The sequence below is a fragment of the Stegodyphus dumicola genome, chromosome 6 (assembly GCF_044657685.1).
Source record: "Stegodyphus dumicola isolate Sdum_Otavi_A_Nest chromosome 6, ASM4465768v1".
Taxonomy (NCBI): Eukaryota; Metazoa; Arthropoda; class Arachnida; order Araneae; family Eresidae; genus Stegodyphus; species Stegodyphus dumicola.
This window is the reverse complement of record NC_140773.1, coordinates 90,526,487-90,670,665: the sequence shown is the minus strand read 5'-3', so window position 1 is coordinate 90,670,665 and position 144,179 is coordinate 90,526,487. Positions and strand designations below refer to the sequence as shown.

Genomic DNA, 144,179 nt, shown 5'->3' with positions numbered 1-144,179 from the left:
ATTCCTTGGCATATACTTTCAAGCCGGCAAGTTAGATCGGCGCCATCCAGGGAGGGTCGGACATGTTGGCGATCGCGCCGGCCAGAGAAGTGTTGGAGACGCACGAAAACAATAAGAAGAAAGGCATGCCGTGTGCGTCCGAGCATTACCCTGCTGAAATGTGAGCCCAGAGATCCGTTAAAGGAAAGGCTAAAATCTCATCGAAGTGCTGCCGTGCTATAAGGGTACCACACCAAACGAGGCCGGCTGTCAAATGACATGGCACCCCATACCATAGCTCCTGGTTGTTTCGTTGACTGTATCCCAGATTCTGTTCTGAACGTCTCCAGACATGTCTTCGCTAGTCGTCTGAACTCATTTCGAAGCAGGACTCATCGCTGAAAGCAATTTTATTCCAGTCTATTAGATCCCAGGTCGAATACCTCCGGCACCGCTGCAAACATTCTTAACGGTGTGCAATGACGATGGGTAGTCGGCGCAATGCGTTCTGTGACTTCAGCCCCCGTTCCCATTATCACTTGTCATTGTACTGATGTTCCGGCTACACGTCGGATTAAAGCATCAGAGGCTGAGATTGTGAGCGTGTTCGGACGATCACTTTGTCTTTGCGTTCTGCCGTCGCTTTTGCTCGACCGTTACATTCTTGACGCTCTCTACAACCATGGTTCACCCATTCCTGTCAACATCATAGAATGGTCGCATTGCTCGGATCTAAATATCTAGCTATCCTTCGGCCACCCTCATTCCTTTATTCTTAAATGGTGACATCTGCTCATACTTTTGACGAACCCATCTAAGAGACGTTGGTACAGTCCACCTAGGTCGACGGATCCATACTCACATGGAAGTTATGCATTATCAGTGGAATATCTTCCGTTTTATGTACCATCCGTCCATAGCTTAATTGGTAGAGCAGTGGAATGTAGAGGTGTTGACACAGCTATCCATTTCATCTGGATGCTCCGCTGGAGCTCCATAGCTTGTCAATCATTCAACTCTAAATGTTAATCATTTCCATATTCGTCCATACGCAATTTCTACCTTATTTGGATAACTTCTCAATGAGTCTATTTCTATGTTATAGGCTGTATGTATACCTGTATGTACGTACGATAGATTTCAATTTATTTGCAACAGTACTTATTTGTCAGCTGATAACATTACGCTACTGCCTATTAAAATTGCAACATCATGATGGCGACTTGCAAGTACGGCATCCTGGATATAAGAACAATTAGCATTCCAGCGCATGGGCGCAAAGCATATATGAGTAACACCATCTGCATTGCATATAAATGGGGAAAAAAATTGAACAACGGGTTTTTCATTCAGAAATCGTATTTAAGCGTTAGTTGCTCGGATTAAAATTATATTACGCCCCCTATAAAAAGAAGAAACTCTTACTAGTATGCGTTGGAATTCAGCCACAGCAAGATCGTGGACTCTTTGGACTACGATTCCTTCTTCCGCGACATTGCTGCCCGTGTTGGTCGGGATCCCATGACTGTAAGGCGAATATGAGATCAATGGGTCCATATTGAAAGCCGTGCAAAATCTCAGCGGCCTTGGGGCATTAAAACCCGAGAGAACGTTGCAAGCAGTGATATGACGTCTGCAGCACCATCGACAGTCAGCACGGTGACCACTGTTGCTGCTTCCCATGACGCTACAACAGAAACAGGTGCACCTACAGTGGATGTCATCGACGACACTGGGAACAGGAGTGCACCATGTCGTGATTCAGAAGAAACCCATTCTGCGTACAGCATGATACGAACGCATTCGTGTGCGGAGGCACAGAGGAGAATGATGTTGCCAACTTGCATTCGTGAAAATCACATTACCCCAGCACCTGTCGGGCTGGTATGAAGTGCCATTCCGCCTTCATCCTGGTTACGTCTTTACATTTGATGTGTTAATGCCCATGCCTGTGTCCTGTCTTCAAGGCCTGCGTGACGCCATCTTTCAACAAGATGATACATGACCTTATGTTGCCTGTGCTGTCCTGAAGTTCCTTGAAACAGAATGTGTTCGAGTGTTGTCCTGATCAGCATATTCTCTAGATCTCTCACTCATGTTATCATGGGTTGCCGGGAGATTGCCATGCCATCATTGGCCAGAAAATAGAATTGAAGCTGCATGGAATGAATTACCTGTGTTTGCCATTCGAGCTTAGTTCGTTTAGATGCTCAGCCGGATTACAAATGTTGCTGCTGCAGAGGTATTAGCTTTATGTACTGAATTGCGCATGTTATTAATCCCATACCACTTGTTAATTTAATCATATCTTCCTCTCATTACATTAATAAATACGACGTCTGCAGCGCCACGGACAGTGACCACTGTTGCTGCTTCCCATTACGCTACAACAGAGACAAGTGCACCTACAATGGACGTCATCGACGACACTGGGCACAGGAGTGCACCATATCGTGATTCAAACGAAACCTATTCTGCGTACAGCATGAGAACGAACGCATCCGTGTATGGAGAAGAATGAACGTTGCCAGCTTGCATTCGTGAAATTCACGCCAGGTGCTGAGCCACGAATTTTTTTCGTGGCTCAGCACCTGGCGTGATGGCATGAGGTGCCATTTCACTTTCATTCTGGCAACCTCTTGTTCCCATAACAGGTAATGTGGGCAAATGTCGTTACATTCGTGATGTCTTAATGCCCGTGCCGTCTTCAAGGCCTGCTGGACGCCATCTTTCAACAAAATGATGCACGAACTTATGCTGCTCTGTTTGAGACAGAATGTTTCCGAGTGTTGCCCTGATCAGCACATCCTCCAGGCCTCTCACTTATTGAGAACATCTTATCATGGGTTGCCGGGAGATTGCCATGCCATCAGTCGCCAGAAAATAGAACTAAAGCTGCATGAAATGAAGTACCTGTATCAGCTTAGTTCAATTAGATGTTCAACCGGATTACAGATGTTACTGGCTGCCAGATGTGTCAGCTTTGTGTACTGAATTAAGCATGTTATGAACACCAAACCACTTGTTAATTTAATCATATCTTCCTCTCATTATATTAATAAATACAATAAATACGATAAATATGATTCTGTTATTTGCTTTGCTTCCTGGTATAGAAATTTTAATGAACAGCACCGTATTTGTTATCTTCTTATGAATCTGTACTACAATCTAATTTTTTGAACAGTCGATATTTGCATCTTTATATCAGAATCTAACTCATATTCAGGTCCAGTTCTGTTAAGTGCGCAGTGCGTGCATGCAAAAAGGCCACCAGATCCCTAGTTCGACCTATAGTGTATTTTAAGGAATAAAATCCAAACACTTGGTTCTGTATGAATTTGGTGTTTCTATGCTGTTGGTATGTATAGGGCTGCCCAGGCGGTATAATGGTTAATGACGCTGAATGCCGTAGTGAAGGGTCAGGGTTCGAATCCCGAAGAAGGCGTAGCTATTGGTAAACTTATAATATCTTCACATTATAAGCCACCATGTGCATGGATGTTTGTCAGCTTATAATGTGAAGCTATTATAAATTTACAATCATCCATGCTTTCTTCATGTGTGAAGCAAGCGAGCACTCAAAATACAAGGCCAGCCGAAATTCTCTTGAGAAGCTGATAGTAGAGAAATAAAAGTTGGGAGACCCTCGGAACACCCGCAGGGTCATCTTCCATTAAAAACTGAGATGCAGCTTACTAGTTAACAAGACTCAGCAATACACAATGTACTTTCGGGAATGGACGGGTGCTTACCAATTAACTTAACCTACAACTGCCTTTTCCAGTTGGGATGTTATGAATGAAACTTCTATATGATAGAATATGTGAAAAGATTTATTTCCATAAAATTAAAGAGTGTTTTTAAACTTAATAGTCCTCAAATAATATTAAAAATGATTATTAACGGAAACCTAGTGAGATATGCCTAAATTTATTTACAACATCTCCTGTATTCCCGAAAATTCTTATAAATGCTGTTAGTACAGGAAGTTTTCAAAGCTAAAATTTAAGAGCAACTTAAATAAATGTAGAGTGTGTGTGTGGGGGGGGGGAGGAGAGAATCCAAAATGATTTATATAGTTTTTTGTGGTCAGTACAAAATCTTAATTCAGAGTGAATTCGTTTCGACGATATTTGACTGATTGATAAATAGCACTCTAAAATTATATTGGCTGATTAAGTCTCGGATTACAAAACATCACCAGCATTATGTACACAGACTAGACAGACATTACTAGAAATGTGTATGTAGGAAGTCACTTGACATGGATTAATAGAGGAATGACGCAGTCCAGAGAGGTTTACTATAAGCAGTTGCTATTTTTAGTACAGAAACTGAAAATACCTAAATTGAAATGATGAGTTAAGGGCAAAACAAATTTAAATTAGAATTTTGATTTACATATTTTTTATACATCAATATCTAGATATACGCTTAACAATATACAAGAAACATTAAAAAATTAATATTCTATTTTCTGAGGTATTTTTTAAATATATATGCGGAAAAAGACTTTACTATCTATAGTTCAGATTTCAGACACTAACTGTCTGCCTAAAGAGATTTGGATTTATTAAGTTATGGAAAAGTATGCTAGTGTTATATTCCTTGATGGAATAATGCTGTTAAGGAGGGCTTTCTGATGGAAACTGTCTTGTACTCATGTTATGGAAGGGAGAATCTATCAAAACATGCATGCAGCCAATCTGTTCCCTGAGAATTGAACTTGGACTGAGCTATCAGTGCTCAGCTGTCTTACCTGCTGGGCTGTGAAGGAAAAAAAAATGCCTTCATGGATAACTTTCTACGAACTGCCTCTGTTCATGTTATATATAGGGAAAACCACGGAAGCATCCACAGAGCGAATTTGTTCACCATAATTTGGAGTTTGTCAAACTATCAATGTCCAGCAGTCTTACCCACCAGATTCCATGGTAGGCTGTATATATTACAGATACAGTTGTTAATCACATTTATGGATTTTATGCCATCCCAGTGTGTTCCCTATGTTCCATTCCTTTCCAGTGTGTATGATTTCAAACATGAAAGCAAGATTTCAATATGCAAGCAATAAAAATTGTTTAATACATAGCACTAATGCTGTTATATGAGAAAATAAAGCAAAGATTATACAAAATTCCGAAAAAAAAATTCATATGGCAGTAAACTACGTAACACCACATTTCACAAGTGTCAATGTATTGTTTTCAGAGATTGTTTAAAGAATCTACCTGGTAATAACAAAAATTTTTCAATTTGTGTGAAAACTGTCACTAAGTTTAGTTTGATAATGAGAACTTTGTTGTTCTACATGTGATAGGATACAAAATCAAAATGTTCATGTTATGTCTGAAGGCATGACACACACACACACATACAGGCAATAGTTAAAAGAGGCAGAATAGTTTTAATATTAAAAAAAAAAAAAAAAGATAATTCCTTATTAATACCATAGACTTAAGCCACAGTTATATAGCAAAACTGTTCTTAATAGATATTTTTTTTACTAAATTAGGTTAGATTATTTATATTGCACAGCACATGAGGGTTATCTGCAGAAGGGAGGGTACTTTTGTGGAGAACTTTTTTAAGGTGAGCTGGCTTGTATTACGTTAAACATGTCCAAAATCACAAAAACTCTTATGCAGCCAGCCCATTTACAAGGATTTGAAGCATCCATATTTAGGGATTTCGCCACTGGTGGATGTTTGTTTATAGTATGGAAGACACAAACATCTAGAGAATTCAGGTATGCTTGAGATTTCAGTCTCTATAGGGGTATACTGATAATCAGGGTTAGGTCAGATTAATTTATTAAAGCAAAACACATGAGAATATCTGCTCAAGGAAACATATATCTTCGTGGAGGACTTTCTAGAGGAAATGGTTTCCATTTATGTTTCATATGGAAAGCCATCCAAACACTCATGCAGTCAGCCTGCTCATTGGGATTTGAACACGAGTCAAACTAACAATATTCAGCTTTCTTATTCACTTGGTCGCTGGTGGGCTACTTAGAAAAACTACAAGAAGTAGGTATGAAATGTCAAAATTTGTATTTCAGCTTTTTATCAGAATTTGTATTTTTATCTCGTACTCTTGCAGGGCAGTGATATTTTTTAATAAAGACTAATCAAAACTATATCAATGTCCCTTTTTCAACTGACCAATTTTATTAAAATATTCTACTTAAGCATTTTTTAAAATTTTAATTGATGACTATTTAATTATAGAGATATAAAATATAAAAAGAACTGGCATCTTATTCATTTAAACTTTTATATAATAAATTGTGAAAAGCAAAATAACATGATTTCTTAAACAATTCAAAATTAATTTTTAAGGTGGGTTTAATATATAAACACTAAAGGAAGATTCATTAGAAAAAATTATTTCTTTCACAGTTGGAAAAAAAAAAGTTTTTTAATTTTATATTTTATTCATAGACTTCATTGTTGAATTGATTAACAATTTAATTGCATTAAACTATCAGATATCTGTAACTTGATAAAGTTTAGCACAAATTTAGTATGTATTTTAAAGTACTTCACATTTTCTGTTTCTTTCAGATTTATTAAAAAAAAAAAAAAAAAAAAATTATAAAAAATAAAAAAAAATAAAAAATCTGAAATGTTTCAGATTTTAAATTACGTCCAAAGGGGCGTTTTTTTAACATTTTGTGTGTTACCTTTCTTTATTAAATATCATGTTCCTCGCACTTAAACCATAAGATCCAGTGCAACAGCAATATCGCAAAATAGTTTTAAAACGAGCATATCTTTAGAATTTCCGATACAGAGACTCACGCGCTGGAGATAAAAATGTTTTTTTCTGCACAACGTTGCCATTGCTCGCTTTGAAATCCTTGAGTTTGTTAATCAAAAATTCGTCAAAGTTTTAAAAAATAGGAAATCGATCATAAAACAAATTTCAAATTTCAAATTTGGTCTTCCACATGCTCATATTCGTTGGAGGATTACGTTATTCAAAATTCGATGACTCTATGTACCGTTGTTTTATCACAATACGAGAAATATATATACATTTATGCAGATTTTTCATTATTTAATTTCTTCAAATATAATGCAGGACTCTAACATTTTGTGGCAACAGTTTGAAAAGTGAACCGACATTTATGAGTCCGACGCAAAATGGCAAAACGAAACTAATAGTCCTTCGGGATTCAAATTCCTTTGGACTAAAAAAAAAAAAAAAAAAAAAAAAAAAAAAAAAAAACTGTGTTAAAAATGTGTACCGTAATTTCCGGAAGAAAGGCCGCATCAGCGTAAACGCTGCACTCGAGAAAAATGGCGGGGAAAAAATTAAAATTACACAGAAACGCCGCAATAGATTAAATTGCGCGTGACATCGTCGTGGGCCGTATAGATGCAAAAACTCAACCTAAGTCCTAATATATGACATACCATCTCCCTTCGGAATAGTCTTTCGTTTAAAAATGATCATCGGCTTTAGCTTGTCACCGTTTGCGGCACAAGCTAATACACATGTAAATGACGTTCTTTCATGCCCCGTCATAAACATAGATACAGTTTTTGCACTAGTTTCATCAACAGTTCTGTTTACAGGAGAGTCGAAAGCTAACGGAGTTTCATCCATATTTATTATCTGCGACCGAAGAAGGTTTTTTTTTTTTTTTTTTTTTTTTTTTTTTAATAATAGCTGTCACATATTTTAGAAAAGATGACTTTTTATCCTGCCAGTCCATTGGTAATTGTTGCCCGACTGTTGTTCTAGTACGCACAGAAATATTTTTTCTTTTCATAAATCTGCTACACCTCCTTTGAAATCATTTATGTTCATTCGTTTTGCTATAAATTTTGCTTGCAAGCGAATTTTTACAGTCGAAATTGACATTCCCTTTCTTCGTTGCTCCTTTATCCAGTTCGCAATGTCGTCCTCTAGATTTGGCCACCTTACAGTACCACTTCTTTTGGCTCGTTTCTGTTGTGGCATATTTTTAAGAAGTTCTTTTTCAGTTCTCCAACGTCGAATACATCTGTAGTCCACTTCAAACTCTCGAGCTGCTGCTCCATTTCTAATTTGTTCAGCACGTGAAATTACATTAAGCTTAAAACCAGCAGTATAGCTTCTGTGCCGTTTAGGGACATTTTCAAAAATTTTCCGCTCCCTTCTTTCTTAAAAACTATCCAACAAGTACTTGTACTCAAACTGATGGGATCTGTATCTGGCAGAATGCCAAGAAAAATCCATTCATGCTGAAAGGGGAAATACGTCAGAGTTCGTTATTGCGAGGCAGGGTGGAGTAGTGTCCGCTTTTGTTTTCAAATTTTTTTAAATTGCAGAAAAGGCTGGGGTGGGGAGAGGATGGGTCCTGGAAGATTCATTGAATGGCAGAGGAGAGAGACTATTCGAACTGATGAGAATGTTGATTTGAAAGGGGGAAGAATGTTATTGTTCTGAGATCTCGTTTAGGGTGAATAAGGCATGTAAGTCCGTTCAAGGGAAAGAATGTAAACAAAATAACGTTCGCAAAAAGCAACTGAGTGGTCTTTTGTGAGGGAACAGCACCAGTCTATGCACAATGACAAGGCCATCCAAACTATGTACAATGACCATCATAGGAAATATTTTATTTTTAGTGCACGTAAACGCCGCATGGGTAGAAACGCCACACCCGCTGAAAATTTAAGTTTTAAACATGTAAACGCCGCGGCGTTTCTTCAGGAAATTACGGTAAGTTTATATTTAATACAGTAGATAATAAACTGAAACCATAAAAACAAAACATTCAAAAAGGTGACATATTTTTTTTCTTTAAATAACAACAAATTAAAATTGTTAAATAATAAAAGGCTATTTCACAAAATACTTTACATGCGAATGTACTGTACATTATTTACATGAATAATATTATTAACATGCATTAGTGACATCTGCCACATTCAAAACATTAGATGGCCTCCAATATTTTAAATGGAGTCCTTTATAACGGTACCAACATCATTATACTTAGAAAATAGAGCTGGTTAATTTTAACACCATTAAATGCTACAATGTATTACATGTTACAAATATAGATCACTGATTTCAAGAGAAGTTAAAATTTACTGTATTACCATGATTGTTATTAGTGATACTTTGATACAGTATTTATGGTGTCCCATACACTGAATGTGTACTCATAATTAAACAAGTTAATAATCATTATTGAATATCCAGTAATATAATTTCATCACTGTGTGTAACAGGTAAAAACTGCTAATGCCTAATTGAAACTTTCTAAATATTTTATGAAATTGATCTCCATTAGCTAAAATATTTTTCAAAATATACTTCACTTTATAAAACATTCACTTCCCAGTGGCGAAAAAAATTAACATACATACATATTAATAATACTTAGAAAAAACCCTTTAGCCAGGTATATATTTCATAGCAGCCATCCCTTGAATGCTTTTGTGAGGTAAACATTCAACTTGATTTGAAAAATATGTTACTTTTTAAAAAAAATTCTTTCCTCTCCTATCTTGATATATATTCTACAACAGGGATTTTCAACCAAGGGGACTTCAGGAAAAAGAACATGGTCAGCCTTTTATTTATATGTTTAGTATTTAGTTTTAGTTCACGAATATCAAAATCTACTTTTGTTCAAGTTTTGACACTTATCAACATTTTCTACACTTTTGTTGTTTAATTTATGAAACAAGTTGAAACATAGTCTGAATCTAAATAAATGTATATGCATTTTTCAAGAGTTGGACAGGGGGGAAGGATTTTCTAGCAATGGGAAAAGAGATGCATGGGGCAGAATAGGTTGTTTTATTATTTTTAATACATCTACGTTATAGTACTTATTATAATTAAAGTCATGCCTTCCAGATACTTTTATAATTGATGAATCAAAGTAACATCCTTTTAATCTTCGTTCAAAAACACATTACCATAATAAATATTCATCTAAAATGTGTACGTAGGAAGTATTTTTGTGTTTTTTGTGAAAGAGAAGGCCATAAAGTACTGTACTTCCTTTGCATTCTCAGATTAGTCATGCTACTGTAACATTTATGTTCTCAGAACCTGTGCACTGTATTATCATTTTCCAGATTACAACTTTAGTTTGACTAAAAAGAAAAATAAATTCATAAATGTTTTATTGCACAGAACTTATAAGTTCACAAAATGTTGAGTAGATACTAAAAATTAAGAAAAGTTCAAAACAGTAAAAATCATACTATGCAACCAACTCCAGAAACCACCTGTTGGTGTTTAATGATCTTTTGCATATGTTGGTTCATAAAAACTGGACAAGTTTCACAAAGATTTAAGAATATTTGCATAGGCAGTTATATTCCTGTATTAGCTAATTCTGTTTCAAAGTCATCAGACATCATGTCAGTAAGAACTGCATGTTACAATTCTGAAATATTCAAGAAAAACAATTAGGTATTTATCATGTTTCAAAATTAGCAAAGCTTTTCAATAAAAAAGAAATATCTTCAGTAAATTGCCAAGGGTTTTTTATTTCAACAATAATGCTTACTTACACGAATAAAGAAATAGCGGTACTGTTCTGTTATCGGGATTGAGATCGGATATGTATGTATGCGTTGTTTATGTACGCATTTATGTGTTCATCGTATGCATAAGTACAAATATATGTGTGCATACAAATAAATGAGAAGAGAAATTGTAGTTAGCTAGCCAAAAAATTTGTGCATACAAATACACATATAAGCACATACATACCAACACACGTTCATACATTTCTGAATCCAGTCCCTTGATAATAGAACAGTACCAAAATATCTGTTACCGCTTTTGCTCAGTATCCGAGGAAGCATGTTCCTTGGATGTACGAATTGTAAACTTTTCTATATTTTACTTTTTATAGCTAATAAATAAAGCTTTTCCTTCAGATTTTCAATTTTTCTTTTTCGGTTATAATTAAAAACATATTTTAATAGCAGTAAATTGAAAATAAAAGAAGCGATGTACTGCTGTTTACAATAATGTAAAAATAAAGCAGTAATTTGAAAATACAGAACTATGAATTTTTACTTGACTCTTAATCTATACAATCTCCTCATGGTAATGGTAAAAAGCATGGAAAAAAAGGGGAGGGAGGAGAATGTAAGCTGTCAAACTATTGGGGTTATAGAAAAATACAGTTCGTTTTTTGCTATTACATGGGCCTTCAGCCCACTTCAGGATCAATATAGGGATCAAACCTCACGACTGCATCACATAACTAATTCGTTGGAAATTTGGATCATTAGATATGTTTTGTATTTCCTAATGCAAATGACAGTACAGATATTTATAGGGCATTCAGTACGATTTGAGGTACATTATGAATGAAGGTGCTACCAGGATAAAAAACATTTATCTTTTCTTCCATGCTGATGACCACTTCACATTTCAACAGTAATATCAACGTGGTCGTTACGGATATGGCACTGTTTGACTTTTGTTTTTACTTATCAAAGATTAGTAAATAAGGCATTGTTTGAAATTATTACAGTCAAAAGTCGTTAATTCGGACACCCATAATTCGGAATGATCTATAATCCGGACCTCAAAGCTAAAAACTTTCTGCGGATGCTCCGCGTTGACACATGCCCATAGGCGTTTACGCGTGCGCGTAAGACCCTTTACGACTGCGCATTTGCGTGTGCGCAAGCGCAGAATACGTTTTCACGTGTGCGTTTTATGTATAACGGACGGTGTAAGCTAAAATTATCTAATTATCTATTTCAGTTAATGTTGATGATTGCGTTGTTCCTTAATTTTCGAATTGGATCCGGCTTATTATTTTTTGCAGACTGTAAGAGCAATACTAAAAAAGTAAACTTGAACTTTCGATTATGTCAAATAGAATTTTTGATTCTGGAGCTCCCAAAGGATCGTACAAAACGAAAGTATGTTTCGATGTCCATCAAACAAAAAGTGGAATTGCTGCAAAAATGGATAAAGACATGAAGAATGTGACAGAGAGGTTAGTGAAAACGAAAAAATTTCGATTGACAAGTTAGTCGGTATTCTGGGCACATCAATTAACGGGACTTGAACAGCGGAACTTTGTAAGTGAACAAAAAATTATGTCTGTTTATAGAATTAAAGAGAAAGTATTATCACATAAAACGAAGCAACTTAAACAACTTACATTGAAAGAAATGTTTAATAAAGTAAACAAATAAATATTAAGTTTTTTTGTAAATTTTGATACCCTTTAGATCATAATTGTTCTTTATTTCATAAATTAAGGTTTCATATTTTTAATTTTAGAATTTCTGCATGCCATCTTACGCGATTTAAACTGATGATCTATAATCCGGAAAAATGGATAATCCGGAATCGCCGAAGTCCCGACGAGTCCGGATTAACGACTTTTGACTGTATATGCACAATGTGATTTCAAAAAATTAAATTAGTAATTATTAAAAAGACACAGAAATTCTGTTTCAAATGACAATTATGTTTCAAAAGCAAAACAATGCGAGTTGCTTATTACGTGAGTAAATTATGAATTCCGTGTCTCAGTTTGGCCATGCTTGATCTGTACATAAGGTATATGGCATATAATTATAAAAAATAACTTCTAAGAAATAGTATATTCTTAATTTGTTTTAAGAATATGTTCTGAAAATTATTCAGATTTTTGAAGTTTTCAAAAAAACAACACTTTTTTTTCACTTTCATACAATATATAAATTGCGATTTCAGTGTCGATGAAGTATCAGAATTTCAATACTCAGCTACATAAATTTCTATCCATAAAAATTATTTTCTTACTTTTTCATCAGCAACTAATAACAGATTTTATTTTAGATATAAAAAATGCACTCATATATATATATGTTCTGCTTTAACACTCAGAAATAATACTTAAGCAAATTTTGTGGCATGGGCTATACTTTCACATCATTTTGAGTTTATTAACTTTCTTTAGAATATGGTCACTTTTATCTGGTTGCATGTGTAATCTCCCTTTTATTTTTTGTTTATTATCTCTGTCTTTAAAATATATTGAACTCACATTCTCTAATTAAGACACATTCTCTACACTGATTATATATTCTTTATGAAAATGAATATTTAGACAAAATAATGCGTAAGACAATTAACATTATATAACATTACATACTAATTCTAGAATGGCTTCTATGAGGAAGGCTATGTACTGCATTTTTAAAGTAAATAATAGAAGCATATTTTTATCGTAGTTATATGAGAACTGAATAATCTGAGATTATAGTATAGTTAGTTATACGAGAATATCGGAAATAATATTTTCACAAGCATACACATACTATTTCAATACTTGGGTTTTCAAAGCAGAAAAAGTTATAAAATAATACACATCCAGAAATAAGTGTCAAAAGTAGCTAGTTATCTGATACATATGTAGATCATATGAGCAGGAATGTGATACATTAATACATATATAAAATCGGATCGAAAAATAATTGCCCTGCGTTTTCGCAATTTACGCACTTTACTCGACTTTTAATGCTAATTTAGTAACATAACAGAACCAAATTAGCAATCAGATACCAAACAAATATAAACACATCTTAATCCCGGTTTTCCCCATGTATTTTCCTTTTCTCCTTAGCACCTATTCCCCAAATGATATTTACTTCCGTCGGCATAATGAAATGCCGCCCATATCCTTAAAGGAGCCAAGTTGGCGCAACGAAGGCTGTTCTCCGAACCTTATCCCATCTTTCCTGTAAATTTTTTGGGATTTAGGAAACCATATTTAATAATGATTATATTTGGTTGAAAGTGAACAATAAAATAATAATAATTCTTTCTAATTTAATAATGACTATTCTGAGTTTAGCCCATATAGTCCAGTATTAATAACTCTAACTATAATATGTATTGTATATATTTACCTATTAAATAATTCTGTTAAGATATGTATTGTTTCTTATAAAATATAAAGTGCATGTATAAAAGTTAATAATTAATTCCTTTTAACAGTTTTTATTTAACTCATTTCATCTTCCTTTGCTTCCGTTATCTAGTTTGTAACATATACAAACTAATATATAAAAAGGTTAAAAAAATCTGAAAGGTTTCAGATTTTACTCTCAAAGGGGCGTTTTTTTAACATTTATTTAGTAAATATCACGTTTTTCTGACTTAAATCATAAAATATGTTTCAACAGCAATATCGCAAAATAGTTTTAAAATGAGCATATCCTTAGAATTTCTGATAGAGTCTCTCGCGCTGGAGATAAAAATGTTTTTTCTGTACAACGTTGCCATTGCTCGCTTTGAAATCATTGAGTTTGTCAATCAAAAATTTGTTAAAGTTTTACAAAATATGAAACTGATAATGAAACAAATTCCGAATTTCAAATTTTGGTTTCCAAATATCCGTATTCGTAGGAGGATTGCGTCATTCAAAATTCAATGGCTGTATGTACTGCTGTTTTATCACAATGCGAGAAGTATACATACATTTATGTAGATTTTTCATTATTTAATTTCTTCAAATATAATGCAGGACCTCTAACATTTGGTGGCAACAGTTTCAAAAGTGAAACGGACATTCGTAATGTCCCAACGCAAAATCGCAAAACGAAAACAATAGTCCTTCAGGGACAAGGTCCCTTTGGACTAAAAAAAGGTACAAAAAAAGTGGGGCCAAACATGAACTTATCAGAAAACGAAACCACGCACGTAAACAATGGCAGAGATTCAGATGCCCTGCAGATAAAACCATCGTGAATCCGACTAGACGCCAAGACTCTAATAAAAAAAACATGCACAACGTGATTGGGCCAGACACTTAGAATTGCTTTCAGTAGATGATAACTGTGTCTGGAATGCGGTCTCTGAATTTAAACGATGCTAATATTCCGCGCCTTAACGGCTCCAAAGGGATCTCTCCCGCTGATTTTGAGAAAACTGAGTCTCTTGCAGATAACTAGGCTTCTCAATTTCGCACTCACAACATTTCTTACTCCCAAACAGAACACCTAGTTTCTTCCCTCATTGCAAAATTCCAGTAAAGAACACACACTAACAACGTACACTTAATTATGCCATCAGAAGTTAGTAGTTATATTGATAAAAGGAAAAATTGCAAAAGCCTCGGATTGGAAAGAATCAGCAATAAAATGCTCAAGGAGATGGAACCTCAAATGCTTCGCAAATTTACGAATTTAATCAACCCCCATGATCAAACTACAGCGCTTTTCAACAAGCGATTATTTCACCCCTTTCTGAAGCCGGGTAAAGATCCGACCCTCACATCATCATACAGGCCGATAAGCTTCTTATCGACTCTAAGTAAAACCTCTGAAGCAGTCGTCCTGAAACGTATCCAGAATTTCATCGAAGAAAATAATATCCTAATTCCACAACAATATGGATTCAGAAGAAAAATTCTACAACGCATCAACTTTATCGGGTTACGGATCTTATTGCTGATCTATTAAAGCAAAAGCTCCTCACTAGCGCTCTCTTTCTCGATATTTCGAAAGCTTTTGACTGAGTATGGTTACAGGGTATCACATACAAATTAATCACTCTGAAACTCCCAAATTACATCATAAACCACATAAGTTCCTATCTATACGATAGAAACTTTGTCGTTCGTTATAACAATACTCACTCTACACGCAAAGTAACCCTTGCTGGGTTACGCAGTGGCTAATCGCACCGACGGTGCGAATAGCTAAGAGGCTATTCACACCACCTACGTTCGCGCCTGCTCACAAACAGCTCAGGTACCAGCATTTTATGCCAATTTCCGTAAGTCAGGCGGTAGCGAGAGCGAAAGATGTTAACCCTAACTCAGCAATAGAAAGGGTTGTTAATAGTTCACCAGCAAGAGAATAATTTGAAAGTAATAATTATCAGTTACAAAGACGAGGTCAATCTATATACATGATAATATTCAGGAAATGCTTAGATAAATTAGGGATTTAATGATGGGTCTAATTGCAAGCGAGGACGTGTAATTAGTTAAAAAATCTTTAATGTATTGACAAAAAGGCTACAGAAATTACTTAAATTCTTTCATTTAACTGAGGAATTTTCATGCAAACTTAGACCCTAGTCTTATAGGAATGTCAGAATTTATTATTAAATAATAAAACTTACTGAACATTATAATATTCTTATATATTCATCACATTTTCAGTATCCACACATATTTATAGGTTCAAATGCCATATTTCAAAATCAAAGTTATTTATGAAATAAAACCTTATAAAATCTGATAAATCATTTGTGTGTGCAAATTTTTAAATCTAAATCTCTTACATTAAATTAATTCTGTCTTTTAAATTACATCTCATTATTTATTTCAATTTAATTTATTAATGTGGTTTTACTAATATTTCAAACTTCTGTGGAAAATCCCCCTAAATGATTTATGTATCGCCGTTAGAGGGCGCTTCGCTTCTGAGAAAGAATGTTAGTTTTTCAGTTTGCAACGTAGTTAGTACTGAATCCTCGATGCAATCCAGGTTGCTTTGCAAATAAAATGATTATTTTTGTAGATTGTTGAAGTATTTAGCTTCATTAGAATTAGATCAACCTTTCGCAAAATGGTGCACAACGACCGGGAACCTTTGGCCAATTTAGAAGTTTGTGTTTTTTAATTTTTGATAGCATTTTATGCGAAGACAGCCAAGGTAAGCCTGTATTTTCTATTTTGATATAATATGGAAGATCTTATTGCTAAACTGAAATCGAAACGAAAGGTAATGAGGACCGCAGTGTCCAAGATATTAAAGAAAATTGAAACCAAACTGAGTAAAGATGATAGTAGTATAAATGTAAATGTATTAGAAGAAATTTTAGACCAGTTAAACAAAAAATCAAAATCCTTGAGCAATTTAGACGCTCAAATAGAACGAGAATTAAAAGTCGAAGCGGACTAATTTGAACTTGAAATCTCATTCGTTTTGGAATATGAAGAGAAAATTTAAGTGTCGCAGTTTAGAGAAAAGAAAATGTTGAAAGAATTGAATAAGTTAGAAAATTCGGACAATGCAAGTAGGGACATTTCTAATGAAACCGTTACAGAATCCCAAAACGAAAGTAACCAAATTCACTCGTCTTCCAAAATTATAAATTTTATGGTGATCCTTCGGATTGGTTAGAATTTATAGGTCAGTTCGAAAATGCGATTGATAAAAATCCGAATTTATCAAAAATAGAAAAATTAATTTACTTGAAAAGCTTTCTTGGTGGCTCACCCGCCAAAGCTATTTCTGGTTTCGCTCTCATCGAAAATAATTACGAAGCTGTTCTTGAACTGTTACGTTCCAGATTTGGTCAAACGAACATCTTAATTAATTCGCATTTAGGACAACTCTTAAGTACTTCACCTGTTAAAAATCCTAATGATATAAACGGATTAAGAAAACTTCTCGATCACGCCAAAGTACAGATAAGAAATCTTGAAGCATAAAAATAGACTCTGATACCTACGGAAATCTGTTAATGCCTTTAATTTTGAAATTACTTCCTAATGAATTCGCTCTTGATTATAGCCGAAAAATTAAAGACGAAAATTGGAATTTAAAAGGTATGTTAGCCTTTTTGAGGAACGAAGTATTCAGCAGAGAACGCGCAGCTTCTATTAATTATAACTCTAGCTAGAAATATTCGCGATCGGAAAAGCATCTGCCCTTCAAACCTAAACATTCTCCAGCCATAATAAGCAAGCCGTCTACACTTGAGTTATTAGCTTTGTACTGTTAAACAATATAATCTAATATGTACAAAGCTAACATAGCCGAATCGCAGTGTCTGTTCTGCGGGAACACAAATCATAAATCTGCGGATTGCGAAATTTTAAGTGTAGAAAAGAAAAAAGAGATTTTGAAACGGGAAGCGCGGTGTTTTCTTTGCCTGGGTCGATTTCTCCGGTTCCGAAAAATGTAAACAAAAAAGAAACTGTGTCTTCTGCTTTAATAAACACTCGAAATCCATTTGTTATTCATTTCATCAGAAAAAAGATAATGAAAAACCTGAAAAGGAAACGTCGGATTCGAGGGTTATTTCCACTCTTTCGTCATATAATTCTGATGAAAATAGATCTAATAAAATATTATTACAAAAGGCTTCTGCATTGATCGAAATAATGATAAATCTGAAAATGTCAAAATTCTTTTTGATAATGGCTCAATGAGATCTTTCATAACTAAAGATGTATCTAATAAAATGGAATTTCCGATTGTTAGAAAAGAATCACTTTCTGTTTATTCCTTTGGTAATAAAACTGCGTTAGAAAAAACCTTTAATATTGTTGAAGCAAAACTAGAAAATGTTAGCGATCTCAATCTTAATATATATATTGAGCTTCTTGAAACCGAAAATATATCCAATACTGTTATGTCTCCTCCAGATTTGAACTTTGCTAAGAAAAATAAAATTTTACAAAATTTACAATTAGCAGACTGTTGTAGAAAAAGTGACAAAATTTATATTCTCATAGGAGTAGATTTCTACTATTCTATAATTACTGGTAAAATTAAAAGAATTTCAAGAAATGTAATAGCCACCGAATCTTTATTTGGGTGGTGTTTGCAGGGTAAAGTAAATAATGATCATAGTGAATTATTAACTATGAAAATAATAGTAAATGGAAACTTGATATCATATCAGTGACAACAGTTTTGGAAGCTAGAAAACTTAGGTTTCGAAAGTGATACTCAAAACGACAAAACTGCTGATTTAGAAATTATGAAATCTTTCGAATCTGATATCAAGTATAAGAACGGCAGATACCAAGTAAAATTACCTTGGAAACTGAATTCAAAACATTTAATCGAAGATAATAGGGATATAACACTTGAAAGATTTAAGAAATTGAGTAACAAATTTAAAATTGATAACTCTTTGTTTGTTCAATACACAGAGGTTTTAAAGGATTACGAGTTAAAACATATTATTGACCCAGTTCAGGAAGACAATCAAAAGGATAAAACCCTATACCTCATAGAGCAGTCATCAGAAATGATAGAGCAACAAGCAAACTAAGAATAGTTTAGGATGCTTCAGCCCATAAACCGAAAACACTCTCTCTAAATGACTGTTTATATACTGGTCCGAACCTATATCCTGATATTTTTGATTTATTGATAAAATTTAAACAAAATTCGATAGCCTTTACAGCGGACATTACACAAGCATTCTTACAGATACAGTTAAATGAAGAAGACAGGGACGTTACACGATTCTTTTGGAAAGATGATCCTGATGATAACAATGAAAGTTTGAAAACCTTTAGATTTACAAGAGTTTTGTTTGGAGTAAAATCTAGTCCCTTTCTTCTAGCTGCTACTATTAAGCATCACCTTAAAAATATTCAGAAATATATCCTGAAACAGTAGAACTCTTAAACAACTGCCTGTATGTTGATGACATTATTGGTGGTCAACAAAATTTAGAACAAGCCCTGAAAACAACCTCAGAAATTGTGAACATTTTTAATGAAGCTAGCATATCACTACATAAGTGGCATACTAATTCTAAAGAACTCAAAGATATTTGACATCGCAAAGAATTTTCGATGCAAGAATCTCCTGAAGTTGTCCCAATCAAAGTGTTAGGAATTAACTAGGATACGAATAATGATAATTTTTATTTTGACACTCAGCACTTGACAAATTTCATTTCCTCGTCAATCAACTCAAAACGTGTTCTATTGCAAACCGCAGGCCGTATTTTTGATCCTGTTGGATTTTATGGCCCTTTCACTATAAGAATAAAGTGTCTGATTCAGGAAATCTGGTCTGCCAAAATTGATTGGGACGATGAACTGCTACCTGATCTTAGTTATAAATGGAAAGCCTGGTACGAAGAAATTGAACTAATAACCACCTCAGAATTCCCCGCTACTATTTAGAGGGAATATTAGATGCAGATGTGAAACAAATAGAACTACATAGCTTTTCTGATACTAGTTCGAAAGCTTATGGATGCGTGGTATATCTAAGAATAGTTTTGAATAATGGAACTTTTCAAACAGTTTTTGTTGCTTCCAAGAGTAGAGTTGCACCTCTGAAATCACTTACATTTCCTAGATTGGAGTTTTTGGGTGCGCTTTTATTCGCTAGATTGAGTGATAAAATACGAAGTAATCCCCTTCCATTGGACTGGTTCTCAAATAACGTATTTTTGGATTCATGGATCTCCCGAAAGATTTAAATCTTTCATCAAAAACACAGCTTATGAAATTCAGAAACTAACTGAAAGCAATAATTGGCATTATTGGCGTGAGAAAGATAACCCTTCCAACCTCATATCACGAGGAACTACTATTGCTAATTTAAGAAATTGTTCATTTTGGTGGTTTGGACCAGAATGGTTACAAAACAAACGTATAGACTGGCCAGTTCAACCGACGTTTGACGTAGGAAACGATAAGCAACTAGAACTCCGTAGTAAGATATCTGTTTATGACATTGTTGTGAAAAGAGATGATCAACTATTGGATGTGAAAAGAGATGATCAACTATTGGATATAACAAAATTCAGTAATGTGCTAAAATATCTCAGAATTATGGCATGGATTAGACGTTTCGTTGCTAAGGCAAGAAAACTGCCTGCTAATAGTGGAACATTAAGTGCTTCTGAAATTCAGGACACTGAAATATTTTGTGTTCGTAAAGCCCAGCTAGATTTCTTCACACCTGAAATAATTAAATTAAGGTTCTTCAATCTAACAAGTCAATTTCTCCAAGCTCTAATATATTCAGCTTGGCTCCGTTTCTTGATGAAAATAAAATTATTCGAATTAAGGGAAGATTAGAAGAAACCGAATATACAGTTGACGAGAAGCATCCAGTTCTTCCTAAAGATTCCAAATTTACTGAATTAATTGTAAAAGGGGAACATAATAACGTTCTGCATGCGGGAGTTGCAGCAACTTTAGCCAAACTACGACAGAAATCTTGGATTCCTAAAGGCCGTCAGTTGGTAAAGAAAGTCTTAGGGAACTGTTTAATTTGTCGGAAATACGCAGTAAAACCAGCGAAACAAATGACAGCTCAGTTACCTAAAGATCGAATTTTTGAAACTCCACCTTTCTATGTTACAGGCGTGGATTTCACAGGTCCAGTTTACATCAAGTCTGGACACGGCATTCAGAAATCATACATCGTATTGTTTACGTGCGCTGTTACACAAGCGTTACATCTAGAGCTCATTTCCAATATGTCTGCAAACAAATTCATTTTGGCTCTCAGACGTTTCATTTCGAAAAGAGGAAACTGTCGCACCTTTTATTCAGATAACGCGAAAACTTTCAAATATGCTGCCAAAGATTTACAGTATTTTTACCGCATAATTAAAGGTACAGACTTTCAAAATTTTCTAGCAAATGAAGGCTTGGCTTGGAAATTTATCGTCGAGCTTGCTCCATAGTGGGGAGCTTTTTATGAACGCCTCAAGAAAACCATAAAGGAACCGTTGAAAAAGATATTAGGCAGAGCTCAACTGAATTTTGAAGAATTTATGACTGTGTTGACAGAGATCGAAAATATTGTGAGTAGACGTCCTTTGAACTACGTTTACAACGATTTACATGAACCTGAACCGCTTGCGCCGGCTGATTTTCTATTTATCGGACATAAGGATGAATATCCATACAACTTTGCTGAGATCCTGAATAGATCTCCAAGAAAGAGTTTAATAAAACGAAAAGAATATCAGACAACACTTTAAAACAGTTCTGGAAGAAATGGAAAATTCAGTATCTTCTTGAGTTAAGAAATGCTCACTTCTTCGGTACACCAGAAGCCAAGAAAAATCTTAAAATTGGTGATATAGTTTTACTTGAAGGAACAACTAAATCTAAGTTCCTCTGGGATTTAGATCGAGTAATTCAAGTCTTTAAAGGACGTGATGGTCTTGTACGATCATGTGTGGTAAAAACTAAAAAAGGGGACTGTAAGAGACCTGTGCAATTGATATACCCCCTTGAACTATCAGACTGAAAATGAACTAATTTTGTAACCTTTTAATTTTATTTCTTATATTTCATGTTCACTAACATTAAATTTTAGATAATTAGTTTAGTTATTACTAATAATTTACTGTTTGTAATTCGAATTAATATTTACGTATCGAGTAACATTTGAATTGATGCAGTTAACTATATTTGTTTATTTTATAGAATTTCCTTTTGCAGTTTATATTTAATTCAGTTGAATGTACTTGATATATAAGTTGCTTTCTTACATTTTTATTATTTGTATGCTGAAATAGTGATAATTTTTGTAGAAATTATCAGGTGGGGAGTGTGGAAAATCCCCCCAAATGATTTATGTATCGCCGTTAGAGGGCGCTTCGCTTCTGAGAAAGAATGTTAGTTTTTCAGTTTGCGACGTAGTTAGTAATGAATCATCGATGCAATCCAGGTTGCTTTGTAAAGAAAATGATTATTTTTGTAGATTGTTGAAGTATTTAGCTTCATTAGAATTAGATCAACCTTTCGCAAAAACTTCTTTGAAATACTTTTTGTGTTCTAAAATGCGAAGTATTTCCATAAAAAATAAACAGGCATACAAAATTGATAATAACCAATATTATATAATTAATTATTTATTTAATAGTTGATTTAAATCCTCTGACTAATTTTTATTATCTTTTTTCAGACCATTTTCAGAGGATATGGGTTAAAGTCTTGCTTGTGCAAAACACATCTTTAAAGCTAAATGTATTCTAAGAAGTACAAAAAATGTAAACAAGATTTTGTCCCCCCCAAATCAGTCATTTAAACTATTCCAACCGTTCAGAAAAGCGATAAACATTGTGAACATAAAAATCTGCCTCTTTTTATATATACTTTAATAAAAGGAAATGTATTCCTTCTTTTAATATATAAAAGAAAAGGAACCCATTTTCCTTTCTAAGCTTTTTGAAAGTCGCCAACGCTTAAAAAATGATAAACTACGCCAAAGTAGTAACCCGCCTTTTAAAAAAAAGTTTCACTTCAACACTTAGGCAGTTCGCGTAAGTAGAATCCGTTCTTTTCGATTGGGTTCAAATGACGGATCCGACAACACAGTGCGCATGCGTGGTTAATGTTGGTGCGAATCAACGACTTCATATATCTCGTTGGTGCGAATAGCATCGTCCAGCTGGGTTACCACAAAGATCTTTACTTTCGGCTACCCTCTTTTCGCTTTTATAGGAACGGCATACCACACAACCCCCTCACTACACTAGCATTATTATATGCAGACGATACTGCGATCGTACGCCAAAACGCGTCTATCGCCGCAGTCGTACAAACATTACAATAACACATCCAAGCACGGTCAGCTCTAAATCCCCGAACGCGCAGGGAGGTCACGTGATCGTCACTTCATGCGTAACCAACGTCACATCGAAGCTCCGCCCAGCATCAACAACAACTTCGCTCTATGTAAACATGGTTCGCAACTTTGATTCGGAAATCTGTGAATTTGATTCGGAAGTCTTTGTGGATATCTGTGAATATGTATGTTTGAACGATTTCGAGCATTATACAACTGAATGGCTTGGTTATGTTTCTCCGTATAAGAAAGCGAAAGAATAAATAGTGATAATTTTTTAGATTGGTCTTATATAGAAAATGTAGTGCACGTAAAAAAATCTTCAGTAAAATATTCTAGTAGCAGATATTTTTACATGATACGATTGCTTTGTCAAGTTCACTGATTAAGCCAAATTTAGCAAAACTGGCCATATTTAGTCTATAAATTTCTCTTTCAAAGAATATTCAGAATAAAACTGGGATTATGGTAACCTCACAGTAAGATTAATAGTTTAATTCACAATGGAACTGTGTTTGAATAAAAAAATATAAATAAACAGTTATCTGTTATTTTGTAACCAGACCTTAAAAATAGATTCTAAGTTTTTGAAAATGCCAATCAACTGCATTTCCATATATTTGCTATTTTTTTCTCATGTCACATCATTCATCATCATGGGCAAACTTGTGAATAAAATTTATATAGTTGCTACTAAAACATCTGTGTGTTTCATTGTATTTATGATGCTTGCATAATAACAGATATTTGTCATGCCACCATTAATACTTGTGGATAAATATCTGACTCTCATATAACAGTTTATAATGATATCAACACAATTAGAAACTGAATTTCTTTGCTCCAGGCAAACTGGGATTTGTGTTTCTTCGCTTTCAAAATCAATTTAGTTTTATCCAAAATCCAGGCTGCTATTTTTTTTTTTTTACCTAATTTTAAATAGCTTTCTTGCCAATTCAATAAAGTTAAAAAAAAAAAAAAAAAAAAAAAAAAAAAAAAAAAAAAATAGACAGTTTCTATTCTCTGACTTCGCAAATCCAACAGATACACAAATCAGAAATTACAGAAAAAATGACAGTTTTTTATTGCAAGCTGAAATTAGGTGCATTTCAGTAAAACTTTTATATGATGCAATTAAAATATAAAATGAGCAAAATTTCAGGCACATATCTTGTAATACTATTTCCATCATTATCAAAATTTTCAAACAAGGAGCTCACATGTGTTAAAAAAAAATCCTGCACAATGTTCCTATTAAAATTTTTATGCTCATTTTTTCTCTAATAAGTATGTTTTTAAAATGTTTGTGTACTTTTATCATGCATCTTAATAATACAAGTGAAACTGAAAAAAATTAATATCAGATTTTATACGTGACACTCAACACACTTTTGTTCTGCAGTGTTGCCTCTGCTATAATTTTATGGAACAGTGCATGTCTGATTATTAAAAAAATGGATAGCAATTGTATAGGCTGCATCTTTACGAAAGACAAACTAAATGCAGATTCTGCCAAATTGGAAAATAATAGGTAGTTTTTTCTACATATGTCAACCATTCAACTTACTTTCTGTGTTTTCAGCATTCATCTTTACAGCCTATATTTCTGTCACTGAACTTGATTTAGTATTAAACTATTATTTTAATTCTCAGGTATGCATACATGGAATTAGTTTCATTAGTTAAAAAGATTATTAGTAAGTAAGATGCTTGCAATGATATATTGCTAAAGATATATAAGCATGCAGGAAAAGATTTGTTTTAAAGGACATAAATTATATCTTATATATCTTATAATCAACAAACCAATCAATAATTCAGAATTTGCTATTTCAGAATTTTCAGCAACAATACAATTTTTTTTCTTTCTTTTTAATTTTTCAAAGCTACAAAACAGAAAATAAATCCATGACTATTTCAAAATTTAAATACTCAATAAATAAAAGTGTGGAGAACAAAATATGATTTTAATAATGAATAATGTTTAACATTTATAAGAACTGTTCGAATAAACTATCACTAACAGTAACACATGCATCGTAACCACAATGAGGTAACTGGCATATACTTTGAAAGATGGCCGGCATGTACTTCTACAGCAATGATGCTAATTTGGTGCCAAGGTCGGACTAGGGTTTCAAAAATTTATGGTTAACTATCACAAATTCTGCAAAAATGTGCCTTGTGGTATATGAAAAATTTCTTCAAATTTTGTACATGCCAAACAGGTATTGTATCTCCTTTTGTGACCTAGTTTTCACTAGCCTATATCAAATAATATAACAAAACGGTTTGCATCATACAGGCAATTAGTCTCTTCAAAATTTGTTGCACTATACATGAACTATCTTCTCTGTAAATACTTCTGTTTGATAGTTCATAATGTAAACTTGGAAAGATTTGTTATGTACTGCTAAGCATTTGCTGTATTTAATATTACTACTATTACATTAGCGTTTATAGAGTATTAAACTCTGAAGGGAAATATGATACCTCGCGTTTTAAAGAAATTATTCTGTACTTTTCTATTAATGCAATTGGTACAGTCTATAAAAAGCTATTCTTTTTTCTAAAATTACAATTTTAAGTTTTTAAATTATTGAATATAGTTCTGTTTAGATCATAATTATACTTACAAATTAACACTGCATTATTTAGATTATAACAAAGGACCGAACAGCTATTTGCCTAAGAGGAAGAATGCCTTTGTGGAATACTTTTTATAAGAAAAGTTCCTCGCTTCCATGTTACACATAGAAAAAAAACACAAAATCTCTCATACAGTCAATCCATTTGCTGGGATTTGAAACTGGGTTGAACTAACAACACTCTTCAGTTTTACCAATCGCCTATTGTGAGCCATTTCAGTCGCAGGAAAAAATCAGAAAGAAGAAAGAGGCGCATGATGTCTTTAAAGCAAGCCACATTACAGTCTATTCATGCAGAAGGCTAAATATGAGATTTTGCCGAAACAATTAAATCTACACTATGCTGTCCACCACTAGGTTAAAACATTAAAATTCCCATTGGAGGGATCATAATCTGCAGTCATGCTACTGAAAAACCATCTGGGAGAATGCTATACATATGCCCGGGTTGAACAATAAATATTTTTTGGTGACATCATGGGTTCCCACGTAAATGGTCTTTGGCGACATGGTGCGTTGCTTCATCAATATATTCTCATTATTTATCGGTGGAGGTGTACCCCCCCAAAAAAAAATCAACTGGCAAAATATTAGGTACTGTTCTATTATCGGGATTGGACTAACAAATGTATGCATGCATACATATATGTGTATGTGTATACACATACATTCGTACTTAAGTATATGAGCACATACATACATATGCACATACATGCATAACATATCTACATTTCTGAATTAGGTCCTGATAAAAGAATAGTGCCAAATATTATACAGAAATAGATAAATTATGTGTTTAATAGACAATACAGTGGCTATTAAAATAACGCCCTCACCAACCAGTTAAAAATCCTTTATCTACTTAAACACAGCCTCTTTCTGCTCAGACATTTATAGATTTAAAAATTTCCTGTGAGGAGACATCAGTAAGTTTTCAAGTCTTTGCTACATAATGTTTATGACATTATGTAGCATAGAGTTTTATGACATTAACTAAAACATACGTAATACAGAGTAATGACACATTTCTATATTTTAAAAAGAAATTAAAAGACATTCATAATTGGAGGACATCAAAATGAAAACATACTGATATGGCAATGAAATGAACTGAATTATAAACAGAACCTTAGTTTTAAAAATGTTACAATACTTCTTTAGTATTGCAGCTTCCATTTTTTTTAAACATCAAGCTGGCATCAGAATTATTGCCAAGTTCATGTCCATGTAGACTTTGTTGCTGCCCTGCTTCCTCAATTGCTTTTAATATGACATAAGAAGCATTCCAAGGTCTCAAAGATTTTTGCTATATTAACTCTGCAAAGTAAGATTCATGATGAAACATGCCTCTTCGATTTTTATTCCACCACTTAGCGGAGCTCCATAGTCTTTCTATATTTTATATATGAGCAGCTGTTGTTAGATTAAGAAAATGAAATTTATTGTCCACAGAAAAATGTCTGTTAAGCTGGTATTTACCATTTCCTGTCTTTTATATTCTCACCAGAAGTTAGAATAAATGTCACTCCCTCTTGTAGACGGTCGACAAGTTTTGGCATGAATGTGGATGGCTCTCTATTTAGAAACTGAGCGAGAAAGAATTTTTCAGTTTTTTGGCATAACTTGTCATATATACAACATTGTGGAAGAATCGTGCCAGTTTTCGTTTTTTGCTGTACGAACTGATTTTCCGCTATGTTCAAAATTTTTTCAGGGCCACCTATTCACATATTTGGTTGGCGGATCCTATGCAGAGAATACATCTCTCTCATAAAAATGTTTCAGTGAATAGTCACATTTTTCTAGTGTTTCTTTCATTTTATGCTGTTACAAATAGTATTCTGAAACCACTAAACCAGCTGTTAAAACATATACTTTTCTTTCATTTGCAGATTTTCAAGCTGCACCTCTAAATGCTTTCACTGATGTCAAATTTTATTTAATGTCCATTTTTGCATATTCGAATGTGATGTAAAATATGTGCATTTCTTGAAAGAAACATATAGCAAACATCTTCCTTACTTCTCAGTAAATTAAGAATTTTAAGATTAAAATATAAATAAAATTCATTAACATGTAGAATACTGAGAACTCTTCCTGTGATGAGAGAATTCTGAGTGATTATGAATTATTAACATTTGCATGGTAAGAAATATGATCACATGATCTCCTCGAAGCTTTTCTCATTATAAGCAAACTGTAAATCATCATTGTTGGGGCTGCCAGATGTTTCAGAATAGTTTACATTGGTGATTTATCAAAAATCTTGACACCTTTAAAAAACAAGATCCATAATAATAAGGAAGAAACAATATCACATCCTTACCAAAGCTTGGTTTAATTTATTTGATTATAGTGCGTAAGGGCTATCAACCTAAAACGATGGATGTCTTTGTGAAGGACTTTCTGCGGGAAACTGGCTCGTATCTACACTAGAAAAGCCTGGAATCCATCTTTGAAGTCATTTTTAAGCCTTAAATTGATATTAGCTTTCTATGAAAATACCTTGGCAGCTTCACAAGGGCTCATTCATATTAAAATTTGAGTGCATTTCGCAGGGTAAAAATTTTTTATTTAAATTTAGTGTGTGTGCAATATATTTTCCAAAACTATTCAGAACAAAATTATATACACATTAAAAATTCTAAACATGCAAAAACTAAAAAAAAAAAAAAAAAAAAAAAAAAAAAAAAAAAAAAAAAAATCTTTCAGTAGATTTTTTGTTTAAATATATTACATGATAGTTTTTCCATCCAAAGATTGTGTAAATAATTTATATTTAAACCAGATTCCTTTCAGATATACAATAAAATAATACAAGTTGTCACATTTATTACAAAATTGACGAAATTAAATCACAAAACACTAATTATTACATGAAATGCACTGCAAATATTAAAAGAATTAATTTAATACTGAAATCTCATATATTTCGCAGTGATTTAAAATAAACACAAGAGTATATTGAAAAGCTATACGTGCTAAAATGTTAATATTTTGTATGTATTTAGTTAGCATCTGTAGTATTTTCAGAAAAATGTTCTCTACTGAAATTCATATTGCATAAGCATGTTTCAGTTTATGCGCAGAAATTTACTGAGCGTAAGGGGCGTATCTTTGACGTGACATCCTCTTTCACGTAGTTCGGATGTCACGTGACCTCCCTGCGCGTTTGGGGATTTAGCGCTGACCCCAAGCACTAGAGTCCTGGATGATCAAATGGAAGTTAAAGACTATTGTGGAAAAATCAGAAGCTATTTAATTCATCAACGAAAGAAATATTTATTTAAACATCACTCTTAAGATGTATGATACAAGGATCCCCTGGGCCAAGCAAGTTAAATACCTAGGTGTTATTTTGGACCAAAGACTCACATAGGCTCTACACGTTACATATATTTTAAACAAGTTTCGGGGTACTAAAGCGTTACTCAACCCCTTAATTTCCCAAAACTGCGTTATTTCTATTGAAAATAAAGTATTGGTGTATAAATCCTTGTTGCCATCCATCATAATTTATGCCTTTCCCGTCTGGGGTTTTGCAAATTATTCGAAAATGAAAAAGATTCAGTAAATTCAAAACGCAACTCTGAGACAACTGGCAAATTGCCAATGGTTCATAAGAAAGGAAATAATCCACAATGAACTGGACATTAATATGATTAGTAACTGTATTGCTAAAATTGCAAAAACATTTTTCGAAAATATTAGCAAAGTGAATAATAGCTCAATTCCACGTAGGAATTACAACTACCAAGATAGTATTAACAGAAAAAGACCGGGTGCGGTCTTATTGCATCTAAATGAACACGGCGAATTAACTTGATTTAATCTATATTCTAAAATTTTCAGTACAGTTTTATTTCAATAGTTTAGGCCACCCATTATTTTACTTCATCATCTTTTTACTTTCTGTAATTCCTACCTAAGTATTGTAACTTACTTTGAAATTAAATATTCTACCTAAGCCCCTCTCACCACTCATTGTCTGACTTGCTAGGGACTTGCATTGACACTTATTTTCCAGATTCATCATTGGTTACGCGAAGTTTAGATCAGTTAACTCCGCCTCTAGCAGTACGCACGCCATTCCATCTTACGCCTATAATTGCTGATACAGTACTTATTGCCATTACGCCACCGACATCTTAGCCCGGCGTAACACAAATACGAAGACTTAACCACGCATCACTAGAGAAATTTATTAACAATTACGAACTTTAAACATGTTACGCTAAGAAAACTTACTCGCTTGTGCTACCTATTACATTCAAGATGCGGCTTTTGCCCAGGAGCCTAATTCAAGTGACTTTTGCACTTAATCGGATATCCCAGAAAGGGATCGTTGTATATATCAAATGCTGTATATATCTAATTTAATTTATTTATGAATTTTATTGAATAATAATTAAAATATCCTAATTGCATGATTCTATTTTGGAGAGTAAATTTTTCATGGGGTAGAATAGCATTGATTGTTTTTTGCGTGATGTATGAACTTCCTTAAATGCCTCCTTAAATAAACTTCCTTAATTGGTTTAAACAATGCAATAAAAAGTATATTTTGTTTAAATATATGTAGGATTTACAGCATTACTAAATTAAATATCTCACTTAAAAAAAGCAGTTAACTTAATAAAAAATAGCAATTTTTTTCAAAAGATATTTTAGTTTCTGCTTTATGTACATATTTTTTTACCTTAAATGTAACAGTAATTAGTTCAATTAGTCATTCATATTAAGTTTATTTTATAAGGTCACTTTTATCAAAAACTCATTGAGGTAACTGCATTTTATAAATTACAGTAAAAAGTCGTTAATTCGGACACCCATAATCCGGAATGATCTATAATCCAGACATCAAAGCTAAAAACTTTCTGCGCATGCGCCGCGTTGACACATGCGCATAGGCGTTTAAGCGTGCGCGAAAGACCTTTTACGACTGCGCATGTGCGTGTGCGCAAGCGCAGAATACGTTCTCGCGTACGCGTTTTATGTATAACAGAATACGTTTTCGCGTACGCGTTTTATGTATAACGGTATAAGCTAAAATTATCTAATTATCTATTTCAGTTAATGTTGATGATTGCGTTCTATAAAAGTAAACTTGAACTTTCGATTATGTCAAATAGAATTTCCGATTCTGGAGCTCCCAAAGGATCGTACAAAACGAAAGTATGTTTCGATGTCCATGAAACAAAAAGTGGAATTGCTGCAAAAAATGAATAAAGACATGAAGAATGTGACAGAGAGGTTAGTGAAGACGAAAAAATTTCGATTGACAAGTTAGTCGGTATTCTCGGCACAGCAATTAACGGGACTTGAACAGCGGAACTTTGTAACTGAACAAGAAATTATGTCTGTTTATAGAATTAAAGAGAAAGTATCATCACACAAAACGAAGCAACTTAAACAACTTACATTGAAAGAAATGTTTAATAAAGTAAACAAAAATATTAAGCATTTTTTTTTTTTTTTTTAATTTTGATACCCTTTAGATCATAATTGTTCTTTATTTCAGAAATTATGGTTTCATATTTTTAATTTTAGAATTTCTGCATGCCATCTTACGAGATTTAAACTGATGATCTATAATCTAGAAAAATCGATAATCCGGAATCGCCGAAGTCCCGACGAGTCCAGATTAACGACTTTTGACTGTACTTCTTTTTCTGCGTTAAAAATTGAATTCCACAATTAGCAAATTTGCTAATGTTCATGCAAAAGTTCTTTAAATTTGAAAAAATTATCATCAAGATTAAACCTGTTGAAAGAAAAATGGTTATGTTATGCATGTTAATAAAAACAAACATGAAGATATTAAAATGCATAGAAGTATTCTATAAAATCAGCTACATACTAGCGAGCTTCTTTTCTGTATAAACAACAGTTTTCTTAATATTTCTAAACAAATGGTTTACTCGTCGCCACTCTCTTAAAATTCAGAACTCACTAAATTTTTTAATTAGATGGCAACTTAATACCAGTATCGCTTTTGATAGTCTCCTGTCAGCCCAAATAGAATCAGATCACAGTAGTCAGATCTTATGAATTATACCAAAGGCTCGTTGTCAAAAGGAGGAAAATGCACACAATGCCGAGCGAAAATTAGGTTTATATGAATGAAATGAAATGAAAAGTAAATGCAAGCTTCTCGTGTCCCCTCCAAAGTAAAATCGCGGTAGATTGAAAAAAAAAAAAAAAAAAAAAAAGGTGTATTCTTACTATCATCAAAGGTAGAAAAAGCAAGGCCCGAACTCGCAATACAAGTCCTTAGTAAAAAAAGCTTAATAACATTCTTAAGCGTGGTACATCCGCGCTAAGGTATCTCCTGGATAAGAGTGGTTTTCAGACTTCACCTCCAGGAAACTGAAGAAACATTTGGGTTAATTAATTAAATAAATTTAAGTTCAATTAAATAAATTTAATTAAATAATTTAAGTTCAATTAAATAAATTTAATTAATTAATTAAGCCGGAGACTGGCTCCGGCCCAGTTTAAGCTCTGGGTTTACCGAAATGACTGCAACAAAAATAGGTAAATTTATTATTGAAAAAGTAGAGAAAAAGTTGTACAAATATTGTTCCGATAATGCAAAGAAAGTTTCATTAAGGGGATTATGACTGTCGCAGGATTCTCTTACAATATGAAGTTAAAAATGAGAAGAGTGCAAAAAAATGTTAAAATCAGTTTTAAGTATTATCGAAAGAAAGGTTTACCTCAGTTATTTAAGAAAGAAATTCCATTTCTTTATCCCAACGACTTTTAAATAATGAAACTGTATCAAAGCAAAGAAATAAGTCCTATTTCGAAAATCGAAAATTACTACTGCATTCCTTGAAAAAATGAAGACTAATATAGACATTGCATATAAAAACTTTCAATATATTCCTGCGAAGCCGCCTGATGTTTCACCTATAGACTATTGTGCCTTTGGTCTTCTGAAAAGAGCTCTTTTAAAGCGCAACAACCACAAGTAATGGAATTTTGGAAAATAGTGGAATAGGAATGGACAACAAAAGCTCTGTAAACATTACAAAACGCCTTTCTGTCAAGGAAAAGACAATTCAGGCTTATAGTCCAGGAAGAAGGCTATCATTTCGAACATTAAAAAAAATACGCTTTAAACATTAATTAACAGCCCCCAAATCGTTCTAAAAGTATGGGAAAGTCTTCTGCAAGTAATGTTTGAGCCAAATATTTACCAAAACAATGCTTCTTATTCTTCTAGTAATTTATGTCAAAACACGCTAAAAATTGATAAAATAAAGAAGTGAGTCTATTGCAATACAAATAAATTAGTATAAAATGTTTCCTAAAGGTTTGTGTTAATATAAATCAGAGATAATAATAACTTATGGATTCAAAGTCCGTATGAAGTGTGTTAAACCTCCTTACTACTTGCGAATACTATATCAGTGTGAAAGACAATTAATCTATCACGATAGTATACTGAGGGTAATTCTATTCACTTTCAAACTTTCCCGTTTAAAGTAGTAGTAAAAGCTTAATTTTCCAAAGACTTAACAAATTCAAACCCATACAACTTTTGGTAAAATGTTCCCCGAGCTCTCAGGGGGCGTATAAAAAAAGGAGTCATTTCTTACAAACACGATGACCCTGAAACACGATGATATTACAATTATTTGCAAATAAATTTAGAGAAAACAGACTTTTTCCTATGATTTACGCCTGCAAATTTAGTTATGAAGCAAGGAACAAAAAATAAAGTATTAAATGCGAGTATTCACGTAAATATTTCAAAAATATCAGAATGACAGGAAACATATATATTTCCTATTTGAACGTAATCATTGTTAAGTTAGCGAACTTTTTTATAACGAGACAGAAGATATATTTTAGAAGCGGAAACAAAGATTTCAGTGTTTGAGCAAAAATCAAATTTCACTATAAAGCGAAATAATCTGAAAATGATCGAAAGTATAAAAATACCTATATTACATACTGTCTTGAAAGTAATGTTTGAATGTGTTCGTTTTGAAAAGAATACGGCTAGAAATTCCGAAATTAATAATCATTTTGGTAAAATTTATAGGAAATGTGATAAAAAGTTTTTTTTACTAGTAAATACTACTTAAGGGAGGAAATTAGCTGATAAAAAATTTGTATTATTAAGAAGAAGAAACTTTTGGTTCAAAAAGGTGATTTAGTAACTTTCCTGATTCCCTCAGTAGTGTTTTGATATCCGTCATTCCATAGAATCCAATAAAAAATTTGTTTTGATGTGTTTGGATCGTATGTAGTAATTTAAAAATGAGCATTTGTGTGATTTAGATACCTAAATTCAACTGACTTAAAAAAAGAAAATGAATGATGAAGGAAACTCTAAGCTGTATAGCCAGATTTTACAAAAATGTTCAACTTATACTAATTTTATGGATAAAAGTACTTAATGATAATTTGTGTTCCTTTTCCTTACTAAGCTAACACATAAACATTTTCTCCTCATTTCAATAAAATATAATATAACAACTAATTTCTATAAAACGTGAGAAAAAAGTATACCTCGCGAGAAAAACAATTCCTAGGAAAAAACATCCCTTTAATAAAACAAATATTTTTCATTATAACTGTAGAGAAATACACATTTCTCATTTTCCTGTATATGTGGAGACAAGCAGTCGTACTGTACTTCTCAATCTTTTTCTCTTGTAAAAATTCAGCCTCTCAAATGAGAAAAGTGTTTCATACTTTGAAAAAGGAAATTACTCTATGAATGCATCTTTTAAATGCATCTCTACATGCTTTACCGTAATTATCAATTAAGTTAATTGTCTATTTTTTCTGGCACTTGAGAAATATTCTTGTCCTATATCTGAATTCATTTAGTTAACTTTAAAGTATATATATAGATATATATAATTATTAAAGAGCAATAGTCTTAATAGTCTATCTTTACATTTAATTATTTGTTAATATTTATACATGTATATGAGCTGTTTGTTATTATACATAAATAATTAACAAAAGTTGAGAAATTTCTCGCAATATGCCACAAAATGAATGAAATAGTTAAAAGAAGGTTATTAGATCAAAATTAGATTGTGAAAAAGAGCAACTCTTCAATAGGAAATACACATATCAGTGCATCAGGGCAAGTTTTCAATAGGAAATACACATATCAGTGTATTAGGGCAACTTTCCAACAGGAAATACACTGATACGTGCATTTCTACCCTCTTTCATAATCTAATTTTGAATTAATTATTTTCTCTTAGTTATATGTGTACTATATACATTCATTAGAGTATATTACACGTGTATTTTGATCAGCGTGGAAAATGATGCATACAGACACCAAAGAGGTTCTAAGCAGTCATTCTATACCTGTTCGTTATCCTATCTTTTTTTTAAGAAGTAAGAATAGTGAAAGAGAAAATTTGTTTCATACTTTGTGAAAAGAATCTGATTTATTTATCACGTATGGTTTTCAGGATAAATTAAATACCATACATGTTCGAATAATTGTATGGCTCTAGTATTAAATTAAAATAATGCAAATTTGAAAGTCTGATGTTTAGGTTAAGTTGTACTAAAAGCTTTAAAATTTTTAAGTTGGATCATTTTCTATAAGTCTGTACATGGGTTATTGTACATACCGTGATAAATTCCCATTCATAGTTTAATTTAAAAACTATAGAAGCGATCTTAGGGTTGGATGAAAAGTCTTCTAACCCTTTTCTTTGTCTGCTAATCCAGATTCGTACTATAGCATTTCACACTGGCGGCACTATTTATTTTCATTCATGCTTATAATGAAAACACTAGATCAGTTTTGCTTTGAAAAAGTGTGATAAAAATGAAAGTGGTTTCATATTTTAAACATTTAAAGGAAAGTTATAAGAAAAATTAGCGAGTGCAATTTCAAGTTTGCTTACGATGTTAAAAATATATGAGCACCCTCTTCCAGAGAATAAAAGTCTTTAATGATGCTACTATGAAAAACTAAGGAAAAATAGGCATATGTGCATCATATTTATTTAGGAGAAATAGATTGTTATCTGGAAGTCTTCCTCCGGCTTTGCACAGAGGAAGGATATGCATCCGGGATACCTTAAATGGGCCCTGGAGTTCAAGTGAATAATTATCAGCAGGGTAACTAAGGAAATATATCTTTTTGTCGATATGGGAGATATTTAAATGTTAAGAGACGAGAGTTAAAAAGTTTCTGGGAAAATTAAACAGTTTACTACCTCAGACTGCTGCTGCGTCTTTCGTTTAAGATGGAATTCTTCTGGTATACGTTGTTTGTAATTTTAACTAGTAAGTGCTCTTTTTTTAGCTTTCCAATTAATTTTTGTAAAGTTATTTCTACTTAAAAATGTATTTATTTCCCCAGAACACAAAATTACATCTCTAAGTGGGTAAATTTTTTACGTTTCTTGATTCTTCAATAAAAGGATCAGATTATGAGTTTATGGAATAACTAATCTAAATTGAGCTTTAAATATGTAACTTAATTATCAAAGAATCTAGATAAAGCTATCTGTACTACCTTCCTTTTAATTTTAAATTCGAATCTAGTTATCATTAATCTAATTATAAAAACATATTTTTAATACATAAGAATTTTTAGGACTTTTCTCAATATTATACATATTTCTGTAGGAGCGTTTCTAAGATATCTTTTGATATTTAAATCAGGCATAGCTTTTCATTTTCTAAATTCTTTATCATGTAGCTTCACAAGTATCTGTGCTGTTACTGACTGTTGCTAGAGTGGGCCTCCGCCTGTGGTGTTAGCCATACGGAGCTCAGATGCCAACTCATCGGAAGCTACCAGAGTTATGATATGTTAGGAGAATGATGTAAGTTTTGTGGAATTAACAGCTTATAGCATAGCAACAGATTAATGATGAAAACATACCACGACTTACACAAGACTTAAGTTCACACACAAAGGCAAAGTTGTAACAGCTTGATACACGCATAGTAAAATTGCAGCTGCTCAATTTACTGAGCATGATTATGTAAGAAGACACACAATTAAAATATGTTGGAAATTGGTCTATTAAAATTGTTATTACTTTGCATCTTTGTTATACTTGTTTTCATTTAGCAATGGATCAATGTGCCATTAAGGTGTTCTGAATATCTCTTGCTGTTTCGTGGAGAAGAGGACTCCTCATATTATTCCTCAAAATGTAAGAATCTCTGTGTAAAAATAACGCAATATGAGATTGAACTAAAGCCTAAGTTAAAGGTTTTGAAATGTGCTTTTCTGTATACTCAGTATGTATATCTATGACTGATTTGAACTCATTTGGGCCTTCCATTGGCAGAGCCATACCATAACATCACTGAACTCTGGTAATTCGACTTATGTTAAAATATCAGTAAACGGCGTAGTTATTTGGGTGTTTTCGTAGCTTCCTCCTTGGATAACGTGAATACAGACAGCTTAACCTTAAAAAGTTCTTCAAGAAGGTACAGTAGATAATTCTAGTGGGCTAGCTCGTAATCTAATAAATCCCGTCAGTCCCGTATACGCAATTTGTGTAAGTCGAGAAGAAAAGTAAGGAAGGTTAAAAGGGATATCTGAAGAAACCTTTGAAAAAGTTTACAAATTATGTTTTAATTATGTTTCTATTAATAATGTTCACATTTGTTTATATAGCAATAGTACAAAACTCTGAGGCTAAATTTACGTCGCTAGCTGAAAGATAAGAATGTTGTAGAGTGTTATGAAGGCAATGAAGGTGTATGCTGCATTACGTACAAATCCCTACAAGCGAACAAGAAGCATATTCACTTATAAGGATGAGAGAAGAAGTGAGATCTTTGGAGTGAAGATTCACTCCAAAGATGAGAGATTTTATCTTCTGTTAGCTGTCTGATTAATTTCTGATTGTATCTTCTGTTAACTGTCTACTTCCTCAGCTAAATTATTTCAAAAACAGTCATGCGCATTTCTTTTCAAGTATAACTGTCAAAATTACAATTTTCTAAATTTTGCTACTAGGAAATATAACATTTTATCTATCGCTTAATGCATTAAGTGGCATTTGTATCCAAAAACGCACAAGATATATTAGCCTAACGAGCCACTTGCATTAGTTTACATTCAGATTCTGCCACGTATATTCTAAAGAAAACAATTTCTATGCATAATTGAATGAAATAACTTTTATTCTTTGTAGATACAGGACATTTTATTTGGTTTTGCAAAAATTTACTTTTATTTCCATTTTGCTTGCGATTTTGTAATTAAAAAACATCCTTTCTTCCATATAACTGAAAGTTTAAAGAAAAAAGTGTAAAAAATTAATTGTGGGTTTGAAAAGCTCAAAGTTTAGTATTGTTGGGATATCAGGAAAAATTAAATACTTTCAGTTTCATTTTGTAAAAAATGTATTTATGACCTTCCGCTACAGTATGATTTAAAAACACTTATTCTTTAAAAGGTTATGTGGAGCATTTCCAAATTTCTCTATTTTTTACTCTCTTTCAGTTTGACAGTTTCAAAAAAGTTCAATGAAATTAAGATATTTCTAATTAGAATTTAAGATGAGAAAGGATTAGGTTGAAGATATATTAAAAATTTGATTAATCTGATATTCTGCCTCTCAAATATTTATTTTTCAGCTCTCAAAATTTAGTTAAGTTGAAATTTGGCTCAATATTGTCTGAGACCGAATCGGATTTCCTTCAATATAATTTTCAAACCGTTTACTGGGAGCAGCTCTCTTCTAGATTCCGGTCTTACGCATAAAATAATCTTCCCTTCAAAATACATCACCTGCTTGACGCCAGCTTGATTCCGTTTTCCTTTCTGATAGGATATGAAACCGCGTTTCATGTGTAATGGTTAAAAATGAGCTTATTTCTTTAAATTTTTTATTAATAAATTTCTTTGTAACAAGTGTTATTAGTCATTAAACATAGGATTTTAAATATCAAGTTCCTTTACTTAAGTTTGTTTTAGCCGTCACAGTTTTAAGAGTAATCTTTTATTTAGTTTCATGTTGTTTCAATGTGCATGAAATTTTGTCACTGCTTCTTATTAACTTCCTGATAAACTATCGAGTTAAAATACTTTGTTGGTGGATGACAATGCAATGCTTTCAAAATTCGATTTATATATATATATTTTTTATTTAATGTTAATCGATTTTCCGCTCATATATTCGTTAACGAACAAACTACACATATCAGAATTTTACTATTTGCACCACTGAATACACGGAATTTTTTAAAAATATAACTTAATTTCTGAATTTTTGGCGAATTTTTTAAGATCTCTCGAGTTTTTAGATAAAAAATTGCTTTTGAGTTCATCATTTTGGTACACTAAATGACAAATTGGCGATATTCGTTTTTTTATAAGCATGTTTTACTGATAACGTGTAACTGAGACTAAACGACAACAACAAATAAAACACATTTAGAAAGGTTTTTATGCAATAAGATTTTATTGAACGCGGATGAGATAATTAATGCTGTAAGAGGAGAAAATAATTTATCATATAGTTTAATGGGAATAATATTTTAAATAACTCTATTTAGAGAATTCCTCTACAGCTTTCTATCGCGCATAATAAAACGCGGGTTCTAATTAACGAAATCTATAAGCTTAATTGCATTGTCAAATGTATATGCCATTATATATTTTAATTAGTCCAAAGGGGCAATTTGCCCTGAAGTACTATTAACTTCGTTTTGGCATTTTGCGTTGAAAACTATAAACGGCGAATTACATTTCAAATTGTTGCTACCAAATATTATCGCCCTGTATTATATTTAAAGAAATTAAATAATGAAGAATCTGCATGAATGTATGCTATATTTCTCTCATTGTCATAAAATAACGGTACCTAGAGCCATCAAAATTTGAATAACGTAATGTTCCGTAGAATATGGGCATGTGGAAGTCCTAATTTGAATTTGAAATTTGTTTTATTATCGATTTCATATTTTGTAACACTTAAACGAATTTTTGATTAAGGAACTGAGTAATTTCAAAGCAAGCAATGGCAACACTGTACGGGAAAAAAAAATGTATATCCAGCGCGGGAGACTCTGCAACGGAAATTCTAAAGATATGCTCATTTAAAAATTATTTTGCGATATTGCTGTTGAACTGAATTTTATAATTTGAGTACGTAGAACATGCTGTTTAATAAATAAAGGTAGCACAAAAAACGTTAAGAAAACGTCCTTTGGACGTAATTTAAAATCTGAAACCTTTTAGATTTTTTTTTTTTTTTGCTATTAATTTAATGACTTTGAAAAATAGAGTATGTAAGCCATTAATTACCTTTTTAAATTTTTCATGGGCTTTTCCATTAAACTATATGAAAAATTATTTTCCTTTTTTAGTGCATTAAGTATCGTATCAATCTTAAATAAAAGGTCTTTTTCTTTGATTGATTGCATTTTATTTTATTTTAAGAATGAACGCACGTGTTACGTCCAAGAGATACAGTATGCTTTCGGATGTTTGTATTTATCATTTTCAGGGATACAAGTTAAACATAGGAGACAAAATAACTGCAAAAATTTACTTTTGTCTTCCCACTGCGTAGGCTTTGTTTTTTTGTTTTTTTCCTAAAGATAGGAAATGCATTCTTCCTGAAAAATTGACTGTTTTACTGTTTCGGTGAATCTAAATGCTTCTAAAGTGCTGCTTACCCACAAAGTGGTACTTAATGTAGACGATTCCCTTAAATTTTATTAATTTAAAAAACTGCAAGTTATTTAAGGGAATCATTAATAACATGCCTTATTCATCCAATGAATAGTTTTTTAACAGATCATGACAAGCAAGCGAGATTTTCTGTCTAAGGTAGGAATGATATCGTGGAAAAGTTCCTAAAATAAATTGTTTTGTATTCACTTTATACGTGGGAATAATGTAAAAAATTGTATGTCAGCTTCTTTATCATAAATAGAGTCTAACTTGAATTACCATATTAAGGTGCTTTATCACCTCTTCCACTACTTAGCGATTAACCTCTGGATTAAAGCGTTTATTTCTGTAATCCTCATGAACTTGGAATTACCTCAAATTATCGTTAACCTAAATTATTCAAAGTTTGCGTGTCCCAAGGGTTGTTTCGTTGAACACCAGTTTAACTCAGGACTGATGTTTGATTTTTGAACTCAGGATAGTGTTCGTTTTCGTTTTTGCATGGCACTTATAGTACTGCTATTAATAGATGCATTTTAATTGTTGTTTAGAACAAGTAAAATATACAAATTAGTATTCTTCGTCACATATAGATAGAAGTCTCTGTTAATAAATGATAAATTAATATCTCCTGAGGTGACATTTTCTTAGAAATTGTTTTGCTTCTAAGGAGTAACATATATTAATTTCTTAAATAATCTTCAGGCTGACAGGAATTGTCAAGATTTGCAATTTACTAGATGCGTTTTTAACCTGCGGATTAATGAGCTTGATAAAATTTTCTAAAAGGAGGGCATTAAAATCTGAAGCCTCATTATATGTGTTACAAGTACAGATTTATAACTTCTTAAATTACCAGAAGTTTCTGCATCCGGAGTCAACATAAAATTTTCATTTGTTTAAACTAATTTATCATAATTAGTTAGTTTGGGGAACTATTGTGATTCTGGGAACAAATTGGCAAATATTTTAACATAAGCAATAGCCACAGTTTATTTTCTAGAATTTGTGATGATGGAATACCGTGGAAAGTTTTGAAATGAAAGGATTGAAGCCTTAGCAAAGTTAGGTATGAAACTTCATATTCATTTAATTATCCGTGTTCCAGATTCTCACTAGATGAGTCTCTATAGGGAAAGGACTACATGTATTTGGAGCAGAGAATATCTTTGATTCACTTAAAACACTATGAACGAAAAGGTTTTTCATTATAGTCTTACATTAATTAAGATAGATCCAGTTTCAACTTATTTTAAATTAGTTCAAATTTTAACTTGACTTGGGAATTCAAAGTTAGGGTTGTAGAGACATTAGGTATTTTTTTGGAAGCAAGCAAGATGAAAAATATGCAACGCCTTCCACGGAAATCGAACCGCGGACCTCTCAATCACGGGCTGAGTGTGCAGACCACTACACCACGAAGGCTCGCTAAGAAGGCGAAAGAAATACCTTATAGGGTCATTTTTTTTCGTTCGATGTAGGTATCGCCGAGATATTGCGCGAAGCGCGATGTATCCGGCTCAATAACAATTTTGCCATTGGCCAATGGCGTAGAGTAGTCTGGCCAAGTGGCAGAAAGGTCAAAGGTGAGAAGAGGGGGATGACCATGCATCACAAAGGCTCTAAGAGCCAAACGAAAGTTCAAACTTGAAAATTAATGCGTAAACTTAAGTAAAAATACAAAATAAGGAAACATATAAAAACATGATAAATAATAGAATAATGAATATGAAAATACATAAAAACTAAGTGAACAGTACATTTACAATGTGCAATCAAATAATAAGGGAGCAGATATGTTGAGAACTTGTGAGATAGACATTCTGCATAGGAAAGTTTAAGTTCCTTGTCAGGTGAGCTGCGAACGGTCTAATAAGTCCTCTTCGAGTGCGAAGTAATCAAATACATTGAAGTGCTTCATGTGAGCGCAAGTAAGCACTTTATCAAAAAAGTTCTTATTCGTCCTGTGTAGATAACTATCTACATATTCAATACTAAGGTCCTTGTGCAGGATTTCATTAGACACATAATAATGTGCATTTGTAATCATACGTCAAATTTTATTTTGTAAAACCTGTAGCTTTTGCACATCTTTCTTGGTATAGGCAGGCCAGACAGGCGAAGCATAGGCGAACACAGGTCTAATTATAGCTATGTAGATATGCCGTTTTTTGTGAGGGTTTAAACTAGAGTAGTTGCCTATTAAAGGCAAAGCGATTTAGACTTACTCCAAATGTTCTGTGTGGCTGCGATGGTGGCAATAAAGAATATATTCTTGCATGTATTTACTATATTCGGCAAAGGAAGCTGCTTCGTGCCACTTTAAAAGACCTGCCTGACATCTTAAACTGAGTGCATCGTTAACCACCAGCTTTTTTCTGAGTTTTTACGGACTAAAGAAGCAATTTCTACTTTTCGATACTTCCTTCTCAATTTAGACTTTTAAGTTTCTAATTTTTATTTTGTTATTACTTACTTTTCCATTCTTTTTCTCTTTACATTATTATTGGCTTATTTATTTATTATGTTAGTACTATAAGTTATTTCGGTAAGGCTCGAGGTATATTTTGTGGTATACAAAAGTTATTACAAAATGCTGCGAAAGGCCATGATTTTTCGGTATCGAAAGCAATGATAGCTAATACTGTCAGAAAGAAAGGAACAAAAAAGTCAAAGTTTGGCTTCAAGGAGAAAAATTGTTCAAAATACATATCCCCCCCAAAAAAAAGGAATGTTCTGAATGTTGCAAACATAAGAAATTTAATGTTCAAAGGACAGTTGCATAATCATTAAATTTCTCAGTGTCAACCGTAAAAGCAAAGTGACTGCTGCTTTAAATTTAAAAAGGCGAAAAAACGTAATGAGCATCGACTTTCTCTACGACATATCTTCGAAAGCAGAACGCAAAGCGAAATTCTTTATGAGAAACAATTATTCGCCCGAAAATGGATAAATGTTGTCACAGTATAGGAATCTTGGGTATATTTAAATGACTGTAATAAAAAGAGATCCATTTATTGCCATCAAAGAGAAGAAAGCAATCATAGAACATGGTTCAAAGAATCTGAACAAAGGTTTTCAAAGGGATTTATGATTCTTGCTGCCTTTTGATATAACGACAAATAAAATTTAAAGAGAGTTCACAAAACTGTTAATGCCAACGCCAGATACTATCAGGAACATATTTTATACCCAATTTTAAAATATGAAATACCTTCTCTCCAAACACACTACCATCAATCAGTAGAACTACAACAAGACGTAGCAAGCAGCCGCACGCCAAGGTGTACTGTTAAATTCCTGTAAAAAATTGAACAAAAATGTGTATCAAGACCAAACCCTACACTCGTATCCCTACTAAATGTCCTGATGTATCATTCACGGGTTATTTTGCTTTTGAACTTTTAAAAAGCTGATTGTCTTGGCGTCGACCAACAAACGAAAGAACGTCTCTTTGTACAAACCTCGTTGGACTTGCTGCCCAAGGAATGCTGTTCAAGAGGAATGGGATAAAATATCTCTTCCGCTATTTAAAAAAGCTTTAATGTCTTGTAAATTACGGTGTAGAAAGAAAGTGAAGAATAAGATTTATCAAAGAAACATTTTAAGCACAAAAATTTAAGGTAAAATATTTCTATAAACACAATGAAAATCTTCTAAAAAGTGTGCAATCAGCTCCTGTAGAAATGTAGAAATTAATGAATAAAATTAAGTAAAATCTAAAACGATGAATAAAAAATATTTTAAAATTAATATAAGCAAATTATTACTAGAAAAAATATGTGTTAAATTAAATTAATGTATCCTAAAATTTCAATGAAATAAAAGAACAAAGAAAAGGGGATTAAATTATTGACAATAAAGCATGACAGTTCGAGAATAAAGAAAAAGTTTCAATTAGCATTTTTAGCAGTCAGAAAAATTATTTCCTTATTTTACCTGCTAAATAAATTTAAAGCATTCTTTATCTAATAGGTAGAAACCACAAATATTAACTTTTCCTGAACTGTCCACTTTGAATTGAGAGCTTAATTCCTTAGGGCAGCGTTTCTCTGCGGTACGAGTACCCCCAAGGGAAATTGACATAATCTTAGCGGATACGCGAAAAACATTAAATGGTGAATATTAATACATAGATTAAAAAACAGAGGAAAGATACAAAACTGTTGGCACATAAGTTGTAAGGATCTTAAGTTTTACTCTAACGTTTATTTTATTTTAAATCTTTACTATCACTTCTTATTTTCGACTTCCGGCCAGAATTAAAAGCTTTAACTTATTTATGCAAATTTGTCTTGCGAACGCCAAGTACTTAAGTTGTGGCTTTTCGCCAAGCAAGAGAGAGGAAGGAGCTATTAGAAGCAGGCCGCTTGCCATAGTAGTTTTACTCGGTTGCTGGTTGCCTTCAAGGCCAGAGGTTTAATCCTCTTGATAATTTTAAACGTATCGTAGTGTTAGCAGTTCTCTGTGCTATATACGGCTTTATGCTAATATACGGCCAATCTTGGAGTAGGCACTTGTTTGATTAATCCAAAGTTAAGTTTAGTTAGAGTTTAGTTAATATTTTTATATTCTTACGTTCAGACCACAAGTGGTTGGTCTCTGTATTCCGAAGTCCGGAAATCATTGTAAAGAGAGAAAAATAAAGGGTTTCGTATACCCTTCCTGTGTGTATTGTCTACTTCCCAAATTTATTGAACATAGCTTTAGTAAGCTCCCTGTTCCGAGTCAGGACATTTAATGTTCCCAAAGCAAGTAAGGAAAAAAACAGAACCTGATAGTGGCGCCCGACGAAGAAGAATAACCATGGCCGAGTTTCAAGAAGAACCTGTGCTGCCTGCAGAAGCGGCTCAGAATCCAGAAACGCCAGCTGCCGCCCTGGAAGGATTTGGTTCCATCGTCCAGACCATGCGCGCATCGATGAAACCAGAAGCAACATTTAATGGAAACTCACCGGTAACCAGGTTTTTGGAAAAATTGGATGACCACTTCATGCTGTATCCAGTGCATGGGTTCCAGAAAGTCACCTTAGCTACCAGCGCTTTGAGGGGCCAAGCGCTTAATTGGTTCAAATGTATAGGCAGAAGCCTCTTGGGTCAAGCGGGAAGTCCCACCTATACTTACGAAAATTTTAAGACCGCCTTAGTAAAAGCCTTCTTTGTCGTAAGAGATCGTGCAAGATTAGAAACGGAACTTTTCAGCATATATCAGCAACGAATCGAAAATCTTTCCACCTTTATTTTAAGAAAAATTCACGTCTTTAAACTCTTGTATGGAAACCGTCCGGATCCTGAGATAATTCAAGTGATTTTGCCGAGGTTACTTACCCAAGTACAAGACTCTATTGAATTAAGGAATCCGACTACACTGGAAAAGTTATTTGAGCTAGCAATCCAGTTTGAAAGTAGAAGAACGGCGGACATTGAAAGAAGACGCCAGTATGAGCAACGAAGCCAATTTGGTGTGCCAAGACCACAGCAAAGTCAAGAACACGGCTACGGAAGCAAAGCGAATCAGTGGGCAAGGAAACCCGAGTATCCAAAAACAACCGGCGAACGTCGACAGTTCAAGAGCATGCCACAAAAAAATTCTGAAGGCCAGTGGAAAAAGAAGGAAGGCATGGAAAGGAAGAAACAAGATTTAAACTAAAACGGATTTCTGCTGACGGGAGGATGCGGAAATCCGAAGGCCAAGAAAATCCCTCTTCCTTCACGTTAAATACAGTGATGGTGAAAAATTTGACTCTTCCAAAGATTGAAGTGTTGGTGAATAACATCCCAGCCACCGCACTCCTGGATACAGGCGCGCAGTGTTCCTGTGTAGCAGAAGATTTTTTTAGGAAGTATTTCCGTAAATACTGCATATATAATTCGGATAATACGACAGTGTTAGCTGCCCAGGGAGAAAGATGCAAGTGCATAGATAAATTGCCGTTATACGTTCGTATCAAGGACGAGCAAGTAAAGATTATGTTTTTTATCGTAAAGAATTTGCAAACACATGTCATCTTAGGGATAGACTTTCTTTCAGAGGCAGAAGCAACGCTGGATTTTAACGAAGCGTCCCTTAAGCTGACGATGAAACCAGTTCGAGAAGAAAAAACAGAACCACCAACGTTAAACCTCGACCACCTGCCTAAGGAAGAGCAACAAAAAATTCGACAATTAGTAAGTGAATTTGCTTCTTTAGTGATATTCCAGGATTTACTCAAGTTACTAACCATAGTATCGACACCGGAGATTCACTGCCAGTTTGCCACAAACCATACCGATATGATAGGAATAAAGAAAAAATTATAGAGTGGCACATTAGAGATATGTTACGTAAAAAGATCATAACGCCCATCTCGAGTAGTTATGCGAGCCCGGTTGTGTTATGTAAGAAAAATAATGACTATCCGGTAACACATCCAAAAAGGTGGCGTTTTGCAATTGACTATCGTAAACTAAACTCCATGACTAAATATCCGGTATATCCGTTACCTATTATCGAAGAAATTCTAATGAACATAACTTCTACCAAATACATGACTACTTTAGACTTAACGACTGGTTATTTTCAAATAGGGGTTAGACCGGAAGATGTGCCTAAGTCTGCTTTTATAACCAAGTCTGGCACTTATGCATTCTTGCGTATGCCGTTTGGCCTTTCAGGGGCACCGGCAACATTTCAGCGATGTATGGACATTGTGCTAAGGTCTGTTCTTGGACCCCTCAGGGGGCTCACTTTTGTGAGTACGGGTGTGGAAATCCCGAGGTACCCTAGCCCTTCAGGGGATCATCTTCTTGGTGAGACGGGTGTCACGATCCTGGATCTATCCTCTTTTCCGTCTCATCTCCTCTTGGCTGGAACTTTTTCCCTTCCCTTGACCCTCGTGGTTTCTCTCTACGGAGTTCGGGGCTCGTCACGAGAGACTGGAACAGACCTTGTTTCTAGTTTTCGAGTGGCGAGAAAACTGCCCACGTGTTTGCCGTGCGTGGAGACCCGTGTCGCTGGAAAGGAGGGTCCTGGTAGTTGAGGGGCGAGGTACTGTCCCCAACGCACTGCTTTGGCCTCTGCTTCAGCTAAACGGGAGGCACCTTAGTCGTCCTCACGGGTGTCAATCGGCTGGTCACTAGTCCTTGTGTCAGTGGCTTGGGGTCAAGCTCTCGGGAGTACCTGCTTTCGGGAAAGCCGACTGTGGTGCTTCAGTTTGCGTATAGGCCCGGCTAGCCTTAACACAGGAATCTGTGTTCCCTTGTAGGGCTCCGTGGTGGGCGGGGCCGTCAGACCTGAATCTTTTCTTTCCTCATGATGGCTAACCCTCAAATTTTTCTAATTAAGGATTTTGGTCACTCCAGTCACTCAACCGAATTCTGAAAAGTCTACTGCTAAACCAGTCACTCAACCTAGTCCTGAAAAATCTACTTCAAAAAAATTACGGACAGATGCAAATGCAAATAATTCTAATAGTAAGCCCCGTTTCCTAGTTATCTCTAGTCCTTCTGGCGAGCTGCAGAAGATGTCTCCTTTCATAATAAATAAATATATTCATTCTTGTATTGGTGAGCCGAGAAATATAAAGCGTCTCCGCTCCGGAGACTTGCTTATTGATACAATCTCAGCCACCCAGTCTGCTTCTTTACTTCAAATAACTAAACTTGGGCAAGCGAATGTCACTGTAACAGCACATAAGACACTGAATTATTGTCGTGACGTAATATCGGAATTCGACCTTCTGTATGTTCCTGAAGAAGAGATCGCTTCCGAGCTATCCGACCAAAATATCTGCGGTGCTAGGCGGATCAAGATGCGTAAGGAAGGTAAGTTGATCGATACGAAACACGTGATCCTTACCTTCAACACGCCTAATCTGCCTAAGAATATTAAGGCCGGATATTTAAATTGTCCTGTAAGACCTTATATTCCCAACCCTATGCGATGTTTCCAATGCCAGCGTTTCGGCCATTCTAAGACGTCTTGTCGTGGCAGCCTCACATGCGCCCGATGCTCACAGATTGGCCACGATTCTGAAAATTGTACCGCTGCGCCTCTTTGTATAAATTGCAAGGGTGAGCACCCAGCATTTTCACGCCTCTGCCCAAAGTGGAAATTGGAAAAAGAAGTGCAGACTGCAAAGGTTACGAAGAACATCTCATATGCCGAAGCCAGAAGATTAGTCCAAAGCATGCAGCTACGACCAAATACATCTTACGCCAATGCTCTTAAAAGATTTCGCACAGTTGCCACCCAAACATCAGTTAGTATGCAGACTCTACCAAACAAAACTCAACAGACTACAAACAACAAGAAGAAAGAAAACCCAACCCATACAGTACAAAATAAAGAAATAGTAATTCAAAGCAAACCCAAAACTACCACACGAAAAGAAACAAATAAAAATAGAAGTTCCAGCAATAGCTCTCTTGATGGAATGGTTTCTGAATCTGCGGATTCAGACGGTATGGAAGTAGAAGAGGGTCTGGAAGTTCCCAAGCATCTACTTCCACGAAAAACCAAACAAGAGCACAGAAGGAACAAAAACTATTCATAATGGCCACCCTTGTATCATGGAACTGTCGCGGTTTCCACCGAAATCTGCTCGACATCAAAGCTATAATCAATGTTCATCAACCTGTATGCTTCGCAATATAGGAAACAAATCTAAAACCGGAACAACAAGCAAAACTTCGGAGGTTTTCTTTCGTCAGGAAGGATAACCTTGCAGGTGAGCGTGCCAGTACAGGTCTCCTCACCTCACTGGACTACCCCTCAAGTTCCTTTCCTTTGACGACACCCCTCCAAGTTGTCGCTACTCAAACAAATCTTGATATTGTTGTTACAGTCATTTCCCTGTATTTGCCTCCAAATGAGCATATTGATTGATCAGCAAGATTTAAATGGCCTTATAGAGCAGCTGCCTGAGCCTTTCATCCTAATAGGTGATTTTAACGGCCATCGTCAGCTCTGGGGTAGTAAAGATACAAATTGCTGAGGAAGACAAATTGAGCAATTGATTGAAGATCATAGCCTTTGTCTCCTGAATAATGGGCAGGATACTTACTTCCATAAGCCTTCAAAGACATTCCACGCTCTCGACCTTGCCATCTGTTCACGATCTCTGTTGCCCGTTTGCACTTTTAGTATGGGAAATTATCTTTATAACAGTGATCATTATCCCATTTTTGTGTCTCTTGCACGAAGAGGAGCAAACCCCATGTCGAGACTCCCTCGGTTTATACTGGACAGGGCAGACTGGGAACTCTTCTCTTCCATTGCAGAGCTCACAGATCAAATGGTAGAAAATGTGCATATCGATGACGCTGTTGAAGCTGTTACTAATACTATTACTCAGGCAGCTATGCTTTCCATTCCTAGAACTTCAGGAAAACTACTAAAATATTCGAAGCCATGGTGGAATCGCAACTGTCATGAAGCACTGAAAAAACAGAAAAAAGCATGGGTATTTTTCGTAGATATCCTACTCTGCGAAACCTCATAGCATTTAAAAGAGCCAAAGCAAATGCACGAAAAGTAAGGAGGCAGAGCCAAAGGAATTCTTGGATTTCCTATGTGTCGTCAATAACATCCTCTAAGCCTAGTAAGCGGGCTTGGGAAAGAGTTCGAAAAGCATGCGGAATATATAAAGACCACTCAATTTCGTTTTTGGAAAAAGATGGCCGAGTGATTAGCTCTATAGAAGAAATTGCTAATACTATTGGTGAGACATTTGCTGCCGTTTCTTCCAGCCGAAATTACTCACCTGCATTTCTTTCTATCAAGCAACGCTCTGAGAAAAATCCCATCGCTTTCAACTCTTTCAAATTTGAGCCTTATAATAGGATTTTACTGTGCTAGAATTAAAGAGAGCTTTGTTACAGACACATAGGTCGTCTCCGGGTGTCGATGGCGTGAATTACAATATGCTAAAGCATCTGTCCTATAAGTCACTGAATGCCCTTCTCCCGCTTTACAATAGAGTGTGGAAGGAGCATAATTTTCCCAGTGCATGGAACAGAGCTGTTGTAATTCCTATTGCCAAGCCAGGGAAAGATCCAAGGAATCCCTCCAACTATCGGCCAATTGCCCTTACGAGTTGCCTGTGCAAGCTGTTTGAAAAAATGGTAAACAGCCGCCTAGTCTACTTCTTGGAAAAGAATAATATTATATCGCCTTATCAAAGTGGTTTTCGAAAGGGGAGGACTACCGTAGATAATATGCTCCTCTTAGAGACATCCATTCGAAAAGCTTTTGTAAGAAGTCACCTAGTCTCGGTATTCTTTGATATTGAGAAAGCTTATGATAAGGCATGGAGATACGGTATACTTCGGGATCTTCACGAGAGTGGCTTGCGCGGCAACCTACCAATTTTCATTCAGAATTTCTTGAATACCAGGACTTTTCAAGTAAGGATTGGCTCTGTTTTTTCAGATATTTTTGAACAGGAAGAGGGTGTGCCTCAAGGCTGTGTGCTTAGTGTAACTCTGTTCAGCCTAAAAATAAATTCTGTATTAAAACAACTTCCTCCCACCATTTCAGGATCTTTATATGTTGATGATCTACAAATTAGCTGTCGGGGTGCGGATATGAGACATGTAGAGAGGCAGCTCCAGATCGCTTTGAACAAGATCCAGGAATGGGCAAAAAGACAAGGATTTACGTTTTCAAAACAGAAGACTGTGTGCGTGCATTTTTGTAAAATGCGAGGTCTGCATCCTGAGCCTGAATTATACCTCACTGGGTCTGTAATTCCAGTTGCACCGGAAGTAAAATTTTTAGGGGTGATGTTCGACCGAAAATTGACTTTCCTTCCTCATGTCTTAAACTTGAGAAAAAAGTGTACCAAAGATTTAAATATTCTAAAAGTCTTGGCGAACACCTCCTGGGGTGCAGAGCGTTGCTCCATGCTTCGCATTTACAGAGCTCTAATTCGCTCTAGACTGGACTATGGCTCAGTTGTTTACGGATCCGCCCGGTCATCAGTATTGTTAAAACTGGATCCTGTTCATCATCAAGCTCTACGGATCTGTTCAGGAGCTTTCAGGACTTCTCCTGTCCAGAGCCTGTATGTTGACTGTAATGAACCATTACTTTATCTGAGGCGTGAACAATTGTCCCTTTTGCAATATTTTAATATTCTATCCCAACCTGAACATACCAATAAGCTGTGCTTACTTGATGATGTGTGTAACGCGTTATTTGAAACACGTCCATCCTGTGTTCCTACATTTCTTTTAAGAGTTCGCCCTGTCATTGAGGAACTTTCCCTCTCTGATATGCACCCCCAAGCAGTACAGAATTTTGAAATCCCACCTTGGGAAAATGCACGGATTCAGCTTCTTGATGTTTTTAAGTATCATGTGAAGGCAAGCACTAACGAGATTATTTACAGACAACTCTTTGCTGAGCACAGGGACAAATATAGCAATTATCTTCCAGTTTATACAGATGAATCCAAGTCAAAAGATCATGTCGGGATGGCATTTGTAATTGAAGACCACATGGAGGGCAGACGCTTGTACTGCTGGGTTCCCGGGCATGTGGGAATAAAAGGGAATGAGTTGGCAGATATCACAGCAAAATGTGCTGTTGAACTGTCCAGTCGTCTCATCCCTTTTGCAGACATCTGTTGTGTTGTGAAACAGAAGATCCGAAAAAAATGGCAGCAACTTTGGGATGTTCAGCTTCAAAATAAATTAAGACATGTAAAACCTAGAATTGAGCACTGCGAACTAACCAAAAATCGTAAGGAGGAAGTTCTTTTGACTCGCCTCAGAATTGGTCACACTAGAGTGACACATAGCTACCTTTTAAAAGCTGAAAATGAGCCTGTTTGTTTTAACTGTAATGTTTGTTTATCTGTTCGTCATATTTTAATTGAGTGTCCATGTTTTAATAGGCTTCGCCAGAAATATTTTAATAGCTGTTACTTGCCTCTAGACCGTTTAATCGGAAGAGAGGTCAATTGTGGTTGTTTTATTATTTGAAAGAGACTGGCTTTTATTACCAAATGTAATTTGTTTTGAAGACTGTGTCTTGAATTTTAATATGTGCTTTTAATTTGTTTTTATATGACTTCATCCTCTGGATTTGGTACATTTGTCTACTTGTTTATTTATTGAATTTTAATTCATCAATTGTAATCATCCCATCTCGTGTTTGGCGCGCTATAATCATCTTTGGTTTTTGCGCCAAAATCTCTCACTCACCCTGTTCTTGGAAAGTCCACATTTATCTATTTAGACGATATCATTATTACTAGTGATAATCTGGACCAACATGTACAGGATTTAAGACAGGTGTTTTCATTATTAAATGAGGCCGGTCTAAAAGTTAATGTCGAAAAGTGCAAATTTGCAGCCTCTGAATTAAAATACTTAGGTTACAAAATATCTCAGAAAGGAATCCAGACAGACGAATCAAAAATAATCGCTGTGCAAAAGTATCCGCCGCCAAATACGGCGAAGAAGCTCTCTTCTTTTCTAGGACTTTGTTCATATTATAGGTCCTTTATAAAAGATTTTGCAGCTATTGCTGAACCATTGTTAAAATTAAAAAGGAAAACGGCAAGATTCTCGTGGACGGCCGAAGCCAATAGTGCTTTCGAAAAATTAAAGCCAGCATTAACGCAAGCCCCTGTTTTGAAATTTCCTAAAAAGGATGAGAATTTAGAAATTTCAGCGGATGCTTCGGATTATGCGGTAGGAGCGGTACTTTCGCAAAATCAGCAGCCCGTGGCATTTTTTAGTCGAACTTTAAATCAAACACAAAGAAATTATTCCGCGACTGAGAGAGAGGCACTTGCAGTTCTGTTAGCAGTGCAAAAGTTCCGAGTCTATTTTGGAATGGCGCCAATAACAGTGTATTCTGATCATGCGGCGGTAACTAGATTGTACTCAGGGAAAAACTTATCCCCAAGGTTAATAAGATGGGTACTCAAGTTACAAGAGTATAATCTGGTAATCAAGCACATCCCCGGAAAGGAAAATATCGTAGCAGATGCCCTATCCAGAATAAAAATAGATGAAGAAGGTAATACTGTAAAGGTGGCAATGCTCACAGCATGTACGAAAAATTCTCGAGAAACTGTAATAACCGAACTGGGTAAGGATCCTGAATTTAAAAACATTTATGAGTATTTAAAGGATCCTGAAAATTTTAGCCACCAAGATATTGTGGCGATAAGAAATAGGGCGGCCCATTACGAACTAGTAGATGGTCTATTATTTTATACAAAAACTACAAATTCCAACAACGAATTTCGACCTGTTATCCCAGCTACTCTTAGATTAAATATACTGCAGGAGTTACACGACTGCCCTTTAGCTTCTCATGCTGGTATTCGAAAAACCATCCAACGCGTACGCGAAGCAGTTTATTTTCCTGAATTGCAAAAGTTAACAAGGGCGTATGTCCAGTCCTGCCCAACATGTCAAGCAGTTAATTATATTAATTTCAGCCCGGCCGGGTTTCTAAATAGCATTAAATCCGAATTTCCAAATGAAATAATTGGCATCGATTTATTGGGCCCTTTCCCAAAATGTCAGTTAAATAAAAGTCGGTATCTCCTTGTTATGGTTGATCATTTTAGTAAGTGGACCGAAATTGTTCCCTTAAAACGAGCCTCCGCGAAATTAGTTACTGATTCTATTTTAAATAAATATATTTTAAAATACGGGGCGCCCCTAAAAGTTATATCGGATAATGGTCCTCAATTTGTAAGTAATATATTTGAAGACATGTGCCAAAAACTGGACATACGTCATTTAAAAATGGTCCCGTATCGGCCGCAATCAAATATAGCGGAACGGGTCAACAGAAATATAGTCAAAATTATCCGTAGTTATGTTAAAAATTTTTATAAAAGCTGGGATAACTATGTCAATGAATTAGCTTTCGCCCTTAGGACCGCAAAACATGATACAACGGGCAAAACTCCTGCTGAGTTATTTTTAGGCAGAAAGATTATAACGCCGTTAGATAAACTATTTTATGTTCAACAAAGAGCCCCAGAATTTAAAATGGGCGATATAGAAAAATTAATTAAAGAAGCAAAAAAGAACACTGAAGTAGCACAGAGAAAACAGAAACTTTATTATGATATGAAACGACGTGGAGTAACTTATAAAGTAGGAGATGAAGTGCTAAAAATTAAGCATTCACTTTCTTCAGCACCAGAAGATAAAACTGCCAAATTTTTTCCACGATTTGAAGGACCATATGTCATAGAAAAAATAACTCAGGCTGTAATGGTGTTAAAAGCCAGGAATGGTGAAAGATGCTCCGCAAACACTGACCAGATAAAACCATTCTATGACCGTAATAAAATGCAAATATTTAAAGATCTTTTGCAGGATCCGGCACGGCAGGCACAAGCTCCAGAGGTGGAACAACGACAATCACAAGGGCAAGCCATTAGAAGGCAGGAGCAATTGAAAAGAAAGTTTCCCCGTTGGAAAATTGAAGGTAACAAGAAAAAGAAGCCGTTCCACCGACCAGAAAAGAGAGAGCACGACCACCCCCAGAATGAAGAAGGGAGAAGTACGACGAATGCAAAGAGAGCCAGGAGAAATGACGGCAACTATAACCCAGCTCCAAAACGGAAGATCTACCCAACGGACAGGACTCTACGCAGCAAATGTCGACGAATTGATGAAGGAACACCAGCTGCGGAGGCAAAGAAACAAGGAAAATTTGAACAGCCAGCAACGAGATCCAAGCAGGAACGAGAGACAGTTGTCCTGGTTCCGCCAAGACCAGCGGCCATCAAACGGCCGAGACCACAGGCAGAGGCTAAAAAGAAGGTCTTTAAGGGTGACCAAACTGGAAGGAAAAGAAAGCTCATGGAGGAAGGAACTGAAGGGCGAACCCGCACAAGAAGGAAGATAAACCAAACCGTAATCTTCGCTACCTTCCAGGACTGCGCAGAAAAAAGGATGTCCGAATATCACATAGATAAGTAAAACTTTATGTTACTTTGAAACCTTAAGTTAATCTTTCATTCTTACTGCAAGTGGCAGAATTCAAGACGTTTTACTTCATGTGAGGTCTACCTTTATCGCCAAAAAAGGCGAGAAATGAGTTGTTACCTATTTTGGTATTATGTTTTTCAATTACTCTCGAGTAAAACTAAAATTATTGTATAATAGGAATGTGTAAATACTTGAATATTGTAAAAGTTATTGTATAAAATTTTATTTAAAAGATTCTGGCAAGAAAGAAGTTTTAGTCTGAAAGACTTTTGAAATGTAGTATTTCAATGTAGAAGAATTGGCACTTGCTTGGAAAAGAATAGAAGTTAACAATGTACTACTAATGTATGTTTTAAAATGCGTTAAATTAACGGCATGTTAATATGTCCTTATATACAATGTGAACTGTTATTTTAAACGTTAAGAAATACTGTGATATGTTAAAAGTGAAAGTAATGCCAAAAATTTTAACTTATTCGTGTGACTGTAAAAAGAGCAAATTATTGTGAATATGTGTTAAAGGTTGAATGAATGTAGTTAGGCTCTCAGACGCTACACTTCAGAGTTAGCCACTTTCAGAATAGTACCTCAGGGTTTAGAGATGAATATAAGGTGTGTTATGAGGTCTTGTTATGTTGAATTTTAACACGTTAGTGTTTTGATTGCAGGCGGTAGTGTTGAACACTTGTACATAAACACGTTCGTGTTTGGTGTTTTCCTTTACAACACATTTCAGAGAGCATGGGGAGATAATTAAATAACGTCATGAATGAAATAAGAATGTTAAGAGAAATATAAGTATTCATGTTACTTGCCATTTAATTGTGTAACATTTCATTAAACTAGTTTTCCTTCCAGATCTCTGGAAGGAACCAGATTTCAACTAAGAACTCCTGTTTAGATGCAGTACAGATGAAAAGTAATTGTCCATGGAGTTGATAATGTAAAAACGACTTTTTTTAAAAAAATTTCTAGTTTCTAGTGAGAAATTTTTGTAAAAGATTGGCCTCGCGTTAGATTCTAGAGCTAAAAGTTTTCAACAAGGTCGTTTTAGACCTCAGTTTCAAACTAATTAACTCTGCCGGGAAATATGTAAGGATCTTAAGTTTTACTAACGTTTATTTTATTTTAAATCTTTACTATCACTTCTTATTTTCTACTTCCGGCCAGAATTAAAAGCTTTAACTTATTTATGCAAATTTGTCTTGCGAACGCCAAGTACTTAAGTTGTGGCTTTTTGCCAAGCAAAAGAGAGAGGAAGGAGTTAGTAGAAGCAGGCCGCTTGCCTTAGCAGTTTTACTCGGTTGCTGGTTGCCTTCAAGGCCAGAGGTTTAATCCTCTTGATAATTTTAAACGTATCGTAGTGTTAGCAGTTCTCTGTACTACATACGGCTTTTTGCTAATATACGGCCAATCTTGGAGTAGGCATTTGTTTGATTAATCCAAAGTTAAGTTTAGTTAGAGTTTAGTTAATATTTTTATATTCTTACGTTCAGACCACAAGTGGTTGGTCTCTGTATTCCGAAGTCCGGAAATCATTGTAAAGAGAGAAAAATAAAGGGTTTCGTATACCCTTCCTGTGTGTATTGTCTACTTCCCAAATTTATTGAACATAGCTTTAGTAAGCTCCCTGTTCCGAGTCAGGACATTTAATGTTCCCAAAGCAAGTAATGAAAAAAAACAGAACCTGATAAAGTTACAATTTGAAAAGAAATTCCTTGTCTCATTGTGGACTAATTTGAAAGACGAATATTCTGAAGTGTTTGGCAAAGCAATCATTATTCTGCTACTATTCAAAAGCACCATTTATCAGTGGAGAAAGCTTTAGTTATACGCCTATGACACATACCGTTAGATTTGAGAGTGCTGGTGTTCGTAATTTTAGAGTTAGTTTTGTTGATCCTAATTAAGTGCCAATAGCTATCATACACGAGTTATCATAATGGAAGTGAAATTTCAAGACTGTCTAATTTTAACATATTAAACTTCTAACTGTAGCTTACCGTTTTGGACAATATTTACCTCGGCTGTACCTTGGCCAGGATAAACAGCAGTAGTTACCATAGCTACGACGGAGCTCTTTGCGTCTCCGTCGTTTAGACACCTCTAGGTTCAGACTTGGACTGGCCCTCTTCAGACAGAAAACTCCCCTTCGGTTCTAATTACCCTGCTTGTACGCTTATACTTGCCTCAGACGCTTGTCTCCCTGCTCTACGCTTGTCTGAAAAATCTACATCATCTGGAGAGAACAAGCTGCATGACTAGGAAGCCAAATTAAAACCCAACTCGTTACTTAAAATAAACTGCCACACACTTAGATATGCTCCTACAGATTTTCCACTGTAAGTTCGGACTACAGACTGTTTGTCATCTTCCGATACGGATTTTAAATTGCTGAATGCTGCCAAGCAACCTCAAGGTTCCTCTTTAAAGTGCTAATATTTTTAAAAATTTATTTAAATGCAGTTACTCTTAAAATTATTTAACAATATACAAAATTTTTCATAACTAGTAAAAATAATGATGTCTCTGTGTTTATAGTTATAGTGCAATTACTATACCTGTATATGTAGATTACATAATGGGAATGCAGACGGGGTACGTGGAGCATGATTACAAATAGCTTGAGCCTAATGTACGGTGTTAGGTAATCAGTCATTGCTACATCATGGAAGTTGGCATAAGCTTCTTGTCTAAGTGTTGAAACTGTTCAAATTTATGCCATTTAGTATAAGAACTGACCAAACAGCATTATCGACCAAACAGAACATATATTTCGAACTGAGGTTCTGTATATTTCTAACTGAACAAACTGTTTCTCAGCGAAACAAAAAAGGAACTGACATACCGTCGAAGATTTCACTCAGTTAGTTGCATAGTAAAATTGCACATGCCCAGTTTTACTTTCCTTGATTGGGTCAAGCTTAAACATTGTTCCAAAATTTATAATACCTTTCAGTTCTATCTGCATCATCCATAAAATTTTGTGGCACCAGTAGCTGGAAGGGAATCTACCACTGTAGTATCAGTAAGCTTTAACATAATTAAAGGAGAAGGAAAATATTAAATAGTGTCCTGAACTACTACTATATCCAAATTGAAAACGATTTTGAACGCGATAGCCAATAAATTCAAAATATTTCTTATATAATAACTTAATATACATATTAATTCATAAGAAATGTCCTCTGACGTTCATAGCCTTAATTTATCGGAATAAATTTCTTTTTAAATTTAGTACGATGTTGCTATTATAAAAATTGAACTTTCGGTTTTATATCTTAAATATTTATTAGCGCAAAAGGCGTTAGCCCAGAAGGGCTATCAATTTCGTTTTGACATTTCGTTTCACTATAAATGTCGGTTCACTTTTCAAATTGTTGCCACCAAATATTAGAGCTCTGTGTTGCATTTAAAGAAATTAAATAATGAAGAATCTGTATAAATGTATGTATGTTTCTCGCATTGTGATAAAACAATGGTACCTAGAGCACGAAATTTTGGATAACGTAATCTTCCACTGAATATGGGCATCTGGAAGCCTGAATTTGAAATTTGAAAATTTTGTTATTATCTATTTCATATTTTGTAATACTTTAACGAATTTTTGATTAACAAACTCAATGATTTCAAAGCGAACACTGGCAATACTGTACGAAAAAAAAAAAAAACATTTTTATCTCTAGCGGGCGAGACTGTGCATCGGAAATTCTAAAGATATGCTCATTTTAAAATTATTTTACGATATTGCTGTTGAGTTGAATTTTATGGTTTAAGTGCGAAGAACATGATATTTAATAAATAAAGGTAAAAAATCAAATGTTAAAAAAAAACGCCCCTTTGGGCGTAATGTAAAATCTGAAAGCTTTCAGATTTTTTTTTTTTTTGTGAATTTATTTACAGCCCTTGGTAATTTGACATCAGCCACAGAATGTAATAAAGAAAGTATAAAAGCATGTATGGCTGCTCTCCAGCCATATTTGGATGCTGCAACTCAAATGGAGGATAAAGATAAGGTAGCACAAGAATTTTGCCAGTAAGTATAAAGACCTTCAGCTGCTTTCTTGATGAGACAATTAATATCATTCTTTTTGGAATCGTATTCCAAAGACTTATGCTACTTAAATCCGGGATAATTTTAAGCCTGTTGTAAATTTAGCTACATATATTCATGTTATTTAATTTCGTTTCAAGTATTTGAACTTTTAATGCATTCTCGCACGTATTTAGTTAATAGATTTTCAATGGTAACTAGCTTTTTATTTTGTGTGCATTCATTGTCCTTGCTGAAATCTTAGAAATAATTTATTTATTTTCTGAATTAAAATCTAAAATTCGAGAGCATAGTTTATCGCCCCCTAAAAAAGCAGTATATGAGAGCATACTAAAATACATCATTCATTTGAAATTTCGTCATTTCTTTCTTCCAAGTATGGAAGCAAGCTAAAATACCCTCCACCTCCAAATACGAAAATAAACCATTTTTTTTTTCGAAAAAAAATTTTTTTAGCCTTTTTAATTAATTTTTGAAATTTTACTCAACGAGGTTTTTGCACAAGCTTTCTTTCGATTCGAAATGATGTCGATGTGAAAATGATAACGATGTTGATATGATATGAAAATGATAGTTAGTTTTTTGTATAACCCATACGAAAAAGCCTAACTTAGCAAGGACTTTTCCCATGTTTACTTTCATTTACAAGTCAATTCATGGGTTTCGATTCTGTAATGATTTATGAAATGATATAACAACTGAATATTGTTTTTGATATAGTGTATTTTATGTAGACTGTTGAACAGTAATATTCTTTATTGTCTCACATAAAAAGCGACTATCATACAGCTTTTCAAGTTTTGCACTGCACTAAAATTAAATACGTATTGCAGTTGCCTCTACGTACTTAAGTTTTACATTTACAGTTAAAATAAATATTGATTACAAAGCTACTATTTATTTATTAGAAATATTTATAAAATAGTATTAGTAAGTGATTCGAAATAGATATTATCTTATAACTTTCCTTTTAAGCGATATTTCCGTAACCAACAGATGTCCCAACAAGACCTCCCAAACTCTGGACAACCAGCTTTCTCCCTTGAAATACATAAAAAACGGGAAAGAACTGTACCTGTATGATCCATAGTTTCCGAGATAAATGTGAAAGGAACTTATGACTTCATATCTGTCATATTCCCTATGTTTCCAGCATGATGGAACTCCAGCGCATTTAGTGCTTCTGTACATGATTGGCTGGATACGGAACACCGAGGCCGTTGGATTGGAAATGGGTGCTCCGGTTTTACACCCGCCACTATCGCCAGATCTGACACCTTTGGATTTTTTTCTATGGGACCATCTGAAGGAATTTGTCTATCAAGAGCCTAGTTACTACAAAAAGTGACTTAGTTGCTCGCCTTCATGCTGCATGTACTTTGGTGGACACTATGCTGCTGCAATAGGTGAATCAGCCATTTCACCGCTCGAGCATGCATGATTCGATATGCGTGAGGGACATTTTATATCTTTCTATTCTAATACTGATATTTTGCACAGGATAAGACGCCATACTTTTCTTTGGCATTTATGTCGAAAACTATGGGTGGTACAGTTCCTTGGACGTTTTTTATGTATTCCAAGTGAGGATTTGAGCGGTCCGGATGGGACACCCTGTATACAGAGCAATGAAGTTACTCTTTCTCAAGTTTCGGTACATTTTTTAACACTGCTTGGTTTGTGAAAGCGGTTCATTATAGTAACAACCAAATATAGATTTTCATTATCACTCTCAGAAAAATGATACAATTTAAGATTTTATAATGAATAATTTAATTTATACAATTAATCAGTTTTGAACAAATTCGCGATCTAGAACAAATTTTAATTTTATATATTTTAGAAGTTCACATAAAACTCCCTGTTTCTGCAAATAACAGTTTTTTGATCTTGATAAATGAAATGAACAAATAAAGTTAAGAAAAATTCGTTTTAACATCTTGTAGAGACATTAGGTAATTTTTTGAGGCAGAAGAGATGAAAAATTAGCAACGCCTTCGCCGGGAATCGAACCACGGACCTCTGGATACCGGCCCAGCGTGCACAATCACTACACCACAAAGGCACGCTAGGAAGGCGGGAGAAATACCTTATAATTTAATTTCAAAATTTTCAATTTTTAATGTCACTTTTGACTTGCTTCGAGATCGGTTATTTAAGTTAGAGTAATTCGAGGAACTAATTTAAATGATGTGCAGCAAAAAATGTATTGTCTATAATTTAGTAGGCCGTAGGGAGTCGTGTGGTTTACTCATCAGATTTTTTCAAATAAGTTACTCTTAAATTCTAATAAGTTAATAATAATACTTCTAATAAATTACTTTTTAGTTACTCTTAAATCAGTGATTATAGCTCTGGAAGATAAATTTTGTTTCCATGTTATTCTGTAGTATTCTAATTAGAAAAAGACTAAAGTTTGTAATTATGATGGTCAAAAAGGGATTAGTCATTCCTTTTTATATTAAGTTTTGACGAGACTATTTATTGCATGTTTTTGTGAATTTTTTAAAATTCTCTCATTATATTTATTATGAATATTTTACCTGCCATTGTTGTTGCTTTAGATTTTTAAGAAATTTTAATAGCGCCCAGACGGTATAGTGTTTAAAGACATTGGCTGACTTACAAAGGGGCCCAGGTTCGAGTCCGGGATAAGGCATGGATGTCTTTTAAGTAATTATTGTCTGTGCAACCCTCAAAATACTTAAAATCGAGCCTTTCGAATAGTTGGTGGTAGTGGAAGAGGCGTTGGACCACCCCCGGGGTGTTCTTTCTCAAGAAGAGGGGTAGAGTTGTACAGTGCAGTGGGACAATACCTGTATAATTTACGTTGAAGCACCGGTGCCTGCCTACTTATATACTACTTATACCTGTACTGCCCTGCCTACCTGTACCTGTACCTATATCTGTGGATTTTTTAAATGTTAGGGAATTAAGTAGCTTTCCCTGAAGCTAGTGTATTATAAGCGTATCCCAGTTTAAAGTTTAGGAATTAAGAATTTACTTTTTATTTAATTGCAGTACTATCTAAATGCATGCAGTTTAGTTACGGTCAGAAAAATAGTAATTTATATACTACCAAATGCTTTTTCTTCATATTTTTGATGAATGCTTTGCCTTCAAAAATGCTTTTTTAATTTTAAAGCTAAATTTCTGTAAACCAAGCAAACATTTTAATTTTTAGTATGCCAGTAGCTTCCTTAGGATAAGAAGCTGCAATAACGATTACATCTTTAAATGTCTTAATTGAAGAAATAACTAAAATGCAAAGCATTATTAGTATGCATTACTTTTATGGTATATCTCTTGCGCGTAGCTTTGATACCGTTAATTTTGAAGCGGGATAAATGGAATGTACATTTGAGATATTCATCTGTTTTTGAAAATAAAGACAGCATTAATTCTAAAAGCTGATATATTCTTTAAATAAAAACGTATTTCCAAATTTCCTGATATTTAATATTAAAAGTGAAGAGTATTCTAATTTTAGAACTTATTTTATTATTCTTAGCGATAGATTAGAAAGTGGGTAATTATTTGCGTGTTTACATTTTGACATGTTTTATACTGCAGAACATTTCAAAAAGGACAAAACTGCTTGAAGGAAATATCCGAGTCTTGCAAAAAAAGCGAACCTGATATTGCTGCCGTAGCCAGGAGTTTTTCTGATTATTTGGAGCGAATGTGCGAACTGGGATCTGAAATACAAAACAGTAAGTTTTACTGCTCATATTATAAATGTGTTCTAAGTTAAAGACAATATTACTGTATTTTTTTGCGTTCTGAAGATAATATCCTGTTCATAATATGTAAAATTTATTTGGAATTTGGGAAAACTATTGAAATTTCTTATGCAAACATCGAACTTCTTCGTTATTGATGAAACTGGTTTCTAGACCCATTTTTCATAAATTTGTTATTTTCTGTTATTGACACTGGAGGAGCTAGTTAAAAACTGTTTAAATAATTTTTATAAGTTTTACAAACATGGTTGAAAAAGTTTCAAATCTCGCTGAAATAATTAATTTCATTAGAATGGCATTTATAGCAATTGGTGCGTATCATATCAATGTAAATTATTTTTATACCAATGAAAATTTTCTGGACATATATGGTTGACATTTTAATGGAAATATTATCACAAATGAAAATTGATCTTGTAATGTTTGAGGAAAAAAGAATATTGTTTAAAACAAAAATTTATACCTTGAGAAAAAATAGAGGAATTTTTTCAGAAGATTAGGCATGAGTTAATAAATTCAGTAATCCATAAAATTTCATTAAAACCAATTCAGCTGTATTGTATGAAAATAGATTAGATCCCCAAAGATCCTTTACAGCAGCGCACAGGCAGTTGGATCTCAACAGCTTCTTTCTTTCCTTCGTTGTAAAGCCTGGTTTTCTCCTAATGTGACGTACGTTTCAAAGCGTACACACTAATACTCACTGCTTGTTTAACTCATATCCTCCACTCTAGAGCAGCTGACAGATACACTCTGACAGATTTCATCTGACAACCTCTATGAAATGGTGGAAAAACACTCAAAATTGCTTAATCTTGTTGATTCTTTTTCATTAAGAACGAATGTTGTTACTTCTTTACGTAATAACGTAAATTAAGAATTAAAAGCAAGTTTATGGAGGTATCTATTTCCTGTGCCTGTATAGCTAAAATTATCTGAATAGTTTTAAATTATATCATTAAAGTTATACCTAATTATTACTGATATGGTTCTAATTTAATTTAATTGGCAGATTATTAAAAGTTTAGTCATCTCTAAGCTTTCAAGAATATTTTAACTATTTTTGTAATTGTGTTTCGTGCATCTTAAAAAGTAAGAAATACAGAGTAAGAAAGTATTTACAGATTATATATAGCAGAAAATCAAATAAATTGCAATAACGTCTGAAGTATTATAAATATCAAGAAATAACTTTTTATTTTGTATTCAAGCTTATCCGAAACTTACTAGCTGCTTTAAAGAACATGAAAGTGAGTTCAAGAAGTGTGCCTCGGTAGAATTCACTGGCAAGACAGATGAATCACTGCAAAAAATTTGCAAGTAAGAACTCTTCCTTTCTTTAAAAAAATACGCAAAATTTACATGTATTCGAAATAATGGTGTAAAATAAATTTACTATCGCTCATTTGTTTTTGCTCTGAAGATAATTTTTGTTCCTAAATAACAAACTTTATAGTATTCAGCAACAAAACGTGAGACAAAGTCATGTCAATTGAAGTTTTTAGGTACTGCAATTTACGTAAATTAAAGATCAATTTCAGAATATTTGTAAGTGTAAACATTAATAATTTCAATTTACGCTTAAAACTTACATTTAAGCAGTACTTTACATTTAAAACACTGCTCTGGAAACAATTTTAAATGCTAAAAATTGCTGAATATTTTTATATTATTAGAAAGAACCTCAAAATAGTTTCGCTTGAAAATAAAATAAAATAAAAAATACTTCGTTTCTCAACTGCTTATATTTTTAAATATTTAATCAACTAATAAATATTTTATATAAAATTATTTTTAGTATACTATATTGTAAATGTATTCTATTTTATTATTTTTGAGAGGTTTTTCAGTTTTAAAAAAATTTTCCCGCTATTCTGTAGTGATGGAATTTCAAATTAAAAAGTTACTATTCCTAAGTTATTAAGCATTAATTTGAAATAATACTATTATAATGTATTTTTTCTCCATTTGCTAATATTTTGGAGGAATGCCTCAGTATGTGAACTTAGACTGCTATGTTGCATTTTAAAATACATGGAATGTAGTAAAAAAAAATTATCAAAACTGGAACATTTCCAAAGGTGAACGCGGGTGTGCTTGCATACCCGGCAAGCAGGCCTTAATTCTCGGAGGCCTTTCAGGCGATCTGTGGAATATAATTCAAAAAGATATTGAATGAGTAAGCTCATGTAACATGAAATCTCTACATATAATAAAAGAAAGAGTCTGTCTGTGCATGTGTCAATGTGTCTTTCTTTCGCGCTGCGCGTAAGCTAATAGACCCACGGCTACGAAATTTGGTACATAGGTGCATCTAGACAAGAGTCAGTGCACCTCGAAGCGAGTTTTTCGAAATTCGAATTAGAATTTTTTTAATTTTATGTTTTGTGACGAAATTGCGTCATTTTGAGACATAATGGGCTATAGGAAAGCGAGATTTTACTCTACACACTCCATTTTCACGTCGTCATGAAACGTCACTTAGCTATTTTACGAACTTAAAATAAATTTCATGTTTCAATAAATCGATTAAATACGAATTTATTTAACAATGTGAGCTTAACACCTTTACAAAGGGATTTTTTTAAAAAAAGTTTATTTTTAAAAATGTACAGTTTATTTTTCTTTGATTTTTGGACACTTTAAACTTTCATCCTTGTGACTGCTTTTACAAAACGAATTTTGAATATTTTGTATTTAAAAAAAAATTAAATGAAGCTTCCGAGTACACTTCTCACATTTTTAAAAATGTGATTTTGGCAACAATTTTCCTTTCTTATTGTTGTTGATAGATTTTTGATGAAATCACATCATTTTGAATAGTTTCATTCTTTTAGAAATATGGGTTTGGTAACAATTTTTCATCGTATTTCTTATGTCACTATTTTTAAGAGATTGGCATATTTCATTGTCATTTTTTTATATATATAATACATTTTTATTGATTTTTTTAATAAAGTTGTTCTGAAGAGTAAAATTTTGCGCGGAATTTTTTGCTTTTTGAGTATTTTCATGTAATTTTTTCCTTATTTCACTATTTGTAAGACATTGAAAAGTTTTGCATGATTTTTTTCCTTCAACAGAAAGTTGGTTAATTTTTTTATTAGGATAATTAAGGGATATAGCTTATTTCATTGTAATTTTTTTCACTTGAAAATATAAGATAAACTATCATTAATTATACTTTGCTTTTCAGAATTTTTTGTTTCTTGTATTCTTTTATGTTATTTATTGCTCATTTCACTGTCTTTAAGATATTGAAAGTTTTGAGTGATTTGTTTTAGGAAACAAAGTTCTTAACCTCCTTTATACCATTTGAATTCTTAAGATTTTGCAAAGGGAAGCTGGTTAATTTATTTATTAGGATATTTAATAGTTGTATTAAAGGATATTGCTTATTTCATTGTAATTTTGTTATACGTAATAACTTTTTTTTATGAAGTTGTCCTGCAAAGTAAAATTCGAAGCAGTTTTTAAATTTAACGTTTGTTGTTCCCTTCAGCCATTTTTCCGGTACATTTAAAAGGCAGACGAAGGCTGGCAGCGAAGCTGCTAGTTTGATAATAAAAACTCGATGAATGATATTTAGGGAATAATGAAGGCTTATTTAAAATCAATAAACATGCTTTGAACGGCTAAAAATGAATTAATCAATGATATTTCAAACAGCATTCCTAATTGACACTATGACAATTTCGCATTAAGAATAAATCAGTATGAGATTCATTCATTAAAAAATGGATTTAACAATCTGAATCCGCAACTTAATTGTTCTGAGATTCTGTCTAAATTATTAAGGAATAATAAATATGCCGCATATTAATTGTCACTTTATCAGATGACTTTTATGAGAAGATGTAGTCTATAGAAAAAGAATAGATTTTGGGCAAAACAAAACTTTATCTCGACACAGCTGCTATGCTGTTTCTAAGCTGACATGGAACTTACCTGAGTAGTTGTAAACTGAATGCAGAGCTTTGCAGTCAGATGCAGTCATGTGTCTATCAGATTAAGTATAGGTGCACTGGCATCCAAAACGTACGCTGATAATTAACAGTAAAAATGCTATGTCCACAGTGAATATCTGCTGTTCAGCAAAAAACAGAAAACATTATACAAAGCATATATATGAAATTCCCCAAATTTTTTTTATAAATTACGTAGAAGGCAAGAAATGCATCTTGTCTGTCTAACCATAATCAGATAGGAAAATTTTATTTGTTTATTTCAATATATAAAGCTTAGTACAATAATTTATGTCTAAATACGGAAATATATTTCTTTTAATTAGGGAAATGAAGACGGTATTATGCTTAGCAGAGAAAAGCAAGAAAACTTGCGGTGATGAAGGGCAACGTTTCGGATCGGCAGTTGAAAACGTTATGCATGAAGATTATTCTTTCATATGCGGTGGAGCCCCGAAATTCGTCGTCAACAGCTGGATTTTCATTCTTGTATTATTTGTTTCGTATTGGATTAGCACACAAGCGTGAAATTTTGCTTAAAAAGGAAATTTTTATTTTAAATGTAATATTTTATAAAATAATTCAGAAAAAGTGATAATCATTTATAAAAGAATCTTAATAAATGACTTTTGTGTGTGTCGTTCTAAATAAAGGGTTTATTATTAGTTTCACAAGGTTTGTTATTGGCTTGAATGAATTCTTTACTTTTCCGCATAAACTATCTTTACAGCCTATATTTATATAAGAATTTTATTTCAAATTCCTGAAGAAAATATCATAATACTGACATAAATTACAATCTGAATTACTGATTGAAAAGGACATTTTAAAATGAGTAACTTCAATGCATTTTCCTACGATCACATTAAAAATATAAGACCTGCTAAATTATAGTCACAATATAGGAATCTGAAGCATATTTTGTAAAAAACAATTTCGTTCACGAAACTATTTCCAAAACTTCACGAAAGAGAAAATATATATTATGAAACGAAAGCGCTGTAAATTATATATATTTTAAGTTTAATTATTATTAGCAAAGACACTATTAATATACTTGAAATAAATATTTAATGTATAACATCAGCAAAATAAAGTGACTGCGCGTCGGTGGTTTTAAGGTTCAGTGGTAATCCAAGTTTGTCGAAAGTGTGGTGGTTCAGCAAAACATATCACATGTCATATCAATAAATAAATTCAATAATCACCAATCAATAAAATTTAAATTGATTTAATTAAATATAAATATCTCAATCTCAGAATCTTACAACTGCGTCACATTCCATCGAGTAACTGCATCGAATCTCAGCACACTCTCAATGGCGCTCTCAGCGCCCTCTACCGTTAGGCGGGTCTTACCATTCTCCCCGCTTAAAATCCCATGGAGTTTACATTTCAATTTCCAGATATTCAAATAAATTTAAAGTCACCAAAATTACACTAAACTAAATATTAAATTGGTAAACTATTAAATATAAAATAAAAATTTTTCAAGTTTATTCAGTCTTTAAATGGTAGAGGAATAATTTTGTTGATGGCTCGCCGAAGAACACCTGCAGAGGTTTTAACTTCAACTACTCTGACCAGACGGTCAACACCAGGATACACTTGTTGGATCCGACCTAGTAGCCAATGCAAAGGATTGGCGTTGGAGTCCTTCAGCAGTACTAGTTGACCAATCTGAATGTTTGGCTGCGAACTGCTCCATTTGGCACGATTCTGTAGTTGATTTAGATACTCGGAATGCCAACTTTTCCAGAATTTGGTTTGGAGTCTTTGAACTAGTTCCCACCAGGAATGAAAAGAAAGAGAATCCGAAGCAGTATGTGGTTCAGGAAAGGATAACATAGCACTTCCTGCTAAAAAATATCCCGGAGTTAAAGGCTGTAAGTCATTCGGATCGGAAGAAAGTGGTGATAATGGACGGGAATTCAGAACTGCTTCTATTTGAGTAACTAAAGTAGTTAACTCTTCAAAATTCATGATAGCGGATTTTGCTACCCTTAACAAAATCCGTTTCACTGATTTTATGTTTGCTTCCCACAGTCCGCCAAAGTGAGGAGAAGCTGGTGGGATAAATTTCCATTGGATGCCTTCTTCTGCACTAAATCCTTAAATTGGGTTAGATTTGCAAATATCATTATAGGCGTTAAGAATATTTCCCGCACCTTTGAAATTCGTGGCGTTATCGCTCCAGATAACGGCTGGTTTGGATCTTCTGGCAATAAATCATCGTAAACAGGCTAGAAAAGCTTCTGTTGTTAACTCAGAACGACTTCTAAATGCACTGCTTTAGTGCAAAAACAGATAAATAATGCAATATAAGACTTTAAAGTTACCTTTGACCTCTTCAAACTAGGTTTCGAGATTATAGGTCCTGTGAAATCTAATCCGACCTTCTCGAAAGGTCTAGAAGGCACGACTCTGTCCCTAGGTAGATTACCCATCATCTGGCTTACCGTTTGATTCTTCGTTCTAAAGCAAGTCATACACTTATTTATTACTCTTCTAACTCGATCTTGGCCAGACGGTATCCAATATGACTGTCTTATTAAAGATAATGTAATCTGTAGGCCAGAATGTAAGGATTTTCTATGATAATATTCAATAACTAAATTAGAGAAATGATGAGCATTTGGCAAGAGTATCAGATGTTTCTGAAATTCAGAAAACTCAGAATACTCCAGTCTTCCTCCTACTCTCAGTACCTCATTTTTGTCGAGAAATACGTTCAGAGATGATATTTTACTATTTTTTGGAATAGATAGTCCGTTTCTCAAGCACTTTATTTCCCTTTGAAATTCAGTTGACTGTACGAGTTTTACTAAAACTTCAGTAGCATGTCTTAACTCAGAAGCACATATGAAGTCTGTTCTCAACTCTGGGTTTGCTTTACAGTTATTTATAAATCTCAAACATAAAGCGGTTATCATAATTAATCTACTGAATGAGGAGTATCTTGTGATCAAATCGTTTTCATTTTGGCTATTTTCAACAGTTGCATTTACAACAACTGACTTCTTAAACTCTAACTTATCGACATCTACTTCGCTTTCTTCTAAGGAGCTTTGATTCTAAGGAGGATGGCCATGCTGTATTATTCATTGTCAACCAACAGGGTCCATGCCACCAGAGCTGATTATTCTTGAGCTCGCTTAAGGACAAACCCCTAGAAATCAAATCGGGGGATTATTCTTTCCTATACAATGATGCCATTCTTCTGAATTGCTGTATTTTTATATTTCTTTTATTCTATTCTTCATGAACACCTTATGTCTATTTGGATCACCTTTGATCCAGTAATAAGCTATTGAGGAATCCGTCCAAAAATATCGAGTAACTGGAAAACTTAGTGCAGTTACAATTTTATTGCTTAATCTTGAAAACAAAAGTGCACCCATGAGTTCCAATCTAGGAATCGAAAGGGTTTTTAACGGAGCTACCCTGATCTTTGATGCTACAATAATAGAAATGATATTTCCACTCTTTAATTCTATGCGTAAGTACGCAACAGTACCATAAGCTTTCTTAGATGCATCTGAAAAACAGTGTAATTGAATAGTGATTGCATGACTGGGCAAAGAATTTTGAAAATAATATCGGGGAATAATTATTTCCTTTACATCTTGGATCTTATCGCACCATTTATTCCAAGCAATTTCTAACTGTTTGGGCAATTTTTCATCCCAGTCTAATCCTAAACACCAAATTTCCTGTATCAAGTGCTTAACTCTAATAGTATACGGTCCTATAAAACCTACTGGATCGAAAAGTCGACCTACTGCTTGTAGTAAGTGTTTTTTTCTCTTAGTTCGTTTTGAAAGAAATGTTTCCAGATTTCTGGTATCGAAATAAAACGTGTCAGTTTGTTCATCCCAACCAATTCCCAATACTTTTGAAGCTATCAATTTTGTATCTAAAGACTCTTCACCCTGATCTACGTTGAAGATTAAATTCTTTAATTCTTTACTTAGCTCAGGCGAATTGGTTCTCCACTTTCGAAGGTCCATGCTTGCCTCTTTTAGAATGTCTACACTCTCTTTACAAATCTTTAGAGCCCGTTGAACAGTGATTTGCCGACAAATAAAATCTTCGACGTACAATGATTCATTAAAATGCTTAAAAGTCAGAGAAAATATATCTACATACCTTTCCAAGTGATGTTTGATTGTGTCTGCAAGGAGGAACGGGCTAGATCTCACCCTAAATAACACCCTTGTCATCCGAAAAATTTCAAATTTCTTGTTTCCATCATCAGTTCCTGGATCTTCTTCCCAGAAGAATCTGGTGTAGTTTCGTTCACTTTCATCTATTTCAATCTGGAGAAAAGCCATCTTGATATCTGCAACAAATGCTATCGGATTCGTTCTAAATCTGATCAAAAGAAGAAATAGGTTAGACATAAAATTAAGTCCCGTGTATAAGCAATCGTTCAAAGATAGATCTTCTGCATGAGCCGAAGCATCGAACACAATGCGTAATTTGCTTGTAGTCTTATCCGTACGTATTACAGCTCGATGAAGTAGATAAAATGTATTTTGGCGCAAATTTACTTCATCAACTGGAACAGGTTCGATAATATTCTCCGAAAGATAATTATTTAGAACAGTGTTTCATAAGAATAAATTGAGTTTAATTAAAAAAATTAAATTTAAATACATATTTAATTAAATATTCTTTGCGCCATTGCTGCAAGGAATGAAATTTAAATTTAAACAAATTTAAATTCTTAACAAATACGTATAAAAGTAAAAAAGCAAATTTAAATTCTAAAAAAAGAAAAAAGCCAAAATTATTTAAAATATGCAAACATGTAAAAAGTTTAATTCTCGAACTAATCTACAATATCATTTAAATTCAGAAGCATAAGCAAATCAAGTGCAAAATCTATCCATGAAAATAAATCTACTAATTTAATAAATTAAAATTAAATTAAACAATTTTTTTAAAAAATGCATATGTGAATGATCGAAGAGTAGGCAGGAGTCAGACTTATCAAGAAAAAGTTGCCTCCAAACCTAAATCTCCAATCATTCAATTCGTGTTTCGTCATTCATGCAGGCAAGGGTAAAAGTCAAAACCAAAAGTAATTCTTAGAATTACTTTTGCCCTTAGAATTTAACATTTAAGTATTAACATTTAAGAATTAAAGTTCAAAAAGGAAAATACTAATTAAGTCTTTTGAGAAACAAGCATGTAAAGTCAAGAATTAAACTTTTTCTTAAAAAATTAAATTTTTAAAAATTAATTTTTTATAAAATAATAAAAAAAATCTAGAAACCAATATATTTTAGAAATCCTTGTCTACAGAAACTTCCCCTACACGAATATGCATATCAATAAAAAGAAACTATAAAAGAACTATACATAATCCATATAAACCAATAAGAAATAAAAAACAAAAAGAAACAAAAGGAACTAATTCACAATTTTTAAAATAAATATATATTTAAAAATATAATTTCATATTTAGAAAATACTTAGATACTACATAAAAAATTTTTTAAAAAAAATACTTAAAGCAAGTAAATAGTAAGTTTTAATTACCTACTATATGAGTGTTGGGGTCTGCAAAAGTGTTGTGAAAGAGAAGTAAGTGTGTTCTTCAAATTATATAGATGGCGCTTATGTAGGTAAAGTTGAGTGTCAAGCTGCTATCTTTGTTATAGTAAAAAAGTTTTTGTAAATATTAATATTACTTAAATTAAATTAAAAATCCTAAAGGTAGTGATATCAATTATTTAGGGAGTTAAGTAACTGAGCCAATCAAGAGATGTATGTTTGCTTGAAGGAAATTAAAGTGAAGTGGTATGTGAAAAAAATGTAAACTGTTTGTAATTTGAAATGTGTGTTCTGTTAAAAAATTGAGAAAATTGTTAAAAAATTAAGTGAAAGATATTTTTTGTGAAAATTGCAAAAAATTAAAGTAATTAAGAAAAACTGAAATGTTTTAATATTAAAGTTTTAAAGTAAAATTTCCCAAAATTTTTTTGAAATGAAGTCCTTAAAAAACCTCTAAAAATTCCCAGAAATTTCTCAAAAATTCCTTTAGGAAGTTAAATAAAACTTAAATTTGATGAAAGAAAATATTAAAAGTTTAATGAACTTGATTTAATTGGTATATCAAAACTTAACTAAATACTGGCTAAAGTATGGTTTTTCTTTTTTTAGAATTTAAATTTGCTTTTTTACTTTTTTACTTTTATACGTATTTGTTAAGAATTAAAATTTGTTTAAATTTATATTTAGAACAGTGTTATATTCACAAAATAAGGACGGGTCATTTTTAAAAGATAATTTCAATCTCAAAAATCTTTTCATTGCTATCTGCTCGTTATTTTCTAATAATGTCTTCATATTTGGTTTTCAGGGCAGTTTCACTTTATACCGCTTATTTTGATATGTAATTCCGGATTCAAATTCACTCATTATTTCTTTCTCAGTGTGTTCTATGTCAGCTACTTCTGCCTCGATACCCAAATTCTCTAAATCCCAAAATTCCTTGAGTTGATCGGAAATATTGGATTCGTTTACCATAACACTCATTGCAAACGTTTCATTTAAGTTTGTGTTTCGGCCTTGCAAACACCACCCAAATATTGTTTCAACTGCAACGAGGGTTTTGCTTATGCGTGTAATTCGACCAGTGACAATATCATAATAGTAATCTGCACCTATTAGTATTGATATTTCTTTATTGTTAAATTCATAACAGTCCGCTAGTTGTACATTTTTTTAAACGTCTAAATTGTTTCTCAATATTTTTATCCGGAGTCGGTAAACGTGTACCCGAAATATGTTCTGTCTCCAGTGCTGCAATTTCTATGCATAAATTTGGATCATCTCTATTCTTTAATTTAAGTTTAACTACATTAAATGATTTTGTTTCCGTTTCCTTAGCACCAAATGTGCAAATGGAAAGACTTTCCTTTTTAACAACTGAAAAGTTAAATCTTTTACAAATAGCTGATAAAAACAAAGGAGCGGTGTGAACCATTGTCCAGGAAAATTCTAACAATTTCCTGCTCTTTCCCATTATCAATTAAGGTTGAACATGTTTGTAACATAGTATTCCTTTTCGCAGATACAATATTCGCCGATACGACATTATCGGTTTCACCTTTTGGAGTAATTTGTGGATTTTTTTGATTTCGAAAACAAATTGAAACATGGTGAGGTTTGCTGCAGATGGGACACAAATTCTTTTTCAAACACTCTTTTACTCGATGGTTTGGGGTCAAACAACGAAAACATTGACCTCGCTGCTTCAATATAACTCTCCGTTCATTTGCATTAAATATAGAGCAAGATTCTGATTTATGACCTTTGCTACAAAATAAACACATAACATGTTCGATTGACGCCAGGAATTCATGCGTGTGTGGGGAGGGGAAAGAATTCTCCCTCTTATGCGGAGGTCTTGAAGAGTTATGTCTAACGGAAGTAGAATTTTTATTTTCTCTTGCGAGGAACATAAATGCACTCGTTGGTTCGATGATTTATAATTATTTATTGGAAAGGATCTCTCGAGGATTCGAATTTCTTTATTAATGAATTGCAAAAGAGTTTTTAAGTCAAATTCTTTGTCGCCTTGAATGCGATTAAATTCCAAAACGAATTCTGAAGGAATTAATTTCATTAAAATTGATGTCAATAGATTTGCATATGATTCACCTGTAATTTCTAAAGAATCTAAGCTTCTGATCTGCGTTTCCGCGTTATCATATAAGTTTCGTAAACTTATAACATCGTTAAGATTTTTAACTGGAGTTAAATTCAGCAAAACACTCAAATGAGTGTTAATCAAAATGTTTTTATTTCCGAACCTTTCTTTCAATAAATCAAATGCTTGCTGCCGCGGTACCACCGAGATAGGATTTCAAATAATTAAATTTATCAACTTTGCTTAATTTAGGATTATTATGAACAGAGCTTTCAAATAAATTGTAAAAATCTAACCAACCAGAATAATTACCATAATATTTACTAATATGTAATTCAGGCAATTTTATATTTATATTTTCAGTTTCATTATTAATCAACTGAATGCTTTGTGAAACTGTATCAACTTGGATAGAATCAGAATTCAATTTCTTTATTTTAGAAAGAAGTTTCGATTTCCAAAAAATTATTTTTTCTTTTATTTCTTCTGAAGCTTTTATATTTTCAGATATTGTCTTATCGCTGAAAAGATTTTCAATTTCATCATTTAAAGAATTTAAATCAGTATCTTTTCCGATTAATTGTTCCAAAAATGCTTCTAACTGATCAACTGTTTCGTTTTCGTTGTTGATAGCAACTTCTATTTTGTTAATTAATTTCGTCAACATCGAACGCACGGAACTGCGTTTCTTCTTCAACTTTGGCAGATTTTCAGCCATATTTAATTTCTATCCAGGTATAATTCAGTTTCAATAATTCAATAAAAATTCTCTTACCCTGTTCCCGGCCGATGCACCAAATGCGCATCGGTGGTTTTAAGTTCAGTGGTAATCCAAGTTTGTCGAAAGTGTGGTGGTTCAGCTAAACATATCACTTGTCATATCAATAAATCAAATTCAATAATCACCAATCAATAAAATTTAAATTGATTTAATTAAATATAAATATCTCAATCTCAGAATCTTACAACTGCGTCACATTCCATCGAGCAACTGCATCGAATCTCAGCACACTCTCAATGGCGCTCCCAGCGCCCTCTAGCGTTAGGCGGGTCTTACCAGTGACATTAAATTATTATAGATTATATGGTACTATTTTCTTCATTTTAAAATAATATACATTTTAAGAAAGCAAAAGAAAAATGAAATTTCCTTAAGTTTAATCTTAATTCCATATATTACTTCTCTGTAATTAATGAATTCAGTTTACTTTTCGTCATTTAGTACTTTAGAAATTAAACTGTTTAAATTTTACAAAAACATACGTTCCTCCATGAATTGCCTTTTATAGAGCATTTTGTGTGAGAATCTCATTCTGTTTATGTCACACGTCTAGAAAATGTGAAAGGATAAAGTGAAATTAATGCAAATAAAACTACTAAAATTAGATAAATCGTCTAAAAATGACTAACTCGTTCTTTGTGTGTGACAATAATTTAATAGAGTTGTAAAATAATTTATGATCATAAGCAGTATGCAGTAGTAAAATAATTTATGATCTCAAACTGTACGATTCTTGTCATTCTTATGATAGTTGTGTAATTTAAGTAAATCTTACATGTGACTAATGTTTCTTAAAAGCTGAGTACTTTCTTATAATTATGACTCCCGTTTTTGAAACGACAGCAACAGCCTTCTTATGAGACTATGCCAAAACGGCAACTCTGTTCGTAGTTCCTGTCAAGACGGATGGACTTCAAACATGATTACGAGTGCCTGTCGTTTGGCAGCGATTTGGATTGAGTTCCGAGGATGTTTTCCAATTTGGCACAGCTAATTAATAATATCGCTCTTAATTATAATGTCTATTAAATAAAGAGGAGTGATAATAAGTAAGAAAGAAAGGATGACAAAGAAATGATTTGAATTCAGATATTCTGATAATTATAAACAAAATACAAAACATACGTACCTTTTGTAAAATAATAAAAAACTAGCATAAACAAGAATTAAAGTTAAAATAAATAATTTTTTGAAATTAAGATAGATTAAGTTTTTTGAAATTCTAAAGAAATTAATTAATTATGAAAGAAAGATTTAAAAAAATTCAATGTTTTAAGGAAAGAACATAAAAAATAAAGAGATAAAACCTTAAAGAAATAAAAAATGAAAAAGTCATTTAATGAGTTATTTTATATGTACTGAAATTATTTTCAGCATATTTAATGAACGATTTATCTTAAGTGACGAAGTCACGCAGTCAGGTTCCTGGAACATATTCCTACCCTGTGTATAGCAACGTAAGATGGTGTGCATATCTTTAATTTTGCTTAGCATATCATGAGAGTCCTAAAAATTTTGTAAAATAGTCCTAAAAGCAATGATGTCATGTAGATCCCGAAGCAATTATAGCGATGAGCTGTAGAAGTTAGATGAACAAATTATCTCAGAATTAATTGAAAAATAGAGCAATATTTGCATTGGAAAAATCATAGCTGATGCATGAAACAGTAGGTGCTAGCTGCAACTGGATGCTGTGGAAAAATTCACTTTGCCGTCGAAGAGTTAGTTACTTCCTTGCTTTCTGGAGCGCGAACCTCCACCTCCGGTGTCTTCCGTCTAACTGAGCTGGGTTCATGAATGAACGATTTATTTTATACGCAAAGAGTAGATCTAAATTATTCTCCAGAAGAAGATATTTATTTAATTTTTCTCCTTTTATTTCAAAAATTTTATCGGGTACACATGTATAACTTATATGACAGATTTGTGTTTTTTTTATTAATAACTGAAATAATTTTTCTTGAATATTGTTTTTCAACAATTTAGTGATATTTTATTACCAAATTGTTAAGAACGCTTTCATCTTATATTTCATCCTCTTGTTCTAAATGATTCGAAAAAGAAAATCTACTTTTCTGTTTTAGCATTAAGAATTCTTACATAAACTCGGGTAAATATCTTACACTAGTAAATATAAAGATATATATAATTTTATTACCTTCCTTTTCTTTTCTTTTATTATAATAAGGGAACTAACAATAAATTATTTTCTTTCTGAAGATACAGTAAAAGGAAACCAAAGTTAATAGAAATGCATAAAAAAGTAAATCGCTAAAAATCAGAAAATACGGAGTCTTTTATTAGCAAGGCAACATTTTATTTTTACTTAAATATAAATGAGAACAAAATCCTTTATAAAAAATCTGAAGGAGTTGCTGAAGCTGAAGTAATCAAGAAAACTTTTCCTCCTTTACATGCTCCTTTGCATGCTTCTTTTCGTGCTTTTTTAAGTTAGACGATTTTGAAAACCTTTTGCTGCAAACAGAGCAGCGAAAAGGTTTGTCTTCACGCTTATGGTTCTTTGTATGCTTCAGTAGCTGTTTGACATCTGAAAAGCTTTCCGAGCAACGATCACAAGTCAGTTTCGCCTCTTTCGGCTCGTGAGTCAACAAGTGCTTACGCAGCAAGGATTTTTGAGTGAAACCTGATGGGCAGTGCGGACACTTGTGTGGCTTCTCTCCGCTGTGAGTGAACATATGTTGTCTCAGGTGGCTCGAGTATTTGGTAGCATAGGCGCAAATATTGCACTTGTGCCTTTTCTCCGTACCATCAGGTCTATGGCGCTGTATGTGATTGGTTAATGCTTGTTGCGATGTAAACACACGGTTGCATTTATCGCAATTAAAACGATCTGCAATGTAGAAAGATGTTTGTATACAATGTTTGGAAAATTTTCAAAAACAATGGTAGCACACATAAACAATTTTGAATTTCCTTTGTAATTTTCAAATATAATACTACTATACAGCAAAATTATAATTTTCAGCTGAATAAAGGTTTAAGAAACAGTATTTACATAAAATAATTACATTAATTGATAAAACATTCAGAGCTTAATAATGACATAAATAATTTTGTGCACAAGTAATTCTATTAGCAAATAAAAATGACAGATAATTCACAAGTAATACACTAATTTTTTAAAAAAGAATTATATAATAAAATAACAATATTCTCATGGCATAAAATGAAAAATAAGCTACTGAAAGTTTAGTTTCTAATAGTATGAAACATTTGATATTATCAGATCTGAAAAGGTATTTCATGATAAAAATTCCGAACTAATTCAGATAGCTCAATTCGAAATTCAGTTTATTAAGAATAACTACAGTTCTTTACCAAGTGCATGAGAATAAAGCTATTTGGTAGGAAAATGGCAAGTTCAAGGGGCTTTTTATAAACAAATAAACTGCTCTGTTATTTAATTATTAACTTCGAGCTTTAATTGCTTTGTTATTTAATTATTAACTTAGAGCTTTATCTTTTTATATCACTTCGGAATCATAATTTTGGAATAATTATATAATATTAGATCCAAAGGGTATCATAAGGATAATTTTGGACTTCTTTAAATTACCTTATATTGAAAAATAAACTGAATAGCAGCCATAAGTGGTTTTTCCAAATAGCTCAATGTCAAGGACTGTAATCATTTGTTTAACGAGATACATCTCTCTGAAGTCCAGAAGCATAATCTCTTAAGTAATAATTATGAATAATAAATACCGTTATCAGGTAGGAAATATTAGAATAATTGGAAGGCCATATAACTTCAAAGATTTTTTTCTATTAATTACTGCTACTTAAGTTACTATGGTACATTTATAATTAATTTCTTCTGTAAGATTCTAAACTTGCAAGATTTTTGAGGGAAATATACTACAATTTTTAACAAAAAATGAAAATATAATGTATGTATCCATATTAAGAAAAATATATAAATTATTTAATAATACTATATTTGAATTTAACAGCATTTTAAAAAATATAAATTATTTCATAATAGTGTATTTGAATCTAGCAATATTTTAAAAAATATAAATTATTTAAAAGTAGTATATTTGGATCTAACTGTATTTAAAAAATATTAATTATTTAATAATAATAGATTTCATGACAAGAATCAAATATTTTTAATTATAAATAAAACTTGTATCTACTCTACTAATGCAAAATATATTAAGCATCAATAAACTACTAACCCTGAAAATTTTATTAAAGTATATTTTAAAATTAGAATTTAATTCATTAACAAAAATATATTAAAATGTCAGTTTTTAACAATAAAAACATTCTTAATCATTAAAAACAACAAGAGAAGTTTTTTGCGCGGTTATTTTCAATCAGAGAACCTCTTCATTTTTCTTGCAGAAAATGATCTATATCAAAACAAAAGAAGACAAAAGCTGTTAAGAAATGCTTATGAAAAGTTTCAGATATAAAAGAAAAAATAATAAATAACTTTAATAATACACATAAATATATCTGTAAATAACCATACGTTCAAAAAATGGCAAAATACGAAGTGATTATTCGCAAAAAAGACCAAAAAACACAGAACAGATGATTTGATACAAATAAATATGGTATGATGACTTTGTATATTATGATATGATGAGAAATTATACATATATATATAATTTTGATACGAGAAATATACATTGGACTACGTTTAAAATGATAAGTACGACTTTAAACGGAATTTGGTAGCAAAAAAATTTTCTATTAAGCGATGTTATCATAAATTAATTAAAAAATATATCATTTATTATTTCTTAAAATTAACGCTTTCAGTAAGGTAAAGAATAACAATTAAGAAGAAAATCTTAATCTCTCAAAATTGTGATTATTTACAAATGAAAGCCAAACATTTGTATTCATAAACGGTTATGTTTAACTTTTGATTCGTGTTAATTTAAGCAGTGAATAATAAAGATTTATTCCGTGCATTAAGAAATGGGAATAGTTTTCCAACGCCAGAAATGCTCGAGGGAGTAAGTTCCATAAAAGGGCTCACTATTCTTTTTGAGGTCCACTAGGTTTTCGATTTTCAAGTTAATGTGAATATAAAGCTTAATGTAACTTTAGCTAGGAATTAATGGCAGTAGAAAAAACGAATTCATTAGTAACTAGTAGAAAAATTCTTTGCTTAGTTTCAAAGTCTAGTTTTAAATATCTCTGGCTGGCTTCCTCTTAAATCATATTCTATTCTGCCAAGCTTAATAAGTTTAACTCGAAAGAAAATTTAACTCGAGCCAATGCATCTATGAAGATAAGGGAGACTTGAATCATTTTCTTTGAATATTCTCTCCCAGAAGGATTGAACTACGCGAGTCAATTGCAGGTTCAAAGAGAGCATAATACGCAGAAAATTTAAAGATCCATACTCCGTACGGTTAAATGCAGGGTTCATTAAATTATTTGCGAGAAATATAAATAACACAAGCTGTTACTTTTACCAGTAGAATGCATGTTTATTTTCATTGGTATTTTCATACTGTTGTACCTGTGTTAAAAATGATTATTGAACAGCACTGAACTGTCATCCTACCCCTAAGTAAAGGTCAACTGGCCATCGGAAATACTAATGTCTGAGAAGAAAATCATAATTACGATTATCAAAGATGTCTGCAGTATTGATTTTTGTATAGTATGATGTTGGATATTCATATCAGATCCAATTTAGGTGTATTTGTATTTTCATTTCCAAAATTATTTGCGTGACCGTAAACAAAAGAATAAGAAATGTGGACAACCATGTTGTCCACTTTTAATATTTTGCACTTACTTGGACAGCAACAGCAAGACTTTGGACACAAGATTTGAATATTTCCCATACTTTCAAGAGCTGCAAAGATGAAAGAATGTTCAATACTTAATTAAATTAATTTATTAGAATTTGACCCATTTCGCAGTAAAATTTAAACAACGTACGTATTGGAAAACAGAACTACCCTTTTGAAGTTTAAGCTGACAAATTACTTTCTAGAGAAGTCAGAACAATTAATTATATTACATAATTTACTGTATAATAGATTACATCATACACTTTTAAGGTATTACATATATGACGCATTTAAATGAAGAGCATAACAAATTGATTATATAACTCATCATTTAATTTTGATCCGAAACTACTGTCTTCAATTTTATTTTTCAAAATCATGAAGTTTAAAGGGCTGGTCATCTGTCAATTGTTTAATTAAGGAATTTAAAATTACTCACTAGTAAAGGTTAATCTGACGTCATTTGCTTGAATATGTATTAACGTCAATGACTTGCAAATGCAGGTCTAAGAATTTGCCACTATAACTTCATTCAGCAGGATAAACCTATTACGACCTAATTCAGAAGTCAAACCACAAAAATCAGCGTTATATTTACAAAATTTTCACAGGACTAGTTTATAGACCAATATAACGCTGATTTTTGTTGTTTGACTTCTGAATTAACATTTATTCGGCGTGTTATTGTGTCTTAACTATTACGACCTGCTCCACCCTTTTTATTTCTACACCCACAAGCATCTTCTTAATAGCTTATTAAATTTGCATACTTCTGGCTAAAGTTAAGTTGAAGAGGAGGGGCTAAGGATACCAAAATATTAAGTTATTTCGTTAATTACTTTAAAACATTGAAAAATGTTCCGAATGATCTTAATACATTGAAGTTACATAGGTATTAGAAATGTTTAAGTAGTACACTGATACAGGAAAAGCTTGTTTATTCTTTACTTCACTTGCAAGCAAGGACCAAATTCAGCATACTGCAAGATAAACAAAAGGACTGGAAAATTCAAAGAGAAATTCAATTTCAGTAATCAAGTTCAGATTCATTTCCTAAACCTGATTATTTCATAACTTCAGTAATTTAGGCCCTTTGTCTTTAGGTTCATCTCAATATAATACAGCAAATAAGAGCTGTCTGTCTATGAGTAAGATGACTTCGTATAAGGCTTGCTGTAGGAAAACATTGGTTAGTGTTTGTATTATGCATGGGGAGGACCATGAAGCTAGCCCATACACACACAAAGATTCGAATCTAGATTGAAACAAAAGTGTTAGTAGTTTTAATCACCTCACCACTGGTAGCTTTAAGTAAATTTTATAAATAATTAAATGCAAAACACGTAGAATTGTCGGATAAATAAAAAGGGATTTATCAGTGAAAACAAGATGTCATCATGTTTATAAAGAGTTGAATGAAGAGGAAGTTTTAGTGAGGGAAAGGAATTATTGAATTGGAAAGATGTTAGAAAAGCCATAAATGAAATTTATTACTACGGAATTAATACTTAGCTTGATAAAAACAAAGAAGAAAATGACCGGGAGAACTGCTTCCTCTGCTGATAACAGCATAAAAATCTGTGAAACCTTGAGATTGGAAGAAAGTCACGGGACCTGAAAATAATCAATATAATCAAAGTTAATGATTTTGCATGAAACTATGATTGCTTCAGGTTTTATAAAAATGTTTGCAAACTTATATAACTGAGGAATTTAATTATTGACATACAGAATAAAGTAGATTAAATTAAAGTCCTTCAGCAGTCTTACAAGTTCTTAAATTGTTCGCGTAATCAAAAGGAACTGATAGATCAACTCATGAAATAAATAAACTTTATAAAAATGCAAAACTATGAATAAAAAGCTAAGAAACTCTAGGAAGTTGCAAAGTCCTTAAGTTGCAAAGATATATACGCACTTGTTTTATAAAGATTACTAGCATATTATTTTGGAATATTCTGACAAAGCAATTTGCAAGACATCTTACGTTAATTAACCAGTAGTTATGATTAAGTATTTACTATAACTTCTCTTTCCCACATTCCTCATTAGAATGCAAATTAGGTTTTTGTGTATTTAAGCTGAGGGTTTTGAATCTGTAGTAGAGTGCTTCTGGAACCTTGTTAGCGCTCTCACCAACTCTGCCTAAATGTAATATTCCGTCTTTACACTCTCTCTAGACGATCTTTTAATATACGCGCTGGTAAAATATTTCATCCAGCTTGCTTTAATTATTTTATGTATAGTCCTAAACTTATCAGGACTTGATGTTCTGTGCATACTTTTGGCAAACATAATGGTGCTAGTATCAATATCCTGACTCGAACAGTGAGCTGAATGCAGCTATGTTCTTAAGAGTGCTAGAAGAATTACAACGTAAGAAGGATGTAAAAGACCCTTTTATTGAAATCACTATTTACAGGAACTCCCAACTCGGGAGTGATAACAGAAAAGATAATAATCGCGCTTGGGTCTTAAACAATCAAGCAATTTTTAAAAGTAAAACTTCAGTAGACGTTTAAATAGTTACTGTCACAGAGCTTAAACGCGAGATTGGCCTATTTATGGTGCGTAGCAAGCCTTTGCTAAGTACTAACGCACTTAAATCACTTCCATCAGTATTTTAGGAATAGCACTAAGGCGTAAGAATTTAAATACTAAATATTCTGGAGAACGTCCACCGAGCCGACGTGGTCTGAGACTAAAAGCTCTCTCACCCTTGAGAAGTTTCTCACTAACCTTAAATACAAAACTTGACTCCAAAACAAATTAGCATAAAGCTGAACAGTGCGCTTATTCTGAAGGGAAGTTGAAATAAGAGTTTACAGGAAAGGGTAACTTAAAATAAAAAGAAACTTGGTTAGTTTAAATTAAAACCTTACAAACTATGTTATGTTTGGCTTTAATTGTCTGTTATTTTAGTTTAAATATCCAGAAGTAGTAAAAGTTTCGTTCATAGCACAAGTTGTGCTGTACTGTTCCAAAAACAAAGTAGGAAAAGTTGAAATAAAATTTTAAGAGAATACATTTGTACATAGAAAAAATCCGGTGTTCTTTCATTGATATTAATAAATATATTTATGGATCTTTCATGTATATTTCGAAACATTAAGCATGGAATAATATTATTTTCACACAAAATAAATAATTAGATGGAAATTTCTTAAATTTAACATAATATTGATAATTATGTCTGTTTAACTAGTTATAAGTATAGAAAATCAATTTGTTATAACAAAATATGACGATTTACGCTGTACTTAGTACCTCGACCAAAAGCAAATGAGAGTCTTGCCTCTTAGTCCCTATCTTTTACGTTACTCAAGAGCTGAGTTCACTGACACATTACTCGCAATATTTCTGAAGTAAAACTTGATCGAATAAAAAGCGTAAAACATATTCTGACTTTCTCAAAATATGCTGGGGATCAGTAATTAATCTGAATACCTCGCTGAATGGTTAGAGTAAGGGGCGTCTTTATACGAAAAATAAGAACTTAATTCAAACAGAAAAGAATTACAATAAACGAAATCAATTTGTGTTATTTCCTGTAAATAAACACTTTGAGCAAAAAACATGACCCTGAGGTAATTATATGAGCAGGCTGAAGTTTAGTGTGTGTAGTGTATAGAAATGAGAAATGAAATCATTGCAATTGCTAAGGAATAACAACAAAGCAGAAAAATTCTTTGATGTTAATGCTGTGGCTCCATTTATATCCTCTACAAATGGTTGCTCTACCTTCGTACTAAAACACAGCGATTTTGAACAACTTCTTGAGATGACGTGCCATTTACGAATCAAATGGATGGGTTATTCCACATCTTAGAATGAGGATATATTAATTACATTGTTTACCAAATATTCTCGTTTGGCAAAAAAAGCAGTTGGGCTAGCTATGAAAATGGCGGATGCAACCATAAGAGCGTTTTTCTAAGACTCATCAGATATTGTTAAAAATTTGAATAGGGATAACTCATAAATATGCTCTCTGAAAATCGCCGACAAATTGTGTTGCCGTCAGAGTAATATGGAAGATTATCATGAAATTATTATCTGGCAGTCGCAAAGCAGAGCTGCCCAGACATATGTTCCAAACAGTTACTGGGAACCTGTGGCATTTCAGACCATCTATACATGTACGTGCGGTCCTCTGTCGCCAAAGTACAAATTGAATTTCATGATTGAAGCTAACACGATTGACAGGAAGTTATGTGACACTGATCAAAACCAAGTTCAAACTTCTCCTTAATCATCTAATTTAGTTTGTCAGTGGTAGGCAAAGCACTGGGTTCCTGGAATTGCAACGCTCTTATCACCTGTAGTTGTGCAAATGATATATCTGTTCGTAATGACAGCATTACATGGTTACGATTACTGTGTAGGGTTTATATTTATTTTAACTAACATTTATTTTAAGTTTAAACTATCTTTCCTGTCAAGCCTTACTTTCCCCTGGAACTGCCAATGCCAGAGTATGTAAATTTTAGTAGAACGCGCAAGGATTCAAATTATCAGCGGAAGTATTCTGAGTTAAATAGAAAGGAAACGAGTTCGAGGTGTGCTGTTCTTACTTCACGAGCGCGGAGGTAGTTAGCCAGAAATTGAAGAACCCCGCGTTTCGGCCTGTGTGTTTGCCTCGGAGAATTGTTAATCGTTCAACGTGATATTCAAAGTTAGCTGAATTAGCAGCGGTATTGTAAAACGCGGTGAGGTTATTTACTTTTAGAGAGCCTCGTAGTTAGAGTCTTGTTATTATTTTCTTTTCAGGTTCTTATTTTTATTTTACCGCCGAGTCGGCGTAGTTTGTGAGCGTCAAGAGCACGCAATTGTAATTTCTTAAGTTGAATAAAAAGGGACTTAAACCCTTAGCAAGACTCTGTCTATTTTCCAGTTTCAACAGTCACCTCTTGGTTGCGTGCAGGTTGGAGGCGCGCAACTCTAAATTGGCGCCCGAACTCTTATCGAACTGAAATGGCCGAAAATCGGATGGAAGCCGCGGGACAACAACAAGGAATGGCAAGCCAATTGGAAGGATTTGGATACCTGGTCCAGACGTTGAGAGCGTCAATCAAGCCAAACGTCAATTTCGACGGAAAAAATTCGGTGGCGATATTTCTAGAAAGTCTCGACAATCACTTTCAGCTTTACCCTGTGCCTGAAAGACAAAAAGTTGCCATCGCCACATCTGCACTAAGAGGACAGGCCGCGCTATGGTGGAAGAATATAGGCAAATTTTTATTAGGGGAATTTGGAGGCCAGACATATACATTTGAAAATTTCAAAAAATCGTTATTAAAGGCCTTCCCCATAGTGAAAGATCGAGCAAGGCTAGAAGCCGAACTTTATAGTTTCTATCAACGGGATATAGAAGAGTTGACGAACTTTATTCTGCGAAAAATTAAGCTGACGGATATGCTGTATGGGAAGAAACCCGACGCGGAGATTATTGAAATAATCTTACCAAGATTGTTACCTGCTGTTCAAGACTACTTCGAAATTAGAAACCCAAGCACATTGCAGGAGCTCTTCGAATTGGCGGTGAAGTTTTAAAATCGCAGAATAGCGGAAAAAGCATGGAGGTAGGTAAATATAAAATTATGTATGTTAAAATATTTGTAATTAGGCACATAGGTCAGATTAAGTTTTTATTAAATAGAGTAACGCATGCAAGGGCTATCTGCCTAAAGAGAGAGATGCCATCGTGGAGGAATTGTGAACAAAAACTGACCTTTGAGTGGGTATTAAAAATAATACTTATAATTTTCATTCAAATTATATTCATATATATTTTTTATGTAAAACTTTCGGGTGTATGCTAAATTAGTGTAAATTACTTTACACGAAAAATATAGTGAATGCACAGAAATTATAGATTTGCACATGCCGGGAATGATAAATAGGAAATATGTATGGGTATTTATGCATGTGCTTGCAAAAAGCATGTATCTGCCTTTGACAAAATACTTAAATATTCATTAAATTATTTATAAATGTATTTGAAATGAAGAATTTATTCACTTATAAACAACTGTGAAAGTACTGTGAAGAAATCTAATGATTAAATATATCTAATTTATAATGATTATAAATGTTATCTAAATATATAATAACCTTAATATTGAATTGTAAACATAAATTGAAATCCTGTTGACAAATACGTTACAAAACTATTTAAGCAAGAATTGTTCGTATTGGAAAGCAATCTGTTAAAAGGTATTGTAAAGCAAATGCTATGAGATGCGCACTTAAGAACGTAATAAAGAGTTTTGGAATATGTATTGTTGAAATGAAGGGTAAAAGTATAATTAAAAGAATTATTCCCTTTACATTTTATAATAACTCAGTTACAAGTTTTAAATAATACTTAAAAAAAAAAAAAAAAATATTCCCTTTCAGAAATGTTCAGAGAAAGTCAAATACTATTTAATACCTATTTAATTATTAGGAATTAGCGAAATACTTATTTAAAGTATTTCGCTAATTCCTAATAATTCTCTAATTTAAAATGAACCGAATAGAGCATTAATTATAAATTGACTTACATTTTTCGATTTAAAAGAAGCCAAAAATCATGTCATATTTAAGAAAGTATTTTAGGAAGAAGCTCTATAAATAGAAAAGAAATAATGTATCTATAAATAGAAAAGAAATAATATATTTTAATATTAATAATACAATAAACTTTGATCTTAATTTTTGTAATTTAACCGAATAAAATCGAATTACCTTAATTTTTTTTTCTAATGTAATTAACGAAAACTTGTGAAAATATTTCATTCAAATTAAACCATTCTGAGAAAACTGTCCTGTGAAAAGTATAGCATTTAATTCCGTTCTGAATGAAATGTTGTTTAAAAATATGTTGTTTTCACATACTTAGGACTCTGAAGTGTTGTAGAAAAAGAAAATATATACATTTATATGTATGTTTGCGACGTAATTACAAAATATTTACACCCGAACGTGTCAAATCCCATAGAACTCAATGGTAAATGACATAATGTTTTGGTCACCACGTAGGGATCGCCGGTGCTTCAGAGCAGGTTACGGAGAAACTTGTTTAGGGTTTAGGGCGACTCCATCTTACTTCCTACCTCCATGGGAAAAAGCTAGAGGGTTAAAGTATTCTCAAAGTACGCGAAGGCAATCTTCAAATGAGCAAACCAGAAATGCAAACCGCTTTTATGGGTGAAAGAGCTATCAAGCTAACTCATCGAACCTCGAAGGTCAAGGCCCAAAAAGGAAATTCGAAAATAAACATCCGCGTACCCAGAAGGCAGAAGTTGAAAGGAAAGCTTTAAACGAGTAGAGGGGCCTGTGAAAGCGAGGGTCCAGACCCCGGAAGTTTTAAAAAACCCTCAAAAAGACATTTAAATACGGTCATCGTAAAGAACTCACATCTACCAATTATACAAGTCATTGTTGGCGATGTACCAGTAGAAGCCCTCATCGATACAGGAGCAGAAGGAAATTTTACGAGTGAAACATTCTTCAAAAAGAATTTTTATAGGTTACGATTATTTAAAACCAAAAATACGGAAATTATAGCGGCGCTTGGAAAAACCTGTCACTGCATCGGGAAATTATCATTAAACATACAGGTAAAAGAGGAAAGCCTCAAAATATTAATTTTTGTAGTGAAGAATCTGCAAAATCCTCTTATTTTAGGTATGGAGTTTTTAAGGGCCGCGAGGGCCAAATTGAATTTTCAAGACAGTTCCGTGGTGCTGGAGATGGACCAGAGGGTGGTGGAACCTGTGGAGCAACCGCAAGTTGACCTTAGCCATCTGAATGACCATTAAAGTCAAGCCATCCAGCAAGTGGTGAGTAATTTTTCTAACTTGTTTTCAGAAAAGCCTGGTAGTTGTCAAATAGTTACGAATCAGATACAGTTAACTGCCGAAAAACCTTGTAGGACTAAACCATATCGTTATGATAAACAAAAAGACGTAATCATCGAAGAACATATTCAGGAGAAGTTAAAGAATAAAATAATAACGCCCATAAATAGTGAGTACGCGAGTCCAGTCGTACTATGTAGGAAAAAGAACGAGTTTCCTCCTTCGGATAAAAGGGCTTGGAGGTTTGCTATCGATTACAGAAAACTAAATAGTATTACTAAATTCCCAGTTTACCCTTTGCCGGTTATAGAGGAAATTATTAGAAAGATCAAATCTACAAGATACATGTCTACTTTGGACTTAACGTCTGGCTACTATCAAATAGCTATGAGACCCGAAGACATACATAAAACCGCGTTTATAACAAAATCGGGCACTTATGCATTTTTACGCATGCCCTTTGGGTTGTGTGGGGCCCCATCAACATTCCAGAGAGCTATGGACATTGTTCTAAAGCCTGTCCTAGAAAAATCAACTTTAATCTATCTAGATGATATAATTATAACGAGTAGTACGTTGGAACAACACATTAAAGATCTAGAACAAGTTTTTAAATTATTAAAAGAGGCCGGTCTTACAATTAACGCCTCAAAATGCAAGTTCGCAACTAAAGAACTTAAATATCTCGGTTATAAAATTTCGCAAAAGGGTATAGAAACGCAAGATTAAAAAATAAAAGCAATCAAGAATTTTCCACCGCCCATGACCGCCAAGAAACTTTCTTCCTTCCTTGTGTTATGTTCTTACTATCGGTCTTTCATAAAAGATTTCGCTAATATTGTTGAACCACTCTTAGTAATTAAAAGAAAGAGAAGTAAATTTACGTGGAGAGCGGAAGCAAATACTGCATTCGAAAGATTAAAAGAAGCGCTCATCAATGCCCATGTTTTGAAATTCCCGGAGGGGAACGAAAACCTGGAAATTGCAGCAGATGCGTCGGACTATGCGGTGGGTGCGGTTCTTATGCAAAATAGCCATCCTCTGGCATTTTTTAGTAAAACGTTGAATCAGACACAAAGGAATTATACAGCTACAGAGAGAGAAACATTAGCCGTATTAATGGCTGTACACAAATTTCGAGTTTATTTCGGCAAAGCGCCAGTAACAGTCTTTTCGAATCATGCGGCTGTTGGTAGACTTTACTCGGGGAAAAACCTAACGCCCAGGTTAATAAGATGGGCTTTAAAACTCCAAGAATATAATCTAATAATAAAATATAAACCGGGAAAGGAAAACAATGTAGCTGACGCACTTTCTCGTATAAAACTGGACGATGAAGGAAATGAACTTAAATGCGCTGTCTTGACTTCAAAAATTTTAGATTCTAGAGATACGATTATTATTGAACTGAAAGCTGATCCTGAATTTGGAAATATCTATGCATATTTGAAAGACCCCCGAAATCTTTGAGCACACAGATATCGATGCGATAAGAAATAGAGCAGAAAACTATGAAATAATAGATAATTTATTATTTTATACGAAAACAAAAAACGAAAATCTCGAGTACAAACCAGTCATCCCAGCCTCGCTTAGATTAAGCATTTTGAAGGAATTTCACGACGCGAAAACTGCGGGTCATTTAGGAGTCAGAAAGACTTTAAAAAGGGTACGCGAGGCGGTATATTTCCCGCAATTATACAAAATAGTAACTGCGTATGTCAGGTCCTGCAATCAATGTCAGTTAATAAATGATATTAATTACAGCCCGGCCGGGTACTAAAATAGCATTCGCGCTACATTTCCGAATGAAATTTTAGGCATAGATCTTCTTGGTCCCTTCCCCCAGAGTGAGTTAAATAAAAATCGTTTTCTTTTAGTAATAGTAGATCATTTTTCAAAATGGACAGAAATTGTTCCACTTAAACGCGCGTCAGCCAAAACAGTCGCAGATGCATTCTTACACAGATACATTTTAAAATACGGTGCACCGATAAAAGTCATTAGCGATAACGGAAAAGAATTCATTAGTCAAATATTTGAAAACATATGCACTGGACTTGGCATACGCCATATCAAAATGGTTCCGTATAAACCACAGGCAAACATAGCAGAAAGAGTGAATAAAAACATTGTAAAAATAATTCGCAGTTACGTTAGCACACATCACAAGCGCTGGGATGGCTACATAAATGAATTAGCTTATGCTTTAAGAACGGCAAATCACGATACTGCGGGAAAAACCCCAGCAGAATTATTTTTAGGCCGAAAGTTAATTACGCCTTTAGATAAATTATTCTTTGTGCAACAAAGAGAGCAAGAGTTTAAACAGAAAGATGTGCAAAAACTTATTGATCAGGCACTTAAAAGCTCGGATACGGCAAGAAATAAGCAAAAAGTGTATTACGATAGAAAACGCCGTGAAACAGATTTTAAAGTTGGGGATAAAATATTGAAGCGGAAATTTTCTTTATCAAGTGCCCCAGACAATTTTACTGCAAAGTTAGCTCCAAAATTTGAAGGCCCCTATGTAATTCAGGAAATCAAAGGAGTCGTATTGTACCTTAAGAATGAGAGAGAGGAGATCTGTAAAGCAAGTCCCGACCAGGTGAAAAAATACTATAATCCAAATGATTTTGAAATCCTTAAAAGTTTCTTTCAGGGCTCAAGCGTAAAAGAAGTAGAAGGTCCAGAAGTAACGTCAGCCGTTCCACCACCCAAGAAGCAGAGAACTGAAGAGAAACCTAGCCCTTCTACAACCCATGCGACGGTACCGAAAAGAAGAAACGAAAACTTTCAGACTCTATCATTTAAGAAAAACAAGAAAGCAAAACCGCCACGTAAAGAAACCTTGGTAAGGAGGAAAACACCACTTACAACGTATCGCAGTAGAAATTCTACATCAAGGAGAACGCTCCCAGGGCCAGAGAGTCAGGTGCAAACAAGGCCGCCGTTCCCGAAAATGAAAAGACAGCAGGAGGAACGAAAAGACCACCACCAACAGAAGAAATTCAAGAAGGACTCCAGACCGGAGGACGTCAAGAAACGAAAAACGAAAAAGACAGCAACCCGACGATTACTCCGCCAAGAGGCCAGCATGCAGAGGACGCAAGAGAAAAACTAATGTGGACGACACTCGGAGGTCAGTAAGATGAAGATTGACGTCCAGGAAACCTATAATGTGGGAACAATTTTGCCAGAAAAGAATGACGGAGTTTCAATCATCGAAAACTCAAAGATAAGTTAAAATCTTCTATAAAATATTTTTCTTTTGTTCCGAAATGTTATGCATAAGTACGAAGTTCTATGTTTTGACGAAAGTCAATATGTCTCGGTTGAGACTTAGTTTTGTTTTACTTTATTTACCTAAGGCAAAAGTATTATTTTCTTTAAGTATAAAAGCTAAGAACAAGCATTTTCTGTTGGTCGAAAGACTAATTCTGTTATGTTAAAGCCAAAAATTGGCCGAAGATAAAAATAACTTCGTATTCTTGTATAAGATATAAGTATCTTCGTATAAGAATTTTAGTTTCAGTGCCGCCAGCTTGGCGAAGAATGAGTAAAGTAAAAATTTATTTTCTCTTATTCATTTTATGGTAAATTGTAAAAATCATATGTATTAAAATTTTGTAAATATACGTAAATACTTGAAACTTATGTAAAAGTAGAATTTAGTCTAGAAGCATAAAATTTTAGATGCTAAAAGTAAATGCTTAAAAGCAATGAATTCGAATTTAAGTATTAAACTGTAGATAAAGTCATGCTTTAGAGCGAAAGCCTGCATGTCTAAAGATGAATGAGGGGGAAGTTAGAATGAATGTGTTTTGTAGGGTTCTCCGCCTACACTTGAATTTTTAAGAATGTTAAAGTAGCTCATCGAGTTGTAGAATGTCGAGTAAGGTGTGTCTATTTGGTCGTTGAATTCTAACAAATCATGGTGGTTAGGGGAAGTGTTGTAAGACTAAAACACGAATATTCCCGTTCGACACCACACATGGTGGAAAGCCAGGGTAAAGTTAAATTAATGCTTGAATAATTGAATGAATGTGAAGTAAGCAGTAACTAAGGAAAACGAATCATTTAAAAGCAAAAATTTATTCAGTGTTAAGAAAGTGTAAATTATAATGTATTTAGAAAGATACTGATACTTATTCCTTCCAGATGCTGGAAGGAAAAGAACAAGATTGATTGATGAAGTCCAGGAAAAGTTGCTGTAAGAAGAGAGATTTATATAAGTATCGACAGAAATTTAGTATACATTTTGTTACATAAGATTTTTTTGTGTAAACGAGGCTCTTGAGAGTTAGTTCAGAATTCAGAATTGTAGAAACTTTACAACAGGTCGTTTGTAGGACCTGCTTCCAAGTTTTCCAAATTCTGGCAGCGGCAAATGTAGGGTTTATATTTATTTTAACTAACATTTATTTTAAGTTTAAACTATCTTTCCTGTCAAGCCTTACTTTCCCCTGGAACTGCCAATGCCAGAGTATGTAAATTTTAGTAGAACGCGCAAGGATTCAAATTATCAGCGGAAGTATTCTGAGTTAAATAGAAAGGAAACGAGTTCGAGGTGTGCTGTTCTTACTTCACGAGCGCGGAGGTAGTTAGCCAGAAATTGAAGAACCCCGCGTTTCGGCCTGTGTGTTTGCCTCGGAGAATTGTTAATCGTTCAACGTGATATTCAAAGTTAGCTGAATTAGCAGCGGTATTGTAAAACGCGGTGAGGTTATTTACTTTTAGAGAGCCTCGTAGTTAGAGTCTTGTTATTATTTTCTTTTCAGGTTCTTATTTTTATTTTACCGCCGAGTCGGCGTAGTTTGTGAGCGTCAAGAGCACGCAATTGTAATTTCTTATGTTGAATAAAAAGGGACTTAAACCCTTAGCAAGACTCTGTCTATTTTCCAGTTTCAACAGTCACCTCTTGGTTGCTTACAGGTTGGAGGCGCGCAACTCTACAACTGGAAGGAAACAATTACCATTGTTGATGCTCATGTGATTTTCACAAGTTCTCTATCATGATATTTTATTTTTTCCTTTGCAGTCTTATGAGCTTGTTTTACTAAACTGTGATGAGAAGAATCATTGTTATCAATATGTTAGAATGTTCCATCCCTTCAGCACATCTGCTGAACAACAAGTTCACTGAGCTAAAGTTCTCACTCAAAGCAATGGTGCATTCACCAATTACTTCGCTTTCTGTTTTTGTGCTCAAAGTTAATTCTTGCGGCAACTGGAAGATGTTATTACTATGATTTTGAAAACGAAAATATCCGGATGTAATGTAATGTTGTTAATCTTTCATTTGTCTATCTCTTCTAATGTAATGTTTCAAATCTTCTATTTGCAATGGAAGGAGGTGTGTGTTGGAAGCCGTTGTGTATACGAAACTGTACAGAAATATGTATATAGAAATATGCAAAAACGCGTACAAACAAAAATGAGGCAAAAGTGATAATTTTACGCTTTGTCTCACTTTGTTGTAGGAAAGGAAGAAGTATATTAGAAATGTTTGCAGCAGAACATGTAAGTATATTCAAAATGTCCACCACCAGTGACAATGACAAAGTCTTGTAAATGCCACCTCTTAGCAAGCTTCTGTGATGAGATTTTTTATCTCGTAACATTCGGCGATGGTACTCAATATTTAAAAAAACTGTCTGACAGTATATTCATTCTTGGCTCATTTTACCATTTATATGATTATAACAAAGAAGGAGAAACTGAATATCGTTATTTTTAACTATTTTGCATCTCATTTCCGCAGGCTTTAACAAAACAGCAATTTACTTCTGTTCGAAAGTTTTGATATAACTTATTTGACACATGTTTTTCATGCAGGGTGGTGAGATAGATGATAGATGAATCTGTTACTAATTTTTTAGTTTCCTAATTCGGTCCCAGAGTTCATAAGTGCCAGAAGAATTTCATTCAAATCATGGAAAGCTCTTGGAAAGCGTCTTTTTGTTTAAAACATTTTTATTAAATCATATATTTCATGATGATGCAGACATATTTTATGCCATGTAGTTTTTATTGCAGATTTCCATGAACACCAAAATAGAGATTATGAGGAATTTAGCATTACGAAAAACTTCTGATTAACAAGGCTGAATTAATAGTAGTGATTCAATCTTAGAAGTGCTGCATTTTGTTACTCTAGATACAGTACTGTCTTTTATGTCCTTATGTGCACTTTTAAAATCTGATTAACTTTCTTTTTAGAGCTGAGCATTCTGAGCTATAGTCCATCAGAAAAAGAAAGCAATTATTTGCATTACTGATTCAGGACATCTTTAGTTAAAAACCAAACTAAACGAACTTAATTCCTTTTTAGAAAGGAGGCAAAACAGAAATCATCTTAATCACAAAGTTTTAAGTTTTTCTCTGTCAAAAATGGAAACATGTATAATTTTTGCATAACATGTAACGAACGATAAAATTGAGATAAAGGAAAGCCTGTAATTATGCAAATGTTTCATTTACTACTAAATAACTAAATATTACTGCCATCAAAAAGTATATGGAATGTTTCACTGAAAATACGCACCTAAGAACTCGTTTGCAAAGTTCCTTCAGAAACTGTTACGACTTTTATAAACATCTAGCAACAAACAATATTTCATTTTCTTTTACAATTTGCTAAAATATTCTTCTTTAATTAATACATTGCATGAGTAAAAACGTATTTTTTACGCTTTTTGCGGTCTGCCGCTAGAGCGCGAGACACGTAGTAGGACGATTTTTTAAGAAAATTTATGCCGGAGAGCAGGTATCCTTCAAATTACACTGGGCACTATAAGTGTCTATGGTGCTTGTGTGTACTGATTTATTGCGATCTTACTAAATGTCCAAACTTTCACCAGATTCTACAGAAAACGACCGCTACACGCGTAAGTCTGCGGCCAAACCCTCACGATATACCCACACGCAATGTGTTTATATTCTCCGGTGATTCCCCAAAGTGGCGGCAAATGAAACTAAGCAGAGCACATGCATCAAATATTGTTTTCACAATGAAATTTTTGCTACAAAAATGTTTGAAATTTTGCAAAAAGTAATTGAAGACAACCCTGCGTCAAAAAAGGTTCTCAACCATTGGTCCTAGACATATACTTCCAGTTACAAAAAGGGTGATACAAATATTCATGTTTTGGTATTTTTAAATTTAAAAAAATCAATTTTATAAAAGTTATGAAATTTAACTTTTATGCTTTCCTCCAAACTGTACAGTAAAGTCTCGCTTATCGTACCTTCGATTTCCGACATACCATAGAAAAAAAAATCAATCGGCAACAAGAACTATAAGCTGTGAATTTTTTAACCATTGCTGTTTCTCTCGACTGTGTTGCGTAGTGCAACCGTCTACCCTATGACTCAAATGACTGTCATATAAGTGCAATGCAGTTTTTCATTGTATACGAGTCGGTTTATTGTCTGTTACTTTTCGTGCCTATTCTAATTTGATAAACACTGTTGTGGTATTTGAAAAAGTTGAAATTTACACAAGTATAGAAAGAATGGTGACGTAAATAAAGAAAGTTGTATCGATGGAACAAAACGTGAGGCAAATAAGAAACTGGAAAAGAGAGAGACAAAGCAGAAGGTAGCTGTAGACGTTGGCATTCGATGGACGGGTGACTTTAGGAGACTGGAAAAGGAAAGATATAGCAATAGCAAAATGGTGTGCATCAAGAGTTACGGAGTGGGCACTAAAAGAGTAAAACTATGAAAAAACATAACTTCTTTTTGTGAAACAACGTTTAAGATATGCGGATACATGGACGAAGACTACCCCAAATCGAAAAATGCACAGCTTCGAAACAGTATCTCAACTAACGCTGCTGCACTCATCTATGGTTGCTGCTGTCGCAATAGTATCAAAAATGTAAATGTTCTGTAAATAGGCACAATTGGAGTGCCAAGTGAATTGATTATAATTAAAACTGATTATAATAAAATTATATATAGATTTATACTAATGTTTCTTTGTTTTTTGTCTTTCAATAATATAAAAAGTATTAAAATTTGCTCTAGAAAATGGATAAATGGGGAGAAGCATCAGAAAGTCGTTAAGCTAGTACAATGAGCAAGCGGAAAATGTAATACCAAGAGGAAAGGTAAAGGAAAAATTATGTAAAAATACAGAAACATACAACACACGTAAGAAAAGAAAGCAAAGTAATAATACGTTGCCAGTTCGTAATATTATTTTCATAAATTAAAAACGAAAAGTGTTTGTTAGATTCAAAGTTGTACGATTATGCTACTAAGAGTCTGAAGTAATAAAAATTTATAATTATATTAATAATTTTTAGAATTTATAAGTTACATTTGTAAAACTTCTTTCAGCATACCAAACGTAACAAAATTACAAGACATTTAATAAATCACGAAATCAAGAGGAAATAATCGACGTCGATTTATTTTAATTTATATATTAACGGACTCCTCAACGAAAAACTGAAAGTTACATCATATGTCCCGAGTTTCGAAATTAAATATCTCGGTTAATTTTTGTCTCACGAGGTTTTTGTTTTGAGTCTTATTTTTAAAACAAATAAAACAGTTCCCTAAACATAAGTACAGCGACTAGAGGAACACATAAAAAGTTAAATTTTGTAATGTGGGATGGCATCGTTCATTATAATCAGATGACGCGACAAGCTGTGAAAATAAATCTTTTACTTTTCCGATGAAAGAAGTCAGACGATTCCGCCATTAAGACGATGACGCGATTAAAAGATGTTTGAATGTAAAGATGATTCCTTCTCTTCATCTGAAAATAATCTCACCTATTTCCTTTTACGTATGTAATTACTTTGTAGTAGTTTGTAGCAACTATTCATGTTTCATTAAATATTCAAGTTTTACATAAATCGGACTAGTTTATTAGCCCCTAGACAGCCACCTAAGAAGTAAGTTTACAAACATCATATTCCTAGACAGTAAATACCGATTCTTCAGATTTGGGCGCTCAGGCCGCGATGAGCCTGGGAAGAAACATGATGAATATTACAAAAGAAGAGAAGTAAGTTTTGTTTCGATTATTTCCACATTGTTACTTCTAAGAATAGTGTTCTATGATTAAGATGATTAAGTTTTATGATTAAGTTCTATGATTAAATGAATTAAGATGACTACCTTAAATTCTATTCCTAGAATTTCAAATTCTTTAAAGACTGGGCCTACTAAGTCAATTAAACTTTTACATCAAATTGTGTTTGGAATTTTGGGTGATCAAAAAAATAGAGCTAGATTGCGTCGTTTTCCATCTGATTTTAATATTGAAGAAACAAAACAAAAATTACTTAAAACTCTTACTGCAAATGATTTTATTTCTGTGTGTAATTTGTTACATCTTAATTATGATTCAAATCCTGATAAAACTGTGATTTAATACTGAATAGTCTTTGTGATTTTAAGCTTTTAAAATCCGAAAGTGATGACGATGATGAGTTATCTGAAAACGGAAGTGTTTATGATTCTGATAAAAATGATGATATTAATTCTGTTCGGTCAGAATCACCTCCCATAAATAACTCAGTGGATGAAAATATTATAATGCCTAGCAATATTTCCTTACATTTTCGTGATATTTTAGAAACTGTTTCTGAATTTAATGGCACTGATACATATCCAATTGAATCCTTCATTGGTGATTTAGAAGAATCTTTTAAATTATTTAAGTTATCGGAATTACAGAAAATTGTGTTTGCTAAAAAATTGCTTACTGGTTCTGCTAAAGTATTTATTATGTCTTTGAAAGGTATAATATCATGGGACAAATTAAAAGAAAATCTTTTATCTGAATTTGGTTCTAAAATAAACAGTGCACAACTTCATAATTTGTTACAGAAACGACACTTAAAACCTGGTGAATCACTTTCTGAATATTTAATTGCCATGCGTGAAATAGCCAGTCGCGGTTCTGTTGATGATTCATCAATTCTTGATTATGTAATCAATGGGATACCAGATCACAGTAGTAACAAAATTGTTTTGTACGGTTGTAAAACTATTTCTGAATTCAAAGAGAAATTAAAAATTTATGAGAAAATTCGCGTTCCAGATACGAAAAATAAGGATTATTCAAGTACTAACACACAAAATAAAACACACGCTATACCTAGTATGATTAAAGAGCCAAGGTGTTATAATTTCGGAAGTTTAGGTCATAAATCGAATTTTTGTAACAATAAGAGTAAAGGATTTAAGTGCTTTAAATGCGACTTGTTTGGACACAAAGCCGCAGATTGTTCCAAAGCATCATCTAAAAATATCCAAGAGGCCAAAGCTGTAACTCCAATAACTCAGACTTGTCAGAAAGAAATGTATAAAACTGTTAATTTGAGTAATTTGCAAATTGATGCTTTAATAGATACTGGTAGTCAAGTAACGCTAATCAGAGAAGATATACATAAGAAGATAGGTTCTTCTGAACTTAAGTCGGCAGAGCTACAGTTAACAGAATTTGGCAACAAACCTATAGAGAGATTTGAAGGTGAATTCCAAATTGATGGTTCTTCATTTAGATCAAATATTTGCTTTATCGCAGAAAACAAGAAATCTGAGAATGATTCTGAAGAGCAAAAAAATGCTTATTGCAATGGAAATGGTTCTGAAGAAGGATTTGAAAAAGTTTTTAATTATGGTTTTTTACTTCCAAAACCAGAAACTGATCCTGTTAGTATAGTTCCTGCTACAGTACAGAATGTGATCAAACTGGACACTTCATCTACAATCAAAGCAAGTGGCATTCATTCCCTTATTGTGAATTCTGATGATGTCCCGAGTGACGCAGATTCTTCTGTAAACGAAAATGATGCTATTAAAGATGAATTTGAATTAGTGCAAAAAGGAAACTCAAACACAATACAATTAGCTTCGAAGCCAACGAGGAGAAACGACACTGCAGAAGGAGATTCTGAAGAGAATCATTTTTCCCAACAAGAGTCAGTTGCTAAAGATGATGAATCAAATGTGAATTCTACTAGAACAATTTCAGTGAAATACCTTACAATAAAGAAGGAAAAGAAGCCTCTGGAGACGAAGAATCTACAGAGACCAACAAAGAAGAAGAGAAGATTGAAAAGCAGAAGTCAGTCAGAAAACCTGATCACAACGACGCTGATACGGAAAGCAAAGACGGAACAAAAGAAATTAAAGAAGGTGAGAAAAAAGAAGAGAAAAAGCAGATTCAGAAGACCCAGGAAAAAAATCGAAAATCTTTGATAATGAAATAACGATTTTGATTATTCCTGATTTAGACAAATTTCTCCCTATGACTAATATACTATTATTTTAAAGACGTGAACTAATTTAAGAAGACTGAAGACGGTGTCTAAGGATGAAATGTATGAAGGAAGACGGCTTAAAGAAGACGATTTTAAGAAGACGCATTCGAATGACCGATCTTGAAGATATCTAACATGCATTCAGAAGACGTATCCAGACTGTATCTAAGAAGACGCATTCAGACGATATTAAGACGTATGTAAAGATGAATCCAGACGAATTGTACCAGACAACATCAAAGAAGACGTGTTTGTGAAATGTATGTATTCAGATAGACTGTTAAAGATGAACGAACACTAAAAGAGCATTGAAGAAGAGATAAAGCCGTTATTTCTGAAGATGTTAAGATGATGAGAAAAGATGGCTGAAATAAACCTTTTAGGACGACTTTTCCCTCAATAGTAACTAACAATTTATTTTTTTTATTTTTGTTTTTTTAAATTTTATTTTTCAGATCCCTAGATGTGATGGTGGTGCTACGAGAATGCGAGGCCGCATTCCATCAGGATGGACGAGCATTTGTGGGATGGCATCGTTCATTATAATCAGATGACGCGACAAGCTGTGAAAATAAATCTTTTACTTTTCCGATGATAGAAGTCAGACGATTCCGCCATTAAGACGATGACGCGATTAAAAGATGTTTGAATGTAAAGATGATTCCTTCTCTTCATCTGAAAATAATCTCACCTATTTCCTTCTACGTATGTAATTACTTTGTAGTAGTTTGTAGCAACTATTCATGTTTCATTAAATATTCAAGTTTTATATAAATCGGACTAGTTTATTAGCCCCTAGACAGCCACCTAAGAAGTAAGTTTACAAACATCATATTCCTAGACAGTAAATACCGATTCTACAGTAATTTTTACGAAATTGATCTCTTTTAATTTAAAAATGCCCAAACACAAATATTTAAAACATTCTTTTAATTAGAAGTATACGCATACTGCCAATGGTTCTAAAATGAAGCCGGGTATGGAATTTTGTGGGCACGGTATATATATATATATATATGTATATATAAATTAATTTACCAGTATGGATTCACTCTTTTAAAATAATTCTACTTTGATTAAACTTAGGAGATAATATAATCAATTAATCAATATTGTTTAGGAAATAAATTATTATTAACTAACTTTGCAGCATTTGCATAAGTAATAGTAACTTGTTTTCGCACTAAATGAATTTAAGATCATACAATATATGTATATATATATATATATATATACCGTGTCGTAATTTATAATATATATATATATATATATATATATATATATATATAAATTTTCATTCCTCCTTATGTTTTGTCTAAGTATTATTCTGTTTGAATACTACATTTATTTTTTAAATTAATTGTAAATTAATTTAATTGTCTATCAGTGTGTGGGAGAATTATTTTTCATATCTGAACATTTTACAGATTTAAATTTAGATTTTATGAAATTGAATAAAAATTTAAATAAAGATTTCGTTCAGATAAGCGAAATGATGAGTCGCTCTGCTTACGAAATGTGGGTGGTCGTATGGAGAGGTTCCAGTTCCCCTTGATAAGTCGGGATCTTTCTATGGAATTAGCGATAATTATATGTTTTTAGTCGTTCTTTTAACCCTTAATTTAGTCTTTATTTTTACTTTTATTAACTACTAAAGTTTAAGTATTTAAAACTCCAATTTTTAATTTCTACAGTAGCATTCCTTTTCTATCTAATTTCACTTCAAATTTCGCAGGAGATATTTTTTTATTTACTTATACTCTCTCTATGTATAAATATCTATATATATGTACATGTAAGATACAAAATATGAAAACAAACTTCTAATTTTAATTGATTATAATCTGCTTTATTTTTTATTTAATTTGGGAATTTCCTCTCTCTATCAAAAAAATAGCGCTATATGTCTAAATTGTATCATTCAAATTAATCATGCGATCTAACTTAACGCATAATGCAGATACCTCTTGCCCAATCAAATAGTTGTAAACCAAAACTTTTTCTAACGCAAACTGAAACTTTTGACTCCCTCCCTTCTTCTTCTGAATTGCTACGCTCTCTTTCGCTTACGCTTTCCTCCTGACAAGACGTTCCCAATCCCCGCTGCTGCTTACATGCATATGATGACATCGTACTTTAAAACCCGTGTACATGGAAATTATTGCATTCAACTATGATTAAAAAATATCTTATCTACAGAAAGATGATCTGATGGGAATTATCCTGCAATAAAATTATGTTTCGAAACGGCCATATCTGGAAGTTTTTGGCTTATGTATTCATCCTTTCAATTACGCAATAAAGTATCCTCTGGGGCCAGAAATTAACCGAATTCCTTCAACTACGCACTAAAACATGACAACTAATTTTAGTCAGACACTCTCTTCTTCCTCTGAAACCCTGCGTCACTTTTTGCTTACTCTTTTGCTTACGCTGCTGCAATCATCTATGCTTGCTGCTGTCGCCATAGTATCAAAAATGTAAATGTTCTGTAAATAGGCACAATTGGAGTGCCAAGTGAATTGTTGGCCACAAATGTGAATTTAAATAAAAAAGGAAATTAATCCGGCTCGACTTGTTCCTATAAAATATGGATCAAGTATCCACGCTTAACAACATTGCTACGCTTCTACGTCTCAGTATCCTTACATCAGTGCTTCCAAAATTGTGCTATCATTATATATGTATATCCGTATATTTTTAAAAGTATTGTTATGATGTACCGAAATATGCCACACCAGGATTAAGAAATATTTGGTGCTAGGAATTACATTTTAAGAAGGTCAAGACTGAAAGGTCTGCGTAGGTAATAGCTGTTGCGAAGTTCAACTGCATTTGTAGGAGCATTAAAAGCAAGTTGTGATTGCACCCAGCATAAAGTACTGCATGCCAGATAATCTGTTTACAGTCCGTTAATTATTTTTGCACTTAGTCGGCTATTCAATAAGAAATATTGTAGGGAAAGTTCTGCTAAAAAGAGGAGTTTGTTTTAATCGTATATGTAATGCTAATTTGCTTTAATTGCCGTAATAAAGGTTTAGTATGCTGGTGTATATTCTCTGTTACGTATGTAGCTTTGTGACAATATTTGCAACAGCGTAGTCTCCCAAATGCAGTTACAGCCTAGTGGTTCAGCAGGTTAAATATATTCAGTTAACGGCTACTCAAATTCTGGTTGAATAGATTTTCCTGGTTTAGCTCATAAACAAACTAATGTGAATCAATTTCTCATAGAAGGTTTCTTTAAAAGCAACCGACTGTTTAAGCAGACAGCTCTTATATGATTTAAACATTTGATTCAGTTTTATTTAAATCTTACATAAATAGTTGCTATAAATAATTCATCAAATGATTAAAGTAAATCGATTCATTCACGTTTTCTTTGTCTCTTAAAACTATATTTATATAAGAGGAGAAATAAATAATATGGAATATATATCAATAAAAATTGGCAAACTCTAGAACAGGAGAGCACAAATTAAAGACAATTTACGTAATTATCATTTAATTAATTAATTTCGGAGCGTTCTGAGTGGCATAAATATGGCATAAATAGTATTTAACTAAATGCTCTTCATTTCTTCTTATCTCGCTCTCTATCTATTTACATCTCTCTCCATATATATATATATATACACACAGAGAGAGACAGAGAGATAAGAATATAAGAATTACATTAAATTAATGGAAAAAGGGAAACAAACATAAATTCCTAATAAAAATCTCAAGAAATATTGTTTTACATTAGAAGTGTTAAATTAAATGTGATGACAAATATAGATAAATTTTCTTTTCTATATAAAGATTCATAAATTCTCAATGTAACATATACTTGCATGTAAGCCTAAAAACACAAATTTCAAATTTATTATTAAAATGCAATACGAAATTAAATTTTCTAAAGGTACGAAATTAAAAAGAATTTACACTAATTAAATATTTGATATCCTCAAGATTAGATTTATATACCTTATTATATACCTTATTATATACCTTTGCATTTTTTGCTAATTGCATTCCAAATTTCTAAATATGATATTTGAAATGTTGAAATATTATCTACAGGTTTTTAACAGACGAATTAATCAACTTTCATGTTTCCTCAAGAATGTTGTTCCAATTTAAAATTAACATTATTACATTAAAATATTAATTTCTTAAGTACGCAGAAGCACAGTAAAAGAAAAATTTAATTAACTCTTTACTTACGTCTCTTTTTCTCTAACCTCGGACGTGCACAGAATTTTGCAGAAAGAGTTCTCGAACATGGTGCATCCATGCTCTTACAACAATAATCATTTCCTGCACCAGTAATATTAGAAGGAGTTGCAATAACAAGTGCAGGTGCTCATCAATTGCACCGCTGACGGCTTTCATAATTGGAAACATTTTCTTTGAGTTTACAGAGATATGGAAGTTATATCAATTGCATCTCCAGCAACCAAACCTTTGCACAAGGCAACCAAGAAAGGCCATAATTTTTCGATGTTGTAAGCGCACCTGCTACAGGTGTGTTTGCATCTGTTTCAAGTTGTGAGTTGTTGCAAAGCCAAATATGGCACACACATCTCGAATCGAAATCGAAAACAAACGCATTTTATTAGCACAGTTGATACTGCGAAGAAGATTAGAGTGTTTGTATACTTGCATGTTTGATTTCTGAAATCTCTGAAGTACTTCAATTAATTCATAAAAACTTAAAGACTATTTGCAACATACCTGATATAAAATGGTCTGTTAAAAGATCAAAAATCGCTACTGTTGTTAATAAAGCGAATTATGTTTATACCTTTTTTTTCTGCAGTGCTTAAAAAAGGTATACTAAATTATTCTTTTACAATGCAGTTTCTGAAATTCTCATTCTATATTACGTGTTGGCATATTATATCTGAAGATGAGTTTTGACAGGTAATTTCGATTTACGTTTTCTATTTTATATACATAAGAAAAAATATTATCATAATCTCTAGTGATTATAAAGAAGTGTATTCGAAATTATAAAGAAAACATTATAATGTCACTGTATAAAGAAGTGTATTGGTATTTAAGTATTAACGCAAACACTTTAGTAGAAGTCGTCAAATTTTCAGAATGTGCCAAACTCTGGCAACCAAGTGCATAACAATTTTTCCTGCAACCATGCTGCTAACAATCATTTCAGTCAACCATTTTCGTATGCGTTCTTTTTCATTGTATACCAAGTTAAAACGGTTTTTATAAACAAAGCGTCATATTTTTTTGTTTTAAACTTAGTTTTAAAATATGAGCTTGTGGAATTTGCTAACAATGGAAGAAACTGCGGTAAAATTTCTGCAAGAATACAGAATTTTGTGGAAAATTTTCTAAAGCGAACAACAAGGAAATGCATTTCCTAGATAGCCGCTGTTGCCGAGGGTTGCACGAAGCCGAGTTTTCGCAGTTCTCTGATTTTTAGTACTAAAAATATTAAATTAGCGCAAAGTGCTGTTAAGTTTTATTGAAGTTTGAAAGTATTGTAGATCCAACTCATCAGTTAAAAGACATGAATTTTACCAAAAAAAAAAAAAAATAATACATGAAGTACATAAAAACAAAATAAGATACTAAGACATTTATCTAAATGAAGTAATTAAAAAAGAAGATGGTAATTCTGCAAAAATTAATCTCCCTTGTTTGGAGCTTCATAACAGAACTTATCAACGAAAAAGCGTTTTGAGGCTCCATACTTGGCCGATTAATTAGAGAGCCAAGACAAATTTCGTTCCGATTTATCAACTGAGACTTGGAAGCGCAATACTTAATCGATTAGTCAATTAATTAGTAGAATAAGAAGTCTCACCGAAATGTCTCTTTTCCCTATTAGCGTTTTAACACAAAAATGAAAATAGAAATATTTTACGTTTTTACAAAAACGAGTTATAATTTTTTTTTTGTGTTTATATAGTGCATGTATTAATTTCTTTGGTAAAATTCATGTCTTCTAACTGATGAGTTGGATCTACAATACTTTTAATCCTCAGATAGTCACATGTTTTATGTAGTATGCTAATAACTGAATTATTTTCCGTTGTTGATTTTGAAATCTTTCAGTTACTTGTTTGCTTCATCTTTCGGACTGATTTCATCAGATGGGAGGGAAGTCGACCTAAAGCTAGGTTTTACATACGTGTTTGCAGCCTCAGAAACATGTGGAAGAAATATTTACCAATGAATGCAGCAAAATTCAGAAAATTTATTATAGATGAAAACTCTATGTCTTTTGCCTTTTATATGAGTATAATACAAATGAGACACGTGGTTGTTTTGATTCTGTTAACCTGAGAAATAAAAATACTTTTTCGTTTGCAAGGAAAGCTTAAGAGATAAGTAAGCAAGGGAAAAAATTAAAAAGATATATTTATTCAAATTTCTCCCACAGATGTTTTCATTTCTTATTCTAAAGTGAACTGAGATAAGATTATATCCGAATTGATACGACGCTCAAATAAGTAAAACTGTTTGGTGACTAACTAAGTATGAAATTCATTTCTCTTATTTTAAGTGGAGTTCTGTTTCTGGTATCCTGCTGTCCCCCAGAAGAATCTTTATATCCTTGCGTCTGCTTGACATATGAATCTGAATCTACAGTTGATATCGTCTGTGACGATTTGGACAACGAACATGATTTACAAAACGCAGCAGCAGCTTGTAAGAAGATGCCGAATATGCATACTTTCATGATTGTTAATTCCGTATTAAATTACATTCCTCATTCAACTTTCGAAGGCACTTTATTCAAGTCAATAGAAGTGAAAGGAACCACCATGATTTCATTAAGTGACACAGATGAAGCATTTGTAGGACTGGAAAATACTTTGGATTCTTTGGCAATTGTTAAATCTACCATAGGATTATGGAATTGGTCTAAGTTAAAAGATCTCACCAGAATGACTCATTTAGAAGCCAGAGATGTTGGTCTTCAATCAATAGAAAACGACATTAACTATCTTCGTTTTCTTAGAAGTGTCGATTTTTCAAAAAATGAGATTTCATGGATTTGCGATCATGCTTTTGAAAATTTTAGTAGCTTAACTCACTTTGTCATTCCTGAAAATGAAATCAAGAAGTTGAAGAGGAGTATGTTCCCAAATCACGCATATATACTTCGTTTTATAAATCTGAGGTAAGTCTATTTATGTGTTCATACAGGGAACAGAATGTTGACTTTTTAATATGCTGTTTAATCAGTTTCAGAACTAAAGTAAGTTTTCTTGATTAAAAATATAAAAAATTCAAGGAAATAATTTAATATTTCTCAGCTTTGTCCTATTCCGAATGCAAAAGCCGCAGTAAATAACAATGCAAGTAACAAATATCAAAGAAAATTACTTTCATTAAAAATTTAGAAATATTGATCAACAATGTTATTCTTTAATAGAATTGGAAGTTACTCACAATTTAAGAAACATTTCTGTTGGAAACAGAGGCAGTAAATATTCTTCATGAGTTCACCAGTAAACAAAGTTACTTTTTTAAGTTAAAAATCAAATTGTCTCTTTATTGCCTTACTCAAGCTACTTATGGTTCTTGTATGATTTTATTGTTTATTTCTAGTGCATTATGCAAGAATTTTAGTTAATCATCTAAATTCGTATTTATTTATAACATGTCTTTTAGCAATGAATATGAAAATTTCTATGAAAATGTCGAGTTTTTTCCCCTTATTGTTTTGGTTTGGTTCAGTTGACTACGGTAAAGCACGCAAAAGCTACCTTCCTAAAGAAAGGGATGCCTTCGTGAAGGACATTCTAAGGGAAACTGACTCGTATACACGTTACACATGGGAAAACCCACGAAAACGCCCGTTCAACAAATTCATTCTCCGGGATTCTAGCTTCGGAAAGAACTACCAGCGACTTTACGGTTCGGCCCGCTGGTGGGCATTTTTTTTTCATATATCGCAACTTTTATTCGACTTCTTCCATATTGGAAAAGGTATATTATAGTGTTTCTCGAGTCAGGCTGTTTCCTAATTCTTACAAATATAACTGCTGTCTATAGCTTTAACAATGAATTTTCAACATGGTTTAACGTTTTGACTACTAAAGGAACATATATGTGCCACTAAAAGTTTAAAAACGACTGCTGGGTTAAAAAGTACTTAGAATCTCCTGAATGTTGGGGATCATCCTCCAACAGTCGGAAAATCAAGACACCATTGAACTCGTTGCACATAAATGAACATAGGGAAAAGAACAAATATGAGTTGCCCAATGTGTAATGTTGGGTTATGAACAGAATGCTTTTTACCCTGTACCATACGACTTAAATCTATTTTATATAATAAAGTTTTCCAGAATAATAGGTGTGCTTATAGTAAGTCGATCTGTGCGACATATGTATCCCACCATTAATTACGGCTGGGACATATGTGTTCCAGTTTTTGGCTTGAAACCCCTTTGTCAAAAAATCCCAAATGATAACTTTATCTTATTTATGACATATTTTGTTCACGTGGATAGAAAACGGGGTATTTGTTTTAATTTGTAGTCATAGGGTTAAAATATAGATGAAATTATAACTTTCAGCAAAGGGACAAATTCTATATAACGTTTTTAGCATGCTCTTAAATTAGGCGGCTGTCTATTAAACTTGTTCAAACATCAATCTTAATGAATATATTTCACACAGTATACTTAGCCTTTAGGATGTCATAAAATAATGAGCAAATACTTGTTTCTTGAATATGTAATTTATTCAAACTTTCACTACAGTTTTCGTATAACGAAGCATAACACTACGTCAAAAGTATCTAGTTGCAAAAAGGAATACAAAAAAATAACGGTGCATTTAACCCAAAGAAGGGATTTTGGCGCTGAAATAAATTATTTTTGAAAACAGTTTAACTCGAATAATAATCGAAATTAATGAAGTATGGAACGCTGAAGAATACCTTTTTAAACGGACCTTGCCGTACATTATTACCTAATATATACTATGTACTTCTTTCTGTAAATTTGATCAGTCTCAGTTTGAGTATTCGTAAATTATTAAGAAAAAACAAATATGCAAAATTTGACTGTTTGTGAAATTGCAAGTGATTAGCGTTTCTTAACGAAACTGAAATTATCTTTAAGAAAGTCAGAATTTGTGTGTATATAAGACATTTGTTTTCATAACTGTTTATGTTTCATATAAGACAAACCCCATAACAATAAGAAATATTAGACTAACTGAACTTCCTGTCAGAATATCAAGCAGAACAACCCTAAAAGACGCATATTAAATACCATTCAAGAATATTATGCTAAAATAGTGAATGCCGACTTATTGTGAAACTAGAATTCTTCAAGAGCAGGATAAGTAATTTGTCCTGATAATGATTAGATACTGTAGTGTTTCAAAAAAATATTGCGAAAACTTCCAAGCGAAATAAACTTAATTGTCTATTGCCTAATCAATTTTCACAATTATTATCAGAAACCAATTCTCACGTTTATCAAAGATTGTGTCAAAGTGCATTGAGAGTATAGAAAAAATCAGGCTCTGTAATCTCTCTAGGCTCTGTCCTCTGTAAATGCAAGTGATACCTGCTTTCTGACAATCCCATTTTTGTTGATTCTTTATTTTGACACATATCATTTATACTTAGAATTCACGAAGTCATTTCTGTACGGAAGTATAGTACCGCCACGGTACTGACGGGTTAAGAAATTATCCAACCAAAAAGAAGCTTGTTTCTAATTTAACCCTTAATAATTCAAGTTCGATCAAAGTTAACATTTTTGTGATCGTAATTGCAAGAATTACAAGTTGCGTTGTGATTAGTATCTTTCCGAGACCGTGCTCGTGAAATGATCCTGATGAATTAAAACTAATAGCACATAAATCACCGTTTTCTATTAAATATCAATTTATTTCAGATTAAGAAAGTAAGAAAAATTACATTTTTCCTTCATTAATTCAAACATAAGGAGGATCTATATATAACCCTTAATTATTATTTTGATATTTCATTTCCTCATTAATTAATTACCTTAATCACTGTTTGGCCCTCCAGCTTATAAATTTAATAAACCGAAACAATAAACAAAAAATTACACATATGTAAAACAATTTCGATTATTTGTAAAGGCAGAGGTACCCCACAAGTTTCTTTAGTTCATAGTTTAATTATTTAGTTCTTCATGGATAACAGTAAGATTTATTAAGACATTTACTTTGAAATACAACTTAAAATTAAGAGAAAGATATGATTTATTATATTAAGAAATTTTTAGCCATGTCTAAATTCTTAGTTAATACATACATTTCTTCTTTAAAATAATATAAACAGGAAGTGATAAGCGAGGAGCAATTTATGCTGACTATATACCTATTTAAAATTTTTCTAGATTATTAAACTAAACTCTTAACTGATTTTTGCTCAATTATGAAGAACCAAGAAAAACGCCTTTAAATCCTAAGCATGAATAGAGCAAAGAGAACATTTTACTTGCTCAATAGCGCTGTCCAAGACCGAAACTGGAGATTTTTTGAACTCACTTCAAGACTAAAAATGGAGGGAAAAAAAAAAAAAAAAAAAAAAAAAAAAAAAAGATATTTTCTACATCAAACCAAATTATTTTCCTTAAGGGAAGTCTGGAAGTCCATTAAAAACAATTTTTCAAGATCGTTCCACACTCGCGTTCCCGATGATTTGGAATTAACAATACCCAGCACGAAGCCTAGCTTTCCCGAGCACATGGCAGAAGTCCATATTCAGGAAAGGACGAACCGTTTTCGATAAGCAGCACTCGACAAAGTAAAAGGCCTCTCCATCAAGAAATGAAGAAGTTCCCGTGTTCTTAATGCAAGCTTTACTTTTCAGTAACATGAAGACGTAAATCCATGTTTCCAGCCTCGAGTCCGCACCTTGCTACTCATAGCGAGAAAATCTAAATAGGCAGTTCATTAATGAAGTACGCCATAACAACGACGAAAGGCTCTGACCCGACTTTTCTTCGAACGCGTAACTAAATGTAGAAAGCCTTTTAAGATTCTTTCTTGTCATAGTTCAAGAAGCATTACTTTCAAGGATTTGCTAAAACAAATCCGGTTCCACGAATTTCCTAAGAAAGCGCTAGGTCGGGAAGCATAATTGCAGCTATTTCCTCTTAACAGCCAAGGAACAAGCAACTACCTCGAAGACGGCAAAGGCAAAAGTTTTTAAGATTCTTTCTTATCACAGTTCAAGAACTATTATTTCCGAAGATTGTTAAACAAGTCCGGTTCCCCGAACTTCCAGTGGAACGCTCGGTTGGGGAACATAATTGCAGCTATTCCCCCTTAACAGCCGAGGAACAAGCAACAGCACTGAAGGTGACTAAGCAAAAAGTGACCAGCACTCGAAATTCTTAAGCACGATCACACAAAAACAAGCTACCAAAAAATCCAGAATCTCACACCCCCCTTAAAGACTAAATTTCCACTTTTCTGTTAAACCGCACAAAACAGCCTATCTAAAACAGCAATCGCAGCCAGTCAGAACCAATAGCCAAAGTGGACACTTCTTTCACCAAGACCAGTTGCCCTCTCTCGAAAACATCTATTAAACCTTGACCTTTCTCACGTACACTATCCGCTCCCCCAGTAATCTAAGACAGAACAAAATTTCTCTAGAACTTTCTGCTTGAAAACGGAATGACGCAGCAGAAATCTTGCCTCACCTGCTTTTCCTGATTCCTTAACACAGATTACGAATTTTCCCGATTAAATTTAATAAATGAAAAAGTCTTGAAGCACTGGTTTTCCGGCCGAAAATCATATAAAAATATTAATAAAATAAATTATTAACTCAAAGAATTAAACTGATTCTAATTTTCATAAATAGATATAATTAAGCTCATACGTTTCCTAACAGAAAAATTCGGATATTTATTAACACATCTATATCTCCCTAAATACTTATTTATGAGATAACCTATTATTTTACTGCATTTTTTGTGAGCATATCTTATGTATATGCAAATTATCCGCGCACTTAGTTAAAGGTGTTTGACCATGATGAAATATGATATAAGCAATATGGAGAGAGAGATTAAAAAGGACTTAAGACAGTGGTGAATCTATTTATTAAGCAAATATAGGTCTAGAACCATTACACATAATAATGGCATCTCCATTCAATGGTGGCTACTTCATCTGGAATCGACTCATACAAGAAATTTCCAACTTGAATTCACTGCGAAGTATAATATTCACTTCGTGCATCACATGTTTTTTCGAAAGATGGCCACCAACAGACACAGTAACATTACCAATACAACAACAACATGTAGTCGAAGTACCATCCCTCCATTGAAATGCTCGAAGGATTATCAGAGCTGATCTGGGACTGTGGTAAGAGGTTTTTGAAATGATAACATGATGGAGATGGACGTATGTCGCTCCATAGAAATGTGGGTGAGCAAAGATGACCATGTCAAATAAACCCAAAAGATTAGGAAGATAAAAGCTCCAAAAGATCCTACAGAAGGTTAAGATTTATTAGAAAAAATATATTTATCATACGCAGCGTGTTTCAAGAACAAAATGTAGCTTTTGCTTGTTTGCACAAATTTTATTTCTTGCAAAAAAAGTGTCATGAATTCGCTTATATAATAAGAATGAAAAACTATTTTACTAAAGTTCAGTTACGTTTGATATATTATTTGAATGTAACCGAATCAGAACCGCTCTTATATCGCCTGTTCTGTCGGAAGCTGTAACATGAACTATGTTTTGTTCTCTTTATGTCCTGGGGTTCTTAGAAATAACTTAAAGCAGTCATAGGTGAGATTGCCGCCTAATGGCTGAATTACAAGAAATTGTGCAGCAGCCTATTCCCCAACTATAGTCTGTAGACTTAAAATACGAGTTTCAAGGTTATGATTTAAGACTGCCAGAACGATGAACATGCTGTCTGAGTAAATAGCAATGAAATGACAGGGCAAAGCCAGAGCGTATTAAAAAGCCGTTTTTTGGCTAGTGCTTCTGTCTGGAAAACGATATTCCATGGTTGTACATAACCCTTTCAAGTGTGAATTGTATGTGCGTCATCAAAAAGTACAAAGCCGCTGCCTACTCCATCGGAGTTCTTGGAACCATCTGCAAATATGGTAAGGTATGCTCATTGTAAGTGTTGATGGTGCCGTTTTCTGTTGATCTCAACATATGTGCTCAAGCCCTCAAGCCCTGGGTTAAAGGCTTGAGCGTGAGCATGGGGTTAATAGGGCTTTCATACTGTGGGCTGAATCCCGTCTTAGCTGAATGTTCCTAGTGTAGACAACCTCCTGATCTGCTCGAATATGGAGGGGAATCAGTCCTGCTAGGACAATGGCGGCGTTGGTGGCTGTTGCCCTGTGTGCCTTGTAGAGGTTTAGAACAAACGAACGTTGATTGTAAGCAGTTGTTTTTGATTTCGGGCCCTGATTGGCTGATCCCAGGCGGCAGCTGAGTAAAGGATGATATTCGCAATAACAGTGGTGTAGATAATTTGGCGAATGTGGTGGTTTTGTGCCCATGTCACGCCTTGTAATTTGAAAAACCTTCTGTGCTACGGCTTCAGGTTTAGTTCTTAAGTAATGCAGGTGAGATATCTATGTCAGTCTTTCATCCCATATAAGATCCTGGAATTTTAATTCTGGGACGATCTTCATGCTCTTTACCTCAAGCTTGATGCATAGCTTCCGTGTGATTTCCGTGTTCGCCTCAAGCTTGATGGATAGCTTGATGCATAGTACGCGGCTTAGGGATTACCAGGGCCGTCGGCGTCTCCTTAGAAATCTGCAGTTTGAGGTTAAGACATAAAGATATAAATTGATTGTAAATTTTGGAGCTCCTTTGCTCGAGTTCACCTCGAGTGTGCCCTTTTCCAAGAAATGCCACGTCGTTTGCATATGCGATAAGGTGTACGTAATCTGGCCAGTTGGCAATTAAAATAGAATTAAAAGTAATGTTCCAAAATATAGGGCCCGCACATGAACCCTGGGGTGGCCTCGTTGCTGCACTTTTGTGGTTATCTTGGTTGTGGGCAATGATCAAACCCCTACCTTTGTTGTTGGCAATAATAAGTACGGTAACTGGCGAATGTATGATAAGGATTTGTTGGACATTTAGCTGTTGAGCTCTTGTTTGATGTTCCACCAAAGCCTGTCGAAGACGCTTTTGAGATCGATTGAGAGAAAGGCTATGTGAAGCTGTTGTGCCCTGTTGTACTCGATGTTACGTCGTATTTCTTCCAGAGCTTGTAAAGTGGACAATCTCGGTTGAAAACCATACTGTAATGAGTTGATGAGGCTAAGGATGCAAGATAACATTAAAGGATGCAAGGAGTTTTACGAAATATAGTATCAGTAGTTTCTTAAAGATATTTAAATAAAACAGAAATGTGGGCAATTCCAAAAACTGAAGAGGAACACAATAAAAAATTTAGCAAAACTGTATCGATATAATCGCAATCAAGTTTTCTGCAATAAACTGATGATCATATTTGATAACGAAAGTAATCTGCTGTATGGAGAGTAGAAAAGTAGAACAGAGGCTATAATAGAAGACATTTTGGAAAAACAGATACCAATCTCAGATCTAAGATTCTTATTTAATTCACTTAAATTAATAAGCATGCAATGATTATCAGCCTAAGAATAAGGACACATCCTTTCAAAAGTTTTTGATGGAAACTGGCTCATGTTTAATTGCATATTAAGAAGATCGCGAAACCTTCATGAAGCTTATAGATTTAGCCATTAAGAATTGAACCCGAGGCGAGTTACCAGTATTCAATGGTTTTAATCCATAAAAGGTTACGCTTCTATGTATATATAAAATTGTAATGCCCATCATACTGCCGATTACCACTGAGACAGACAATACCAAAAATTACCAACCAACTTTATCTACTGAACAGTAAGGTGCCCTTTTCCAGTCGATAAAACCCTGGATTCGAATGCGGATCGAAAATCTGATCCGAAAAATTCATTTAAACCACAAGCAGAATTAGAAAGCAATAAGAACCATAAGAATATTGTTTCTGATGGGAAATAAATTCCGATAAGAAGCCATCTTATTTAAAATTCATTGTGCCAATGACCTGCTTTTATGTATTTTAGAGGGCTGAGCTTTTCCTTGAGATCCCAAAAGTTAATTCTGGTTATTATTCAACTTATTACTACAGTATATTATTATTATACCTAATATTATTCTGTGAGTTGAAAGTGATATTTGCTGTGAAATATATACATCAAAATTTCACGGAATACATGAGAAAAACTTGAAAAACATTGCATTTTCTGTGCTAATATTAATTACAAAAATTTGGGCTCAAATAGATGTAATTTGGTTCAAACGTAAGATGCATTAGGAGCTACTCTTGAATTACTCTTTTTTGCTGCCATGAAGAAAAGTAGAAGAACAGTAGATTGAAACTGTATTGAAGTTTGCTTCAACTTTACATGAACAAGTGCTTCAGTCTTTAGAATTTTAATAATATATTTACTTCCATACCATGATATATGTTTGACGATACGTAATCAAAGAATAGAGATAACCCCTTTCCCTGAAATCCTGCCAGGTGTGCTCTATTTTCCTTTTCAATGAAATGAGGTTAGATAATACTCGTAGATGATATCAGTGATATTTATAATTCATTTGAGTTTGAAGGCAGAATCGTCATGTATTTAATTACAGTTCTGATTTTCACCATTACAGTTATATATTGTTGTCCACCGGAAGAATCTTTGTATCCATGTACGTGCAAAATAAATGACTCCACTCTCACAGGAGATGTTATTTGCATCGGCTTGAGTAACGACCAAGACTTGCAGATTGCATCAACAGCTTGCAAAAACAGGCGGGAAATACGTTATTTTAGAATCCATGATTCAGTAATGAACTTCATTCCACATTCAACGTTCGAAGGTACTTTAATTAATGGACTGGTTGTGAAAGGAAGCGTTATGTTCTCACTAAGTGATACAGAAGTAGCCTTCGCAGGCTTAGAAAAGATCAATAGGTATTGTAAACATTAAAATCAATAGGTATTGTAAACAGCACATTTATGGGGGAATGGGACTGGTCTATTTTCAAGCACCTTACGAAAGTAAGTCACCTAACTGTCAATCATGTAGGTCTTCTGTCGATTGATAAAGATATTGAAAATGTTTGCTTTGTTGAACTAATTGATTTATCAAATAACAAAATTTCGTGGATTTATGAGCATGCATTTGAGAAATTTCAAAATTTAAATTATTTGACTCTGAGCAAAAATCATATTTTGGAGATAAAAAGACAGATGTTTCCAAGTCCAGCCTCTCATCTTCGTTACGTTCATTTGGGGTAAGTTTTGACTATTTTCTATTATAAATAAATGTGCAAAGTTCGTTTTTTTTTTTTTAACTCAGCTCCGAAATTTCCCGCAGCAGATAAATTTTGTATCAGAGAAACATTCCCGATGAATATTAGTTCGAAACGTTTTGTTAATATTTACTCTCATAATTCTGTAAAGCGCAAAATGAGTATTTCTGTTTCCATTTCTTTTAAGAAACTAGTCAGTAAAAGGTAGAAACAAAGTTAAAAATATCTGTGAATTATTGCAAGAAACAAATGATTTTTATGAAGTGAAGAAGTTATATTTTAGCTAAAATCATTTAGAATACCCAAAGGACAGTATGAGGAAGTATTTATAGTATGAAAAATAATTTTAATGATTTTATGTTTCGTTAACTTAAGTATTTTTTTATTCTGTTCTTGTTTCTTCAGCTTTTAATTTTTTTAGTTAGGTTCAGAATTATGCATGGTGAATTTGAACAAGTGGGCTAAACAATAGGGGGTTTAGGGGGCGATAGAAGACGTCTATATGAACAATATTCGTCATAGAATGTATGGTATGGACGGTTAAAGATTGTTGAATGCAATCACGAGTGTCCATCGGAGATAATGAACTTCTGTAATGTGTTTACCTTGTTAAATTCTTTTATTTAATCCAGAATATTTCAGTAGCTACTAGAAAAATAAAATAATCACATGTGAAAATGGTTGTTAACTTTATTGTGGCAGTATCCGGAACCAGGAAGGAGTAAATATAATTTTCTTTCTTTTTTATAGCAAATAATCTTAGGAAGGATTCATTTCCTTTAACCTTACAATTGGATTATTTGCTTGACGCTTCGTAATGTATTTATTTGTATTTGAGTAACATTTGTCTGTTGGGAATACTCTAGAATTCGAAACTTAATCGATGTTAGATGTTTCCACGTTTTACTGTATAACTTTAACTCAATATCAATATAACAGCCATGAGGAAGGAAATGTTACCAAGAGGGTAAAATTTGAGGATTATTTTCCAATCAAATAGCTATAAAGTAAAACTCCAGAAGCGAAGCCAAAGATCACAGTTTTAACTCTGGTAACCCTATCTGAAACAAGCAGGTTTTTTATTTTTTTCCATTCATTTCTTGCCTTGCATACGATCTGTGGTATTTATGCTACTCTGTGCCATTTTATGTTTTGTCAGAACGATGATTAGAAAGAGAAATACTCATACTGCAAATTTCAAATTACAGGTGATCCTGTTTGACGAAAATTATGACAACAATATGGCTGCTCGGTATTTCTGCGTAAATGAAGAAGTTCGAGAACGGAGAAAGCAGGGTGCAAATTTTGATAATATATCAGATTTTTCGTGTTGGCGACGACGCGCCACATTATAAAAAAATTTCGGAAATGAAACAACTCATTTTCATAGAATGAATATTTCACTTCATTAACAATTTTTTTCATAAACTTAAAAAGAATAAACCAAAAAAAAATTGCGATATTTGGTAATCGTCGCTTGCTTCTAGCTAACGGAAAAGTACTTACCTTTTTCTGGGAGATTAGCTGATATGTATATACGCCGACTTCCATAATTTAGCTTAAGAAAAGTTCAAAAGGTTCTCGGCTTATACACGGAAATATTTCCTCATCTCTGGTGAATTTAACACTAAATAATACAACACAAGGTGAAAGTCTTCTTGAGGCATCAGTTTTCTGTGTAGCTGGGTTATACTTCCAGTGAACCTACGCAAGGCTACAATACTAACTGGTCAGATATCTAAAGCTCATAATAATAATAATAATAACTCATAATAATAACTAATATTTAGTACTTACCAACCGTGCGATTCACTTCCGTTCTAATCAGTAACTACCTTTTTATACGCAAACAGCAATGGCGGCAAGAACTAAGTCTCTAACTACCAAACATGCCGCTCCCACAATTCGTCTTCTGTTAATATACGACGCTTAACATAAGTTCCGCAGAAAAATCTGGACTGAGCATAATGAAATAGTACGTGATGAAATGAATCATAAAGGAAAGGATCAACATAAACTTATCTGCTAGTCAGCTTACATGAAATTTCACATTTTTATCATTGTACATAATTTGTTTTTTCAGTAACATAACTTGTGAAAGCCATTATATGAGAGTGCATATGGTTGCTACGTTTTTGGAGAATCTAACGTTATTTCCAGTATTTAACGAGCTATTCTTGAACTGAAAATCAAGCTATTAAATTGCTGAAATTTTTCTAGGCTTATTTTCATCCATTCTTGATAGTAATATGTATACAGAGATTCTTTCTTTTGATGCTGCATTTAGTTAGATTAATATTTAGAATATATAATACAGTCAAAAGTCGTTAATCCGGACTCGTCGGGACTTCGGCCATTCCGGATTATCGATTTTTCCGGATTATAGATCATCAGTTTAAATCTCGTAAGATGGCATGCAGAAATTCTAAAATTAAAAATATGAAACCGTAATTTGTGAAATAAAGAACAATTATGATCTAAAGGGTATCAAAATTTACAAAAAAAAAGCTTAATATTTATTTGTTTACTTTATTAAACATTTCTTTCAATGTAAGTTGTTTAAGTTGCTTTATTTCACGTGCTAATACTTTCTCTTTAATTCTGTATAAACAGACATAATTTCTTGTTCAGTTACGAAGTCCTGTAATTGCTGTGCCGAGAATACTGACTAACTTGTCAATCGAAATTTTTTCGTTTTCACTAACCTCTCTGTCACTTTCTTCATGCCTTTATCCATTTTTTGCAGCAATTCCACTTTTTGTTTGATGGACATTGAAACATACTTTGGCTTTGTAGATCCTTTGGGAGCTCCAGCATCGGATATTCTATTTGACATAATCGAAAGTTCAAGCTTACTTTTATAAAATTGCTCTAACAGTCTGCAAAAAATAATAAGCCTGATCCAGTTCGAAGATTAAGGTACAACGCAATCTGCAACATTAACTGAAATAGATAATTAGATAATTTTAGCTTATACCGTCCGTTATACATTAAACGCGCATGCGTAAACATATTATGCGCGTGCGCACACGCATATGCGCAGCCGTAAATGTCTTAGGTGCACGCATAAACGCCTATGCGCATGCGTCAACGCGACACATGCGCAGGAAGTTTACAGCTTTGAGGTCCGGATTATAGATCATTCCGGATTATGGGTGTCCGAATTAACGACTTTTGACTGTATTACCGAATATTTCGGAATTATTCAGAAGTTTTTCCAATGAAAATTTTTTTGATTGCATTTAAGTTAATTTTATCATTAATATTACTGTTTTTGACTGCAACATTAGTGATAAATTGTAAAAAATATTTTTGACTAACCACAGCAAAAATTCGCTTTAATCACGAAGTACGAGGGCCATCCAGGAAGTAGATTACGTTTCCGTCTGTGTCCGCTAGGGGCGGGGCTAGCGCGGCCATCTTGGGGTCAGAGCGTTGCGCAGCTCAGTCTGCATCTAGCCGTGCTAGTGAGAGGTTCGTGCTGTGCTCCGTTCAGATACTGTGACGGTTTGAAATGTCTGCGTTAATTGAAAATCCCGCGAGCTGCGAGGTGCGCTCAGTAATAAGGTTTCTGACTGCAAAAAACTGTAAACCGATAGAAATCTATCGGCAGCTTCGTGAAGTGTATGGGGACAACATTATCACTGAAGGTGGAGTGCGTCAGTGGGTCATAAGATTTCAAAATGGCCGAACCAATGTTCACGACGAAGATCGAAGTGGGAGACCCAGCATAGTGACCGCCGAACTTCTCGAAAAAGTCGATGTTAAAGTCCGTGAAAATCAAAATTTCACAATAACGGAACTTTCTTTGAGTTTTCCACAAATTTCGCGAAGTTTGTTGCACGAAATCATCAGCGAAAAGCTTGGTTACCACAAGTTTTGTGCAAGATGGATTCCAAAAATCTTGACAGAGGACCACAAAAATCAGCGAATGGCTGCAGCGTTGAACTTTTTGGACGCTTACCACAAGGATGGTGACTCTTTACTCGATCGCATCGTTACTGGTGACGAAACATGGGTGAAACATGTGAACTGTGAAACGAAATTGCAATCAATGCAGTGGGGGCACACAAGTTCTCCCCAAAAACCCAAGAAATGCATGCAAACAATGTCGGCAAGGAAGATGATGGAGACTGTTTTTTGGGACAGAAAAGGTGTAATTTTGGTGGACTTCCTGGAAAGAGGCACTACAATAAACTCTCAAAGGTATTGCCAAACTCTCCAAAAACTCAGAAGAGCAATTCAAAACAAGCGCAGAGGAATGTTGAGCTCTAAGATCTTGTTGATTCACGACAACGCCCGGCCCCACACGGCAAATGTCACTCGTAAAGTTCTTGAATCTTTTAAGTGGGAGTTGTTTCCTCATCCGCCGTACAGTCCCGACCTGGCACCGAGCGACTTCCACCTATTCCCAGCAATGAAGAAGTGGCTGGCTATGCAGCGTTTTGATGACGACGCACAGCTGCAAGAAGAGGTAACGAAGTGGTTGAAGGCGCAGGCGGCCGAATTTTTCGACGAAGGAATTTCCAAGCTCGTACATCGCTACGATAAATGCCTTAATTTGTATGGTGACTATGTAGAAAAGTAGTATTTGAGTGTGGCTTTCATCTGTATATAATAAAATTTGTTTCCTATACTTTGTTTATTTTTTTATTCCAAAACGTAATCTACTTTCTGGATAGCCCTCGTATGTGAAATTCATGATAAAAATCCACCAAATATGCTAAAATGAAGAAAAGATAGACAGGATTTGATTTTGATTTTAAGAGAGTAGGAACGCTTAGAACAGTGAACTTCTTTATGATGTCAGAATAATATGTTATTGTTTATATGATATTTCAAATTCAAAATTTTGTTTTATATTTATTTGTATATAAATTTACTATTTTATTGCAGGAAAAATCAAATTCAAACTCTACCACGTGACATATTTGAGAACATGCCCAAACTTACTACTCTTCTCATAGGTGAGAATCATATTTTGACTTTAGACGAGAAAACATTTTCACCAATCTGGGATAATCTAAGGTATTTGGAAGTTGGTGGTAAGTACAATCAGTATTTTCGATTTAACCGTAGTTGAAATTAACTGTGTACGAGTAAATAATAAATCTGACATGGGATAAGGTATGGATTGTGGTATCCTTGAATTAAGTTTACAGCGGCTAACAGAGCAAGAAGTACGATATCATATTTAGTGTTTGAAATTCAATTGTAATATTTGCACATATGGTACAAAATGTACCGCCAAATTTCGAGGCGCTAAAGAAATTTCTAAATCTGTTAACCACTTCTCAGCTTAATAAACTCCATCAAAAAAAAAAAAAAAAAAAAAAAAAAAAAACTGCACCAACAATTACTCGATTTTTGCTTCCTTGCACGAAGTAAAAAGGAATTATTGTAATCGCGAAAAATTTCAGGTATCATATTTAAACGAAAGTATCCAATTTGACCGCTATCGAACACAATTTAATGATGTTTCTGCGTGAAGTCTGTACGTAAGGACAGAATAAAGGATTCTTTCCCCCAAAAAATTATAAAACTGATTTAAAATGAATTCTGAAGAGAATTTTTCGCGGCATCTGTACGTACGTATCTCGCATAACTCAAAAACGAGTAGCCTCAGAACATTGAAATTTTGTATATAGGACTGCTATAACATGAGATGTGCACCTCGTATTTTGGTTGCAATCGGCCGCACCAAACGTATATAAATATATTTATATATATACATCCACTCTGTTACTCGGTACAGTGATCTCAGTTTCTTTACTCTTTTATGTTTGTAAATTGTGCATTTTTTGCTTTAAAAATGATTGAATTATGTTTTTCGTATCTTCCGGTTAAGGTTTTTATGCCTTTCATAAATCTGGAAGCAATATTTGTACAATTAACAACAATTTAAAAGCTATTTAAGTGCAGCTAAGCCTTAAGTTTTAAATAACATGGCAGACATATTTGTTTACATTTAAAACAGCAGAATAGTAGTTTTGTTGCCAATCTAGAGAAAGTAAGCTTCCCAATAACGCCTTCTTTTATTATTCCGAATTAAATCATGCTTAATCCTTTCTGGAATTTTTTCGAGAAAATAAGTGTTTAAGATTTACTTCGTAGTTTTTAATATAGATATTTTGAGTTTTAATGTATTTTTGACTTGTCGCGAAGTGAGAACTGAATTAATTGAATGAGAAATACTGAATCGTCTGTGAAAAACCGTTTCTTTTCTTTTGTTTGCTTAACTTCTTTTATACATCGTTTTAGATTTATTGTAGTATTTTAATTGGACATGTGGGAACGATTAGATAATTCTTCAGATGATATAAATTTTGTGCATTCTGAGTTATCAGATGCATATTAGACGGCATGGATGTTTAATTTTCCATCTCCTTATGTAAGATGACTGAACAGTTAAATTTAGACTCGAGACAAATGGCATCACATTACAGTGACTTTTCAGGATGTCTTGCTTTGCTCCGCCCTGTTTGGTTTGTGGCCTCTCCTTCTCCAGATTCCTCCGATTTCTCTTCAGATATTTTTCTACGTCCGGAATTTTATACGTTATGTGCCTTCGGTCTTTAACCCTTCAATGCATGATTTTTTATATTTTTACCAAATATATTTTTTCTTCATGATCATGGCTTAAATAAATATGGGAAATATTTAAAAAATATTTAATACATTTATTGGTTATTTTTTGAATTTTTAGGTTTGATGCATACATGCATCGTTATGCACTTAGCACTAAAATGTAAACCACATGAAAAAATCATATACAGTAATATAATTAATAAATATTGGCATAAAATACTTAATTATTTATTGTTTTTAGAAGATAATGACTTTAATTAAAATTTTATTGGAACTTAATTCCATGCATTTTTATAAGCATGTTCAGACTTTATAAAAATTAATATTGTGATGAAAATTTAATTAAAAATGACATATCAAATACTTCATACATTTACACTTATTGTGAAATTTATGTTGTATGGAAAATTTTGAAACAATTTCTATTCATATTTAGACTAAATAAAATTCATATCCAACAAATGTTTGAAATTTGCAATTTGGCACTTTACAACGAGTGCGATTTTCGTTTCATTTGAGAACATGTTGAACTTTATCCTGTTTGACGCATGTTGGGGAAATGTTTGATGCAGGGCCCCTCTATCTTTTCACGTTGTAATCATTTTGTAAAAGAACTTCAGGTCTTCCATGCTTAGGAACTGAACTTACACCGATTTTGCACAGTTCAACGGATACCTCAACCCGAAAGGCGGCCAGGTTTAGAAAATCCTTGGGATTATCTCCATTCTGTAGAGACATACATTTGTACAGCAGCCACGCATTTATGACCACAGGATTTAAGAAGTGATAAAAATGTCTCACGGATTACTTTCTTGAACTCAGAGTTATTTTCTTTCTTCCTATATGGCTATTCAGCAAATCTACGTCGCCCCATATGTTTGTTCTATCGTTTCACAACATTTGGGCAGTCCACAGAAACTGTTTCTTTTTTCTTCCTATCGAATCTAGATATATGCTCAATGGGGTGTTTCCCAGCAAATATAGACAACAGGAGCACATCCGTATTGCCTTTCTTCACTAAATTACATATTTCAGTTCCACCACAGTCTGCAACGTATTCAAAGCTTGTTCCCCTTGACTCTTTCTTCAGTCGCTCATTTGCACAGAGCTTGCAACCAGGAATTCTGTTTCTTCGCAAAGTTCCCAAACAAAAAATGCCCTCATTAGCTAAACTCTTCATTATGTCAATTGAAGTATAAAAGTTGTTGAAATACAATTTAAAATTTTGATCTCGAGGAATCTCTCTACAAAGTCTAATCACAACATTTCCACTGGCGCTCAATTCCGCCTCATTTGCTAAGCGATTGTGAGGTAGTTTTTTTGGGCTGAGTTTAGGGCTGAGTTTCATAAGTTTGAGGTATACCTCAAACTTAGCAAGTTCATCGAGTCCACATAAAAAATGATTTGAAAATAATTACCCACTAAATGAGCAAAATCAAAGGAAATTTCAATATAAACAAAAAATATACATGCTACATAATTAGAGACATAAAATTAATATTTTATAACTCTAAATAACAACAATTCATGAACATATCAAGTAGGTATTACTTATATAAAAAAAGCTTGAAATAAAATGTATATTGATGTCTTATAATTAAAATTCCACTCTAAATTTTAACCTGATTCGTATATGCATCAAACTGCACTCTAGAGTAAAGCCTAATCAAAAATGCATAGTGATGCATATATGAATCAAACAGAAAAATCGAAATATTTTATTTTAGAACAATTCTGTGGTTGAATCGTAGCACAAAAATGAAAAGTACATACCTTCAGCTATATACAGTAAAATATTTAAGCCTCTAATATCAAATTTATAAATAGAAAGCTAGCTTGACCACAGAAAAACCAGAAACGAATTCTGTGTTCTTGGCACTAATGAAATAAAGAGTGCACTTTTATACTGCCATCTACTAAGGAAAAGAAGACCGAAACATTGATATGGGTTTATTAAGATAAAAATTAACCCAGTAAACTGTCTGCTCTCTATATTTTTTAATGCTAAATTCAGTAAAAATTGGTATGATTCATATATGCATCACCATGCATTGAAGGGTTAATTCAAGAACCGGCAAAGTTGCATTCTGCAATTAGTCGGTATATTAAAGTATCTAAGTTCTAAGATGAATGAAATGTAACTCTGTTAAATGAACCTAGCCCAGAGTGTCGCTATGGTAAACAAATATAGTGAATTTTAAAGAGTGCATTTATACTTTTGTGGTTTATGCACTGTCTACGAAGTAGATTTAATTCAATCCAATAAGTTTAAATGAAATGCAAGAAAAATGCGTATAAGTTAATATTCCGTGCAAGGAAGTCATGTTGTGTACACATCAGATTTTTTATTTTAGAAATCAGAAGTAAATTGAAATTTCAGAAAAAATATGTGCAAAAAATCACTTTTTGGCGCAAAATAAAGCAGATGAAGAAAAATATAAAAATTACTACTATCACTTTAAAGACGGATTTTTTTCTCAAACGCTATTAAGAGTTTATACGTATGCTCAGAAAGTTGCTAGAATAAGTTATAAACTGATTTTACATAGATTGAAATTTCATATATACTACGCATCTTGAAATTTATAGACTCTAGTTAATATTTCAACTCAGTTTGATATATATTTTAAAGCAAGGTTACTTGCTGGGTTTTTTCGAATTGTCTGGTAACAGACCAATGTCAAAAACACACGAATTTTGTTTGATTTCTTGAGCTTCAAGTATTTTCTTCGTGTAAATAGATTAACTGATATGATTATTCAATGTAACGATAAGTTTCCTATACTAACGTATTTGTAATTTCATCTTCTAAAACTTCTCGAACAACCAGAGAACACCCATAATAGCAATGCCAATCATCTGAACGGATATTGAGAAAATAAAAAACTTGTTAGGGAATGAGGGAAATTTTGTTTAATAGTTGTTTCAGAATTTTTATAGTTACTACTGCAATTATATGAATCCTCCGTTTCAAACACATAAAAATGAAGTATTTAAATATTATTTAAACGTATCTAATACCTAATAATTACATTTAAAATAATACTAATAAAATGTTCATGTCAAAGTGTCTAAAGGAGTGTTTGGAAAATGTAATTTACAATATTCAAAGGACATATGTCGCATCAAGTTAAATTCGAATGGGGGGGGATAATGTCCTTTCTGCGACTCTTAGGGGTATCTATGAATCAAAACGCAAGATAAAATACACAAAAAAATAAGCTAAATTAAACATGGTAATCAAAAACGCACGGTTTGAAAATGAGATATCAGTATCACATGTGTGTAAGCCACACTGCACAAAAGCGGTTTGACATAATTGCAAAAGTACTAAGTTGTTAAAGCAACAGAAATCCAACTGTCGGAAAACAGCGTAAGGTACCAAAATTTGAGTATCGCATACTCACTTACTTACCACCAGCTGAGTTGCAGTACCGCTTGTTATGTGACTATCAGCATATGTATTCAATTGGTGGAGCATTCTTTTATCGCTAAGCCTAGCCAAAATTCTCTATAGAATATTAAAATTTAACTAAACTCGAATAAACTCGACTTAAATAAACTCGAAGCTGAATTTATGAAATTACTTCCTAAGGTAGGTATTTGTGACCCATGGTTATTAAAGAGACTCTGTCAAGACTTTGACTGTGCTGAATAATTTTTGTTTTGATTGCTTTTAGATTTTCGCAGTTCATTGCCAGGTAGTCTATGAGAGTTTTAAGTTTGTTTCGTAGTAGCTTAATCTTTTTGGAGTTATTTCAGCCATACTTGGGCATTTTCAGCGGTGTACGGCCGGAAATGTAGGTCTTTGGTGATTTACCACTCGAACATACAGTGATCGATGGTACCTATTGAGCCGCATATGCATGAGTCTGTGTGGTGCAATCCGAAGCGAAAGAGATAGGCTGCAAAAGGACAATGCATCGTCAGGAAATTGTCATTAGTAGTTAATTTCTTTGAGGTTAGTGGTTAATTTCTTTGAAGGCACCGGGAGGAAATTAAATGCCCTCCTGCCTGTTAGCTCTTGTGTCCAGTAAGTTTTCCACAGAGACATAAAGTTCTGTTCCAGTCTTCATTTAAGATATGATAATGAAATTGGCAGAGAGATGATTGGGGCAAGTTGCCTATTTGCACTATCTCTTGCCAGTTGGTCGGTTGCTTCATTGCCCACTGTGGCCACATGGGCGCGTGGCCAGTGAAGCTTGGGATAGGTTTTCTCTGGGATAAATATAAGACTGCTATATTAAAAAAATAAAGTATAAAGGATTCGTGAGTGTGATGCGTGCTTGGACTGTGCGAATGCACGAGGCTTGTAAATAAACCGATATAAAAAGCGAATTTAATGTTCATCGCAAAGCTGTACATATAATATTTCAATCATGATCAAAGAGATTACATGATTTCTAAAGTATATCTGGAATCGGAAGTTCGACCAATGACAGGTTTCTGTGTCGATGTTCAAGGTATTATAGTTCTGAAACAGTGCTACAGCTAGCTTCAGACTTCCTGCTTCTACAGAAAAATACTATCTGGTTCGAGACGTTTCAGCTGGGATCTCGAGCTTTGCACGTGGAACTCAAACAGATAGATCATTGGACAGAAATTTAATGTTTCACGCATTTTATAGGAAAATATTTTCTGTTAATTATCAAGACAAAATTTCATACCCTCCAATTCTTCCGCTTTTTGCTTCTGAAAACAAATAATCCGTATAAACAGATGGTAATTATCATTCACTCAGAACGTTTTTTGATTATCATGCTTTCAGAGTAAAATAAATCTTTTTGAACGATGACCTGATAAATCAGCAGGCCTGGGTATCATACAACATGAACAGTGTATGCGATGAATCCTGTATTTATTTATTTATTTATTTATTTTTTGAGCTTGTATTCCGTTCCAAGCCCTTCATGAGTATTTTTATTTTTTCAAAATGCGCACTGTTTCTGAAAATATGATAAATTATATCACATTAGAAGGATAGAACGTCATTATGGAGCATTTCATTTTGCGATCGTTATATGCGCTATAAGACTTAAGCATTAAAACGCTATTTTAGTCTAGGGAGCATTAAAACACAACATTAACTTTAGGCTTTTGGTACGCGCGGGTGTTCTTGTGTATGTGCCGGTGTAATCTACGTAAATCTATTCCATAAATTTCATAAGACCAATTTTTACTTTGTCCACAATAGCTAATTCATAACTACTTTTGCAAGAAATAGTACGCTTGATATTATTTATTGCAATATTATTCAGTAAAAATATTATTTATGGATAAAACCAAAAGAATTCTAGGACACATATCATTCTACATTTCTCTAATCTTCAGTATAGATTTAGAATTTTCTTCGCGATATCTGAACTGCTCAAAGATATGGTAGGAGACACTCTTGACGCAACATAAATTGAATATAAAATTTCGATAACCTACTCATAAAACATGTTATCCTAACTTTCTTTTAGAATTTAAACTACATAAATTAACTGAAACTCTAGATTAGCATAATAAAGTCTTTCTTGGGAAAATTGGTTTGTATTTGTGATAGACAAGGAATGAGGACAACAAAAACACTAATAAGTCAGTGTAGTCTTCAGCCTGGAATCGAACTACAAAGAGAACTCTCCGCAACTTTAGCTATTCGGCCGCTACATTTTACATTTCAAAGAGCTAAATCCGAATTTTATTTTACTTGATGAGCAAGAATGAATAGACATATTCAGTATAACATCAGAATGCTGTTAGTATGGCTTTAAAGATTTTTACAAAGTAGAAACATATTCTGTGATTGCATTTATGCTAAAAACACATTTCTTAGGAGTTATTATTCGTGTCCTACTCAAACACAAGGACGAATTCGTGTAAATTTAATAAAATTTATGTAAAAATTGTAACTAAGTATCAGGAATTAATATATATGGTTCTTATTTTTAGTATTGATTTCTACGAATAGATCTCATTTAGAATCATAATTATTACTAATCCTGTTATGTTCTCACTAAATCCAATTATAATCTGATTCGAATTGATGAAATACGTGATGAATGTAATATAAACTAAATTTACTGATTTTTCTGCTGTTTTGTGTGTGCTTTATTATTGCTTAGTTAATTTAGTTTGAATTTCTGCATTGTTTATCATGCCTTCATCCGTTAATCGTTTCACTAAATTACGCCTGAAACGGCAAAAATTACTGAATCATCATGACTTTTTACTTAAATATAAATGTAAAAAATTGATCCCCAATTTTATTAAAATCAAATCTAATCAAAAACCTTCGAGTCGCGTTTCAAGAATTCTGTTAAATTGCAAGCTTGTCTTACTTCAGTCCGTCATAAGGGATACACGTCAGAAATTGTCAAAAATTGAACATGAACTCTATAAGCTTCATTTGGAACTCGCTAAATCATATCCAAAATTCACTGTCCTTGAACAAAAGTCTTGGTCTAGAACGGAGAATGCAGTTAACCGTCATAAAAACACCCTTGCAGTTAAATTCGAAAAACTTCTTTTACAGTCTTCCAGTTCAAGTAGTTCAAAAAATCTTCCCATTGTAAACATCAAGCCAATAGTTAATATTTCTAATGTTAGGCTTTCAGAAGAACAAGAGAGAATTCTAAAATATAATTTTAACTTCTCACAAATCTGTAAATCCTCGATTCCAAAGCTTTTGGCTCCTATCGAAAAAGCTTTCAAGTTCAGTAAAGTTTCAGATTCACAGAAAGAAATGATTAGGCATCTTATCGCTCATAATGTGAAATTCAATAAGAAACCTTTGAAACCAAATCTAACTCCGAGAGAAAGAGCTACAATGCGCGAAATTCATTCTAACCCGGATATTATCATTTCAAAGGCCGACAAAGGTGGCCAGATAGTCGTCATGGATAAGAACACTTACATCGATGGTGTCACTAAACTCTTAAACGAAGGACCATATAATCCAATCCCTAAAGATCCTTCACCTTCCGACTTGTCAAAAATAAAAACTGTGATCAAATCTTCGGAAATCATTTCAAGTAACTTAAAACATTCGCTTATCCCACCTGTTGCGAACTGTGCGAGATTATATGCTCTTCCCAAAATTCATAAAAGTGGTATTCCTTTCCGCCCTATTGTATCAAATTTAGGTACTGCCTCGTATCCATTAGCTAAATATTTGGTTTCTAGATTTTCCACTCTCTTAGACAATAACATTTACACCATAAAAAATTCAATAGAGTTTGTAAAAAAGGTTAAAAACATTTCTTTTAGTAATTTACTCATGGTTTCTTTTGATGTAAAATCATTATTCACCAATGTCCCGGTAGAGGGTGCATTAAGATGTCTAGAAACCAGACTTCGCGAATTTCATTTCTCTTGCATCGAGATTGATGAGCTAATTTCTCTCACTCAACTCTGTTTGAAACAAACACATTTTGTTTTCCAAAATAAATATTACAAGCAAACTGAGGGATTAGCCATGCGAAGCCCCCTCAGTCCCATCCTGGCTGATATCTACATGCATTATTATGAATCAAAATTGTTTAAAACTTTAAACTTCCCGGCATGGTTCCGCTACTTAGACGATACTTTTACCCTGTTTGAAGGTAATAAAGGTGATTTAAATAAAGTTCTTTCAACAATGAATTCTATTGATCCTGCTATTCAGTTCACTTTTGAACTTGAGACTTGCAAATCTCTTCCGTTTCTAGACATTCTAGTCACACGTAACACATCCAACTTCAGTACTACGGTTTACCGTAAACCTTCATCGGTTTGCCTTCCACCACACTTTAAATCATGTCATCCGACTAAACAAAAGTTCGCTTCATTTCATGCCTATGTTTTCCGTGCTCTTCAAGTTTGCTCCTCCAAACTAGCCCTTGATGAAGAACTAAATTATTTAAAAGCAATAGCTATTGACACGGGCTTTTCACCCAACATTATTAATCAAGCAGTTAAAAAATTCTCATCTCAACACACTAAAAGGCACACTCTTGTTTTAGGAGATTATAAAAATTCTGTTGTCATTCCCTTCTTTCCGTCAATTAGCTATAAAGTTGCACATATTTTGCAAAAATTTAACTTACGGGTTGTTTATTCTCCCATCAATAAAATTCAGAGTTCCATACTCAAGGACCCCATTCCGGATATGAATTCCTGGGGTATTTATAGGATCCCTTGCCAGTGTGTTTTAATTTACATTGGCCAAACTAAGAGAGCCTTAAAATGTCGCGTCAAGGAACATGAGGCATATGTTAGAAAAAAGGAAACACAGAAGTCTTCTGTTGCTCAACATTGTTGGTCCGAAAATCACACTTTCAATTTTTCTGCTGCCAAAATTATTCAAAAAACATCTTCCATTGGAGAACTGGATTTTCTAGAGGCATTTTGCATTCATAAAAATCTTTCTGTTCTAGTTAACGATCCTAATTCCAATCCAAATTTGCCTTCGGCCTTTAAAGAAATTATGTTTTAGTTTTGGTTTCACCAACAGATGGCGCCACTTGCTTATTCTTGTCCAGGCTTTCTTATCTTATCTAATCATTATTTTCTATCTTGAACATTTGCGGTTTTGCAGCTGAGGATGGTGGTTCGGTAAAACCATCGAAACTAGTCCTGTGAAAATTTTGTAAATTAATGCTGATTTATGTTGTTTGACTGCTGAATGAGTAAAGTTACTGAATTTAGAATTTTTCACATATAACGGGAAAAAATCAAATAATATGCAATATACTTAAGAAAACAAATTTTAAGTAAACCTAAAATGTAGGCACTCATTATTATGCATATGCACCATGTCAGCCAAATTCTTTACGCGACATTTTTTCTCTACCATTTAAACCTTTTTAACAATTCTCAACCATTTAAACCATTTAACCTTTTTAACATTTGTAAACTTATAAATTATTTGGGGGAAAAGGCGTTCAGGGTACCAAATGTCACACAATTACAAATTAAGCAATCATACACATCAGTAAATTATAAAGAAATACTATTAAATATGCTCCCACGTTACAAATAATTTTTGCAAACATGATCTATTTACATCAGTCTTGATTATCAGAATAAGTATAATAAGAAGTATAAAATTGTTTACAAAACTTACATTTAACTGTTGTATAGTCGTGCTGATACTTTATCAACTCAATTTTGATGATTCATTATGTGCTGTTAAGTATGTTTCATAACTGATTTGCAGAAATTACAGTATATCTACCAGTACATTGCTATTTACATGTAAAGATAAATCATAGTGGCTAGAAGCAATTTATTTCTTGTTTATAGATCATGTTTACAATCATGACCTTGTGACTTGTTTACATCAATATTTATAATCAGTCAAAAGTAAAAAAAAAAAAAAAAAAAAAAAATGTAAGATAAGTCTGAAAGAAAATGAGCTTTATTTGGATACATACTTATCAGTTTTACGTTTTCTGCATACTTATGATTGTCAATTCCTTTTTGTCAGTTCATTATATTATATTTCGTGTGTTTTTATAATAATTTGTTTACAATAATTGCATTTAATGATACATTACATTTTTAATACTTTACCAGCTCAATTTTGACAATTTAGTGTATGTTTATTATTTTATTGTATCGCTTTTCAGGTTATCTTACCGTATGCATAGCATTAAATAAGAAACAAAAAGTGAAGTTTGATCTATTCTAATTTTTTTAACTGACTTTTAAAGAAAACTACGTTTGTGTTCTAGCGCTATAAAATCTATAAAAATCGCAGACTTTATAAATCTTTTTAATAGATCGGGCAACTTTTTGTCGTACGGGAGTTATCTGCTTTTTATAATGAGCAATACAGTTTATTAAATGTACTTCTAGGAAATTAAAACCATATAAAACTCTTAGATTCCGTAATTTTTACAAAACTGATTTTTAAAATTTAAAAATGATAAACCATGAATAATTGCTTCGTATAAAATATTTTTGTAAGGAAAGAACATTTCTATGACTAATAGTTGCGAAAATAAAAGTTACATAAAAATTGTTATGGACAAGTGTATGCGCACTTATTTCGAGAAATTGTGGAATTATGATATCATATCGAATTAAAGCTTAGCTGTTAAAGTTAGTATGGGGATTGTTAAATAGCTGTTAAAATAGCAAACTTTGCATACTAACTGAAAATGTATCTCATTTCTAGGCAATGATCTCAGATGCGATTGCAGAATGACTTGGATAATAACTAGGAGACTTCGTGGAAGTATACTAGGATACTGCGCTGAACCACCTGAACTGAAGGGAACGAATTTGACGAAGCTCAATGAGAAAGATCTGTGGTGTTAAGAATTTTAAAGGATTTATAATATTCTATACTGCAGTCCTTATTCAAAGAAAAAGCTAATGCTGCAATTTTTTTTTTTTTTTTCTAAATAGCTTCTTTATTCAGATATGGTGAAAAGCAACGAATAATAAATGCACTGAAGTAATTTTTCAAACATTAGTTTTTTGCATGAGAATTTTTCTTTTTTTTTCAAACAAAATAATTTCATAAATTATTCAAAATTTTTCAATATTTTATTTAACGTTTATAAAATGTTACTTTATAAGTATTATGAATTACTGCACGGTTATTACGTAGTAATATTAATATACAGTAATTTGCATGTTAAATGGAAAACGACGCCAGTAATATTAAAATTATTAAGTAATTAATAATTTCAGTTAAATATGACGAAGGACTATTTTTTGGCTTATGTAAATAAATAATACACAGAAACACGCATAAATACGTGCAGGTGAACACATTTGAATACTTCATATCCTGTAGCTGAAGTTCACTACATATTACGACTGAAATGTTTTTATCAATTGCGTAAATAAGTAGGAAAATAAATTAATGCAGCAGTTTATTAGATTTCATTTTTAAATAGTTATAAATAAGATTCATTTACATGTAGTATTGTCTAATATAACATTTAATACATGCAACAGTCTATATATTTAGCTTGCTATTACGACGAGTTTTCAGTTTGACTCATACTACATCTGAAACATTTTCTGCTTTGATTCAGTTCAGAAATTATCAATTGATTATTTCGCAAACTAAAACAAACATGCAAATTAAAATTTACTGTAAGTTTTGCAAAGGTTATAATTTAAAAGTAACTACAGTGAACACGTAGATAAGAACCTCTAAATGTAACCGGTATTTCTGAGAACACAGCTAAACATCGAAAAGGATAATTGTAGTTGTTTTTTCTGTAAGAAAACTACTTTTTAAACTGTCTTAGGCCAATAAATGTATTTATCCGCATCCACTCAGACGCCTTAATTTTTAAGACGCAAAGTCTAAAATATATCATAGTATTAAAATCGAACTCCACTGTAATGCAATATATGGGAATATATGGGAACTCCACTGTAATGCAATATATAAGTTTAGTTCGCTATATACAGCCGTTCATTATAGTCAATCAGATGAAAGAAAAGTGAATTATCCCCCAAAATATTATTAATTAATTGATTCATCAATTAATTGATTATTTAAAAAATTATGAAACGAATTGAAAATTAATTAATGTATCACTTAAAAAAAGCTTGCTTAGCAATTTCACATTTCCCTGAGAAATGAATAATAACTCTAATTTATTGAGATTGAGCAAGCAGTTAGATTAGTCTTATCGTATTTAAATAGCTCAATTTTTGTCCGTATATAACTATTGATAAACATGGCTGAATATAAAACAAAATATAAGCAGTATGGCGTAGTTTATTTTAAGTTCGGTTTCATGCCATCACTGTCGACTTGCCCAATGTGCCTTTTATGCAACAAAGTTTTAACCAAAGACTCACCATCCAAGCTGGAGGATCATCTGAAAAGGTGTCGCCCCGATAAAACAGTTAAATATCTGAAATACTTTAAAACAGAAAAAGAAAAACTTCAGTAGAGACTCACAGTCGACAGTTTGTTACGACTTCAAACAAAAGAAGATGATGGTTTTCAGGGTTTTCAGGCGTCTTACAATATGTTACTACTTATAGCGAAATAGGAAAGCCGCATATTTCGTAGAATAGCTAATTTTTCCAGCCATTCAAGAGGTTTTAAAAAATGTTCTATATAAACTGGCATATGAAGTACTAAAAAAATTCTTCTAGCAACAACGCAGTTCAAAGTCGTATTGATAAAATTTGTGATGATGTTGAAAGCTTCAACGAATTATCCGTAAACGACTCGTTTCTCCATGCAGTGGATGAATCAACTGAACCCGGTTATGAAGTATAATCATAGGCATATGTTAGTTGTACATAATCTAAGAATTCCACCAAGAACTTCTCTTTGTTAGAACTTTGACAACAGATACTAAAGGCAAATGTGGTTGCAGAAATTAATAAAAGTTTGTGAAGTCTAGTATTCTTGGCTAGTATGCATTGCTACTAGACTATTTTGAAAGTCTGTTAAGGACTTATCACTAAGGCTAGAAGATAAATACAGCAGGGAAAGGGTGTAAAAGACCCTTTTACTGAACTCAGTTATTTACCGACAGCACAGTGTTTCTGCTTATAAATCCACCATCCACTTGTGGTGATAAAACTAAAAATAATGATAAACTAAACAAAGTTTAAAGATAAACTAGAAGTTCAAGACTACACAAATTAATTTAACCTAGTAGGTTGACTCAAAAACCTACACCAGATATTAAACTTCGGAGGCAAGAAGGCGAAGCCGAGATTCAGAACTCAAACAGCTCGTAGAAACAACAATGTGAGCGCTCAATTGCGAAACACGCTCTGACTAACCATTCCGCTAGTTCAGTTTAAATACAGTCTCGTTCGCTCTATCTCATAAACATCCTGGCGAGGAAACACAAGAGAAATAGTTAAGAAGACAGAAAAGGTTAAGAAGTTAAAATAGCTATTAGTAAAAATAATATAAACGTCACAACGTTACGATTTCAAGAATCTTTAATACGTTTTTGAGGCGAAAATTTGTTATCTTACAACACTGACTGACATTCAAACACGCATGGTACTTACAACATAAAACAAAGACGCAATGGGTGAAAAATAATCTCAGTGTCAGTAAAAAGGATTTACTAAACATAAAATATCACTATGTTTAAAAGATGTTTAAAATATATCAGTACGAATGTCTAAATTTAATAGTAAAGATATGGAAATCGAAAATCCTGAAGGGTGAGAATGTAACCGGTATTTCTAATTTTTATATTGTAATACTGTACATAAGTTAAAAGTGGACACATTTAAATTCTGTACACAAGTTAAAACAGTTACGGTATAATACAGGAAAATAAAAATAGTTGATTTATTCACAAAGTTAAACTGTTTTAGAAATCAAAGAACAAAACCAGGCAGAAAAATTCTATAGTATCAATAGTAAATATTTATGAATTACTCAATAAAATGTATAATGTTGTAAGGTCATACTTAACATTACACCTAATACTTGTTTAAACTTCGCAGATTGTAAACAACGTCTATTCACACTATTTACAGTTTCAACTGAAAATTTAGCGGCCTAGGAATGTAGCGAGTTTTAAATATATGCCAGTGAATAATAAATTACATTCTTAGTACTTACCTTCTAAACATAGAAATAAGTAAAAGGCGGAAAATTCTTCGCAACCAAAAAAGCTGGTCAAGCTGTGAAAGATGCTTGATGTGGCTGGCGGATGTGGTAAATATGTCAATTTGATTTCTAATTTCGCTCGCTATTTTTAAGACTTCCCTAATTAAAATTCCGATGAAGTGAAAGAAGAAATAGAATTACAGGAGGGATTAAATAATTAACATAAAAATAATATAATTATTAAAAGAAATTTTACAATAAACTTATCAATTTAAAAATACAGAAACATCTCTTTTCCGTATTTTTAAATACTCGTCACTTATTTGAGAAAATTAAGCATAAAATAATTTCTGAAGAAATTTTATTTAATCTCATTATCATTTTTAGTTATTTTGTAATTTTAATAATGTAAACAAGCATAATACTAAACAAACAGATAGTTCGGGCATGTTTTATTCAGCATTTTTCTTTAAAAAAATGCAAGTGCATTGAGTAGCATAAATCCGCTACGGAAATATATAATTGGCACTATCGATAGTTGTTGTCTCTAAGACGGCCATTGCAAGAGAAGAGTGAAATTTTCCAGAGACGTGAAGGATCGTCTTAGAAAGGATTCGCTGTTTTTGTCATTGCAACCAAATTTCTATTCCCTGGAAGAGCTCCTATCCACCCCCAAGCATTAGTCTAATTGAAATGAATTACTTATCTAGCACCAGAAGATAAACATAAAACTGTTACGAAATTAAATGAAAATTCTTGATTTAAAGCAGCAGCATAAGTAAATGTGGTCTTTTCCACTGCTACTTAAATTTTCCATCTATTACTCTCTAAAATACGACATGCTGCTATAGAAACTAGCTAGAAGTAAAAATGGAAAAGGCAGACAACAAAAATGCTAATTATTTATTTAAATTTAAAACAAAAATACATATATGAGCGGAATAAATGCTACTACTAGCGAAGAATGATCCGCACTTTATCTTGAAATGATCTGAGTGTACTTTTTATCCAGAGAACGATTCTCGAGTACTATTCTTGAGAAACTCTTCCCTTTCATACCACAAACCCACAGACAAACCTTGCATCTTGGAATGCCCTTTGTTTTTGCAGCAATGCACAAAAACAAAGGGCTTTTGTTAAGCCTCATTGGGAATGACGCTTTACTCCAGTTGAACGGGTTCGTCTATCGCTCAGCAGCGCTCTGTACAATCATGATAGAGCGCTGCTGAGCAGATTTCTGCATATACAACTCATTACAAAATGGAATTATTTCGGTTCCCTGTACCAGGCCTTTAGCCATATATTTTGAGGTCTTCCTATATGTTGTGTCTACGACAATACGAACCATGTTAAATTTATTTGACAAATAAGCTGAAAATTAAAAACGAATAATAAAATACAAATGTTATATTAAATTTCTGCCTTTAAAATATGAAAGCGTCTACAACTTCGCTTTTGCTTCTTTTCTCGGGGGAAATTACACCTGTTCCCTTTTTTATCACATTTATTTCGTAATATCTCTTTCTTTGTACTTATGATTTTTCCTAAACATGTGTTATTCGTGTTCGCTTTCAAAGTTGTTTGCATTACATTATCTTCTGTTGCTTCAGTTCTGTACTGTAAGAAAACTGAAATAGGATTGAAACAGTAAACTTTCATGTTTTTGTTTCGAATCTGCTCACTAGCAAAGAATCTATAACTGGTAACTCTAGAACTGACAGCAGAGAGGATTTAATTAATATTTTTAGCTTTCAAAGGTTTTAAAAATTATATTAATCCATTTCAAGGCCTGAAAGCTAATTTCTCGGTATACTTTTATGTGAAATCTGAATAACTAGAAATTTTAAAAAATTCAAAAATTTCCTTTTTCTCTCTTTTCAATGGATATAGATGTAGCTCCACTAGAAATAAAGAATGCTACAGTGAAACTGCTAACTAACGAATTCTTGTGAGTTGTCTACGTAGATCTATAATTAAAGGAAAACTGAAATTATTAAAGAGTCACTTACTTTAATTTAAAGAAATATTATAACACTTGAAAAAGGAATACAGTTCATGTGATCAATAAAAAAGTGAATGATAAGAATTAGCAGTTAAAATTGACGTTAGAGTTGGAAGAAACATAATAATGAAGAACCCATCATTATTTATGAACCACCACTATTTAGGAGCCAACATATTTATTCTAACCAGTTAATGTATTTAAAAATGATTATATATTTATATATAATCATTTGTAATATCTGTAGTAATATTCGGTATCTGTACATTTGCATTAGAAAGGTTTGCATCAATATATTTAGGCGTAGACACATGTATTTATGCACCAACTTATAGTGTATGTGATAGAAATTTACCACTATGAAGAATTCCTTTATTTGTATGAATGATTGATCGGCTTGCACACAGTGATGATGCTTCACAGTCAGCACACTGTTCCCATTCTCCCTGCAAAATGTTCCACTTTCTACTTTTTTAAATTCCATCCCTAGCTTTCCTTGCAAGGATAGACTTTGGGGAGCTTGATCTAAGGCGCTAAGAAATAATTTATAGTCGTCGAAGGGACTTAAACAGGGCGACAAGCACCTTTCCTAAGCGGATTGGCCTTCCGCCAGAGTAGAAAAGAAAAAAAAAAAAAAGAAAAAAAAAAAGCTCTTGGAAAGCATTTTCTTGTTCTACTCTCCCCTTTCACACTGCTTTCTTCTCGGTTAAACCAGTCAGAGGTTTGGCTACTTTACAGAAATTTGTAAAGTCCCAATCACAGTATATTTCGGCTACGCGGGACTTGACGTCGAAAGGGACAATTTTCAGAAGCGGCACAATTCCAGAAAACTCATGTAGCTAGGTTACCATTTTCACCTACTACAAAGAGTTGAACGCCAAACATTAATCGATTATCGTTCAGATTGGGATCACGTGAGGCTTCAGAAGCAGAACTTTCGTCTGAGTGGGAATTGTCTCTACCCGGGTCTGAAGTCCAGCGGAGATATTTTCGGTGAGGTTTGTAAAAGTCCCGCGTAGCCGCAACATTGTTTCCGTTGCTAGGCGGACTTCGCTTCCGGCGGGGCTCTTTTTTCTAGGAATCCTCCCGATTAAACCAGAATCTCGTTTCTCAGAAAAGTCCCGTCTAGCAAGGACTGTAGCCATGTGTGATAACCTCTTAATACAACGACGATACCAGGAGCAGGTTTGTACAAAAGATTGTACTTGCTTAACAGATTTTGGCGACGGCATGTCTGAAAATGTAATGGCCTAAATATTTCACATTTTCACAACAGAAATGACAGTTCTCTCGGTTAGCATTAAGCCTGAATAACGACAGATGTTTGAAAACTCGTTCTAAGTCAGAAAGAAGTTTTTGGAAGGTAGGGGACAGCACAATGATATCATCCAAATATATCAATGCAAACGCGTTATTCAGGCAGGAATGGAACTTATCTATCAGTCTAGAAAAGGTGGTTGGAACATTTCTCAATCTGATAGGCATTCGGATAAATTTATAAGTATCACAGGAAAAATAAAAGCAGTCTTGTTTTGATCTTCTTCAACTACTTTCACCTGATATTAAGCTGAGCTCAAGTCAATAGTTGATATATAAGGTGTAGGCTTTACTTCATTCAATAAATCGTCTATTCGGGCAAAGGATAAGTGTCTGGAACAGTTTGAGCACTCAAGATGCGATAATCAATGCATTGCCGCACTCCTCCCGACGTGGGAATCAAAACCACAGGACAGGCACAGGGACTTTCACACTCTTCTATCATATCTTGTTTAGCAGACAGTCAGCAGTTCTTTCTTACCTGGGCTCATCTGATATGGAGGAACTGAAATAGGGAGCTGTTTCATGTGTTAATATGATATTCAATGAATGTAGTGGTTTCTCTCTCTATTGACTATCAAGAAGACAGTTTGATATTTGTTAAAAAAAGTATCCGTTTCAAGCCGTTGGAATGTAGTTAAATGTTGTCCTTCATTTTCTCGTAGTTGACAATTATTTATAAGAATTGGGATTTCTTCCAGTCTTTTGGATTGATGGGTTTTCACAAAGCTACATTTTGAAGTTGATCAGAAAAGTTCTATTATTTAATTAAAAGTTCTATTATTAATATTTAACATAGCTTTAGGTTTTTGAAGAAAGGCGATTCCTAGCAGACTGAAGTTATTTTTGGTATACAGTAGTCCTGACAAAGTGAACTACAATTTTAGTAGATAAGTTTTGTTTTAATAGTAAACATGCCTTAAAAGTCCATTCAAACTTCTGAATGCAGGCAACAATTAAAAATTGTTTTCCATCAAGAACAGATGCATTAAAATATCTCCGTTTTCCGTTTCAATTATAGGATCTAACTTTCCTTGGCCACATAAAATAGTCTAGATCCTACTAATGAACCCCCAGACTTCTCGCGCAGGAGTTAAATAATACCAGCACAGAAGAAGGGTGAAGATACCCTTTATTATTTTCAAATATGAACAGAAAGGCATGTACTCCGTGTTTTACATTAACACCGGCAACTTGCGGTGGAACGTGCGTTGCTACACAAATTAATCCAAGCCTAAAAAGAGTAGTGTTGGACTAGCACTTTAGTTACGGCTTACTAGGTTGACTCGTCATTCTAACAGGCATGATAATTATTCAAATGGCCAAAAGGGGTATCAACAGTTCCTCGTATTAACAACGTCAGAAACGAAACGTGCTCTGGCTAGAGAAAACATGCTCTAAATAAACCCCAAGATTCACCCGTTTAAATACCTAACTTTAAATTATTTACTTATTACATTTCACTTAACTTTAAATTAGCAACCTGGCAAAGAAATGAGAGGGGAAGTTGAGAAGTTCAGGAAAGATGACAAAATTTCGAATAATCGGTTAACTGAACTAAGGCAAACCTTATACAATGAGCTTAGTAAAATCTTTGTTTTATTTACTCAAATGTTCTGTAACAAAATATATGCAAATTCTAGAGAATGCTGACTTGTGTTTAACCACTTCATCGCTTGACCCGAGACCGACTCGTTGATATGAAATGTGTGCTCGGCTGTTAGCAAAGGCAGACACTCGTCGGAGTTATACGTGGCCTTAACGGTTACTCCTGAAAGAGAGCTTTTGCTTCGTGTTTTATCAACCCACCAGAATGAGTCGAAAATGAAAAGAGATGAGTGATGTCTTAATGGTCATGCTCCCTCCACAGCGGAGCTGTATCTGGGGTAATTTCACTTACAAAGAAGGGAAATAGAAATGTATTTCCGGCTTCTCTTCAACTAGTACAGCAAGAGAACTACTTCTCATTTAACAATATGCTTTTACGGGATCGTCTTTGTTAATTTTCAGATAAAAAAACTAAGGAACACAGAAATTTCTCTCTAGGCTAGGGAGACAAATAGGCGATTTTCTAAGTAGGTTTTGGCAGCTAGTGAAAGGGAGGGAAGAAATATTTCTTAGCCACATTTAGGTGCAAAAGTTTGTCTTGGTGCAAAGAAGGTGCAAAGAAAAACGTTAACAACTTCACCGCCCTACAATTTCGTAGGACGGTGAAGTGATTAAACAGGAATATTTTAGTTATAGGTACACATTTTTAAATAATGTAAAAAAAAAAAAAAAAAAAAAAAAAAAAATGTCTAAAAGCTTTCAGATTTTATATTGCTCCCAAAGGGGCGTTTTTGAACGTTTTTGTGTGTTACTTTTATTTATTAAATACGTTCTTCGCACAACAGCAATACCACAAAATATTTAAAAGAGCATGTCTTTAGAATTTCTGATCCGATACACAGTCTAAAGCGCTGGAGATAACATTTTTTTCCCCTGTACGTGTTGCCGTTGCTCGCTTTGAGATCATTGGGTTTGTTAATCAAAAATTCGTTAAATAAAAAGAGATTTACAAAATATGAAATAGATATTAAAACAAATTCCAAATTTGGGCTTTTCATTTGGGCTTCAGATGCTCATATTCGAGGGAAGGACTACGTTATTCAAAATTTGATGTCTCTAGGTACCGTTGTTTTTTCATCATGCGATTAATATAAATACATTAATCTAGATTCTTCATTATTTAATTTCTTTAACTATTCAGGGTTCTAATATTTGGTGGCAACAATTTGAAAAGTGAAACGCCGTTTTATAGTGAACCAACGCAAAATGCTGAAAAGAAATTAATAGCCCTTCTGGGCTAATAATGACAACAGAATTTGGAATTTTTCATTTTCTTGTAAGTAAAGAAGTACAAGTCTACTTTAGAGATCTAAAAGAAGTAAAGAAGTACAAGTCTGCTTTAGAGATCTAAAAGAAAAGTGGAAGAAGGACTTGAATTATTTCATTTATTATAATGAATAGAGCTTAAGGTTTTGATTCGAATATTTTGGAAAATATTCCATAAATTCAACCGATACAACTCTTGGGTTCTTTTTCTATTCTTAATTCGAAACTTTGGTATCTACTTCTACAAATCAAATTTCTACTTTAAGAAAGGATGAAAGTTCTTTAAAAAGATTGAAAATTAAGCTTGTTCAGTGTTGCAGTTTGCATAGACATTAATTAGCTTATGATGCCCTCAAATGCAAGTTCACAATAAATAAGCCAATCAAGCTTAGCGTTGAGCGGGCATAGAAAAATGGAAAATAACATGTCCAAAGCAAAGGCAAATAAAAATTTTAATATCAGAGGTTTAAAGGCATCAAGATTTATTTTATTACTTTAATACAAAATCGTTATATCGAGATAACTGACTATGGATTATTCTTTTGATACTCAGTTACATGTAAAGCCTCGTTAAGTTACGATTCGTGAATTTTCAACGACTTGCGAAATATCCTGACTTGCGAAATATCCTGACAGATATTTCGCAACCTCTAAATTGTTAAAAATTTGTGGTCAAGGTGGCTATATAATTTAATTGTCAAAGTGGTTCTTAATTATGTACTCTGTGATTTTCAAGGATGTTGAATATGAATTATGAGATGATGCGTATGCAAAAACACTTTTCTTCCAGCAAATGACGCTGAAGGTGTCTTCTGTGTACATAAGGTGGAAGTTATGAGTTCTAATGCAATAAATAATCTTCAGAATGCCAGATCATATTATCAGGTTCAAA

At 33.3% G+C, this 144,179-nt stretch overlaps 3 protein-coding genes across 5 annotated transcripts; 2 read left to right on the top strand and 1 right to left on the bottom strand.

Annotated features, from left to right (window-relative positions):
* The first annotated feature begins 36,036 nt into the window (after positions 1 to 36,036).
* LOC118186546 (uncharacterized) lies at positions 36,037 to 67,949 on the top strand. The gene is made up of 5 exons (XM_035356656.2): positions 36,037 to 36,196; positions 59,417 to 59,549; positions 63,141 to 63,280; positions 64,522 to 64,630; positions 67,602 to 67,949. Exons 1-5 carry the CDS (start codon positions 36,157 to 36,159, stop codon positions 67,801 to 67,803), a joined length of 624 nt encoding a protein of 207 aa, XP_035212547.1. The 5' UTR covers positions 36,037 to 36,156; the 3' UTR covers positions 67,804 to 67,949.
* Positions 67,950 to 77,379: 9,430 nt separating this feature from the next.
* LOC118186545 (uncharacterized) lies at positions 77,380 to 105,281 on the bottom strand. 3 transcript variants are annotated; one of them, XM_035356653.2, is made up of 4 exons: positions 104,853 to 105,113; positions 83,045 to 83,119; positions 81,508 to 81,567; positions 77,380 to 78,570 (listed from the first exon to the last, which is right to left on the bottom strand). In XM_035356653.2, exons 1-4 carry the CDS (start codon positions 104,920 to 104,922, stop codon positions 78,110 to 78,112), a joined length of 666 nt encoding a protein of 221 aa, XP_035212544.1. In that variant the 5' UTR covers positions 104,923 to 105,113; the 3' UTR covers positions 77,380 to 78,109. The 3 variants fall into 3 exon arrangements, with proteins under 3 accessions (XP_035212544.1, XP_035212545.1, XP_035212546.1); XM_035356655.2 differs by having other exon boundaries at positions 78,429 to 80,098; positions 104,853 to 105,281; XM_035356654.2 differs by lacking the exon at positions 81,508 to 81,567 and having other exon boundaries at positions 104,853 to 105,107.
* A 1,777-nt stretch (positions 105,282 to 107,058) lies between these two features.
* On the top strand, positions 107,059 to 134,007 carry LOC118186544 (uncharacterized). The gene is made up of 3 exons (XM_035356652.2): positions 107,059 to 107,784; positions 121,872 to 122,020; positions 133,708 to 134,007. Exons 1-3 carry the CDS (start codon positions 107,138 to 107,140, stop codon positions 133,848 to 133,850), a joined length of 939 nt encoding a protein of 312 aa, XP_035212543.1. The 5' UTR covers positions 107,059 to 107,137; the 3' UTR covers positions 133,851 to 134,007.
* The last annotated feature ends 10,172 nt before the right edge of the window (positions 134,008 to 144,179 follow it).

Coding starts and splice junctions, on each gene's coding strand:
- LOC118186546 (XM_035356656.2), top strand. CDS start 36,157: ATGGAATTCTTCTGGTATACGTTGTTTGTAATTTTAACTA. Junction 59,550..63,140: donor GTAGCACAAGAATTTTGCCA/GTAAGTATAAAG, acceptor TTTATACTGCAG/AACATTTCAAAAAGGACAAA. Junction 63,281..64,521: donor GGGATCTGAAATACAAAACA/GTAAGTTTTACT, acceptor TTTGTATTCAAG/CTTATCCGAAACTTACTAGC.
- LOC118186545 (XM_035356653.2), bottom strand. CDS start 104,922: ATGGATGCACCATGTTCGAGAACTCTTTCTGCAAAATTCTGTGCACGT. Junction 83,120..104,852: donor GAGGTTAGAGAAAAAGAGAC/GTAAGTAAAGAG, acceptor GATTATTTTCAG/GTCCCGTGACTTTCTTCCAA. Junction 81,568..83,044: donor CAGAGGAAGCAGTTCTCCCG/GTCATTTTCTTC, acceptor TCATCTTTGCAG/CTCTTGAAAGTATGGGAAAT.
- LOC118186544 (XM_035356652.2), top strand. CDS start 107,138: ATGAAATTCATTTCTCTTATTTTAAGTGGAGTTCTGTTTCTGGTATCC. Junction 107,785..121,871: donor CTTCGTTTTATAAATCTGAG/GTAAGTCTATTT, acceptor ATTTTATTGCAG/GAAAAATCAAATTCAAACTC. Junction 122,021..133,707: donor AAGGTATTTGGAAGTTGGTG/GTAAGTACAATC, acceptor TCTCATTTCTAG/GCAATGATCTCAGATGCGAT.